This window comes from Tinamus guttatus, unplaced genomic scaffold, assembly GCF_059628265.1.
Source record: "Tinamus guttatus ecotype Peru unplaced genomic scaffold, ASM5962826v1 Tinamus_guttatus_pri_ptg000223l, whole genome shotgun sequence".
Taxonomy (NCBI): Eukaryota; Metazoa; Chordata; class Aves; order Tinamiformes; family Tinamidae; genus Tinamus; species Tinamus guttatus.
Window position 1 is genome coordinate 736,792 of NW_028288757.1, and position 101,326 is coordinate 838,117.

Sequence of the window (101,326 nt, forward strand, 5' to 3'; positions counted from 1 at the left end):
CCTGCCCTCATCCCCTCTTGGTGCCCGGAGCTGGAGGGGCCCTGCGGCCTTTCCCCAACGCTGCTAAATCTAGATAAGACGTCGGAAATTCTGCCTTGGCGTTCGTAAATTCATAGTGCTGCCAGGGAAGGCTGCTCTGGCTTGCCCCTGGCTTCCATGAATCCTTGGGCTCGAAGCTCAGTCCGGACCTGGTTCTCCCAGCCTGAAGTTTGTTGCGGGGTCCCTGCAGCTGGTTCTGCTTTGGGAGCTCTCACGATGGGACGGACCCTGCACCTGGGTGCAGTTAATCCAGATCTTCTAAGAGCACCTGCCTGCCACAAGGCTGGGACAGGGACATGCTGAAGGCTCTTCCCGCAGCCCAGCTGAACACGTAACCTCTCGTTTTCCTGTTGCCCTCATGTTTTCTTTGAAATTATTAATGCGCATAAAGCTACATATCCTCACATGCACTGGCATTGTCTAACGAGGTGTAAATATGTAAGAATACCTGAGGTGCTGTGGTGCTACTCTGTTGACTAAGGCAAAATAAATGGTCTGCACCTCATCTAATGCAAATTGTCATTTTAGGGTTTTAGCATTTTCTTAAAGTTGCCATGAGAGAGGCCGATGTTGCCTAATGATGGGTCCCAAACTTTTTACCTGCACTGTTGTAAGGAGGATTCTATTTCTTTTTCTACCCAAGATTAAACACTTGTCACCCTTGCCACACGTCTCGCCCGTTTTCTTGGCCCACCACATGTGTTTTGCCGACTCCCCCAAGGCTACTTACAACCAACAGTGACCCAAGTCGTAGCTCTTTGCAATGCCCCCGCCTCGTACCCGTGCCGTCTGTAAGCAGATATTTTACAGAAAGAACGGGTTTTCATTGCCTGAAACGGGGTCAGCGAAAGAAGCAGCCGAGCTGCAGTGTGGTTGTCATAGCTGACCTGGCTTCGTCATGTTGCTAAACTCCAAAATCACGATGCAATTGCGTAGCAGGAGGAAAAAACAAACAGAAACCCATTAATGCCTGCCTGGCAGTGCCTTTTGGAAGAAGGCCCTTTTGTTTTCTAAAATATTTAAATGACTTTACAATGATGATGATTACAATAATGGCCAAGAAAATGCCACTTAGGATTCGTAATGTTCTCTTATTTCTGGACCATGTTTTTGCCATTATTAGCTGGATGCTGCTGCACACTTCAGAGAGGTTCTCTATGACAATTTCGAGGAAGCCGCATTCAATAATGACTAATATGCAAACCCGGTTAAGAAAAATTGCTCTCGTGTTAATGCTCTTGGCTGTTCCGTGGTGCAGGCGCGCGTGCGGCGGCGGCAGGAGCCGCGGTGCCGGTGCGCGGGAAGCGGGGCTCTCCCCGCGGTGTGTTCCAGAAGGGCATTGGGAGGCTGCAGCAGAGCGCGGGCTGCCCGTGCTCCGACCCCGGGAAGGTCCCCGCACCCCCAGGCCCAAGGGCAGGATGTCACCGCGCCGGCTGGAGGAGCGGGGGAATCCCGAGCACGGCGCGGTGCCTTCCCTCGGGAGCGCCGGTGGCTGCGGAGCGGGACGGGGAGCGACGGCTCCCGGGGAGGTTTGTAAGCGCTGCCTGTACGGACCGACACGGCGGGCAACGATGCAGAAACGGGAACGAGACGTGATCTTTCTGCTGCCTTCGCACTTGCGGAAAATGCGACGCTCAGCACGATCCCTGCAGTGACGCGTGCCCGGCCTTAGCGACATCCCTCTGGAGGGGAAAGGTCATGCTAAAAAAATTATTAAATGCCCTTTTAAAAATATTTCTAATAACAATGTTAGCATAGATACATGTGGTTTTGAGATGAAGAATATTAAGACTACTAGGCAGTGGTTACCTTTAATTTCCCCCGTGTAATGCTGCTATCTGCAGTGAGACCAACAGATACCCAGCGATCTCGCGCCCTGGCTGCTGTCAGCAGTGCTCCTGGAGCACGTTTGCAGGTGATGGATCCAGATGGGCTGGCTCTCAGCGCTGTGTCAGGCACGGAGCTGGCGTTCTGCTGCCTTCTCGGCACCTGACAGTATTATCTTATCTGCAGTGCAATTGCTCGCATGGCTGAAAGCGAAATGGGAGAAGGTGCTCGCCGAGCTCGGCTCTCCCAAACGTTTCCAAGCAGTTCCCTGCCCAGGGGTTACCCTGAGGAAACGCAAGAGCAGGAGCTGCTCCTTGGTGGTTGGGGGAGGATTCCTTAGTGAGCAGCAGGAAAGCGCCCAAGGGAGAGCAAGAGATAAATAAATGCAAAATGTTCTTACTTGTGGCGATAAAAACTAGGACATGCAGACGAGGAGGCAGCTCTCCCAACGCTGACCACACGGCTACCAGGGCAAAGGGCTACGGGAGCGTTTGCCCCAGTGGAGCTGCGTCGATCCCTGCTCATAGGCAAAGCTCCTAACGCGGTTTGTCATCACCACGTGCCTTTCTGTAAGTAACTGGCACTCTGAAGAGGCTAAATTTGAATTAGGAAATAAAAGGTAATTAAATTATAAAAAATATTATTCACCACCAAACATTGGCACTTCAATAGCTTGGCTCATACCAGGGTCCTCTGGAGACAGAGATGAGAACAGAGTGGGAAGTCACAGCATCACCGGGGCTGTCACGGCGTCACCGGGTCTTGAACACAAGAGGAGGCTCCTGCAGGGCCGTTTTCCCTGTGTCCCTCTCCAGACTTGCTCTAGCTCCCACATGAAAACGCTCCGTTTTCTGTCCTCATCTGTCCTCAGCCGGTGTCCTCTGCAGAGACCGGCGGGAGGCCTAGTCCCTCCTACATCTTTCGGTGGCAGTGCCCAGCTGGCCACCTGGTTAGCTCAAAACTCTGGGAGGAAATATTTGTTCCTTGAAGGTGGTTGAAATGATTTAAGCCTTTTGCTCTTCTTCTTTTTTTTTTTTTAATCAAAACAAATCCTAAGGAAATAATGAATCTCATTCAGACTGGCAGCGTCAGGATCTGCTCTCCTGTCCCCCGGTAATCGGATTGCGCACCACGCAGGACGTCCTCCAGCACAAATCACATCAGAACCACCGCGGCCCGAATCCCGAGCCCATGGTGGGTTACGAGGCCAACGGGGCATCGCGGGCTTGCCCAAACCGTGCCCGCCGGCGCAACACGTGCACCCGTCCTGCCCCCGCGCCGCGCAGCGCTCGGGTTTCCTGCAAGTGTTTTCTATGGGACTAAATGTGCCAAATATACCACATTTACCCACATTTTGAAACAGCAGAAAGAAAAGAATATCTTGTGATATTGATATTTGATAAGCTGCCTGCGTGCGGCTGCCAAACAGCTCCCTCGGTGCCCAGCACCGCACGTGCTGCCTGGCATCGGCACCTGACGGGCACAGGGACAGCCGCTCTGCCGCTCACCACGGACAGGAACAGAGCAGGAAACCGTCACCTGCACCTGCACCTTCCTTTTCCTTCCTCTAAAGAATCGCCCCCGTCCATCAGTGCTAATTATAGTCACGATCTTCCTCTGCCAGCAGCTACCCGTGACTGATGTCGTGCACCGTCTGCAGGCCACGCCAGCACTAGATCCTGCGCCTGGCGGATGGATGGACCTGGCTTTCCAACGGAGGGGACCAGCCCTGAGAAATGCCACGGTTTAGTCCCTGCCAGCGAGAAGGAAAAGGTGGCACTGAATAATTACTGTGGGGAGGGGGGAAGGTTCTTGGCACTCCCAACCTCCGAGCTCCCAGCTTGATCAGAAACCCAAACCCATCCCCGTGGGCTCCGTAACCCGCCTGCTCGCAGGGAGCTGTCGTCGATCCCCGTTCCCAGGAATTCTGCTTCGAGGGGTGTTCACAGCAACTGATTCAGGACTCTCATACAGAGCAAATGTGTCTTGCAGCTTATCACACAGGGAGCCTTTCCACGGGTGTTTGGATGCCCCGGCTGTCAGGAGCCCCCCTGGTGCCACTGCTCGAGCGCTAGATGTTGGGACCTCGAGCAATTCAGTGCATGAAGATAATCCGCACATCCAAGATGATCTTTTAATTTTGAATGACAAAAATTTCCAATCCCAGAGTAAGCTACTGGGCAACTCAGGGCCAGCGGGAGGTAAAACACTGAGCAAGTTCAGTTTCTAGCTATCTCGCTATCTGCTCCATACAGTGCTTTAAAAGTGAACTTTCTAAAAAGTGTAAGTAAACTGTCATGTGACACAGGAATTCCTGCATTATTAAGATATTTTGAAAAATGACTGAACACAAAGTGGCCAAATTTAAGCAGTCCAAACTTACAAAGAGACTTCTTTTTTTTAAAGGGCTCTCTCTTTCTCCCTTTAAATAAGCATACTGTTCCTTCCTTTGGAATGGCTCTTGATTTTTAAGACAGTCTCTACTATTTATTTCCCTTGACTTCCTTTCAGTGAAGGAATGGAAAGAGACATGAATGAAACACTGAATGCGGTGGAGAAAATGCAGAGGTTTTAAAGGCAGAAGACGGGGAGGCGAGGGCTGTTCGCTGGCGCGGGGTTCCGCATGGGAATACCCCAAGTGAGCGGCCAGGGCTCGCCTGAAAATCCAGAGCCAAGAGGGGACTTTGCTCCGGCTTTCTCCTCCTCCTGTTCCCAGCAGGATCTAGGGTGCAGTTTCCCACCGCTCACCCAAGGGTTTCAGGTAGCGAGCAACAAAACTGGCTCTTCTGCACTTGCAAGGAGCTGGAAATGCTCCAGCGAGGCGCGGAGAAGGGCCAGACCTGCAGGCCCGTCGGAGCAGCCTGGAGCGCATCCTCCTCGCCTTCCTTCTGCAAAGGACTTCAGCGCGTTCTGGGTTAGTTCTGCAGCTGAACGGGCAAAGTAAATCCCAAAGAGCCAGAGGGATAGGAGAGGCAGCTGCCGCTCGTCTCTAACAGCGTTCCCGGGACGCGATGCTGGTCGTGGGGCAGGAACCCATCGCTGAAAGGACGCGACGTGATCCGAGCCAGGGGACGGAGCGATTCGCAGGGACTCGTGGCCCTGACTCTTGATGGCGGCACTTCCACCCCGTCCTCGGGGACGGATCAGGGTCTTTGCCCCTGTCTAGGACCAGATGTTCTCCAAGGGGCTTCCAGCTGGAGCGTGGAAGAGCATCGGTTCCAAATGCAACCACTAAAGGCTGAGCCTCCTGATTTAGTGGCAAGAACGGCCAGCCTGAAGAGAGCCGGGAGGGCACGATGGTGTATTTCATGGAAAAGCCCTCACTGGGGTGGCAGGGGACACACCTCAAGGTCCCCTCTCCGCTCTGTGTTTCCTTAGCCAGCTCAAAACTGAACCGCCTTCAAGGACCACTTGACTTAAAACCAACAGAAAACATCGTGGTGATTTAAAGCAAGTAAAACCAATGAGGACCATAGCAGCAAAACCTTAAAACCCTGAAAGAATCTCCCTTAAGCGCTCTGGGAGAGCGCTAATCTCAGCTGACATTAAAGCAGCTCTTTTGCTGTGCAGGCTGATTAGACAAACAGATGTCAAGAAGGAATCATAGAGCATTCACTACTCCGTGGCCCGGCTTGAACGTAACTTGATATAGAAAAAAAATCAATAATTGACTAATTTGGCTATAAATTTTGAGGGATAGAAGAAGAAAAACGACAATTGTGCAGTTATTGAAATGGCACAAGTTAATTTTGATTCTGTCACAGCATCTTACGGAGGGTAAATCATGCAGTGCTGAAAATGAAAGCCCTTATCCCTGGGGTGGTTTTAGTGCCCGTGGTGAGTGCCCAGCGCAGGACGCAGCGAGCACGGGGATGGGGACCGGGGTGCAGCCGCCCCGGCAGCCTGCTGGACCTTCCAGCCGAGCTCCCTGGAAACTATCCCAGTGATGTGCCAAGCGCTTTCGAGTTATTCCTCTTCCCTGGCTGTTTCTACTGCAAGTCTATTTGCACACAAATAGGCATTTACCACCCTGGCTGATTATTCACCTGAATCCAATATTCCACATCTGCTCTGAGGACTGTCCCTGGATGCCTGATATGACCCGCAGATGACAGCGACATTAGCTGGAGGATAAATAGTCAAAGAAGCCAAAGTCCAGAGCGAGGGGAGCGCAGAGCGGGTCGCAGCGGAGCCAGCCCTGCACGGGGAGAGACCCGGGCAGCACCGCTGAGCTCGGAAACCCTGAAATTAATGAAGAGAGTAATGAAGCAGAGATGAATGAAGCACTGCGAGCCAGGCCCCCGTGCAGCACGGGCTGCAGCTGGTGCAGCAGTGCAGGGCTCTGCAGCGGGGCCTCTCGCAGCATCGCTGCACGCCAGGAGGAATCTCCCGCCCCAGGAGCTGCCCGGCCAGGCCGGGTTTGCAGCGAGAGCCGCAGCCGTACGGGCCCTTCTCTTCCAGCCCCAGCGCTGGACAGGGCTGAGGGCGCTGGGATGGCCCGTGCCATGCTGAGGCCTGTGACGGGTCTGCACTTCGCTGCGGACGTCCTGCTGGAGCACGGAGCCTGCGGCCGAGCTGCAGGGCTGCTCCGTGTCCCGGCCAGCACCTGCGGGTGCAAAGGGAGGGCACAGGACGGGCAGGAGCTGCCGCAGCCCCGCGCTGCCGCCAGCCTCCCGGCCCTCCTCTCCCCCTGCCTGGGCGCTGGATTCCCAACGGGCGCTGGATTCCCAACGGGTGCAGGGCGGCTCTTCCCGCGGAGCAGGGAGAGCCGAGCTGCTGCCTGCCAGCGAGGCGGCCGCGGCGCTGCTGCATTTTCTCCTTGACCGCGGTGCTGCCTAATGCAGTGCTAGAAAACGGTTCTCTGATACGAAGCCTGGTGCTGGGCAGGTCTTTCCAAAGGGCTGCGACATCCCAGTTGCACAGGCCGGTCCCCGCCGGAGCATCAGCCGCTCTGCAGGGTGCTCCAAGGCCGGGATCCGTGCTGCGTTCCAGGCAAACCCCGTGAAGCGCCCAGTAAAGCCTGCAGGAATGTGCTGGCAGCTTGGGAACAAAATGGCATCGAGTTTATTTGTATTTTCCTTACATCAAAGGGGCCCTTGTTTGAATTCTTCTCCCTTTAGCCCAGAGGAAAAGAAGGGGAAAGATTGGTTCCTATTAATAGCCTCACATCCCACAAGATCCGAGCCTCGCAGAAGCCATGAAAGATTGCGGCATCTGATTCTCTGAATAAATGAGGTAATTTGGGGAGAAGTGTGTGCTCGGCAGCCTTAATTACCGCCTTTTCCAGTTTGGTGTCAGGCAACAGTGATAACTTACTGCAGTGCCAGGAGCAGCCATGTCCTGGCAGAGATTCATGGTCCTGCTAGGACACCCTCAGAGCCACCAGCGCGGCCGGGACCTCCTTCCCAAAACTTCCTGATTGGGGAATAGCCAGAATGGAGCAGCAGAGAGGGGAAGAGGCAGGCACAGGGCAGGGAGCAGGAGCCCCGGCCCAGCCACGGCAAGGGCAGAAGGACGCAGAGGAAACGGAGCATTTCGAGGGAAGAGGGCAACGTTACTTCATGGCGCGGCCTCCCTTTCCGCACCCATCTGGGCCTGACACAGCAAAGCAGCCCTGGGACCTCCCTGCTAAGGGGCCAGTGGCCACAAGAGGCCCGGGCCCGCTGGCATTGCAGGGACATCTGTGACCCCTCCGCAGACTCTTGAAATCATCTGATGAGAGAATTTCCTCTCAGCTGCTGCGGGACGGTGCCGAGAGGCATCCCCCTCTGCCAGACCATGCAATACCTGGCGGGCAGGCAGCCCTTGCCACCCATGCCGGGGGAGCTGGCTTCTCGCTGCAGCTTCTGTCCTGGAAACACAGGGAATTACGTCAGCTTTCCTTTAAGAAGATTTTCAGGGTCTAGGTGCAAGGTTTAATCCGGACACCAAAGGTATATTTGGCAAGGTTCCCCATCAGGGTAATGGCTGCTGCTCCCCGGCTCCGCACCGCGATGCCGGAGGCCACCGTGCTGCTTGCGGGAGAGATGAGAGGTTCCAGATCCGCTTAAGGGGCCATCCCCGAGATGCCCTTTCTGTTCACTGCCTTCCAGTATGTTGCAGAGGGCTAAAGCGACCCGCAATCTCGATGGCCAAGCTAAGCCATCACCTGGGCAGGAAGAGTCCACCCGGGCCACCTCCAAAGCTGGCGGCACGTGAGCCCTCTCACCATGCGCAGCCGAGAGTCGGGAGCCACGAGGGGAATTAAGCAGCAGGCCGAGATCATGGGGGACCAAAGGGGTGTCATGGAGCTCCATGACACTGTGCTCAGCAGCAGGGAGGTTGCAAAACAGGTACCTGGAGGACACGGGCCTTACCTGGAGAGAGGAGCCCCTGCGATCTCCATAGGGCAGCGCTGCTACTGCAATACAAACAGTAACGAAGCAGAAGGATTCGCATGAACACAACCCGCCCTGTCTGTGGCTCCCCATATGCCGAACGATTAATCTGCCCTCACAGTGTCCTTGCAGAGCAAAGCAGTAAATTATCTTCATTTCACAGCTGAGGAAGCTCGGCTGCAAAGAGTCCAGCTTGCCCAAGGGCACGCAGGAAGTCCGTGGCACAACTTGTCATGTGGATGGGGTTCATGGAGAGCTGCAGCATCTTAACAAGAGCCTGTCTGCAAGAAAAGGGGCATTTCACAGGAAGATTTACATTTCCAAAAAACCCAGTGAATAAACCATCAATGGCCTCAAAAGCATCTTCTAATATGTGTTTGGTATCTTCTAGTGCCGAGACCAGATGGAGCATTTTGTGTGGATTTAGCATCCTTAGCTCAGCTTGACCCATGGTGCAGTTCCAAAGTGCCTCCTTCACAGGACAATACGGAGTAGTTTGTCCTCTAAAAGATGCAGCCATTACCATGCTCTATTCTAGAAGCAAAGCAAAACCAGATGGGATGCTGAAACGGTATTTGTTTCAATTAAACATGAAAAGCAATATGCTTCTTTCTGCCTGTGCAGGGCAGAGGAGGACTGAACGCCTCAAAGCACACCGAGGCAAACGCAAGGTATTAATTACTGCTGTTGTGTAGGCACATGTACCACCAGCTCAACAAATAGCACCTTCGGGGCCGCTTTCTGTGCGCGGGATCTGCAGGGTACCCCGCACACCCCGGGCGTGCGGAGCTCAGACAAAGCACTCGAACCACGTCTGCCTACGGCTCGCATGCAACAAGGGTCCTTGCTGCACAACGTGTGCTGAATCAGGCCTAACTCGGTACAAAAACGCCATTACTGCAGAGCTCAAAGAACCAGGTGTGATCTGGAATGAAAGAAGACCGCGGCCTCGGCAAAGGAAGCTGAGGAAGTTAGAACACCTCGCGCAGACCCTGGCGGGAAGCTGCAGCCCTCGTGTCGGCTGCGTGCGCAGGGTGAATGAGCTGCATGGGGATGGTGCCTGCACACCGGGGCTCGTGCACTGCGCTCCATGCCCCAACTGCTGCTTATCTGTGAAAGAGCAGAGAAAAATAGTTAAGAAGTGTATAAATTTCCTGATGTAAACGAGAGGCCTTGAGGACTCAACTGGCTCTTGCAGCATAAAGGTTGTACGGGGTCTATCACGGGGCACAGCCAAGAATCCAGAATTTGTTTTTAGTGGGAGCTTACATTTCCTTAAATTGAAGGTTTCGTTTGAGACGGGAGGGAGCAGCATTCTGTTTTCATGCACGTCTGCAGCGAAATCATGTCCCTGGGATGGATCACGTCATGTGATGGGGAGGTTGCTAAGCGAACCGTTCCGTTCTTATGATGCACGACTTCGCTACGAGACTCCCAAAATGGATGTTACAGATAAATGACATTTGCCTTGGAGCATCTGACCATCCCGAAAGCGGGCTCGTTTCGGTTTTGTTTGTATGGTTTCTGAAGAATGTCCCTATTGTCTGCTCAGCTCGCAGCGTGCGGCGAGCAGGAATCGCTGCTTGTTGCTGTGCAAAACTGTTGTGGTGGGTCAGCAATGGGGTGGGACAGGCTGGAGCTGCTCCTCAATGCTCTCGTCTTGGTTGTCTGTCCCGTGAGAGCCCCAGGGTGGCAGTGCCACAAGGGGGACAGGGTGGCCTGGCTCATCCTCTCTCAGGAGCTGCGGAAGGGCCTTGCAGGTGGAGTGAGATTCAAAGCAGGTTTCTCTCTTGCTCGGATAATTTTCGTCTCCTTCTCTTGCATTTCCTTTCTTCACGCTTCACTCGGTGTTTTCCCACAGGCCCAGTTTTATGAATGGAGGACAAATACCTGGGAGAAAAGCCCCCCTCCGCCTGCTCCCCAGGGAGCCTGGGCAGGACTGATGCTCACGGATGCATCTTCCTCCTCCTCCTGCGGCTCTGCTCGGCCTTCCCCACGGCTGCTTTGCCAACGACCTGCTCTACCCACCCCAGCAGCCCAAGTTCTGCCCCCCTGCACCTTGCAAACCCTCCAGCACGCACAGGGGCAGCACGGGGGAGGCAGCTGCGTTTCCCTCCCCTCCACACACCTGAGCAGAGCCGGTCCCCAAGGGCTGCACCTCCCACTGCTCGCTCACAGGCTGCACAAGCAGCACCCAGGCCATGGACGGGGCTCGCGTTTTAGGCAGCAGTTTCAGCTCCGATTGTCTAAACGCAGCTCAGCGCACAGTCTTCCTAGATGAACTGAAGCAGATAAAGAAAAGGTATGGCACTACTTCTGCGTGTTACATAAGATCCAAATTAAGAAACGGAATAAGGATGTGTCCATCCTGAAGAGAGAAATTTGTTTTTCGTTTTCTCACTGATTTCGTAAGAACATCCACAGCAGCTGATCTTTGCAGTACTAGCATAATCCGGTGATATATTTTAATCCCATTATGTTGCCATGTGGTTACTTGTAGCCCTCCTGGACTATGAGGAACAGATGTTTCTTAATTGGCACTTCTGCTGCCCAGGAGTTTACATCACCGAGAATAGTTTCTTTGCCTTTCATGCTGACATTCAGAGTGAGACCCTGCTATTCGCTTTTACAGCCTAAAATTATATAATGGTATTGGCTGCTCATATTCCAATTACCCACCTTGAACTGCTATTTTCTCTACAAAGGCAGCAGTGCTAATATTAGGTCAGAGCACTTTCGTACAACGGATGGGTCATTTGGAGTTTGCTGGTGATAGCTGGGGTTTAATTGCCTGCTGTAGAAGGACAAGGAAGCAATCCACGCTGCCCTGGCCGCGTGCCCGGAGAGAAAGACAACGTTTTCTTTTCAGATGTGTTTGGGTAAAGATGTTTGATGCAAAGCTTCATCTAGCAGCAGGAGGTGGCATCATTCGAAGGCATCTAAAGGACTTTGCTGCCCCCGTTCCTGGGTTTTGGCCCCTGGATCCACAGGGTCTCCAGCAGCCAGAGCGAGCTGCAAACAGCGATTTTCCAACAAGGGCACTTGGACACGGTGGCTGTCGAGGTGACAGATCACCGCTGCTTCCAGCCGGGGCAGCTCCAAGGCCGATCCCGACGGCTTCACCTGTTGGATGGCCCCACAGCTCCTCCTCAGCTCCTCTCACGGTGTCTGTCCCCACAGGCTTTTGCTGCCGCCCGTTGCTGGCTCCCATGACACTTATCAGCTGCGATTCCTCACGTCACGTTCCTTGCTGCGAAGGGGATGGGGTTTCACACAGCCTGTGGTTCCTCCCATGCACAACTCCAGACACGCTCCTGAGGCCACCCTCCCTGCAGGTGCCACACTCGTCCCCGGCCTCGCGACATCGCAGAGTCACATTTGACAGGGTGGGTGTTGCACGGCCATCCCAGCGCCACAAGGACAGGGGGACAAGGGGGCAGGGGCTGCGCGGCTCCCCGTGCTGCTGCTCTGGTGCCAGTCTGCAGCAGAGCGGGCGCCCGCGGGTCCCGCACGGCGCCTCCTCACCGCATCACCCTCAGCCCGGTCGCCGTTTCTCAGCGCCCACCGCTGCCTTCCCAGGTTATCGAAGCGTTTTGGTTTTGTCCTGGCTGTTGCGTAATCAAACCCTGGGAAAAACATACCGAAAGCCTGACGATAGCACGGGGGCAGGAACGACTCTGCTAAATCCCTACTACTGTTATAATCCCTTGATACATTTTAATCCCATTATGTCTCCATGTGGCTGTTTCCAATTCTGGCCTTTGAAGAAATGATGTTTCTTAATTAGCCTTTCCACCGGACAGGAGGTTTATTTGCTGAGAAGAGGCTAGAAGGCAATAAATTATTTCTCTTTTCCCTCCCTCTTTGTGCCAATATTACGTGTTAAAACGAGCAGAAAGAAAGCGCGGGAGAGCCTGGAGGCCCGGCCTGGAGCTCGTCCCCTCCGTCCTGGTGCTCCGCTCCGTAGAGCCCCGTCCCGGCGCGGCCAGGCCATGGCCGGCCCCAACGCAGGCCGCGTGCGGCAAAACCCCGGGCTATAAATACAGGCCGTAGCCTCCACCGACCTGCACAGCCCTCCTAAGGCAGCAGAAACGGGGCTGCGGGCGGGCACTAAATCCCAAGAGGCTAATAGGCTCTGTAGCAATGGCCAGCAGTGATTAGTCACGGCTTATTTCCCTTTTATTTTTAATCCTGTGTGCTGGCTGCAGCATTCATAGCCTGAAATGGAAATATATATATATGAGTAAAAAAATTAAATTAAATTTAAAAATCACATGTAAGTATTAAAAACCTATAGCTATAAACAAAGATGGTTTTATGAAAATAACCAGGCACCTCCTTTACCTGGAGATATTTGCCTGCAGCTCGGAGGGGGCCACGTCCCGAACAGGCCATAAACCCTGCAGAGCCGCGCGGGGCGGCCCGAGCTCCCCCGGCGTGGGCAGAGGGTCCTCTCTGAGCTGCAGAGACAAAACCAGGTTATTTCCTTCTTGTCCTAAATTTTACAATAATCAGAGCTATGGGGAATGGGCCAGTGTCGTCTTCTACCTGATCCAAAACTGCCAAAGATGAGCATTAGAAAAAAAAATTGCCTGGAAAATCATGAACTTTTAATAATATATGCTGTGTTACTTCTTATTTTATTTTTGTTTCTTACATCTTTAGGGCTTGGAGGCTTTCATCTGCACATATATGAGGCTCAAAGCTCAATTTAATTTAAAAATTAAAGCCTAATAGTCTCATGTAATCGCTTGGCTCCAGAAGCTGCATAATTAAGAATAATAATAATTTTTAAGAATAATAATAATAATTTTAAAAAGACAAAATCTGTATAACCTGCAATCAGACTCTAAAAGCTGGCAAGGTGCATTCAATAGCCCAAGTATCCAGACAGCAGATAAGATAAAAATCACCCCACTATGACTAAGAATAAACATTTCATATTTTCAAGACTATTGTTTTTAGCCAATTATTTTTCTGACCTTGGCATGTCTCCCAGATCCTTAACACAATATGGCACAAAGGCAGATTTCTGCAGCTGCTGAGGCTCAGTAGGCACAGCACCGTGTGCGGGAGACAAGAGAAAGGCAAATGAAAGGCAACAGGAATACACTGATATTTCCACATTTCATTATCCTTTCTACTTCACTCACCGCTGGCCCGTGTTGGATGTGGCACGTTTGGTCCTACAGGACTGCCCATTTCAAGGACAAGCAGTGGCCAATGCTCAAGTCAAGGAATAAGAGCAAGTAGGAAGAGCAGGGACCTGGGTTCTTCCCCAGCAGTGAAGATGTTCTTCACTTTGTTACACATGGCTCTGTTGCATCTTTCTGCTTTTTATGCTCCCTTTCAAGAACTGAGATTCCTGCATCAATGGAGGCTGCACTAGTTTCTAGGCACATTTTGGCACTTACTAGCTCTCCAAGGCAATGTTCTTTGTAGAATTGGATTCCTAGTGCTCTGACACATGTAAACGAGATGTCCTGGCACAGAGCAACCGCTTTAGAAAAAGGCATTTAAATCTCAGATGCGATTTAGCCATGGTTTTGCATTATTTTTATTCTCGCATGAATTTCTCTGTGACAAATCGCTGCTGCACTTTCCTTTTATGGCTGATATCATCCGTTCCTGCATCCCAGCCCTCAGACACAACACTGGGATCTCGGCATTTAGCAGGGATTAATCTGCAGAGGAGAAGCAGGTCCCAGGAGACTCAGCAGCTCCGGGTGACACCATCACAGGCACCTGCAGCTCCTACAAGCGCCGAGTGAGCCCGAGTGACCACCGGAGCCATCAGGGCTAGATGGAGGGAAGCTGCCATCCGAGGGGGAAGCGGCACGCTGCGGATGGTGGCAGTTGGGTTTGGAGCTCCCTATGCTATTTGCCTGATGGAAAGAGGAGCTTGACAGTCTGGAGAACAGCTTTAGCTCTCTAGTCTATTGGCATAATAGCAAAACCACCCACTAGCAGGGAGAGCTGTGGGACTGCTGAAATATCACCAGCTCCTAGAGCTCCCAAGCGCTTGTTATTCTCACAGCGGCTCTGTGGGGCTGGTAGCCAGCGACGGCTGGAGAGGAGGAGGAAAAGGATGAAGGTCAAAGAGACGGAATCTGGGGCACCCATTGGGCAGGGTCTTAGCGCAGGCCATTGCGAGGCTCCTCGCTGAGGGAGAAGTGAGAAGCCAGCGGCAGGAGTGCCAGATGGCACCTCCGCAGCTCGAGTGGGACGGAGGAGATCTTGTGCTTTGGAATCAAATTCCCAAAGAGAAAAACAACAAAAACCCCTCACATCTCCCTCCAACCCAGGGAGGGTGTCTGTTCAGCTGTGCTACGAGGAGCTGCTCCTTGCAAATGACTACATCTCGCTGTGCTTCTAGAACATCTAGATAACACAGGCCTCATTGCACTGTGCTCACCATATGCTGCAAAAGCAAAGGCAGGCAGCGGGGGACAGCTGCCCTCTCCAAAACCTTTGTCTATGCAAAATCAGGCACGATCCACCTTCTCCAGCTGACAGCCAGGACATCACTCTGGAAACATTCCCTCTCCAGCTACTTGGTACCTGGTTTGCCCTGTCCCTTCTGCTGTTCCTTTCCCAAAGGAGGTAACAGAGCCCGCAGGCTGAGCAGTGCCAGTGCTCCCCTCATCCCTTCCAGCTTGTTCGGTTTGGAAAGAGGACCAGTCATAGGAAAGGCTTCCAGTTTCCACACACTGATCCACAGCAGTTAGATATAACAGTTATCAGCAGGACCAGTCACAATCTGCAGGCTTGCTGAGGTGATTCATGCTGTATTTGAGCAGATAGTTTAGGGAAGCATTTTGGCAAAGGTTGCAATGGTGGCAAATCCACCAGAGGCTGGAGGTGTAATTTTTCCCCTCAAAGAACTACCTTTACGATTCAAAACCGGCACCTATTTCTCATCCCACTTTGTTTAGCTTCAAATGCCAGGCATTGGATCGTGCTGTTTTGTTGTCTGTTGAATTAAAAAGCCTATAGTCTCAGGTTTCTGTTCCCCATCTGCATTCTAAGTTTTCTACAGTCCCACCAAAAGGAAAAGAGATGGGGGAATTTGGAGCAGCAAAGGGAGAAAACATCCCTGAGGAAAACACAGAACTAGAACACACAGCCCACATTTACTTTTTCCAACCCCATGCTTTTTGGGGGTAGATCAAAAGTTTGGAAAAGCTACAAGCAGCTGAAGAGCAATCCTTGCAAGAGGAATGCTAAGAGATCTCTGCAGCTAACAGCATTTCCTGCAATATTGTTAATTTGAGAGCTAAATCCTGGCATTTCCTGCTCCCCTGCACAGCCACCCTAGAGCTGGTGTCAGGACTAGTGGGCTGCTCTTTTCTCTCTCCAACTCTTACACAGCAAATCCCAGGTTACAGTGAACCTGCACCAGTCCAGAGCCACAGAGCTATATTCTGTTTTCCTTCTTCTCCAATCCAAACTTGCTTCCTGCAAAAGAAAAACAGATGGAGTGGGCCTTTAAGGAAGACTCCAGTAATTAGAGTACAAGCGTGCATCTATTTGCAGAGCCTTCAGAGGACCTCCAAGATGTGAGCTGTGAAACCTTTTTAATGTTCATTATGGAAATAGAAAGGAACAGCCAGTTTCCATGGGAGAGACATGTTTCAGCGCTAGAGAAAAAACAGGTGCCTTTCCTCTACTCAGGCTGTCTGCAGTGATGACAGGAATTTCCTCTTCCTGAATGTCTGCAGTCTTTTGCACCACAGGGCTCTGCTGTTGGTCAAAGCCTCTGGTTGCTGATGGGCAAAACATCCATACCCAAGAGACAGCGGGAGTCGGCAGGGAGGAGGGATACCCAGCTGCATCCTGGAGCATCACCCACCAGCCTGCAGAGTGTTATGGAGAGGGGAGTCCTTTTTTACTCTCTGAGCCAACCAGATCTGGATTTTGCCTCTTGCAGCTGAGTCTATGCCTCTAGGAAGACTGGAAGATCTGCCCATTCTGCATGGGTTTCCTGCATTACAGGGCAGATGGCCTAACATTTGTTATCTTTGTCTGCTCAAAATTGCAACCAGATGGACAAAGTGGATCTCTCTGGAGCTACTCTCATGGCAGTCAAAAACAGCAGTGATACTATGAGACTGACCAGGGAATAACACCAGTCCCACCCAAAGAGAGCTGGGGACCTGCCAGCAGGAGCTCTTGCCTTGGTTCCTCATCCTTTGCTCCAGAGGCAACTGGAATACCCTGACACCATCATGGAGACGGGGAAGCGACTGAGCCAGGCAAGCAAGAATCACACAGAGAAAGTTGGCTACAATCCACAGAGTTCAGACTTTCTCCTGGGGAACAAAGGTGCTCTAGTACCTGCATAGCAGTTTTCTTGGCAGCAGGGGCCTGTCTGTCTGTCCTCTCTAGCGAGGCTGGTCAAGAACACTGAGACCATGCCATGTCTTCCAAGAACTGACCCAGTGGGGAGGATTTAATGACAGGGGTGTTATCCTCATTTTAAACATATTCTGTCTTTCTGCTCCTCTTCAAAGTTCACTCCAACCAGGTAACAGTAAGGCAGCAACTCAGTAATAAACACAGGCTGGAGAGACCAACCTGGGGATAAAACACTTGATCTGCTACCTTGAGGGATGGGAGAAACACACAACACTTAAAACCACAGGCGGTTGCATGGCCAGGACACCAGTGTCCCAGAAGCAGCTGTAGAGTCAATGTGCTTGAACGCTGAGCAAGAGGAGGAAGAAAGGAACACAGCTGGTTGCAGGTGTGCACCCGAATGCCTTCGTGCAGGTGGGGAAGGAGAAGGCTGCAGCACAGAGCCCCGTGAAGCCAAAGGCACCGATGGCAAGAGGGGGTCCTCACCACGCTGCACATGACTGCTGGGCTGTGCCAGGGATAATGACACACTAGCATGATCCTCAAAACAGGATTTTACTTCCTCTGGCAAATACAGACTTAAGGGCTGAGGTTACTGATGAATCAGTGCAAGTCAAAATAGGAGCAACTGCAAAATAACAGAACCACTTGCTCAGCGCATTGCTATTAGAGTCAGGAAAACACATCTCCTCCTACACGAGGCCCTGCAGAAACCATGAGCACTAATGTACCCACTGCTACTCCCCTGCGAGCGGGGACAGCCCACACTGCCATGCAGGGCAGCACGTGGTACGGTCAGAGCACCAGGCCACGCTGGGAGCAGGTGACAAAACCAAGTCCCTCCTGTCATCACAGCAGGGTCCATTTCCTCCTATCCCTCGCTCAGACCGATGAGCAGGACTCACATCCAGAAAAGGTGGTGGCACATCCCCAGGTCTCAGCTTTGGCATGACCCAAGCCAGGATACCTCTCTCGATCCCAAGGTAGCATCAGGAAATAGCTGATTCCACTTGCCTGCTGGTGGCCCTTGAGATAGCTCAACCCAGCCCACCTCAGGTTATCCCCGATGCCTGGGAGAAGACCCCAGAAACTGCTTGTAAGCAGACCCATCTCTCCATCCCTGCCTGAGCTGGGGGCAGCACTCTGGGACGAGGAATGAGAAGCGTTACCTTCCCTGGAGCAGGCTGACCCGGGCAGCATCCCCCAGCCCAGAGCAGAGAAGCAGCAAGATGAAACTGAAAGCCTGGGCTTGAGCCCTGCACACCAGCATATGCAAAGCCCACAGGAATCAGCAGCAGGACATCCTAGAGGGACAAGGTACTCTACCCAGGAAGTATTGCTTGGGGTGAAGAATGAAAATAAGAACACCTGCTGTGATTACAAACTGCTCCTGGTGTGTTTGGCAGCAGCAAAGCTAGCAACTAATTAGCTCTGTCTCAGCACTGTCATCGATTCAATAATTCAGGAGGAGCGGGGAGAGCGGCTGTGACAGCACACGCGGTGGCCATGGGAAGCTGGGCAGGCGCTCGGCCCCAGGACAAGCCACAACAAAACTGGGTTTCCTCCATGCTGGGCTGGATGGGGCAGCGCAAAAAGCAAACTCTGCAGAGCACAAGTTGAAACCATGGGATTAGCCTCAGCTGCTGGCGCCTCCTAAGAGAGACAACCCAGATGTGAGCAGATAAGGAATCCCTTCAACAGGTCCCAGGTGAATCACCCCTGTGCTCATTGCTGCTGCCCTCTCCTGCCTTGGCGGGGTCCGCTCATGCAGGGAGCAAGCAGGGGCTCTTCATGCCCGTCTTCCCGATCTCCAGATCTCTGCTCCCTACCATATTTCTTACGTTATCAGTTTGCACGCACACAAGACATGTTTTCTGCCGAGTCAACCTGAAGCCTGGAGGAGGCGGCGTTCTCCTATCGGCAGTGGAGCTCTGTGTCACTACTCTTGCTAAACATCCCTTTTTCACAGCTATTCTGGGGCAGAGATTTTTCAGGTCTGGGATCATACTGAATTTTCCCCTTTGAGAAAAACAGATTTGCACAGGAAATGGGTTCCGTTAAGGCAGCACCACAAAGAGCTGCCAAGGCACGACGTGGGGAACAGCTGACATTCCGGAGTGGCAAACGATTAAGTGGGAATATTGCCCGGCTGAGCAAGGCCGTTCCCGAGCGGGTGGCCCCTGTCCTTGCAATCGCGGAGCTGCTCCCCACGCCTGGGGCTGGATGGCTCCGTGGGGAGCAAACGCGTCCCCGGTGGCGGCCGCGTGGGGCCCTGCGCCCTCCTGGCCCTCCTGAACCCTCCGGGCCCAGCAGGGCTCATCGCCATGGTAACGCCCTGTCCGCCATCTTGTCCCGTGCTGACGGTCCGAGGGCTTCTCCTCCCTTCACCCCATCCTGAGGGCGCCATTTGCACCCCGGTGTTGGCGCGTGGCTGACCTGGCCGGCGGCCGCCACGGTGCTTTTGTTTCCACTCATGACGATCATGCAAGGGAGGAGGGAGATGGGCGCCGAGGCTCGTGAGCTGTCCCCTGCCCAGCACCCTGGCTGCGGGTGGCACCCTGCGAGCGGCACCCACCCCCGTGTCTGCGTGTGAGCCCTCGTGGCGCGTGGGCTGCAGGTCGGCGCGTGCGGAGGAGCCGCGCTGCCGCCGTCATCCCCGCTGTGCCCCGCGCGTTGGCAAAGCTGCAGTGACACACAGTGGCTGCCTGCGCGCCACGCGCGGGCACGGCCGCCCCGTCGGCAGCGGGCAGGAGGGACCCGCATCGTGTCCGTGCGCGCGCATCAGCACCACGCACGCCACGGCATCGCCTCGGACGCCCATCACTGCAGCAAGACGTGATCATGCTCAAGTCTTAGCACAAGCGCTCCCTCTACTAGAGCCACTCTGGAATAGCCTCGTTTGCTCAACTTATGGATAATAATTAAAGCAATTCTTCATTTAGCTGAAAGGCTTCCGGGCTGGGAGGGCAGACCTGCCAGGCCTTGCAAGTTTGTCAGGCAGCACGGCAGGCTGGGGCCGTCTCTGACGGCTCCCCAAGCAACATCAGGCCTGGCAGCAAGACACAGGGCTGGAGAGGAGGCGTCTTCCTCCCGCAGCCACCCTGGGCGCGAGTGCCGCTGTCGGGCCCCGCTCCCTTGGGAACAGCCTGGCACCGCGGCCGAGGAGGTGACCGGCTCTTGCCCTTCCTGTGGAGCTCGGCCGCCCGCTCGCTCCACGGGGAGAAGCTCTTTGCACGGCGGTTTCGTATTCTATCCGTGGTGACACCGCAATGGGGCTGGCTGTTTTGCTGCATGGGCAGCGGGGCCAGCACACGCAGGGGTACCCTGCTCTGCCACGCGCTCATGCCAGCGGGTCGGGGAGGCTGCTGGCCGCCTTTCCCTGCTAGCACTGACCCTGCTGCCTCTGCCCTCCTCCCCGTCCCCGCGGGGAAGAAAGGGGCCGGAAGAGAGTCTGAAACTCAAAGCTTTATTCAGTTGCGTCAGCGGCAGCGTTAATCACACGGTGGGAGCGCGGGGCCTTTGGAAAAGAGCGGCGGGTCATGGGAAAGCTGGCTGGGGCTCCCTGGCTCCGCGGGGCCGGCCGGGCTCTAGTTGATGGGGTGGTAGGCACCGCGCTGATGCCACTGCATGTCCCGGATGCGCCTCACCGACTGGATCTGGGGGTGCTGGGCACCGAACTCTGAGCTGTCTTTGTAATCCCCCTTCTCAAACAGGTACTGGTAGCCTCTGTAGCCTGGGTACTGGTAGCCCACCCACCTGCCAAGGCAAGAACAGCAGCGTTGGACACCGAAGGGCACCGCGCAGCAGAGAAATCCCTGCCAAGCTGAGCCGGGGCCCCAAAGAGCCAGCAAAGCGCGGCAGGGCCACCCGCATGGGCCCTGCAATCCCGGGGGAGATATCCGCATTCCTGCTCCAGCTGGGCAGCCTGCCCCGGAGCAGCGATGCTGCCGCAGGGACCCCGGTGCCGAGCGCGGGCGTTCTCCGCAGAGCGGTGCTTGCACCCCGGGGCTTCTCACCACCGCAGCAGGGAGCAGACGCCTTGCCCAGGCCCCAGCGCACAGGGCAGACCCAACCCCGGGCGCTTACGTTCCACTTTGCACCCGCACGGACGATACTTTCTCCTGGTAGCCATGAGCATGGAAACTGGGCACATCATCATCTATTATTTCAATTTTCTTGCCGGTGAAACCAGGGTTTTCATACAGAACAATCTTGTGCTCCTGGCTGTCCTGCAGAGGGGAGAGCACAAAGAGGGCAGGGGGTTGGTGGTTGCAATGCCCCGGGGCTGCGCAGAGGGGAGGCAAAGCACTTTACAGCAAGCCTAAGATTATGGGGAAACTGAGGCGGGGGACTGGACCCAGAGCGGGCCCGGCAGGCGGCACCGCTCGCAGCGGCCCTCGCTGCACCCTGCTTCCTTCGAGCCGCGAGGCCTGGCCGTGCGCACGGGTACTGCAGGCACCGCTCCACTTACCAACAACCATCCTCTGCCGCCGGCTTCTCCTCACACCGCCCGCCGGCCCTGCGCTTCCCTCCAAACCTACACCCAGACACTGCTCCCCGGCCTAGGCGCTGCCCCGTGCCTTCCCCGGCGGGCCCGGGCTCCTGGCCCCGTGGCACACGCTGACGGAGACCTGTGCCCGCGGCTGCGCCCTGGAGGAGACTGGCAGCGGGGCAAGGAGAACTCCAAAAACGGTGCAAAGGAGTGGGTGCTCCCGCACCTGTGAGGCTAGGGAAGGTTGGGGAAGGCTGGGGAAGACTTCTCATTGCAGACCTTGGCCTGACGGGTGGGTAGAGGCTGTCTGGGTGCTCTCACCACTTTGATGGGTCTCAGGGAAGTGATGCTGTCGCTTCTCCGGCTGTTGGTCCAGGAATCCCAGCGGGGGTACTCCCCCTTCTCAAACACAAACTGCTCTCCTTTGCAGCTTGCCTGCTCATAGCCCACCCAGCTGGAACAGAACAGAGGCTGAACTTCAGACGGGGGCAGCAGAGCAGAGCGCAGCACCCGCGCACCGGGCGTCCCGGCGCGGGGACGGGGAGCCCCTCTCCACCGGCCCCGCGATGGCGCCTTCCTGGCAGCCCTCTGCTCTCACGCAAAGTGAAAATGCGGGTTGGGGTGGCCCTGGCACAGGGACAGAGGGGTGCCAGGGTGAGAGCAGCAGCTCTACCCACGCGGCGGTGCCGCGTTGGCAGTTGCACGTCAGCGAGGACGGCGCGGGAGCGCATGTGTCCTCACCCCCGGGCCTGCATGGGCGCTGTGCTCCTGCCCGCGCCGCCCTGCCGCGACTCCCCTGCTTCCCCGGCCAGGAGGGTGCACGGGGACGGAACCAGCTCTGGGGTCTTGGAACGGTTTTAAGGGAATTCCTTGCTGCACAGAGCTACCCACGGCGGCTGCTGCTGGGCAGCAAATCCCCTTAGTGCCAGCACATACCGAGGGGCCAAGAGATACGAGGAAAAGGCGGCGATGCCGGCAGGGATGTGCACGGAGCGGCGGGAGCTGCCCGTGCCTGTCCCTGCTCCGGAATGGAAGGGAATCAGGCCGGGGCGGGGGGAGACGCTCGGCGGTGCCATCGGTGCAGAGCCGCCGCGGAGCGGGCGGTGGGAGCAACGCGCGGCTCCCGCTGCAGCGCGGGAGGGCCTGGATGCGGCCGGCTCCGCTTCCGAGCTGCGCCCGGCGTCACCGTCACGGCAGGGAGCAGCCGGGAGGGCCGAACGCCAGGACAGGGGCTGTATGAGCTAGGGCTGCCCGGCGCGAGGGGAGGTGCAGGGCCCCGTGTGTGACCGCTGGGCACAGAGCGAGGGAGACAGGAGCCGTGCGGGGGGTGGATGGGGCGGCCCCGGCGCAGAGCAACGGCCCCGGCGCCGCCGCGGGGAGGAAGCCAGACACGGAGCGGAGACCCAGCCGCCTCCGGCCTCCGAACAGCCGGGCTCAACACCTGCAAGGCGAGCGCGTCCCCCGTGCCCGTGCCAGGCAGGGACGCGGCCGGTGCCCCAAGCAGGGACCAGGGCTGCACTGGGGTTCCAGCAAACCCCGTGTGCCTGGGGAGCGGGGCAGGTCCCCAGGGCAGCGCCCCAGGGCTCCCTTTCCTCCCCCGTGCCGATACATACGGTCCCGCGTGCACCAGGATGGAGCCCACTTTCTCCACGCCGGCTTCCTTCAGGTTGGGGCAGGCTCCGTTGAGCTCATGGCAGCGGCCTTGGAAATTCTCCTGCTCGAAGATGGCGATCTGCAACGCAGGAGAGACCGGAGAGCGGCAGCGTGTTGGCTTCCCCAAAGGCAGAGCCAAAGAAAAGCAGCTTCGTGACCGTGACCCCGCAGGGGACCCACAGCAGATGGGCAACGTACGCTATGCCCGCTGTGGGCACCCCTTGCCACGTGCTGCCACCAGCCCACGGTCCTGCCTGGCTTTGGGGTCCCCCTGGCTGGGGACACATGCCAGGAGCTGCCCCAGCAAAGCCCGGGTTGGAAACGCGGCCGCAGAGCTCGGCTGTGCCCAGCGGGGCGGCGGGATGAGCGGGGCCCTGGCCGTGCTCCGGAGGTGCCCGTGCATCCCCCGGGGGCGGCCGTGCGGGCTCGGCACGGGCTGCGCGGCGCAGCGCGCGCGGGAGCCAACACGACGTGTCCGTGCGGGCCAGGAGCGCAACGAGGGTGCCGGGACGCAGCCGCCCCCAGCAGGAAGGGCAGAGCCCTGCGGGGCGGCAGCAGTGGGGGAAGCAGCGCGGGCGGCCCTGCCTCGCTGCCCCGTCCGCGCGGCTTCCTCCCAACCCCCTGGGGCGCAGAGACCCTTGGAGCAGGGCAGCATCTGCACCAAGGTCGTGGAAAAGCTCCCAGGGCAGAGCCGGCAAAATCCTACGAATCGCCGCCCTGAGGCTGCTGCTCGTGCCCGGAGCCCTTCCCTCCGCGGGAGCCGCTCCGGGAGGCCGCGGCCGCCGCGCAGGGCCCCGCTCACCTTGGAGCTGGCTGGCTGCTGCTTGGAGGCCGGCATCTGGTGCTCGGAAGCCATGGTCGGCGGCGGCGCTCGTCCTCTGCGGGGAAACGGTCAGCGCTGCCCTCGGGGCGGCAGCCGGCCCCGCTCCGCGCACCCCCTGCGGCACGCGGGACACCCCCGCTCCGGCCCCGCGGCCGGCGCCTCGCGGTCCCTCCCCGCCGCGCGGAGCGGTTCAGCCGGCCCTGTGTGGGGACGGGGACGCTGGCCAGGGCACAAGGGGCACGGGGATTTGGGCTAACGCGGGGTGCTGCAGTCAGCTGCACCACCACACGGCACAGCGGGCACACGGGCCCCTCGCACCGGGCCCGTGCGCTGAGAGGCAGCGTGGGAGCACCCTGAATTCGGGCCCTTCTCCCCGGTGCCAGCGGTGTGCGGAGCCTGCCCGGGGCGTGCGGGCACGGCCGGGGCTGCAGCGAGCGGCGCCGGCGGCTCCGCGCACAGACGGCCCCGGCGAGCGCGGCCGAGAGCGACCGCCGCGCAGCCCCGACCCACCCTGTGTGTGCTACGGGTGGGAGCTACTCGGCTCCGGGCTGGAGTGGGAACAAAAACCAAAAAAAAAGGACAATAAATAGAAAATTCTTACCAGTAATACCAGTACCCGCTTGAGCCAGTGAAGAGCTGGGGCCGAGAGGTGGAATTTATACTGCGCTGCAGAAGAACGGAGCCAAAACTATTTACAAAATAGTTAACGCATGATTCGAAGCGAGAATGCTGGATTAGAAGTCAATGCAAACGGAGGTCAGCTGATGCGCAGCAGCCATTGTCTCCCCAACACCAAGGCCGGGAATTATTTCATTAGCTTTCACATTCGCGCTGCCCGCTTTGTTGGGTTTGTTGGCAAGGAGATTTGGAGTTTGCAAGCATCAGCCGAATGCATGCCAAGACCCGGACCATCTCTTTCAAACAAAGCAGCAGCCAGCCCTGCTTCAGGATTTTTGGAGCCAAAGACTTTATCCCTCTGACAAACCGCCGGCCTGCCCCACAGCTAGACGCACAAAAAATTGCTGAAGTTGGCTGTTTTTGCGCACATCAAAACTGGCGCTTCCAAATACCTGGGAAGTGTCTGCTCGCAGCGCTCTCCTCCTCCCGCAGGAAGAGCAGCCGCACGCGCGGAGCCCCGCGAGGCGCCGGGCGCTGCCAAGGGTGCAGGGAGGCAGCACGGAGCAGGGCCGGGTGCCCGGCCGGCTCCGCTCTCCGTCCGGCAGCTCCGGACCGGGCCTGGGCGCCCTGGTGGGGCTGTTGGTTCTGTGAGCGGCCGCGGGAAGGAGCCGCACGGGGCGGCCAGGGCCGAGGTCAACAGCGGCGGGTCTGGCTGCTGGCCCCGGGGCTGGCGGGCGCCGCGGGGCCAGCGCTGGCCCTTGTTGCAGGCGCCCGCGGGGGCTTCTCTGCAGCCGCCTCCCTGCCCCGGCGGCACCGCGAGGCGCCGGCCCCGCCGCGCACACGGCGTCCCGCAGCCCCGGTGCTCGCGGCTGCCGCCCACGGGGTGCGTTTGCTCCCGCCCGGCACTGCGGGTTTCCCTGGGGGCCGCAGGTCCCCCCAGTGTCACACAGCCCCCCTGCTGCAACCCGGCCCCTCGTGCCCTCCGGGATGGTGCAGCGGCCGCGCGGCACGAGCCGCCCGCGAGCGCTCCCACCGCCTCGGCCAGCCCGGCCCGCGCCAGGACCCTGGCATGGGGGTCCTGGTAGTCACCCCCCACCCCAGCAAGTGAGCACGGGGGTCCTGGTAGTCACCGCACCTCTAGCAAGTGAGCGTGGGGGCCGCGTGGCTCAAGAGCAAAACATTTTCTACACTCGACTCCTGCTCCCTTGGCAGCTTTGCTGTGCGAGCAGGACCTGCAGGGGCTCCCTGCCACGGCGGCAGCGGGACCGCGTCCCGCGATGCCCCCGGCTGCAGCAGCCACAGGCTCGGGGGGGGCCGACATGGGTACCGTGCCCACGGACATCGGGCCTCGCACCTCCCTTGTGGCGGCCAAGGCGGCGCTGGGCCGAGTCTCTGCGAGAGCTGCCCCAAGCACCGCGACTGCAACCGCGACGGCTGCCCCAGCGCGGAGAGCAAAAGCGGCCGCGCGCGGGGAGTGACCCAGGGCCCCGGGGAAGGTGTTTCGGAGCACGTAGCTCCCCGCAGGGCTGCGCCGCCTGCACCAAGGGCGCTGTGGGCGCCGTTCCGCACCGGAGCAGCCCTGCTGCCAATGCCAAGCTGCTCGTGCAGCCGGGGCTGCAGGGTGGGAGGACACCCCGGGGGCCCTTGCAGCCCGTGCGCCCTCCCGGGGCTCTGCCCTGGCCGCGTGGCCATGAGCACGGGCAGCGCCTGGAGAAGGGGGGACGGGGCAGCAGCCCCGCAGCCCGCACGGGGCCGGGGCGGGCGCATGCACAGGGCTGAGGGACGCATGCGCTGCAGGTGCTGCCGCGAGTGTTTGCTCTGCACGGGGACACTGTGCACGGAGGGGGCTCCGCTGCGGCCTCCCCGCAGCCCCTTCCTGCCCCGGTGCCCTGAGCCAGGGGGTTAAACCCGCGTCTGACCCCTGCCCACGTGTCAGCGTGAGACACGGGCAGCCCCGGGGGCTCCGCACACCCGGCACCCCCGGCCCCAGCACACCAAGGCAGCCTCCAGCTCAGAGCTTTATTGAGGTTTTGCACAAAAAGAAAGGCCCGTGTCACGCGCGGGCGCCCGCGCAGGGTCCCGGCGGCGGCGGCTGCCACGGGGCTGGCTCAGCTGTTCTCGAAGGCGCCGCGCTGGTGCCACTGCTGGTCGCGGACGCGGCGCACCGACTGGATCAGCGGCTGGTTGGCGTCCCACTCGTTCCAGTGCCGGTACTCGCCCTTCTCGAAGACGTACTGGCGGCCCCGGTAGCCGGGGTACTCGTAGCCCACCCACCTGCGCCGGACAGAGCGAGCCGTGGGCCCCGCCGGCCCCGCGCGGCAGCAGCGCTGGGGACACCGGGGCAGCGGGGCCCTTACGTTCCGTTGAGGGCCTTGGCGCTGGCCACGCGGTCCTGGAAGCCGTGGGCCCACAGGCTGGGCACGTCGTCGTCCACGATCTCCATCTTGCGCCCGGCGTAGCCCGCGTTCTCAAACAGGTGGATCTTGTGCTCGGGGCTGTCCTGGAGCGGGGCCGGGCGGCGCGTGAGGGTCGGGGCGGCCGCCCGGGCCCCCACGCGACAGGGGCGGCTACTCACAATCTGGAGGGGGCGCAGGGACATGAGGCTGTCGCTGCCGCGGCTGCTGGACCAGGAGTCCCAGCGCGGGTAGTCGCCCTTCTCGAGCACGAACTGCTCCCCGGCGAAGGCCTGCCGCTCGAAGCCCAGCCAGCTGCGGGGACAGGCGCCGTGGGGCGGCTGCGCGCGCGGGCCCCGGCCCCCCGCGCCGCCCCGCACTTACGGGCCCGACTCCACCTGCACGGAGCCGACCTTCTCGAGCGCGCGCTCGGCCACGTTGGGCAGCTCCTCCGTCAGCTCGCACCGCTTGCCCTGGAAGTTCTCCATCTCGTAGAGGGTGATCTGAGCGGCGAGAGGCGGCGTGGCAGCCCCGCGCCCGCGGCTCCCACCCCGACGCTGCTCCTCGGGGCGGCCACGCGCCTGCGGCCACCTCCAGCATCTGACTTGGCAGCCAAGCGCTGGCCAAACACCCTGGCTCGGCGAAGCTGCGGACACGTCGTGGGCATCGGGCCGCACACAACATCCCCCGTTCCGGAGCCGCATCCGCAGGGGCGGCGCCAAGAGGCCCCCAGGGCCCGCTCGCGGCCGTGGTTTCTTCTGAGGACTCCAGCTAGATCCATGAGCTGCTCAGCCCGGCCCGGGGGATGAGCCCGTTCCCCGGAGAGGAGCCGCCCGGCGCGGGGCAGCGCCGGAGAGCGCAGCGCCCGCTGCACGGCCCCGCTTCCCCGCTGCGGGGAGGGCTGCGTCCGCGGCAAAGCCCGGAGCCGATGTCCTGCCCTCCCGCTGTGTCTCGCTGGCGGCTCCCGCACGGCCACGGCGCTGCCTCCGCGTGCGCCCGCACCGCTGCTCCCAGCCCCGCGCGCGAGGGCTGCCGTCCCCGCTGCTCCCAGCCCCGCACGCGAGGGCTCCCGTCCCCGCCGCGACGCCCGCGCAGAGCGGCTCCTCGGCGCCGCCAGCCCCACGGCAGCCTCTTCCCGCCAGGGCACTTCCGTGCTCTGAGCCACAGGCAGCCTCTGCGGTGACTTTATCTCCCGGATTAAACGGCCGCGCAGCTGCACGGCACCGGCTGCCAGGCAAAATCACCGGGAAGCAGCAAACGCCCTGAGAAGCTTCTCCCTCCCGCGCAGCAGCAAATGCCACAGCACAGGCTGCCACGCGCTCAGCCTGGAGGCCGAGGGGCCCAGGACATGAGTGACACAAGTGACACGAGTGACACAAGGGACGGCGGTGCCCGCGGGGCTCAGGGCCGCCCTCGCAGCCGGGCTCCAGCACACGCCGCCCGCGGCCCCGCGCCCGGCCCTGGTACCTTGTAGTTGCCGCCTCGCTCGCCAGCGCCCTCCCCGGTGGCCATCTGCTCGGGGGGGCTCTGCTGCTCCGTCATCGTGCCTGCAAACCCCAAAGGGCAGAGGTTAGCGCGGCACCCTCCCCACGCGACGCGGCCTTGACGCTGCCCAGGGCTTCACACGAAACGGAGGGCGGCCAAGCCCTGGTGGGAGCGCAGAGCAGGAGGCTGCAGTGCTGAATGCAGCTGCTCTGCGGGTTCCCAGGGATTCCTGGGCTGGGAGCAAGCGCATCCTGGCGTCTCCTCCCGCTCTGGGCCCTGCGTCCTCATCCCGGCCCTACGGTGCTGGGGCAGGAGCCTCCGGCTGAGCCAGGCCGCCCTCCGGGGCGCGGATCCCTCTCCAGCCCGCGGCGGCCCCGGGCTGCTCCGAGCGACGCGGCGGGAGACGGCGGCTCCCGGTTCCCATCTCTGCCGCCAGCCCCGGGGCCGCAGCGGGACCAGGGCCCGGCCCCGGCGGCCGCAGCCCCGTTCCGGATCCCCGTGCGGGCAGGGAAGCGCAGCCGGCAGCGCGCGGCCTCCCTCTGCTCTCACCAGGCTACTCGGATGGGATGCGGAGATGTTAAAAAGGGATGGATAAAGAAACTAGAGCCCTTAGAAGTCTTAACGAAAACCCTGCGGTACCACTTCTTGGCAAACATTAGCAAAATCTCCAGTGCGGCAGGAGCCGCGCGGGGGACGCACTCGCTCGGTCTCCTCGCTCGGCCCTCGCAGCCCCTCCGGCGCCGCCGCTGCTCCTGCCCGCGCTGGCCGCGCTCTGCGACGCGCCGGCCGCCCCGGCTATTTATGGGCTGCTTCTGAACAGGGCAGCACATTATTTGGACGCTGATACAGCAGCTGCGTCTACTGAATTCCATCCATGAGATTTCATTTCAATAGCGCCCGCTCGCAGGGTACCATGGAAATGTTTTCAAATTTCTCCCGGCTGTCCCTTAAAAATGTGCCACTCGATTTACAGAAGATTAGCGTCGCAATTCACATCAGCATGTTCACGTTACTTCTTGCCAGGTTCTCTGGAAAACTCTCCCATCAGCAGTTAACGGCAGGGTTGAACCTCAAAACCAAGCACAGCGCAAAGCAAAAAGTTCCCTGCAAAATATTTACAGCTGGTTCGTGCAGTGCACGAGCGGCAGCCCCGGAGCGCGGCCACCGGGCACTTGGTGCTCCGTGCAGGACACGCTTGGGCCTTATTCAATCCTCTTTTCTACCTACGAAGACCCACCACAAGCAGCGGTTGCAGTAATTCATTTTTATTGCAGTTCCTTTTTGTATGTTCATCTTTGAAGTTGAAACTTCTTGGCTGCAAAACAGAAAATAATTTCTATATAAAAGTAGCATTCAAAGGAAAGGGGAATGGATTAATTTGTAACTTTTACCAAACGTGGCTATTTTCAACAGATGAAAAATACAGGATTGTTCCTATCCGTCCTTTCCTCGGCATCATCTCTGCTTGCATTCGGTTTTGCAACGGCTGCGGTGCCCAGGAAGCTTCATTTTCCAAACTTATGGATCTTGCTCGTTGAAAAGGCAATTGCAAAATCATGACCGAAGGGACACTGGTTCTCACTGACTTTTCTTCCTTCCAGAACTCCAATTCCCTCTTGCTGGCAGCCTCTCGGATCCCATGAGAAACACCCAAAACGTACAAAATATTTCTATAGCACAATACATTTGTGTGACCCGCATTTACATGTTCTGTAAGACTATGCAGAACGATATTTAAAAACAAAAAGGTTCTCTATGGGATCGCTGCTTTACGGACAGGCTGGATCCGCTCAGCAGGATTCGTGTGGACGGAGGGAAAGGCGGGAGCCGGCGCACGTGGCCGTCCCTCCTGCTCCGCGCCGCACGAGGAGCGCGGGGCGGCTCCGGTTTGGGATGATGCTCCGGGCTGGGGGCCGTGGTCCCGCTCAACCTCCTCTCCCATTCCCAACAGAACCGATCCCGCTCGGCCCGCGCCGGCCCTGCCGGCTCCGCGCTAACCCCCTTCCTAGGGCCGCAGAACGGGGATGGATCTGGAGACCAGGAACCCCACGATTTCCGGCTCTGCAATTCCTCTGGCTCCAGGTAGCCAAATAAGATCTGTGCCAAAGACACTCCTGCTGCCTCCAAGCAGTAATACTAAGGACAATATTATTGTAGTATCAGTAAGAGGTTTTTTTCCCCCCATAGTTAGTGAAAAAGGTAGAGAAAGAATTTCATTTCGCTGGGCATAGGCTTAAAGGACTGTATAAATATTAATATATTTCTCTTGGAGCTGCTCTGTCTCCCCCCACTATATTTTGGTGCATCAGTGTTCCAAGTCAGACCGATACCAAACCACGGCCCCAGTTTATTCCCTCGGACAGGGCCACATTTCAGGATGTTACACACGTACGTGGGTTATCACCCAACTGCTGCTGCTCCAAACGGAGCAGCCGAGGAGCAGTTTGCATTCATAAATCCCACGTAAAATGCATGCAGCAGTTTTGTCAATATTGTCTGCACGCAAAAGACCAGCGTGAAGCCCCCTGCACAAGCAGAAACCCGGGAGCAGGGAGTCCCGGTGGACACGGTCCAGAAAGGCTCTGGAGTTCAGGGGCTCAAGAGGACAAATGCAGCTTCTTTCCACAGGCAGAGGCAGTCCCAGAGCAGCAGCTGTTGAACGAGTAACTACTAAAACCCAAGGGATACAAACTTCACCAGGGGGAACTTCAAGCAGAAGATGGAAAGAAAGAATTCCGTAGCTGGAGGCTGCAGTAAAACGTAGAAAGGGTGTAAGTGTATTCCAGAAACAAGAAATTAGAGCTGAGGGAGGATTCCTGCCTAGCAAGAGAAAAATGCAGCCAGAAAAGAGCCGTTTCTGAACTCCACACACCAAACGCTGTCAGTGTTAGGAAGGTCTCTGCTGGCTCAGCTTGGGAGAAGCAACAGGAAAGAGAGCAACAAACTCAATACTTCACTACTCCGCATCCCACAGGGAATGCCAGGATCTTGACCGCATGTGCTACTAAACACTGTTCGGATAAGAGTTGAAATTGGCTCTTATGACAGATTCCAATAACTAGTGAAAAAGCAAATCCAAAGAAAATGCTGCAACCAGGAGCTCATTCCCACCTTCTATTATTAACAGCAAATAAAACATGTGGCCACAAAAGAAAAAACTTAACAAGCATTATTTGGAATTAAAATAAAATTGTATAATTTGTATTACAGTATGTTCTATCATTTATGAAGTAATAACATATATATAGTTCTTTTATTACATAGTGAGAACCTGAAGAGAAGGAAATACATATTTAATTCATATACAGGAAGTGATAGAGCAGAAAAAACACTTTCCCATTCAACAACATTCTAAAGATGCTTTTTAATCAGACACTTAAGCATTAACATTTCTCAGTAGTAGGTTAAACTGCTAAATACAGCTAAGTTTCAGTGCATTGTCCAAGCAGACGTGGAAATGCAGATACATTCAAAGGGCTTTGTGGAAAACTAACATTCTTTCCCTCAGTTTCCTCGCACACAGAGCAAATATTGCAATTTAAATAGTTTCTGGCCTTCACTTATTAGACCAAGAAGCATTAAATCCTCCAACTATTGGTAATGAGACACTGTCAACCTGCGGAATTCTAAAATTAAGACTGTGTAAATATTCTTGTAAGCAGGGGAATTTACCTGATTTCTAGACACGTCTTAAAGTAAGTCCCACTTGAGTAATGGTAAGAAAAACAATCTTTATTCCTGTATCACACCTACAAACACTGCTGCTTTAAGCTACCTGAAGTGCATACGCCAGCGTACAGCTGATGCCACGCTCCGAATGCTAACACACATCCCCAAAGGCTTTTCCTAAGACAGTTGCCTTTCCAGCATCGTCTAAAGAGGAGGAACAAAGTACATGAAACATTTTAAAATTAGGAGTAGCTCTTTAATAATGGGATGAGCTGCAATCTAGTGAGTCCATCTCCCGCTGCCCCAGGGAACACGCCACGGAGCGAAGTCCTTGGTGGAATCTTGGTGCCCATCTCTGGATGGCAGCGGGAGAGGCCCTCAAAGGGCTCTAACGTGAGGTGGGACAAGCGGTGAAGGGAGGCTCTTAATGGACAGAAACACTCGCTGTGCCCACGCGGGCGCCGAGCGCGGCCGCGGGGCCCGTGGGGAGCAGTGCCCATGGCCCTGCGTCCTGCCCCACCGCCGCGATTCCCTGGGAGCAGGTGCCGAGGGGAAGGATCCCCCGCTCGGCTGCGGCTTCTCCAAGCCCAGGGGCAGAGCTGGGGCAGCAGCCGGGCCCCGCGGCCGGAGCGGATGCGCCCCGCAAAGCCCGACCCTTGGAGCGCTCCGCACGGACGGGAAAGGCAGCGGGAGCGCCGGCGCTGTGGAGTATCCAGCAGCAGCCTGTGTGCACCCGCCTGCCCCGTGGCCACGACCCGCCTGCTCCGTGGCCACGACGCGGCCACGACCCGCCTGCCCCGTGGCCACGACCCGCGTGCTCCGTGGCCACGACCCGCGTGCTCCGCGGTCCCCGGCCCCGCGTGTCCCCCCTCGCGCTCCAGCCCAGCGCTGACCAATACTGACCTGACCAAACAAGCTCCCCTGGCAGGTTACATCCATAAAGGGCTTCTGAAAAAAGCACTTACGCAGGAAAAGAACAAACTGCCTCGTAAACAGACACCTTTGCTGATATACCACAATCTGCATTCAAAGATATATTAATACATATTTGTGTTATCAGTGATAATCAGAACACCAGTGCTATGGATGAGATCATCTACCCTGCTACTATAACCAAAAGAAGATAGGTAATTCATCTGAGAAACTGAAAAACACGTTTAGCTTATCCTGCAAAACTAGCATAGAAATAAAAACATAAAACTGGTATTTACAGATTAATGAATAAAAATATGAAGTGGGACTATGTGAACTGCTATTAAAGTGACATTCAATAATTAACTGGAACCCTGATATAAGTTTAGCATCCTCCCTCTTCCCTTCCTTTTTTTTTTTTAATAAAAAACAGTATTTACATGTATTTTTCAAGAGAACTGGTTGACATTATTGCTTGATCCTTTTCAGGAAAGACATTCCAATGAAGCAATTATTCCACATGCTGACAAAACACAGAATACCATTTCAAGAATGACAAAAATTAACATTTTGTTCATCTAAAAATTATATTCATCTGCTAGACCAGCAGATCACATGTAAATATAAGCCAATCAAAAATACATTTTACAAAAAATAATCAAGTCTCCTTTTTCAGTATGGCAGTAAACATAATTTGTTCTTTCACTCTCACCTTGCACAAGTTGCATTCTAAATCAGAGCTTACTTTTTTCTTTTTTACAAAAAAGATAAAATTGATTAAAATTGTTGTTTTCATAAGCAAATACAAACCCAGGCGTCCAGTGGACATTCCCACCACAAGTCCCAGCGCCGGGTCCGCACTGCGCACCAGAACGCGGCCGGCGCTCCGCGGCGCTCCCGGATCCCGCGCCGCGATCCCTGCCAGCCCTCCCGGCTCCGCAGGGCTACCTGGGACCTGCTCCTGGTTCCTCCTGGTGGGCTGGAGCGACTCTCCTCCAGGCTGAGCAGACCCAGCTTTGTATTTGACTATGAACGTTAAGCAGCTTTCTCCACAAAACAGGAAGGCACCATGCACATAGCGGTTGAGGCAGGAAGCAAACAGCAGCAACATGACATGTGAAGTTTAGGTTCAGATGAGTTAAGGCTTCTGTTAAACTTCTACATCTTCTCCTAGTTATCATCATTATCTGCAAAGAGAAAACGGAAGCTACTGAAATAACTCAGCGTGAGACGGTTAACGGAACAGACTGAGGGGTGTCTGCAACGGGGAAGTCCCCATCAGTGCAAGTTACTGGTGCTGGGTCATCTTGGTCTCAACTTATTTTGTATTCTAGATGCCCAAGAACTGCCCCAGAGCATTGCTGGAACAGCACAGGCCAAGAGCTTTCCCAGCATTCGCAGTTATTCCACAGCAGGCTCGTTCCTGCTTGATGGAAGCACTGCAGAATGGCAGCACAAATGCACAGAGCACTGTAAAAATCAACTTGCTTGTAGAGCAAATTGAGACAGTACCACCTGGGTGCTCCTTGCCCACGAACACGGCTCTGCCTCCGCCTCCCGCTCCACAGTAACGCTCCACTTCAATGCTTATGCTTAAAAGTTGCAATATTGACACATTCAGGAGAAAATCCATGTTTTGATTATTGCTGTTTACTTAAAAGGTCTGAGTGTTCCTGCACGCCTGCCCACAGCAGCAGCCGCAGCGCGTGTCCCCACAGCCCCCTCGGGTCCCCAAGGGGAAGGACACCCTGCCCCTGTCCTGGCCAGCCCTCACCCCAGGCCCCACGCAGCAGCAGCCCCCGAGGTACCTTTCAAACCTGGTTCTCATAATGGCTCTGCCGCTTCTTTGACTTCAGCTCCTTCAGCCACTGGGGAGACTTTTCTTCCGACCTAAGGTACACAAAGATATTTTTAATCTTGCCTTACGAAAGCTTATTTTGGAAGCAAAAAAAACCAAACCCCTGATTTCCCCTACGGCCTCAGGAAGGCCCCAGGGCCGGCGCCTCTCACCTGTCCTCCCTGTCCCCGCCGGGCAGCGCTCGGCTCCCCGCGGCGCCGGGCGCTTTGGGGGATTTCAACGGCTGGGCAGAACTTATCTCACCACAAGTCTCGGACTCTTGCCTTTTCCGCAACTGGGCCTAAAAAGATTTAAATAATAACAATAACAATGAGAAGTGCTCATTTTTAAACCGGTTTTTTAAACTTTTCTGTGATCAAACAAATCACATTTACAGAAACAAATAACACATGCCTTAAATCAATGAAGAAAACCCTTATAAGCCCATGCAGATCTGAAAACTTATCTACTCTTGCAAAGCTATTTTTCTATCAAATAATTTAATACTTCTGCCCAAGAGTTAAAAAGTGAGAAAGATAACTGCAGGATTTCCCCACACATCATAAAGCGTCACCAGCTCCCCGTGATCAGCCCATCTGCATCGTCATCTTCAACAAAACTCCCTGCACCATTGCCAAGTGGCACCTGCAATTATGGAACCAGTTTAGCTCTGATCTGACATGCTCTGTCAATGGTCACCTTGAGGACAGCGTGGTCCATTCCCGGGAACACCGGCAGCCTCTGAGCCTGGACAGAAGATGATTTCCCAATACGATGAGTTTTTTCTTCTTCATCAGAATCTTCTTGTTGCATAGTTTTCTTCTCTTCTAATAATAAGTTACGTAACAAAAAAGGGCAAAGAGGGGAGAGAAAAAAAGGCAGATTAGTCAGCAAGCTTCGCATCTATACTTTTTGCCCTACATTTCCTGTTCCATTTGAAAATATATTAATAGCAATATTAATACACCCAGCAGTGGACTCAATGGCCCAGTGGAGGTCAGAGGAACAAACATACTAAGTATTCAGCACCAGGGTGATCCCTTGTTCACACAGGTGAAAGCAGCAGGTACCTCAAGGTGTATTGCTGCTTCTAAATTCACCACTTGAGCACAGAGCAAGAGATTCATTCAGACGGGACAAGACCTCCGAAAGTCACCAGGACTTTGACACACAGAGGCCCAGCATCCTGAGCCTGTACGCTAGGTGTTCACACCGGGGACATGCAGCAGCACTGCTGCCTTCGTGTCTTCTGGGTCCTTAGCTGATACCTGCTCTCCAGCTCCCTCTAGCACATTTCTTACCCCCTATAGGTCTTCAGGACTATTCAGATCTGTTAGATCAGCACCAGAGCAGCCACGGCAGGCATACCCACCTCCCTTGCCCTTAATTAGGGCCTGCTGAAGAGATTGGTTTGATCACACCTTCCTCCCTGCATTCATAAGCTACCCAAGCGCTACAAGTACCAGGCAGTGACTTAGTGACACGCACTGAGCCACCCCAGCACTTGGGTGGGCACGGATTTCCATGGCCTTCTGCATCCTAGTGTGTCCTAAAGAACAGGGCAGGCCAGGAGGGAGACCTTCTCCATAGGATGGTTTGAAGGAGGCAAATTATCCTTAACTAGACTCCTTTCTCCTGTAGCACTTATAGGTGGCAGAAAGGAAGAATATCTACGAGGCACCTATGGCATACTAACAATTACAGTTGCTCTCATCAATTACACACAGGTTTATGTATGCAAAGAATACACTAAAGAATGCATCCAAAAAAAAACCACCAGCACAACCTTTTAGAAAAAAGACCACTAAATTATCTTAATGAAGACAGAAAGCACTACCACCAAGCACAACGTGGATAATTGTAACATTAACCATCTCTTATCACACTGAATGGCATCGTTTTTGGCCAAATGGTCGTAACAGTTTCTGAATTAATTTATTTCTCAGTGAAAAGCTTCTCTTACATCAACTGCCAGGAGGTAAAGGAGGCTGATGGAGCCCTCCTCCACCTGCGCTGCCGTAGCTCTGCCTGGCGGGGCTCTCCCAAATCCCAGGGCTCTAAGGGACAGAGAAGAGGACGACTCCATTCAAAGGATGACCCAGCAGTGGGAAAGGAAAGCTGGTCTCAGGCCTTGTCACACTCGGAAATTCCTGCCCTCCCCACCAACTGATTATGGTTAATTATTTAAGGTAGTTCACAGATACCTGTGGAATCTTTAAACATCCAGGAACTGTCTGGATCTTCCAAAGAAAACCTGTTCTCAAACTCTGACCCTCTGCTTCTTCGAAGAGAGTGCGAAAGCGGGGCCCGATGGCGCCTCTTTTTGCTGAGCTGTGCACGAGTTTTCAGCGCGCTGGAGTCTAGGACAGTGGTTTGCTATAAAAGAAAAGATAAAGTAAAATAAACTTACTTTCAACCAGACTGAAAATACTCAATTCCTCCATAATGATTTCACAACGTACTCTCAAGCCTTCACCCACTTAGCTTAATCAAAAATATATTTGCCTCATTATCATTCTTGTGGCTACTTTAAAGCCGTATTAAACAGAATGTAGGATGAGGATACGCTGCGCAGTGACTAACTGGGTACAGCAAACTCCCTTGGCTGCAGATGCCTGATCTGCAAGATTTGTTTTCATTAATAAAATAACTGAACTGCAGTAAAATAGGACGTTGGTTCCTACTCAGCTTGCGAATCTAGGCCACGCTGGCTCATGAAGGCTCCAGTCCCTGCAGCAGCTCTTCCCAACGGCCCACGCAGGAGGCGGATGCAGTTTTAGTTCCTTCTGCACCAGGACCCGGCTGCCCCTGGCACAAACCTGCTGTGTCCTTCCACGCCGCCCGGCGCGGCCTGTTCACCCGTTCCCAAGGATCCGGCTGTGGATCCAGCACCTTCGCAGCAGCGGAAACTGCCGCTCGGTTGGGAAGCTCACGCTTATCCAACCCTGCTCGTTAGGCACCATGCAGAGAACGGGCACCCACGCTTCCTCGGGGACAAGCGTCACCCCCTGGGCGCTGCACACGAAAACCTGCGTGTGCCAAGAACACTAACCCACACTGAACGGAGAGGCCAGAAATTACAGCTCCCACACTATCTACAAGATTCTTATTATGGAAAATCTTTAAAATACGATTTTAAGCCATTACAGAAAGACACTTCCTCACTTCCTTCAAATAAGAAAAATTACTGCTAAAGCCCTTTATAGCTTTAAATCAGCACTTTCATAGCACAGCAAACACTAGCTATTTGTGTCATTTAATTATGTAGCTTTTGCAATGTTCATGGAACCATTTAACGCTTCTGTTGTAGCTCACTGAGGAGCAGAGGGAGAAACAGCAACTTTCCAGCCACTGGCAGGCATTATTCAAAGCCAGTAACCCTTCGGAATGCTAGAGAGTCCCACCAACCTGAGTATCACAGGAATTACCAGAACTTGGTAGCTTTGATCTAAAAGTTTTCATCGGAAATGAACTCAGCTGGAAATATTCAATGTGACAAAGAGAAGGCCGGGAAAGGCTGGGTGCCAAGTTCACGGGCAGCTCGGCACAGCAGAGGTTAGTGCTGCTAACAGCGTGGGTAAGACACAAAGAGAACAACTCCTCCCCGTTATGAAGACTCACATCGATGAAGGAGAAGTCAGTGGTCTTTTCCTCGGGGTAGGAGTCTCCGGGAGGAGGTAAATCAGTCCCATCCATGGAGTCCATGTCAGTGCTGGAACGGTCCAAGCTCGTGCTCCTTTGGTCTCTTGCAGAATCATGGCGATCAAGCAGGGAGGCAGGTTCCGTTTGGGAGGACAGAGAGGACGGCTGGCTGCTTGGTGGCTGCTTTCGCGATGAAGTGACATTGTTTTCCGAGGACGGGGACTCGCCTGCGAAACTGCAAGTTAAGAAAGAGGCCTGTGAGGTTTCAGGGCGAGCAGTCCCCGCGGGGAGCTCTGGATCGCGCAGGTCAGCGGCCAGGGGCCATCCCGCGCGCTGGGGCACCGGCCCGGGACACCGTGGCAGGGCCTCGCGCGCCACGGCGGCGCTGACGGTGCAGAGCAGCGAGCGGGGCGGGAGGGCAGCGTGGCCGAAGGCAGCAGCGACGACGGCGTTGGCGGGAATAAACAGGAGCTGGGCTAGAAGCAGCAGAGGCATCTGGGGAGGTACCAGCTGCAAGTCAAAAACGAGCGTTAGGAAGGGTCCTCGGCTGCAGCACAGCACAGTACGCGGTGCTCTACGCAGGCACGAGCGCTCGGGAGCTGCCAGTGACCCCCCTTCACGTTATGGAACGCCTTCAGCAGCACAGAAGATTGAGACGTTTTGAGATTTGTGATTTTCAATAGAGATTGGGTTAAAAATGGCATCCCATATGTCCTGACAGACCAAGTGTCTGCACTGATGCTGTCCTGAAATTAAAGGTCGTTTCCCTTCAGCTGTATTAGGTTTTGTTTCTCTTATTACCACTAGTTTAAGTCCTTAAGAGAGAAGCAGCAGAAGCAATGGGAACCTAGTGAACTGTAACTGCCAAGGGGGGAAAGAGGAGAGGGAACATTAGCAGGCTAATCGGATTAGGAGGATCGGATGCTATTTGGAAATTTAGCAATTTGAAGCAGCAACTTGATGCCATGGCAGTTTTGGAGGCTCATCAAGCCACTCTCCTGGGGTTGGTGCCATGTTCTGCACAGGCTGCAGCCTGGGCTCTCCTGAAGCTGGGGAAAATTAATGGGAGGAAAGGGGATTGGAAAGGGGAGGGAAGAGGGATGGGGAGAGGATTGGCAGAAATCCATGGGAAAGGCTGAGCCAAGGACTCCAAAAGCTCACGGGGACAAATCCCCTCCGTCGTTTCCCATCACCCTGCCCATGGGGTAGCAGCTGTATCTCGGAAGGAACCTACAAGGGGACAGCAGCCTCCAGAGCGGCCGTGTCCCTCGTCACTCTGCGGCCTGTCCCGCTCCTGGGCGGCGGCGTCTTCCACGGCACAACCAAGACACGGGCAGCAGGTGGCACCAAACCCCAGCGCTGCCGCCAGCCGCGACGCGGGCGGCCCCCGCTGCGCCGCCAGGGAGGCGGCCGGGTGGGGAGGCAGCCCCGAGGGGAGGCCACCGGGACCGCCCGGGACGGGGAGGCCGCCGGGACAAGGAGGCCACTGGGACAAGGAGGCCACCGGGACGGCCCGCGACGGGGAGGCCGTGGGGATGAGGAGGCCGCCGGGACGGCCCGGGACGGGGAGGCCGTGGGGATGGGGAGGCCACCGGGACAGCCCAGGATAGGGAGGCAGCCCAGAGGGGAGGCCGCCGGGACAAGGAGGCCACCGGGAGTGTCCGGGACGGGGAGGCTCCTGGCATGCACCCCAACACCTGCCTGCTCACTGGACCCTTCTAAAACACAATGATTGAAATGTATCTACATACATATTATTTATATACGAAAATACGGTGTGAATTAATAGGTAATATGCACATGTGAACACATGGCCTTTGGAGGCCTCCTCCCTCGTGGCCCCACGGCAATTAGGCATGGGCGCTAATGAGCTCCAGGGGGAGGCTTGGGCTGCTCTTTTTCACTTGCAATGATGTTTGGTATCTGCAACGTGAGACTTCAGATCCACCAGAAATACGGAGGAACGAGCGATAAAAGACAACTTAGAAACCTAACCATTTTGTGGAAGTTAAAACTGTATCTGAAAAGGATCCTCTGGGATTTGCCCATCTGGAAAATCTCTTCCTACAGCCTAGGGCTTCAGCTGATTAAAACTTCCTCTCAGATCTCACTGCTGGGATTTATGATGCATCTTTCCCATTGTGTCATGGAGATTTCCAATTTTCTGGGCACATCCTACCCATGGGTCTTAGTAAACTACCAAGGATGCTCAGCAGGTGCCACTGATGGATACTTGCTCCTCTGAAGGATTCTTTCACTTAGAAACACCAGCAAAATGGATGCAAGATATGCAATAAATTAACTTCAACCTTTCCTTTCAAATGAAATTAAATTCAATTAGATCTAGCAGGACCGCACTAAAAGATAAAAATGTGTTGTGTCATCGTGTGAAATGAGGAGCCCAAAGGCACCGCAGTGCATTGCAATAACCCTGCAGAAAAGGTGGGAGCATCAGAGGGCAGTTCAGTATTTACCAACTGCAAGAACTCCCTCATCACTCGAGCAATAGCCCCATGTAAAAATGCCCTTTTATTTTATGTAACTGCAGACTGTCATCCCTGATAGTAACCAACCCCATAGAGATGGGTTTCTTTTCTAAAATGCAGCCTAGTTTCTAGGATTTTTTTTTTTCCAAAGACGATTTTTTCCTCCTGAAGAGCAGCCTGGTGAAAACTATTTTTTCCCTATAATGTCAACTCTGTAAAGCTTATTAAAGCATCTGAGAAGGAAAAACACAGATTTGCTAAGTAAAAATCCAATTAACGCCGCCACATTAGACCCATCCTTTCCTCTCTAAGGAGGTTACTTGCCAAAAGGAGGTATTTGCCAAAAGGAGGCGTTTGCGAGCCGGGCCAGGAGCGCCGGCCGAGCCCGCAACCTTGCAAGACAAGTTATTCTCCTTTTTCTCCTGATATTTGAATTGATACACAAGTAATTCCACTGCAATGAACCAAAAGTCAAGCTCGATAGCAGGGAAAGCAAAAGGAAATGCTGAAATGTTACCACAGGCATCACTGCACTACACTGAAATAATAATTTCTGCAGAAGAGTTAGATGTTGGCATGTCGTTTAGTCAGCTCATTGAACCTCAAAAACTTAAAGCTGCCCTGGCTTTGTAAGCAATAAAATATTTATTACACAGTTCTCCAGTGTAAAGCACCAGACATAATTGACATTAATATCTATTCTAAGATCTCGGCAAGCACAGCATAAAGAAAAACCAGAAGAAAGGTGCTGTTCTTGTGCTCCGAGCAGTGAGATACGGGCTCCCAGGGTGCAGATGCTCCGTTTCATTGCCCTAAAACGCTCCAAGGCCCGTGAGAGGGGAACCCCTGGGCACGAGGGCAGCGCCCCACGGCGCGGAGCTCCCGCCAGCCCCGGCCCACGCGCGGCTCCCGAACGCCGGGATCAAGCGGGTCCTGCCGTCCGCGCTCCCCGAGCGGATGTTTTTAGGTGATGCAGATGGGTAAGGAGAGCCCAAACGTGCAGAAGGCCCCGGGCCGCGCGCCGGGGCTCCCGCTCGTCCCTACCTGGCCCCGCTGCGCCGCTGCTCGCCCCAGGTACCGTACCGGCTGTCGGGCTCCCGCACCAGCGTGTCCGTGTCCTTGGGCTCGGGCGGCTGTCTGGAGAAGCACTGCTTCAGCTGGTCCTGCACGGAGGAAAACACGACAGCCGTCAGCGCCTCGGCCCCTGCACCAACGGCTGCGGATGTTATTGGCAACCGGGTTTTTGAAGCTACAAACTGAAGTCAGATGTGACAAAAGTCTGCAAAGAAACCTACGGGGAGCTTAAGGTAAGGGGAACCATGAATTGGTTCTAAAGGTGGGAACTGCCTACCTTGTCCCCAGCAATGTCAGGCTGCGTTAAGGTTAGTGGTAGATTTGCTGTTGCATTAGGGTTATTGGTAGGTTTGATGCTGCGTTAGGGTTATTGGTAGCTTTGATGCCGTGGCCAGTTTTATGCACCAAGTTTTTAGAAGTATCTGCACAAAGAGCACGGCTGGGGACTGGACTGCATCTCCGCAGCGCGCGGAGACGGCAGCGCTGCTGCTGCTCGTTGGGGAGGTTTCACAGATGCAAGGAAGACCTTCAAACAAAGCACAGAACTGCCTGCTCCCTGCAAGTCGCCGCAGCAGAGCGGGATCCTGGGCAGCCTCTGACAAACGACGTTTGCTGATTTACACTGGTTTGTTAGGACAAGCAGGACGACGGTTCTAACAGAGCGGGTCCTTCCCGCGTCCCGGCCCTGACCTGCCATTCCCTGAACGATGGCTCCGAAGGGAGCGGACCCGCGGGAGGCAGCGGCAGCGGCGCTGGGAACGTTCCCGGCAGCCCCGTCGCTCCGCGGCCGTGCCGACGCGCGGTAATTAAGTGTGCTGGCCCCCTTTGCGTTCATTAGCCTGAAAAAGCACAAACGTGGCTTTCACTGCTGCCAGATGAGCTCATCGCAGGCAAAGGGCAGGTATTGTTTTCCACCTATATTGCGCTTTTCCCATAATAAAAACCCCAAACCATACGAGCATAACGTGTGGGATGGAACGCCCCCATGTCTGCCTGAGCCTAGGACACCCGCTGCCACTTCTTGGAGAGCAGCAGGGCACCCTTTACAAATATACATATTTATTTATTTATTTGAGGTGCACTAGATGAGCACCAGGGTTGGACTCCATGGGTGGCGGTGAAAAACCCACCCATTTCTTTTCAGAATGCTTCCTGCCCACCTGTTACCTTATTTCTGAAATCCCATGAGCAATGTTCAGAAGAAGCTAGTAAAAAAGAAATATATATATATATATATATATATATATATATATGTATGTATTTGCCAAAAGCTATCACGGATTCAAGAAAACTTATCTCAAGAAAACCTGTCGAGATTTGGGTCATCACTGCAGTTTTTTACACCTTCACTCTCTTTGCATAGCACTTAAAGAGATAATATTAAACTTGAGATTGGAGTATTTGGATATTGGAGTATTTGGATTAATACGGGATAATATTAAACTTGGAGATGCTGTTAAAACTTTGCTTGTTTATCAGTTGAATTCGCTTTGGGCCACACGTAGGTACAGGGAGGTCCTGAATAGCAGCAGCTCCTGCTCGGTGTTTGCTCCCTGCCCAAGCCCTACCGTGAAGTTCTCCCGGCCCAATGAAGTCCTTTCGTTCCGTACGGGCTGGGCCGCGCTGCCCAACGCGATAACGGCGGCCGCGCGGCGCCCCGGGGAGCGGATCTGCGCCCAGCAGGGCCCTTCCCGCAGCGCTATCGCTGCCGCCCCAACGAGCCGGGCACAAACCCCAACCCGCGGCCTCCGGAGCGGCCTGGGCACCGAGGGACGCGGACGGGAGGCGGCTGCAACGTGCGGAGGCCACACGGCTACTGCCTCCGCACACGGAACAGTCAAACAGGAAAACATATTTATCAAAGGAAAACACAATGCAGAGAGGAGCCTCACCTCCTCTCGGATCACAAAGTAAGTCCAAATAAAGGATTTAAATAATTTTCTTGCTTAGAGAAGATATACAGGAGAAATCTTCCCAAACAAATACTACTCTCCATTCAGTACTCAAATGCTGTAATTCTCCAAGATTTGGTCTTTAGCTTTAGAATTCTCACAGAAATAGCCATGAAGAATGTCAATTTAATTTTCACAGGAGATAAAACAGCAATCAGGACTGCACATCTATCTGCATCGAGCTCTGCTGCTGCTCGTAAAACGATGATTTTTCTACGCCCCTGAGTGCTCTGCCGGAATTCAGCTGGTTTGGGCAGGAATCCAGGGCTGGTTCTTCTGGCAATTTCCCTCTCGTGCGTGGTTCTGCTCCCAGCACGGCCAGTGCTCACCGGGAGACGCCGCGGCGGCGCCCGGAGCGAACGCCGGCCCGCGCGGCCGCGAAGCCCCGGTGTGAGAAAGGGAGGTGACACGTCGGGAGCAGCAGCTGAGACAGACCTCGTGAGTCAGAACCCGCGCACGGAGCTTCAAAAATATCTCTGCAAAAGAGACCGAGATACCAGACAGCCAAAATGACACCCCACAGCGTGAACTGCAAACACAGGAGCTAAAACCTGCTGGCATAAAACAAATAGGAACAATTAACTGCCCAATGGAATGAAGCTTTGACCACCTGCCTTATTAATACTAGTTGCACTTAAGGAGAGTTTGCAAGTCCTTGCAAATCCAACAAGCATTTCCAGGCGTGCTCTTGTTGCAAGAGCTCAGCTCGGCGCAGGCAGCCATCATGAAGCAAAGAAACGAACCGACCCAAAAAGGCTCGGCCGACCCACTGGCTATTTCACAGCAGCAGAGCTCGAAGGCTTTGGGAAATGGGAAAAAAAAAAAAAATATATATATATATATATATATAAAGCAGTAGCATTCGGTGACATTTTACTAGCTATGTAAATTCATATCACCGACTCCCTCTCCCACAATATATATGCAAAGAGATTTTAAAATACCTTTTGCCTAGTTATTTTTCCCCACACCAGTTGCCCTGCAATGGCCCCATGACGCCTTCCTCCTAACGTCCTTGCTCTTAAATAGTCAGAGGAGGTAGAAGAGGCCGCAGAGGAAGGAAACAAACACAGAGAAGCCACCCAAGGGTTATTATTAAAAGCAAAACTATCTGTTTTTGACCGCTAACGACGTGAACAAGAACATCAAGAACACATCCCCTGTGAGACCAGAGGGCCTCTCCAGCGCTCCGTGACTGTCCCCAGCGTGTCCTAACGCGCCAGGCGTCCCCGGAGCCGGTGGCTCCCGCGGTACTTACAGCCCAGCGGGCGAGCGCGGCGCACACGCGGCGGGTCATGGCGGCACCGCGGGCGAGCGGCCGCGCACTGGGGCGGTTCGGGGCCGCGGCCTCCCCACCCTCCGCGTGCGGGGACAGATAAGGGGCCACGCGGGAGGCCCCGCTCGGCACGGGGGACGCGTTCCCAGCGCAGCGACGGACAGGACGGGATTCACTCCACTCGTGCCCTCACGGATATAACAGCAGTTGCTGCACGGAGCGGCCCCGCGGCCCTGACGTGGGCACGTGCCATCTGCCACCACGGGGACATGCGGGACGGGGCCACGTCCTGCCCGGCCCGGCCCTGCTGCCGGCTGCCCGCGGCCTGCAACACCCGCACAGCTACAACCGGCAGCACGGTGTCCCTGTTGCTACGCAACCGCAGCCTGTCAGAGCCATATGCGTTTTCTCTACCTTTTCCACCGGGATATGATAAAGAACAAGCAATTATATCATTGATGTTAGAAGCCAACGTTTCCCTTCGGAAACACGGCTTGTTTTCAGGGGGTCGCTGGTTGCACTCTCCATCTTTTCACCCAAGGTTTATACAGTCCCATGGCGAGGCACAGCTTGGAATCCTGATCCGCTCTCCTTCCCACCCATTTCATGGCGATGGCAGGGAGGGAGCAGCAGAAAGCAGCTCCCCACGGGAGGAAAGGAAAGCCAGCGCACAAGGAGCAGACGAGCAGAGCACAGGCCACCTTGCACAGGGAGACCCTGCTCACGAAAGCTGCATCCTGCCAAAAACGTCCATCACGTCCACACTGCGAGCTCCGCTGCTTCCATTTACAAAACACTACACCCATTTCAGGTGCCTGTCAATATCCCTGAGGCCTTCCCGATATGAAAACCGGCTCTAATGAGGGCAGGAAGACTCTCTGCATTTGAAATCCAGGCGAAGCCACATCCAGGACACCACTCAACCCAGCGGAGCGGCCCTTTGTGTTGCAGGGACACATGAAAGGGAAGGCACAGTGAAAAGCAGATCTGTTACACGGATATTTTCACTCCAACAGGAGCAGCACTAAACACCGCCTCTACCTAACATGGTTTCTCCATCCAATCCAACTGCAATAAGGCATCACTCGAGCAAGAGAGGCATGGGAAGATACCAACCAATATCGCATGGGTTTGCTAGGTCTACATAGCCAGTCCCCCTCAAACATGTTCCCTGTGATTTATGTGGCATTTTATTCACACTAGTCATTCTAAAGTTTGTCTACAGTTCGCTAAGATTCACCAGGTAATTTATACTGCTGGTATTAGCAGGCACAAGCTAATGGTTGCTGTCTTATTCAGTGCAAACCCTGTGTTCTAGGGCACGTTTCCAGAGCGCAGGTGCTGGAGTTCTCACTTACACAAAGCAGCAGCGTGGCATGGAATAGCTTGGAAAACATTCCCCTCAGTTGCCTAGTGAAAAATGCATATTTGAAACACAAGCCTTGCGTTAGAGCAGAAATATTTTCACCTTAATGGGAATACCTGAGCTGTGCCACACCTAAACGCTCCAAAAAATGGAACGAGACCTGGAGCTGCTCCAGGCTCCTCCTTTGTGGAGTCTCCTTCCCTGGGGATCTTCAAACCCGCCTGGACGCAGTCCTGTGCCACGTGCTCTAGGTGACCCTGCGTGTGCAGGGGTTGGACTGGATGATCTCTAGAGGTCCCTTCCAACCTTCACCATTCTATGACTCTGCAGCCCCCGCGGAGGCTGGAGCCAAGTTAGCGCGTGCGAAGCCGGTCTGACCCCGGGTCTGGTTAGCGCCGTGTGGCGAGATGTGGTCGGGGTCCTGCAGCTGCTCCCGGCTCAGCACGGCCCGGCCTGGCGCCCCCAGGCCAGGACAGCTTCACGCGGCGGTGACGGCAAGGGACAGATCGGCTTTTTTGAGAAGCTGCAGGCTTGGAAGCAACACCTCCTACCTGCGGTGTTTTGTTTCACAGCTCTTCTGCACAGTTAGCTTCTTCCTCATAAGACACACACTAAACTTCAAACAAACATTCACGGAGAAAGAAAGAGAGAGATGCTTTACATGTAAAGAGATGCTTTAAATGTAAAGTCTAGCTTCTGAGCTGTGCAGAAAGCGCCAGGATTTCTTGGCAGGAAGCAGGCTGGGGAAGGCGGGCACTGCTCCCCGGAACAAAACTGCCAGGTACCTCGAGGGAAGCTTTGAAAGGAGGCAGTCGGCGCAAACCCCCACGCCAAAACGAGCACTACTGTTCTGTGAAGCCAACCCATCACTGCAGGGCTATTCGAGAAGTTTATTGCCCCCGTGTCAGGGGTTGACTTCAGTGATGCTTCCTTTTAATGCAATTTATTCCAGATAAAGCTAACTGCCTAGGACTGCATGCTTTAGAAAGTAAGGCGGAGGAGCACAAAACAACCAGCTAGTAATAATTTCTCTTAGCTTCTTGTGTTGTTAGAACATGGTGAAAATCAACTCACTGCAGCAAGTCCAAGTAAAATCAGAGTCTTTCAAGCAAATATTCTCGTCAAAATAACTAGGGAACAACACAGGCTGCCTATGGAGCACACAGCACTGTTACACGGCCCGGACCGCGCTGCCAGCTACGGTCATGGCCTGAGAAACCAAAGGCAACTTATTAAGAATGAAGCAGTTGATGGTTTTCCAGTGTTGGCCCTTGTATCTTCACTAATTAAACTCAATGGCGTTACTCTTCCTGACCCCGAAGCGAGACAAACAGCTCATTCTGAAGCCCGCTTGCTCCGGGCATGCTTCTCCCTCCCACCACGAGGGCTCTCGGAAATTTAAAGATTAAATTCCACTCACTGACAGAACAACAACAAATGTTGACAGAGCAATTAGCTGTGCTTTGGGGGAATACCAGAGCAGAAGAACCCAGCAAAGCAAGACACGAGGAGGCACTCGCGTGGCCAGGCCGTGCGGATGCACTGGAGCCCAGGGGGAAGGCCGAGCCGCGCGGGCCCTTCCCGGCGGCGCCGGGGCCGTTGGCGGCTCCGCTCCGAGCGCGGCACGCGCGGACGCTGCGCACGGAGCGCCGGGACGCGGCCCTGCCCGGGCGGGAGCGCGGCCCGCGCCAGCCCCGAGGGAAAAGTCCACCAAGAAGCAAAACCTGAGGCGGGAACTGCAGCTGCAGAGCAGCAGGAGCGACGTCTGCAGGTGCAGAGACCCCCAGCGCGCCCGGACGCGCGCGGGCAGAGCCGGTTCCACCTGCAGTTTGGAGCTCTGCTAAAAGCGAGCGGACGCCATCGCATCGAGCCCGAGGGAGAAGGCAGCTCCCATTAACCCAAGTGCCCAGCAGAAAGGAAAAGAGAGGAAGCGCTTGGAGACAGGGCTTTCGGAGCACGCACCGGAGCGCTCCCGTTCCGGACACGCAGATAAGCGACACCGAGCGCTCGAAAGGCCGGCGGGCGCGGAACGGCGAGTTCCTGCTCCGCTTCCAAACGTCCTCGCAGGATCCGGAACACACCCCAGGGCTTTTTCCAGTAGCTGTTTTTGACAGCCTGAGAGTTAAACGTATTCCAAAGCAGCAAACGCCACTGGAGCGCGAGGGGAGAGGCGGGGAAGGGGGCACTGAGGCGCCGTGTCCGTCCTGCACCGCGGAGCAGGGCAAGGCCGGAGCCGACGGCACCGGACACGAACCCGGGCAAGGGCTGCTACGATCAACACGAGCAGGGCGCTCCGAGAAAGCACCCCCGTCCAGCCCCGCTAAGGCCCTGAGCTGACGGCACGGACTAAAAAGGAAAGAAAAAGTCAAAACAACCGTTCGGGGTGGGGAATGAAAACCACTGCAGTGCAAGGGGCTTTGCAGCAAAGCACTGACTTGTGCAAGCTCGGCTACGGGCTCCCGGATCCGACATGAAAACGCCAGGATCATGACGGAGTGGAACGGTGCCGTGTCGCTACACGTGCCGGCCGCGCGCGCTCCTTCCCTTGGCTTCAGCAGCGGCACCCGGTGACACAACTATTTGTGGAGACCTGTCCCGGAGCGATGAGCTCCCTCGCAACGGAAACAAACACGAGATCAGCAGATTTGAAGACGTGGTGCATGAGCAGACAGTCCAAGGGGAAAGAGGGAAAGGAAAGGACTGCTGGGACCAAAGCAGAGCCTGAGCACTCCTTAGATACCCAAATAAATGGATTAACTGCTGCAAACACAATCCACCCGATTGCTTCCTCCGGAGCATTTCTGAAGTGGTTACACTAACATTCACACAAACTGCCATCTACTATTTCCATAGGTAATTCAAACCCAAAGGTCCCCAAAGGCCTGGACGGGCGGGCAGGTGGCCGGGGACGCCGCGGTGGCCGCGGTCCCGCTATCCCCAGGGGCGCTCCAGGGCGCGCGGCCGCGCTCGCGCTTTAAGAACCGCATCGCTAAAATACCAGCACGGGGACCGCTGCCCAGGACAGCCTTGGAAACAATAAACACGTCACCAGCCCTTGATGAATTACATGCTTTCCATTATTTTTTTTTCCACAGAAAACATCGGTGGCTCCTAGGCCTAAGGAAAAGCAGGGCGCCGCTGCAGGCGGATAACAAGCACCAACGCGCCCGGCCGCGCACCCGGAACGCACTGCGCACTGGCTGGACCAAGGACACTCCAGACCATCATGGATGGAAACTAAACTCCTGGGACTGTGTCACACAGAAAGGCCACCTCTGCCCAAGGAACGTGACTTACCTTGAACCATAGAGGGACCAAAAACGGGATGGAAGAAGGGTGGCAACGGCAGAGCGAAGGGTGTTCCACACCCGCCATGCGCTCTCATTAAATTACTGCTTGCCCCAGGGCTCCAGCCTGGCCTCAGGGTTCCCGCGGGGCGTTTGACTTGTATTTCATTACAAAGTAGCAGTTATGCTAAGAAAAACAACCAAATGAAAACTCTTCTTGAAGAGACGGGAAGGGTAATGACCAAATGAGCAGTTCCTGCTGGCTGCAGAGCGACAGCACCTAACTTTGGACAAACGCAATTCCGAGCCCTTCTAGCTGAAGAATGACAAGGACTCACGTACATTCAAAATCAGAGGGAGCAGCAGTGCGGGTTACCAGACAAGGCAAACGCTGCTCCTGCTTCACCGTGCTGCGTTCAAGAGGACCCACGAGGGCTCCCCCAGCCCCAACCCTGCCCGCGTTGACCCCGCTCCCCGGCAGGGCAGGAACATCCTCCTGTGCCGCGGCCGGAGCGCAGCGGAGCGGGTCGACCTCGCTGGCTCCAGGCGCCGCGGGGCCGCGTTAACACGGGAAGCAGCCGGGATACGGGCTCTGCTACCGGCCCAACCTGCAGCTTCCACCCCGCACCGCCTACGCCCGCAGACCCCCAAGGCGCGTCGGGGCTTACGAGGTCGGGCGGCTCCGCGCTGCTCTGCCTCTTCCGCAGGGACGAGAAGCGCTGCTGGCTGCGCACGGAGAACCTGCGCAAGGACTCGCGGCTGCGGGAGGCCAGGTGGCGGAAGGACGAGGTCCGCTTGAAGGGCGCGCGGCCGCCGCCGCCCGCGCCGGCCCGCTCGGGCGCCACCGCCGTCGTCACCAGGCTGAGCGCCTCCTGCAAGGACCGCCGCACCGTGCCCATCCACTGCGCCACGTGGCCCTGCGCCACCGACAGCTTGTCGCCCAGGTAATCCATGCTGCGGCGGGAGCGGGAGCCGCGGCCCGAGCGCTCGCCCGACCGCCCCGGCTCTCAGTTTGCAATAAAAAACAAAAAGCAATAATAAAAAAAAAGTCTCCCTTGTAAAACAATTTTGGCCAATTTAAATAGCACTAGGCTAAAAACATGAGCATGTTTCTATATTTAAATAACACGAAATGTGTGAGGTTCAGGATGGGTATTTGTCAAGCAGGAAAACACAAAAGACCTTTCCTACTTACAGGCAGATTCCCAATCAAGAGAGTTCTGTCAAGACATGCTCAATTTGGCCATGACAAAGAGAAATGAAGGTTCGGCTCCTGACACGGCCACCTGAGAGCAGCCTGGTCCCGGGCGCTGAATCAGTCCCTCACTTGCTCATTCCAGAACTGGAAAAGCAACTCCCTTTTATCAGAACGACACAAAAAACAAACGCACAAAAAAAAAAAAAAAAAAAAAAAAAAGGGTTTTCTTCCGCCTTGGCCGCTTCGCAGGTAGCAGGACATGAAGCGGAGTTCTGCTGCGCCGCCCATGCAGCCGCGGAGCGGCCCGAGCCCCCGCGCAGAGCCCGGCCCTTCCCTCAGCAGCAGCGGGGCAGGGAGGCAGCGCTCCCCGCGGCCGCCCCCGCGCCGCCGCCCGCCCCACGGGAGCGTTCCGCGGGAGCGGCCGGAGCGCGGCCCGGCGAGCCGGGTGCCAGGGCTGCCGCCGTCAGGACGGGACCGGCGCGGCGCCCGCCGGGGCTCTGCCGCGCGACATCGGCTCCCGGGAGTGCGGGGGGCTCCGCGCCGTGCCGAGCACGCTCCCGCGGCCGCTCCGAGGCTCCCGCGGCCGCTCCGAGGCTCCGCGCGCTCCGGCTCCCCTTGGAGAGGCCGTCGGGGATCGGCGGCGCCGCCGTCCCGGCTCCGGAGCGCGAGCGGGGCGGCCGGGCCGGGCTGTGCGAGGAAGGCGCTGGGCTGGGTCTCTTATAGGGCCGCGGCGTTGCCGAGGCAACGGGGAGCAGCATCCGCGGCCGCCACATCCCCGGGAATGATTCACGGCGCAGCGGGTCACGTGCGCGGCCCGGCTTTAACCCTTCCCGCGGAGCCGCCGAGGCCTCCCGGCCCGGCAGCGTCCCGGGACCAAGGCCCCGGCCCGCACGGCCTCTCCACAGGGCCGTTTACGGCATCAAACACGACGCCTTTGAGCCCAGCGCCAGCGGTATCAGCGCGAGGTAATGATTAACCCAGGAGCCCAAGAGCTCCAAGCAGTAGTTTAGTTTTCTACTCTAAATTAGATAAGGGCTAAAGGGAGCTTTCAGCTTTGTTGCTATTTCGAGAGGAAAACCGAGGTAACCCTTTGCAGCCGTGGGCGCCGCGGCCCTGCCTTCCCGAGGGCTCCTGCCCCTCATCCCGCTCCCACCCGGCACCATGGAGCACGCAGCCCGGGATGCGCCCCGGAAAACGCTCCCATTGCCATGCACAGGGGCAGGCGGCAGCACGAGCCCGCTCCGAGGCGGGATCCAGCGTCCTCGTCCTCCGGCCGGCGCGTGAGCACAGCGAGCGTCCTCGGCAGCCCCGGCGCTGCCCCACGCTCCCGCCGGGATCCTGGCGAGGCGGTCGGGGCGGCATCGGCAGCACTTCCACAAAGTCAAACGGACTCTCCCAAGCTTTCAGCCAAAATGTGCTAACTGCAAGTCTTCCAGCTCATCTCGGGACAAAAAGGTTGAGCATCGCTTAATATTTCCGCTGAGGATGACACTATCCAGCCAAGTGACAGAGGGATCAACCTAGGTCAATAAAACACCACAAACACTTTTGCCCGTGTCCTCAGTTAAGCAAGCGCAGCAGCAGAACGGCCCAGGGGGACCCTGTCCCCTTGAGGCCAACACCACCCGTCACCTCCTGCTGCAGCAGCCCTGGATTTGTTGAGGGTCTCTGCAGTCCCAGCAAAGAAGAAAGGACTCTGGAAACGCACGTTCCCAACTAGTACTGCATGACTAATTACCACAACAGCACAAGGGACCTCGTTACTCAACCATGGCTGGATACTCATTTTGCTTTTCTTATTAACATCTCTTCCACCTACAACGCAAAACCACAGTCCTGAAAGAATCAATGAGCATTCTTTCTCTCTTTCAGAACAAAATTCTTAACTATTAAGTTACGTTTTTCCACAAGCTTCTTTCAAGCTCATTTTGTGCTCTACCTGCTCTCAAATACATGCAATTATGCTAATAACTACATAGAATTTGAAGGTCGAATTCCAGCAGGCCTGCATGCAGCACAGCACCCAGTAAAATACACCAAATTACAAGGCACGAGTGGCAAGCGGAGCCCATAGCACAGTCTCACGAGGAGCCAAAAGCACCTCGAGTTGCTGTGGTCTTTGGCAATGGTGATGCCCCGTCAGCACCTCCTTTCTGCACTAGCGTGTGTAGGACTGGAGACAACTCGACCAAAGACCTAATCCTACCAAAACTGTAGTAGTTTTCGCCTTGTTTGGATCCCTGTGTGATCCTGCCAGCAAAGCCTGATGTGGCAGAAAAGGCTGGGCAAAACTGACTTGAACTAACCACGAAAGCAGAGCCTCAGCTCTCCTCTGCGGGGTCTGCAGAAACCCATTCCCAGGTGCTTGTCAGCATCACAACCCATCAGCTCACTTAAACCAGCAATTATTAACAAGGCATTCCTTCCTTAAGCACTTTTTGCAAGTCATCATCCTCTTTCCACACAATTATCACGCTCAAGCACTGGCACAGCTCATGACAGCTCCCATCCCATTCGTTTGCCCCCCTGCGAGGCTCCCGTGGGGACTCGTGAGCACGAGGGCCGCGTTCAACCTGCTGCCATCGACACTGCCGGCTATTTAAAGACACGAATTGCGCTGACCTTAGCTGCATGGCTCCAGATTCAATTACTCGTCAGATCCGTCAGACACTATAAAAGAACTTACGCTTTCTGACATTCCCTTATTTTTGGCTCTGTAATCTCTATTTTGACATCTGGATTCTCCTGCTCGGAAAAGCACGAGCAGGCAGGCAGAGCGACAGACTAAATTCGTTGTGTGCAACATCCTGTAATAAAAGCACTTACCTCATCACCTTCCAATTCCCATTTGAAGTAAAAACAAACATGGATACACTGTGCTTGGGAATGCCGAGGAAAACGGAAGGTTTGGCAACGCTCTGCCCTGCAGCCCCTCTACTCCCTCCCCGGGGCTGGTGTCCCGGGAGCAAGGACGGGAGCTGAACGGCTGCGGCCGGGTAACGAGAGGAAGGGAAGGTGGTGGTGGTGAGGGGAGCCGCAGGGCACAGGGCTTCCCTCCTCCCTTCCAGCCCAAAACCCACCGGGCCGTTTAGATGGCCACATCTTGGCACAAGCCGTCATTTGGTAGGAGCCTGGGCAGACAGACGCTGTTTTCCTTCCCGCACACACAGAGCCAAGCTGCTCGTCCAGCACCTCGGGAGCGGGGCCGGCTGCGCCAGGCCTCTCACGGGGACCCTGCCCGCAGCCCCCGCAGGTTCTGCTGGAATTCCAGCCGTGCCACTTCACCCTGCGGATCCCACGGGCGCTCGGGAAGCGCCGCTCGGCCTCCGGCACCTGCTTTTACTTGACCAAGTCCAAACCGCAGTGTAATTTCAATGCCATAACAAGCTACTCGGGGCATGAGCGCAGAAGATGCCTGAGACATGCATCATCCAAGGGAAACAAAGAGAAAAACCCCTTGGACCAATTAAGGCCTTTTAGGAGCGAGGAGGCAGGCAGGATTCTCGCCACAGTGCTCGCTGGTTTTGTCCCTTTTTCATTTGCTACATTCATCTTTCCTATCCCCAAACCCAAGATTTGCATTAATTTTAGTGCTGCCAAGATGAGAGGGTTTAGAGCTTTTTCTTTTTCCTCCAGGTAGTACAGCAAATATGAAAAGTGGTCACCACCAGACGCGCATTAATTCTTGCAGATGTCTATACTGTTTTCCTTTGCCACATAACCCTAAGCAGCCTCTGGTCAAAAAAAAGAGTTCAATGAAAGGAGTGGTTTTAGCGTTGATTACAGCACGAGGACTTTGTGCCTACACACAGAGAAACCTCTTGTGTAAACCAAAACAGAGGATATCTCATTAATATTTAAACAAAATATTTCTTCTCTATTTTTATATTAGCTTCCCACTGACAAATTAATTTCAAAAAGTCAGTTTTAATTTATGCTTATTCAAAACACTTTCAGACAACTTGCACAGATCCCAACCCTTAAGCCGGGCCCCCTTATGCACATAGTGGCTTTAAAAGAGCGAAATGCTCATTTTGGGGCCTGTTATTTCTTGCATTATTTGGTTGCACAAGCCCCGAGACCCCGGGGGCAGGCAGGGTCCATGGCAGCGCTGCACAGGGACACACGGGGCTGCAGCACGGGCTGCCGGCGGCCAAAATGCAGCGCTGGGGGCTGCACAGACCAAGGCTCCGCGCTGCTCTGCGGATCGAGGGGACCGAGGGGCCGGGAGGGAGCCCGCATTCCGGGAGGGAGCCCGCATTCCAGGAGGGAGCCCGCATTCCAGGAGGGAGCCCGCATTCCAGGGGGGAGCCCGCATTCCAGAAGGGATGGGTGCAGGACAGGCTCACGGGAGGGCGGGAATCTCGCCAGGGCAAACAGCTCTCCCCCAGCTGATGCCAACCCAATCAGGCTGGAGCTTATGCCTTCGTATCGATTCCTATGTCAATCATTTATTCACTCCCTTGTTCTGACAAATAAAGTGTTCTCCAGAGCGAGCAACCGGAATGCTCAATCATGCCGCTATGAAACCCGGCCAAAAGCTGCTGGTGTTGCAGCTGATCAAACCCATGTGCGAGAACCAGCCCCATTTTCACACACACAGAGCCACCACGCCAACGTCACCGTCTACCTTCTTGAGATAAGGTGATGCAGCCTGAGCAATGAGCTCGAGACACCACGGGAGGAGCGGGACCCCCTGCACCCCAAGCAGGACAAGACGACGGCCCTGCACAGTTTCCAACCGGTGTTGTGCAACGCGGGCTAGAGAAGGCCGGACACCAAACGCACCTCGTGTCCCCAGGAGCAACACTCACGGGCATTAAAAACAGAAACCACCAGCACCACGAGCCCAGGAAGCCAAAATTCTGTCTCTTATTTAAGACAAGTCACGTTTCAGTCTGATGCCTTCACGTCTTCTGATGTTAAACCCAAAGAAGGGCAGAGAACAGGGGAAAGAATAAGCACAAAGTGAGTCTTGTCAGTAAGCGTCAAGTAGTTTTGAAAGCTGCGTTTCCTTCTAGCTTCATCAGTATTAGAGAACCTAGACAAGAAAATCAGAAACTTAAAACTGTATTCTAATCTTCCCTACAGAACTATATTTGTGATAAAATAATTTTCCTGTACGTTTCTATATTAACTTAGCAAAAGCATGAATTGATTAACATACTCTACTAAATACGTTGTAAAGTTACAAAATTTAATAAACTGCAGTCAGACAAAATAAAAGCAGGGTAGAAGCACTACGCTAGCAGTAACATGCTTAGTCAATATCTGTCGGTGGATGTTCATCACTCCCAAAAGAAAACGCGTTCCGCTGCCACGTCCCCCTGACGGGAGCAGGGAACAAGTGCGGAATTCCTCATCCCATTTGCAAGGGGAGCAGAAAACCAGCCAGCCATTTCTCTGGACAAAACTCTGTGCACTTTTTTCCCTGTTTTAACAGGATGGAAGTTGCATTTAAGTATTCCAAGATTACTTATATATTTAAGCTAAATGTGAAAGCAAATCTTACTGCAATTTTTAAATATTGTAAATAATGATTTTCAGTAATAATTTGCACTGACTGGAGGGTCAAATGTGTTTTTCTGAAACTATGAATTCCTTTCTCTCCCCAAACGCATTTCTCTTGAACTCCAGAGAGGCCCAGCCACACATCCTGAACACAGTTTTTGTACCTGGAATTGTTTCAGTGTAAAACAAAGCTATCAATGTTAAAGCTTAGAGAACAAGCTAAAAATATACCATGAGCTCTGCAAGCCTATGTACATAATCATTCAGCACTTCCTTTTTATCTGAATTGAGGAGGAAAACTGGGGAACAAAACAGAAACAGGAAAGTCCTACAGAACAACTATTCTGGAAAGTACAAAAAAAGTATTTTCTTTACATTTGTTTAGATCAAAAAGATCAAGCCAAGCAAAAGACGGGAAAATATTTACAGGTTTTTCCGTTTGTACAAATAAAAATCTCTGTTGATAAATATTATTTTTTTGATAAATAGTGCATTTCATTCCAATCGGACTGATGAAACCCCTAACAAGCACACAGGCCACAGGCACTTAGCGGCTTCCCTGAGAAGGGTGGCCCCCCATCACTTGGTATTTTCCAAAGGAATAACATTTTTAAAGGATGACAACCTAAATCGTGCATAAATCAGCGGGAAGGAAAGAAAAAGGGGTGAGTTTTATTTCAGATTTCAGTCCGTTTCTCTGCATTGCTTTCGCTGGCTATCTGCACAATCTCACCGTTATTGCCACATCTCCCTCCTCGCTGAACATCTCTTTTGCTGCTTCTTTATTGCCTCGGGCATCTGGTCTGTGCAAACCCTGCAGGCGCGGGCGCAAGATAACCTCAGAGATAACCCCAGAGCAGCAGTCCTAAACCTTCGGTAGGAAGAAAGTGAAGAGCAGACAGGGAGGGCCGCGGGGCGAAGCCTTCGCCCGGGCAGCGCGTTACCGTCCCGTCCCCATCGCTGCATCCACGCGCTGCATCCACGTGCTGCGGCGCATCCCCCCGGCACGGCAGCCACGCAAGGGCTGCACGAGAGGCTCCCCGAGGACAGCGCGTGGCCCCAAATGCCTCCAACTACTAAGATTTCCTCCACAGAGCAAAGAAGGTAAATGAGGAATAGTAAGAGCATCCCGGGAACGTGCTGCTTCCGTGTAAAACGGGGACTGCGAACAACAGGGGTTAGGATTGCTCATCCCAAGGAGAGTCAGTCGGATCTGCAGGTGACACTGTGGCCGGTCAATGTAAGGCGTGAAGTCAGCGGGTGTTTTGGCAAACACCAGAGCAGCGGTAACGGGTGTGCACAGCAAACCCCAAACTGCTTCACGGAGACACACGTGACACTGGAGAAAGAGGCATTCTAGGAAAAAATACATTTGGCCCAAAGCACACAGCTCTTAAAGGGGTCAGTTAAACAGAGCAGCTTGGTCAGTGCCACATTGAGTGTTTTTGGAGTAATGCAGTTCAGGCAGTCTTCTTGAGGGGACTTGGCTCTCGCACGGCTTCGCTCCGACCAGCCGCCCCGCTCGGGGCTCAGAGCCGCCGTGGAGCGCTCCGCAAGCCCGGGACGGCACGGCCTGCCCCCCTCTGCACGGGATTCCTGCCTTCGGGGAGCAGCAGCACCAAGCTGGCGGGCAGAGGAGTCAGGAGGCTGACTGCTGGAAAGCCCTTCACATTCCCAGCTTTGGGAATTACTGCTGAATTATGAACAGATACAGAACTGAGGTAAAAGCAACCTCCTCTGACCCCTGAGGTCTCCAACTGCAACATATCAAAATTTACCAGATATGTTACATACTGTGCATGGCAAATAAGGCATTCTGCCTCCACCGCATGCATGGCCTTATTAACCTCACCCATGAATCACTAAACCAATGGAGTAGGCTTTCCCAAGCTTCATTCAGATCAAAGATTTACGTGAAGCTGCTTTTAAGACAAGCCTCGCGCTGCACATCTTGAGGAAGGGTCGCTACAGAGAATGACTTTCCCTGTGCTCAAGCTGCTCTCCAAAATGCCATTTCCTTCAGCCTGGTAAACACGCACTGGCGGCATGAGCAAGCGGCAAGCGCGGGGCACAGAACAATAGTGGGAACTTGGCCGTCCCCCAGCAGCGCCGGCGCGGACACCGCATGGGAAAGCAGGAACTGAGTCAAAACAACCGAGTCAAAATATTAGCAGGGAGGCAGCGCCGCTGGCCCCGTTTTGTGTTCAACACAAACGGGGTTCAACAACCCACTTCACCCTTGCCTCAGACGCGTGCTCATCCCATTCAGGTGCCAAGAATCCCAAATACAAGGGGCAGGAGGCAGGGGGTTAACGCTGCTCTGATGCTAGAGTCATGTTACTCCTAAGGTTTACTACAGGTTACATCTTGCTGCATGCAAACTTTGCTGCACCAAGGTAACTTTAAACATATTGCTTCATGAAAGCATTTTATGGTAAATTGAACTTGATACTCTTCCCAGTTACACGAGATCGGCCGGGCCGCGCGGGCTGTGTGTGGCTGAACAGCTCTCCCTTGCGTCCCCCGGCTGCTCCGCCGCCTCCTTCCACCGCTCGGCTCCACGGCGGCTCCGCGCCGGCGCCTCGCTCCCGAGCTGCACAGAGCAATCAAGTCACTGCCCTTCCCAACTGCCCTTTCCCCCCTCACCGAAGGGCTTCATTAACTCCTGCGTATTAGGAGGAGGGTTTGGCTGCTGCGTTCAGCCTCAGACACCACCTCGGCAGCCCCGGAGCAGCGCGAGCTTCCACCCGTCATCCCGGCAGAGCCCGGCCCACAGGAAACCCGCGCAGCTCCGCGCGTCACGGGAGCCGCGTTCCGGCGAGCCAGAACCTCTGCGGCCTTGGAACAGGCCCGAGAGCAGCGAGGGCAGGTTCTGCTGTCACCACCACGGCGGGGCGGTGACACACGGTGGCAACAGGCTCATTAAGCGGCTGCCACTGCCCCCAGAACCGCCTGAGAGCACGAGTGCAGCTTTTAAAGGGAGAACCTGGGATTTGTCAAAACAAGCTTTAGATCTTACTTCTTCTCACTTAAAAAGCCCCATTTCCTTTTGATTGCAGAATTGTTGTTTAATGACTGTCAATGAAGAATAGCAAGGTCTTTTTAAGCTGTCACAGCACTTCAGGGTAACATCCTATTGAAATATGACATTTGCTTCTGAATGCTTTCCGGATCTGCCATTTGCTCCCTGGTTGTACAAAGAGCAGCAGCAGACTGAGGAGCAGCAGCTGGAAGGAGCAGCGCCCGGCACCGGCGTCGCTGCGGCCTTCCACGCCAAAGGCCAAAAGCCAGGACTCAATCCGCAGCCTGGGGCCGTGGCACACGTCTCACACCGTATCACACACGTATACCACAGAGCAAGACCAATTAGAAAGTTTGCTCCATGATGCTATTAGGATTTTCCTCCTGATTCCCCACAGGAGAGCTCCAGTAGCTGCTCTTGGCTCCTCCACATCTGCTCCCATGCGCTGACACCATCAGTCTGACCTGGACGCGCTGGCCCCAGCTCGGCTCCCCACACAGCCCCGCGGGGCCGGGCACGGAGCCGCCGCCCGTGACGGCGCAGGAGGCCCCGGGCCGGGTCCCCGCGCGCGCGAGGCCGCAGAACCGGCGCGTCCGGCGGACGCGGCCACCGGCCCCGCCGGTTCCGGAGCGGCTCCCGCAGCGCCGTCTCGCGCAGCCACTTCCTGCCGCCGCGAGCTCCTCGTTCACGCTCGCTGTCTGGGACACGCACGGAGCTCACCGACCGCCTTCCAGCTCAGCCCCACTGCTGGACGCGGCCCCTCCGCCCGCTCGGTGCTATGAACGTGGCTCCCGGTGCCCGCTGCAACCCCAAACGGGTGGTTCTTTACCGGCACCGTTTCCAGAGGGCCTCGGAGGCATTCGGACCGTCGCTGCAAAGCTGCGGCATCCACTGAGAGCCCCGGGGCAGAGCAACATGTTCACAGCCTGGATATCACCGGGGACACAACGAGAGCCAGAGAGAGCACACGGGACGTCCCGGGTGACGGTGACGGCGCGGGAAGCCGCGGCGCTGCCGTGTGCCTGGCGTGCCGGCCACCCGGCCCCGCAGGCTCCCGAGCTGCCCTCCAAGGGCCTTTTTATCTAAACCAGACCAAAGGCGTCCCATAATACCAGCAGCAAAGCCCTTGCCACCTATAAAAGGTGTCTCCCAGGGGACACGGGGTTCTCTACAGCATTCAGGGACACATAGCCGAACCCAACACATGGTCACCCAAACACTGACTCTTGAACACGTAATTACAGTAATTAGCCAATTACTAGTGATGAAGAGATGACAGCTGGCAGCAAGATACACGCCAGGAGACAGAAGGAAATGGTGACGCGGAGCACGGAGGGCTGTGATTCAGCCTCCCGGGCGGACGGCACCGCGGGTCCCCGTCATGGGGCCCTCCGAGCTCCCCTGGGGCGCTGCATGGGGCGGCCTGAACATCGAATCCAGCCCTTCCCCACATGTATGGCTGGAGAACTCCGTACGTTTGCATTCCTGGTTAAAGGAAAAAGCAGAAAAAAGAACAAATACTCACAGCAGCTCGATGGTAAACGGCCAGCCCTGAAAAAGCCAGGAGAAGAGCGCTAACAGTGGCCTGCAGAATCAAAGAAGGATCGACATATTGCTGGAGTTCCAAAAAAGAAACTTCTCCCAACCACCGTAAGCACATTCGTAGTTTAAAGAGTCACTTCCCTGAGAGTAAATTTAACTTTAACAAAGAGAGACTGTTTTCACAGCACTCCAACTTGGGAATTCCAGAAGAGCCATAGTGCACAGTCCTAACACCCTATGTGGCAGCCTGCGCGGCTCCACCAACCACCCCAGCTTTCCTTTTACTTTGTTTTAATTTTTTGCTCGTTTGCAAAGGTGCTTCGTAGCCCATGTGCCAGCACCCCGAACCGCCCGCTCCGTTCTCCTCGTGTCCCCATGCCGGGCCCGGCAGCGAGGGAGGCGGCGGGACGCGGCCCGGGCCCGCGGCCGGGCTCGGAGCTCCGCTCCTCTCGTTGCCGCTCCTGCATGGAAAGGGGCTCGGGTGGGAGCTCCCGCACACGGCCCTGCCTGCGCGAGCTCCAACCTGGGAACGAACATCATGGAGTGAAAGCTTGGAGCCGCCCTCAACACCGGCTACAGGACACCCATCCTGCGCCCAGGGATGTCAACACGGAGCTCCAGGACACCCATCCTGTGCCCAGGGATGCTTTAGGATTACTCGAACTGTCCAAGCACTACGCTGCACTCAAAAGATGCTATGAAGACACACGTCTGACAGGTTTCCTACAGATCACAACAATAAAAATCCTATTTAAAGAAGAGGAAGCTGAAAGTAATTAGCTGATAGCTGGCAATGAGTAGGTCTAATGATGTCCAACAAATCCTGCAAGATGTAGGAGTACATAAAATAACACAGCAGAAGAGCAACACTCTATCAATAACTCAAAATACTAGCTTAAAAAAAAAAAAAAAAAAAAAAGGATTTTCATTATTATTTTTCCCCACCAAGAGTTACAGCATCTTCTAAGATGTCCACATTATGAATAAGGTATCTTAGCTCCCTAAGACAGATTAAATAACTTGACAACTAACCCAGATATCTCTGGTTACTTCTGAATACAAAGAGAGGGAACTGATAAATATTTCCTCATCAGCCTTCAGCTGGGACTTCAACACACACAAGAATAAATGACATTAAGCAGGGCTGCGCAATATCTTACAGGAAGATTGTACATTTTCCTCTTTAAAAATATATATAAATATCACAGCTGGCCATCCAACATTTTTTTGCCATGTCTTATGTTAATAAGACAGCCCACTAACAAAAACACTTCAGAAATACTTCAAGGCCTCTAAAAGAGTATATATAGAAAGAAAACACAGCACAAGCTAAACCACACAGCCTAGGGTATCTTTTGGGGAGCTTCTGGACTGATCAAGAAGTTTGCCTTTTTCTGCCCCTACAGAAATCACAGGCACACGAGAGCAAAAGCACTTGTGGATTCCTTCAGACTTCCACGCTGGCAAAGCACGAGGAACCTCCAGACACGCACAGCACTAAACCCTCATATCCCACGCCAAGCTTTTCTTCATTTGCAATTCAATGAAAGCTTGCCTCTGAAAAATCTGACTATACTATTTAAAAACATAAGAACTGTTCAAAGGCTTACACCCTGTTCGGCAAGTATTGCTTTCTCTCCCAGCTGTACAGAATTTACAGCAGTTAATCCCATCACGCTACTTATCAAAGCACACAAGGCAAGGAATTTACAAATACCCTCGAAATAATGGAAGGCAGCTCTAGTACAGTTTCAAAATGAACTGGCAAACAACTAACATTAAAAAGGTTTAGGACATCAGTGTGTTCATCAGAGTTTACAGCCAAAATATTACCAGATTAATAGAGACACTGCCACAATCAGTGTGTTAACTGATGTTAACATAGAAGAAAATGACATTATATACTTCAGTTAAAAGTTGCAAAATAGCTCTTCACAAAGATCAAATAAAATCATTGCTTTATAAAAGTGAAACTATTTCACAAATACAAATCGCTTTAAAAGAGCAACCCTTGAAAGCTGGCACACTATTGCAGCAAAAGGCGTATTAAAAATGCATTTTTTTCATTAGAGAGAAGCCTAAACATTGAGCAGGAAGTGCTGGAAAGAGGAAAACCTACTAAAACAGTCAAGTCCAAAAAGAGGTATGGAATGGTGAAAAACACAACTTTAAATCCATCCACACTGGCCATTTTAATAGTATGCAGCAGTTCTCGTGTTACTGGGGCAGGAGTATTTTCAAAAGAGCAGCCCTCACAGTGCTTTTACACACGAGGAGGAAGGTTTCTGCCGTGCAGCGAGCAAAATGCAACCTGAACAGTTGCACATAAACAGGAAGAAAGAGCAGTTCTTAAGAGCTTGTTGTGACATTTAAATATTGCACACACTGCTTCTGAAGGTAGCATTAAAGACAAAACTGCCTTCCTTACTCAAAGTACATCTCCCAACTTTGAACTGTTCTTCAGGAAGATCAAAGCGCCTTTGCTATGCGCAGGTAATCCCAGATTTTTGAGAACAGTTAGCAAGGTCCCAGCTGGCCAGGGCCATCGCAGGACGGCGCTCACTTACCCACAGGTACTGCAGGAACTTTAGCAGACCGGGACAGTAGTAATACTCCATGGTTCCCGCGTCAAGGCGGCGTCATCCTGGGGACGGCGTGCGCCTCCCGCGGCCGCGCTCACGGGGACGCCCTCAGCGGCGCTCACGGGGACACGGCGGCCCCGCGCGCCCGCCCAGCTCTGCGCCCTCAACCGCGGCCGCGGCTGCTTATGAGCCCGGCTCGGGGCCATGTGACTGCAGCGCTCGTTACGGAGCCGCTGCTCCCGTCTCCGCGCGGTTAATCCGCGGCGCGGTGGGCGAGGAGTCGTAACCGCGCGGGGAGCTTCTCCTTCGGGAGGGCAGGGGGGCCGCTAAGAACCCGGCTTGGGGAGGCCGGGGTTATGAGACGCGGTTCACGCCGCCGCGCTCGGCCCAGGCTGACCTTGTTTCTGCTGTAACAAGAGAAAAAAAGTGAGAAAGAAAAGCTCCTGCTTTTAAAATGAAAATGTCTTTTGTGAACAAGCAGGCAACAGGCATGACAAAGTGGCTTTTTATATAGCGCTGGAAAGCACCCAGCAAATGAATACGACCAAAAAAGGAAAAAGAAACCCAGAGCAGCCAGTTACTAACCAGCACTCAGGCGCTCTCCAGGGCAGGCTGTAAAAATAGGCAGCCGAGCTCGAGCTCAGGGACAGGCAGAGGTAGGACAGGTAGAGGTAGGACGGGTATAGAGGTAGGACGGCAGGCGTTGTGCGAAGAGCACAAACTGGAATAAGGACATTGCCAGCTCCTGTCACTCTCCTGACCCGTGTCTTTTTTAAGGATATTAAGGGAGGAGGGTTCCTGCGCATTGCCCACGAGGACAGCAACAGCTCCACAGGACCCTGCGGTTGCTTTCCTTGGAATTTTGGTATCAGATGTGCAAGTAAAGCACTCCTAACCTCGCTTGCTGTCACCTATAAAGTCTTGTAAAGCTGACACAGTCTGTCATTTTTTCAATGCTGACTGAATTTTTGGGCTACCAGAACTATCAATAGTAAGGGCCTTATGCAACAAGCAGATGACAACACCTGCTCGTCAATGGGCAGGAGAGACACGTCCTAACCCAAACCAGCCGAGCATTCAGGCCAAGCTGAAGGAGAAATTCATCTGCATATGTTTATAAAGTGTTTATCTTCCCTCCCTTGCAGTGTGTTTCCAAAACATTTCTAAGATGATTTGTCTAGTCCCTTCCCGCCCACACATTACAGCCTCAAATTAGCCTATCTTTATACCACTGCAGCAGAGATAGGAGTTTTCTTCATCAGCAGAAAGAACAAACTGGGCCATCAAGAGAATATATAACCAGAGACTTCCAAAGAATTCCTGCTTACACCAGTTACAGCATCAAGCAGCATTTGGTTACAGGCTGCAGGACGCTCAGAGCGAGGCCCGAACCCCTGTTGGGCCAGGGCAACAGCCCCTATTTTGGGGATGAGCCATATCACAGATCAGCTGATTTTTAAGACTCATATCAGACCCGATGACTAATCTGGAATTAAGGTTTATGACCTAATGTCACAGAATTACAGGCCTATGTCAGCTGTAAGGGAACCAATACAAGCTATGAAGGACAATATTTTAAAAAGTCTCCCAAAATGTGAGTCACTTTCCATAGCACTGTGCAGTTACACCTCCTTTTAGAAGAGTCCGATGTATTTAACATGGCCTAGGTCTTGCAACAGTCTACAAAAACAGAAAGCTCCTCTATTTTACAGATAGCCACTGCGGTCAGGCGCGAGTTCCTGAAATGACACCCCAGGTCTCAAGCAGAAGCACCTCGTGGTGACCAGCAAGCCCCAGCTGTCAGGGCCAGGCAGGAGACGGAGCCCGGCCTTGTTTTTAGGCCTAAACCATGGCCTAGGCAGGGGCAGAGCACAAGGCACGAACAGTTGTTCAGACTTCACAGATTTCATGGGGGAGAAAACCAAATCGGGCTCTAGAACACGTAGCTCATCCAAGTACACAGAGGGCCGCGGCCCGCTCCGTCCTCCGACCATGGCCCAGGCCGCGGCTGCTCGGACGGGCACCGGCCATTACTTCACCACAGGCTGGGAAGGCGGCGAAGAGCTGGAGATGCTGCAAGTACACGGCACCGCTTCCATTGGGAACATCAGCTCTTTGAAATCTATCACGTGTGACCTTGCAGTTATTTACAGCCTTGCCATACTTGCAAATATTAAAATTTTCTTTGCAGAGGCGTCCTGAGAAAGGCGCCATCCATAGTAATGTCACGGGGGATGAAATTCTAGCCCTGATGGTGGAATTTTTAAACACAGCCTAATTCTGCTTTCAATCAATGCAGACTCAAGAGCCAAAGCCCAGCCTAGATGAGGAATACTCTTTAGAGCATCATTCTTCACAATTTCACCACCAGGCCCGTATCAATTTCATTTTGTAACTGTTTGATTTCAAGTAGGCCCTACGTAATATTTTCTAAAGTAAGACATATGCTTTAAAGTAAGATCATTGGAAAAGAGAATCTCTAGAATATAAACACACAAAAACACTTATTCAGAAGTAAAACAGTGTATGGCACATCGTTCTTGCTACAGCTGTGTGCATCCATAAGCATCAAGCTCGTTAACTGTCATAGAAGGTTTCCCTCGAGTACTAGCTGTTTGTGTCATGGGCAGATGTGAAACTGTAATGCAATTACTACAACAAATGTATACTAATTTTTTTCCTCAAAGATCAAAGAACACTGAACAATTAAGGCAGATGTGTCACGCTCTCGCTCTACAATAGCGATTACATCTTATTTGTCGCTTTCTTTAAGCACTAGTCTCTTTAGAAAGACAGAGCTATCCTGAAAAAGCTGTAGTCACTAGTGACATGCACTGTAGCATATTTTAGTCCCCTTGCTCCAAGAACAAGCAAACTGCTTTGTGACTAAACCAGCAGACTAGAAACTGTTCAGACAAAACAGTGGCAGTTCCGTTGCCTCCTGCTCCTAAACTGAGAGATATTTTAAGTACAGATTCCATTCAAATGCAAAGGGAAAAAAAAAAGTGACATTTGATTCTCCTGTAGATAAGTCCTGACCTCCAGGATTCACCCCATTTGCACACAAGGATAACCTATCTCCTCCTCCCGAGGGAGGTACTGAAATGTCCCGATAAGATAAATGACTGCCTGGCAAAAGGCTTTGTACTTTCTTCTAATGAGCTCAACGGTATTAACCTTTGGGCCAGAAGAAATGCCTCCGTTTTATGAATCTACATGACAATTTGGGAATAACCAGGCTCAGCGACGCACAAGAAGCCCAGCAACTTCTGCTTCATGAAGCACATCTGCCAGCAAACCCCGCGGGCTCCACTTAGAGAAGTGACCTAGCGAAATAATCCGGGATGCAAAATGCATCCTTCAGTAACGCAGGCTCCCGCTCAGCGGGATGCAGGAACCCCGGGACGGCGGCGCTGGCGCCGCGCGCTGCCCCTGCGGCAGGGCGGGCTGCTCGCGGCAGTGCGCGCGGCCGCCGCGCGATGGGGCTGCCAGCCCGCGCCGCGAGCGGGAACCTTGGGAAAAACATGGGCAGGACAGAGCTTTTCAGCATCTACAGTAATATTTTACATAAATACAGCATATTTCATATGCGAATGGTTTCTAAACACAACAGCCGTAAAAAAAAGCCAGCGTGGGTGCAGCGGCCAGGACGGCTCCTCCCAGGCAGGGTCTCGTTGGCAGTAGCAGAGCTTCTCTGCAGATGAGACCTGTGTTGCTCATACATGTTACAAATCCTGTATTTTCCACAGAAAATACCTTTTAAGATACACTTTAGATTTGGGAAGACCCGGATCTTTGCTTTAGATTTCAAAACACCAGGATGTAGGATGTTAACTGCTTCCTAATACAAAATAAATCTGTGGGCTAAGCCAGGAAGTCCTCCTGTGGCTTAGGAGGGAAACAACCCCAAGTTTTAGCGAGAATTTACCCCAAAACTAAAATATTCCAAAAACAAGCCACACTACCAAGTCTGGTGTGATCTTTCACATCAGTAGCAGCTTGTGTGTTGCCTGCAGAAAACACACACATCATTTGTCATACATCATTTTTCATACTATGACATGGTTCCATTTGTCTGCACAATTTCCTAGGGAAAAAAAAAATGCTTTAACCAATTTTCATTATATAAGCTGAGAAACGAGCAAAAAGCAGAATGACTTGATCTCATGTGGTAAGGGTTCGAGACAAAAACTCTTTGTTCAGAGAGAAAAGGAATTAACCATGCAGCTTGTTCATATATGTTGGAAGATTTGGCATAAACCAGCATAGTGCAATCCATGAAAAGAGTGTTCACAGCTAGCTAGATTTCCCAGGAAGTCGATTTGCTCCTTCTGCGAGGAAGCCACACATTTTCTGTGACAACTGAACTGAATAGACCAAGCGGCATCTCCGTCACCTCCCCGCGAAGCTCCTCCGGGATAACCTACCGTCCAGCTATCCGTCCTTCTGTCCTTATAGAAACTCTGGCTTCTTCTCTGGAGAGAGACCAGTGTGAAGTCTGTTCCATCTGCTTTTTCTGAAGTCTGCTTGGTCCACACTTTTCCAGAAGCCTGTTTAAAAAAGTTGCATATACATTATATAAACATAGATACACATACATACATATTTAAGTACACCCTTTTCAATGAACAGAGAAGAAGCGTAGAGTTGAAACTGCAATACAGAAAAGCATCGTGCCCACCAATACCCCATGGCTGTGTCATGTCCTGGCGTCACTGCATCAGCAGAACCACCTGCATTTCACCCACATCGCTTTCTCAAAAAAAGAGAAATATTACCCAGATCATCACTGTTTGCTACTTGCAAAGTAAACACAAACTAGTTATTTTCGAACAATTATAGAGCTGTAAACCTAAGAATTTACCGTATTAGCACTCAGAGCAATAGTAATATGTAAGCATCTTTAAAACTTTTTTGGTGCTCTATGGAATGTCCACACACATTTAAGCACTTAAGAAGTCTAGTCATCTATTATAATAAAGATTCCTCAAACAAACCCAGCCCAAAAGGAAATAAACTCTGTTAAAAAGAAAGCAAAATATTGTCCCCTGCATCTGATGGATACAGCTCTCTACGTGGGCTTACTGGCAGCAAACTCAGGTCTAACACCAAAAGAAAAGAGACAAAAATGTAATAAAGCTTTTCTTCACTTTCAATTTTGGTTACAGGAAGCAGTTAAATTCTGTAATTTTGTGTTACCTTTTTGTCTTCATGGAAGAAAGATTCCGACTGAGATGACATCTTTTTTTTCCACCCATTTTCCACACTTTCTGGTGGGAAGCTCTGTCTGAATCGGTACAGGTCCTTCCTTCCCCTTGCTTCTTTCATGAGCGGCACGTTGTCTTTTCCTTGGCGGCTCTTTTCCGAGTAGGATCGTCTCAAATCCGGCGGGGCACTTCCCCAGGTGGACGTGTAGCTTTTCCAATCCGTTTTACTCTTCACATTGGAAGAGTCGCTGTCACGTGAAGTCTTGCTGGCATCGTCTCTGCTCTTACTTATATAGCTCCTTGTTACATCTTTGCTCCAGTCGCTCTCTGAAGCCACCTCCAAGAATTGTTCTTTTGTGACCAACTTCTTCTGCAACTGGCCAACATCAGCCTTTACAGACAACTTAGAAGCCAAATTAATTTCCAACTTTTGGCCTGTGCCAACTACACTTGCAGGCTGTAACTTGTCATTTGCAAACGTTGAACTTTGTTGCCTGGAAATTAAGTTTGTTTCTTGATCTTCATCGATGATGAATGTTTTTTTTCTGGTGAACTCCACAGGTGGATTTACCAACTTATCTGAGAACAAGCTGCTAGGACTGCCCCAGTAGGGAGGGCTGAACTTTCTGTCTTTGGACTTCTGCTTATCAAATTCGGAGCCAAAGGATTCCAGTTTCTCACTGTTCTTTTCATTCAGGATTAATTTCTCTGGCCTGTTGTAGTCTTCTACACTGTCACCTTGTTTGTTTTTAGCAAAACAGTGATCTGATCCCTTCCTCTCTTTCCAACTATAGGAAGAAGTCCAATCTGACACACTTCTTTTGTTCTTTGGAAACTCCTTATTAAATAAACTGTGATCTTCAGAGGGTTTGTCCTGAATCACTGATTCTTCTTTATATTCTGCCATAAGTGCATCAATATCAAGAATTCGTGATCTATAGCCATGCTCAGCCTTCCCTGCAGCTATATCAAAATGGCTTTCACTACTCTTCTGGCTTACCAGCTCGCTACTTTTATGCAACTGTGCAAAAAGTTGGGAGGATCTGGGTTCATAGTAAGGAGAGACCTTTCTGCCACTACTTCTGAGATCAGTTTGAGGTGTATTTTCCAGGTCCTGTTTTAACAGGAAAGCATCAACATCTATAGTTTTGTCTTTAGAACAATCTTGACTTCTTTCATGATACTTTTGGTTATCCTTCCCAGCTACCTGAAAATTAGTGACTGCAATGCTTTTGGAAGAGTTAGCTTCATTCTTTTCTTCCTCTTTGACCCAATCCTTATTAACATATACATCTCGTGAGTCTTCTCTACAATTTGCATGTGTTATATTTTTATTTGGTGGTTGTAACACAGGTTTGGACTTTTTGGAAAAAATAGGATCCAAATTCGTTGTTACTACCTCACTGGAGGGAGAAATTTTACACGTTTCACTTGCACTAGGAGTACCAAAGCTTTTCTCTTTCTTGTCACCAGGAACCTGATAAGTAACTGCAAAATAAGTCGCCTTTGGTTCAAAAGCAGAACTCTGATTTTTCAAGTAGTCATCAGCAGTTTGGTTTGGCTCATCTCCTTCGGTGCCTTCTTTGCTCTTCTTGCTTCTCTTTTTAACTGAACCTTCTTCCAATTGCAAGAACTCTGTCCTGTTCAGCCTCTTGATACTCTCAGGAGTGAGCAAGCCAACATCTTCTGTCCTGATTGAATCCTGAGGCAAGGTCTTCCTTCTCCATCTGTCTGAAATTTTCAAGTCTGCGATGCTACTTTTGGTTCTCCTGATCTTTTCCTCCGGTTCTGTCACTCTGAATTTCTCTCTACTTTCATGTGCTTTCCTATCCAAGCTAAAGCTCTGCTCCACGCTCTTTGAGTCCAGACACTTCCTTAAATCAAAGGCTCTGGGTTTTTCTTTGCTAGTGGATTGTACTTCCATATCAGGATGGTGGCTACTGGGAGATTTACATACTTGTCCGCTTGAAAGCGCTGATGAGGACTGGGCCCCATGTTTATTTACACTGGTTAAAATAACTTCATGACCAAAGTTGGTTCTGAATTCATGGCCATCTGCTCTGCCTGATCTTACGCTCCTTTTCTCAAAAGGATATTTCATCACATTAGGCCTCTCTGCGGAAGGGACTTCACTCTCCTCATTTTTAACTTCAGAATGTAGTTTATTTGCTTGCTCATTTATTCCCAAGCTTTTACTTTTGTCTGTAGAATAATGTATTTTCTCTGCTATTAATATTGGAGCAGTTTCATGTTTTCCAGGGTCCTTTTTCTGTGCAGGTAAAGCACATCCACTGAGGGAAAAGTCATTAGGTTCTTTAAAAGTAAACCTGCTTGGAAATGCTTTTGTGTCCTTAGTGTCTGAAGTAATACTAGCTTCTTTCACGTAGTTGGTTTTATTATTTAGCCTGGCTGGCTGTTCAGGGTGTAAAACATCCCCATCATTTTTCTTCTCTTTCACAGATGATTTTCTCGTTCTGAGTGTCACGGCCTTTTTCTCAGGAGCCATCGTAATGGCTTCGCTGAGAACTCTCTCACCAAATGTCTGAAAGATTTCATATCTCGGCTCTACTCTTTGGTGAGTTACAGAGTCTTCCACATTTGCAGGGTTGTGTTTTTCACTTTTCTCAACAGCAGGTTTTTCCAATAGAATTGTCTGAGCCGTTTTCTTGCCTTCATTTGTACAAGCCGGGCTTGCACTTTTTTCTACATCTGCTATATGTTTTGACGAATGAGACTGTTTGTGATACTGCTTTGTGCTAGTTGTCTCCTCCGCTGCCTCTCCCACCTGCGAGCCCTTGTTCTGCCCCGGAGCCACCAGCTCAGGCTTCCTGTCCAGCTCGTTATTCACCCTCAGCGCAGGATCAATTCCAGAATGAGCAGCAGCAACGCTGTGTCGCTCAACGTTGTGTCGCTCAACGCTGTGTCGCTCAACGCTGTGTCGCTCAACGTTGTGTCGCTCAACGTTGTGTCGCTCAACGTTGTGTCGCTCAACGTTGTGTCGCTCAACGTTGTGTCGCTCAACGTTATGGTCAAACATGGTGGCTCGGACGGTTTTCACATAGGTCTTTTCCATAACCGGGGCTGGTTTTAACTTTTTTTCAAAGCTGCTTGTGAATGAGACGGAGTTCTCGCTTTGCAGAGGAAACTGCTGACCATCTCCAAGGAAGTTTCCTTTTCCCTCTGCCTGATCAGCTTTATTGGTTAATTTTAAAATCTGCCGGGCTTTCCAGGCATTCCCAACAGTGCAAGCTTCACTCAAATCTGTGCCATGGGGAAGCTTGGGCTCCTTACTCTGGAAGGAAGAAATCCAATAGTTAGAGTAGTAATATATCTTTTAGATAAACAATGTACTGCCTGCTCTGTGCAACACAACACGCACGGGTTAAACACCCTTATTCTCTAAGCACACAAACATTTTAAACAGCAGATGTAAATCTCTGTTTATCCACTTTAAACCTCTGTTATAACAGAGTACCTCATACCTTGGTTTTTACTTTTGATAAAAGGAATAAGCATATGAAGTCTGTGTTCTTCTAGGCAGAGCACTGGTAGGTTTTAATAGCGACAGATTCTGAAGTAGCAGCTGCATTAACTGAAGATGTTAAATGGGAACTTCATGTAGTTTTAACAACCCTAAGAAGCATCAGAACTTACACTAGAACTTCATCCCTAGCAGCGTTTTTGTCTAGACTGCAGCATGCCTTTACCAGCAACTTTCTAAACACTCAGTGCAGCGACAATACTTTAATCGGTGTGTCCTAAAGATAGAATTATCCAAGTAAACCTATTAGGATTATGCCATTTTTAATACTCTCAATACGCATGTAAAGTCACTGATTGAGAGAGACAAATAGAACAGAGTATAGCACTATATACACTCAACACAAAAACCTATTTGGAGATTACAGACCGATGCCATTTTCTTACTTTTTCGTGCATTTCATTGGTAGAATCAGTTCTCACATCCGCCAGCTTCTCTGGCTTGACTTCGCTGCTTGATGTTGGACTTGAAAACCTAGAACACAAATTCCCATTACTTCTTTTAGCTCCAGTTAGTTTACAATTATGTTTTCTCCCAAAGCAGACTGAGGATATATCATTCCCTCCATTACTGCATCAAGACCAAAGCATTGCTGTTTCATGAAAAAATGTTATTAAATTTACTTGGATAATGTATAAATTTAGAATCATAATGTGGTGAAGTAATAAAGAAAAAAAAAAAAGATACTCTCATCTCTCAGCTTTCTTTATTGCCATCACAAAGTCAAAGGACAAGGTTTGCTGAAGGTTATTGCTCCTCTCTGTAGAGGAGACCCTTTTATGCAGACGCCAGCTGTGCTCATTACATGAAATATTCTGTTATCCCATCCGAGCGCGCTTCCCGCTGCCCCTTCCCGCCGGGAACATGAGGTGCCCAGCTCGGTGGCCTCAGACTGGGCTTGCTGCACCCCGCAATATCCTCCCCAGCTCTTATGCCGGTTACAAGCAAATTCTAATGCTATAAATAATCGATTATCTAACTTTAGCCTGAGAGATTACATTATATTTTATATAGAGAGATATTCAATATATCTAACAATTGCCAAGCCTCACTGCTCTAAGAGCATTGCTCCAAACCATCAGAAAGGGCCTCCAGAAGCAGAGGCTGCGAGGGTCTGACCTGCAGCACCGCAAGGGCTTTCCACAGGTCACCAAGACTCTTCTGTACCTGCCAGTGCGAGATCCAAACCCCAAAGAGATCTGAGCCCCAAAGAAATGCAGCCCCAGAAAACAGAAGGGCTCCCGGGGTTAAGCCAGGCGCAGGGACAGGTTACAAAGCCTGGCCCAAGCAGCATTAAGTGCCACTCTGACCCTCGAGACTCCCCCAGGCCGGTTGTCTTTATTATATTAATTAGTCCTGCACACGAGGGCAAGCACAGCACTTGCTCACTCAACGTCAAAAGCAATTGTTGAATTTTCAAGCCTTGTTGTACTAAGAAATTACGTTTCTCTGCCCCCGTGCCGCACTGCGGGAAGAAGGTTACGTCACAGATATTTCCATTTCATATCAGGGCTTCAAGAAGATCCCTGTCCGGCCGAACAGCCGATATTCTATACCACGGTCAAAGACACGGCAAACACTTCTGCCCCTGCTGGGCCAAATCAAATCTAGTGCTGCAGTATCCTGAGGAGACTTTTGCGAGGGCGACAGGATGGACATCCCAAACAGCCCAGTAAAACAAGGGAGCTCTCAGCTAATTTTTCGCTTTCTACAAATGCACAAGTATGCAGACTTGAGAGACCTGGCGATTGCAAAATACAAGGAACTTTTAGAATAGCTATACAGTTACAATAACCTGCAAGGGCCACATTACTGATAGCACATTTTTTTCAGCTGTTAAGATCAAATTTAATCTTTTTTTGGGGGGGGTGGAGCAGGTAAAAGATAAGATTGGAAAGAGGATTTATTTTTCTAACTCTCAAATGGATTAAAGAATAATTAAACAGAATGGAACCAAAATACACAGGTATCTTACTGAATGAGCAAGTTCTAGTGAGTAAGATGAAGCTTTAAGGGAATTAAGTAAAACTTTTCTGAAACCTACATCTTTGTCAAGTCTGCAGAAAGCGGCCGGGACTGGGGCGACCTGCGCAGATGCCCTGGTTTAGCCTCTGTGCCTTCTGTTGTGAGTTCTTTGATTCTCTGCTGGATGTTCACATACCCGTTTTCCCTCTCAGCAGGGGATGGGAGAGGCTCTGTATCCATTGGAGCAGTCGGGTTTTCTGAAGCAAACAAACTAATGTGTTTTTTAACGCTGCCCCTTTTGATACTGTTCTCCTTGTCCGAGGCAGCCGCAGGGCTGTCCCGAGTTAGAAGCACACAGGTTTCCTTTAGATCCGCTCTTCTGGCCTCCTGACTAGTTCTGCTGTCACTGCTAGCGTCAGAGCATCTTTCAGAAGCACGCGAGGCAGCCACCCCTTCTGGCTTGGTCTCACTTTGTTCACTTTTACATTTATGCTGCGTTTCCCACAGGTACTTCCCATCGTTCAGGACACCAATGTCATGACTACTGCGCTTCAAGTTTGCTTTAGGAGAACTGTCTTTATTAAATTCCTTGTCTTCATTTTTTGGCCCCATCTCAGGCTGCCCACGACAGCTCACATCAGTAAAGTGAGTCAGAGATACGTTCTCCTTGCTCTCGTGAGATGAGCAAGTCTTTTTGCAGGGAGAAGGATCTTTATGTTCAAACTTAGCCGTCAGGTCCATGGACAAAGGCCTGGGTTTTCTGGCCCAGGATTTCTCTGTAGGAGATTTTTCCTCCGCAGGTTCCACCGGCTGATGTTTCTGTTCTCTTAATAATTCTAGAAAAGCAGCAGACACCGGTCTGGGTTTTAGCCTTTGCTGCACGTCAGAAAAGCCACTTTTACTGTTGCCGTTGTTTGCGTCATCACTGGATTTCTCTCCTGTAGCATCTTCATAAGCATCCTTCTTGTCACGAGTTTTGAGGGAGTTCCAAGAGACGGGTCTAGGATGGGAAGAGAGCGATACCTGCCTGTGAACAGACCCCTCAGCCCTCCTGCTCAGCTCCGACGGCTGAGGGGGTTTCTCAAGCGTCGCGTTAAACTGAAGCTCTTTTGCTTGTACGGTACCAAAGACCCTGTGGTCCTCAGCAGCCCTTTTCCCTTGGGCCAGGCTGACCTTGGACTGCTCCGTGCCAGCTGTCTCAAACAGGATAACAGTGTTAGCACTGGGACCCGTGTAGAAAGTCATATTGGGGACTACTTCGCTGCTGGCCTTGTTTTCACTTTCAATTACTTTATGCTCTACTAATGGAGGAACATTGCCACTTAATGCCTTAACGGGGGATGTTTCTTCAGTGGCCTTTCTAACAGGATTACTTGGTTTGAAAGCCGTAACAGGTGGCTTCACGTTTGCAAAAGTATCCGAAGATTTCTCTTTCGAAAAGGGCTTTGGGAAGAGTCTTGGTCTCGATGCGAGTGTCGGCATGGTTGCAGATCTCAAAGTACTCGTGAATTTGTTGTTCTCTTCAGGAGCCCGTGATGCTGAAGGCTCCTTCGCCTTGTTGCTCGCATCCGAGAGCACACTCATATACACCCGCTGCGATTTATCCTCACTCCTGATTTCTTTCAAGTCAGGTACTGCTGTCAAAGATGCCAAAGCAGAACTAATTTCTACTTTTGTTGCCATAGTTGTAATTACACATTCAACATAATTGGAAAAATCCAACGAGGAAGAAAAATCTACAAAAAAGACCAAAAGAAGTATTGATGTAGAGTCAGCATGAACATCAAATTAACCAATTTTAATTCAAAAGAATGCTACATTTAAATTTTGGAGCATTTAAGATATGCTGTTTTTAGCATATCACAAAAAGGAAGTAGCGCTCTCGATGTTAAAACACAAACCTCAACTCTCTTTTATAATATCAATAGCTATTGATACACGCTGAGCATATATTTTCATACAAAGAGAAAGACAAAATAAAAGAACAGTGACTATGTTATTTGCTAATTTTTAGTCAGAGCCTGCAATTGAACAATGTGAATAGTTTAATTTGTAATTGTAATTTTGTATTCTACGGAGCTCCAAGCAGCTTTGCTCCCACTTACCATAATCTGCATTTCCTGCTGCAGCCAAGTAGCCCGAGCCAAGTCTCTGCTCATAGCGAGCGTCGGGGCTGCCAGATCACAGGAGCAGCACGAGGAGAGCGCCGGGCACGGGGCCCTCCTGCAAAGAGGGAGAGAGCGCTCAGATCCCGGGATAGCAGCACCCAGAGCCACACAGGGGCTCCCACAAAACTAAAAAAAACAGTATTTGAAGGAAACAATCTGGCTCCCACTTTAAAATATAAAGTTACCAGATTTAATTGTACAAGAAGAATGCCTAGTTTCAGCTCCTTGTTAAAGGCTCAAGAAAAAATTATTACCTGATGCCTGAAGCACAGAACACCGCAGCAAGTGTAAATGATGGTCTTAGCATTAAATTTGCACCCGCGCCGCTGGATGCTGTTTGAAAATTCAAGTGTTGTCAATCAACAATTAAACTCTGAGCTCTGCATTACTCTAATCTCAATTACTTTAATTTACTTTCTGCTGTAAATCTCCTTTTTGTGACTATGTGAAGCAGCACCTGAAAAGCTGCCCTTCTCCAAAACGCTGATTTTCAGTCTGAATGATTTTTATCATGATGAATATTCCCGATATCTTGCCAGAGGCAGGACATTAATTTAGAGTTTAATTATATGCTGACTGCAGAGATGAGGGGAAGCAGCAAAAAGCGGAATCTCAGCAACAAGTAACCTGGGTGTTTTCAGTGCGATGCTTTCCTCCTAGTGTGATGTGTTTTTGAGCGTTGTGGCCGGCGCAGACGGACGCCCCCGGGCGATGACCCCGGTCATGGAGCGCGTCCCGCTCTCCTGCCGCAGGCTCCCGCGTGTCCCTGCTCCATTTTACGGCCCCAAAACGCCGGGGGTTTGCAGATTCTCCACAACACGGATCCCTCCCACAGGAGGATCTCCCGCCTTTCTGAACGGACCATTGCGCCGTGTCGCACCCGTTAGCCCCGAGGCCCCCGGGACGGCAGGACCCTCTCCCGGGGCTCCCTCCCACCTCGCGCCCACGACCTCCTCCTTCCAAAACAGCCGCTGGCCCCATCGGCACCAAGCTGTTCCTCCCACAGCCTCACAGATCCTTCCTCCTGCTCCCACTCCTTGTTCCAAGGAGCACGACCGGAGCCAATTAACGTGCCCCCACCTTCCCGAGAGGAAAGGAGCGTGCGAGGGGCACTCGGGCCGACAGGGAAGCAGGAACACGCTCTTTCCTAAGAGAAAACCTCCCAAACCAGAAATCAGCTGTTGCTGGTGCAGAGCAGGCTGTCAGGACTCGAGCGTGGGGGTTTTGCATCGTGTTGTCGCTCCTCTTGGCGAGGGAAGCGGGAGGCCGGGCCTGCTCCCGGGGCCAGCGCGGCTCCAGCCAGCACCGCTCGCCGCTCCGCGCTCCGCTCCCGACCTCCGGCGCGCTGCCCGCCAGCTTTACGTTAGCCCAGTTTTCACCCTGGTCTAGTCGAGCCAGCTTTCCAGGTCTTATTACTCAAATGCTTGAGACCTGGCTCAGTCCTGGGAAGTATTTGGAAAATAAGAACAAAACATTTTGCAGGAGGCGGATCACGGACTCTTTCAAGTCGACCAAGCTACTGGAAGAGTGACAACCCAAACACAGGATAAGGAGGAAACATCCCCACTGCTGCCCACAGCCTTGGCCTGCGGGCACCGTCCCCACCTGACGCACACGTCTTGGCTCGGATAAACGTTCTTATCTCCAGGAAGACACTAACTAAGCTGTCAATGTGCAGCATTAACCGTGAACAGGACTGAGACGCTGCCACCTAAATAACGGAGCAGCCCCTCGAGCCGCGGCTCCAGCACGTCCCTCCTTCCCGACCCGCGGTGCCGCGGACACAGCCCTGTGCTCACATCACTGGGATGCAGTTTGGACTACAGGGACAACAGCAGCAACAACCTGCAGGTGATTTTTCCCCCGTGACTCATATGATTATTGCCAGCTCCCTCGCTCACAAACAGGAATGTTTCAAACGATGCAGAGCAATCCCGTCTGTAATCGGGCCCCGAATCCCAAAACAGGTAAAGAAATCCAACTGTCTTTTGCAAGAATCAAAAGCATGAAAATTCCACGGAAAGCACATCTCTGCTGTAAAGAAACAAGAGCTTTTTTTTTTTTCCCTTTTATTGTAAGACTGAAAGCAACAGCGACAAAAATAATGGCTCCAATCAACGGAGTATCTGCACCCATGAACACTAAGAGCACCCAGGGGAACGCAGCGGGCGCCCTGCAGTGAATTGGGCCCACGGCTCCCGCGAGCGCACGGACACCCCTACACGTGCAGCTACAGACACCAAAGCTGCCGACAACGGATGCAGCCCCCTTGGATGCCACGGACACAAAACAGTCCTGCACTCATTTCACAGCTCCCGCATGAAGCATTCCCCCATCAGTTACACGTTACACGGTCTCGAAACCGCCGCGTTATTTCTTTTTTCGCCCCCCACTGACTTCACATATTGCAACCATAAAGTCCCCGGCGGTTCATGGCAGTTCCCTGAAGCGCCGGCCCCGCTGCGGCCGCGGCCTGTGGAGCGTTGCCGATGGGATCTGCTCTGTCAACTCCTATTTATTCCATTCACTTGCTCGGGGAACGCGACCGAGAAGAGCTGGGCAGCGAGCGGGTGCGTGAATACGGTCGAGCCCGCAAGACTTGCTACAACGGCCAAAACAAGACCAACAAATAAAACCCCTTCTGAAAAATCCAACCAAGTAAAGCGGGCAAAATTCAGTAAATAAAGACTTTTTCTATTCCTGGATTTAAGACTGATTCTTGGTATTACTGATGTCATTCAGTGAAACTGGATATGTCAGTTTTATTTAAGTGGACATATAGAGCTTCAAGTTTGATAAGGGAAAGACTGGAAAAGGTAGAATAGAGGCTTTAATTTTTAACCAAATCTCTGGGTAAAGTCATTCCCCAAGTAAGAAAAAGCAATAAAATACTGCAGTAAAAGCATCTTGTAGCAGATTCACAGCAAGGAGTTTGGTATAGCAAGGCTCCTGTTCTGCTCCATAGTAATCAAAATTTACAGGTTGAAACCTAAAAACCTCCATTCCCAAGCTCATAAGGAGGTATCTTAGCACCTGTTATTCCCTGTAAAACTAGAATTACTACTAGAGCTACAAACTCTTGGAGGAGTTTGCAGTATTTCCTGCTCCCTTTCCCGCAGGCAGCTTGTTGGAGGCCGTGAGGCTGCAGCAGGGCCGTGTCTGCCCCGCGCAGCACGAGGCCCTCAACACCCTGTGAGCACCGAACGTCCCTGTGCTCCTGCAGCGGCACCTCTGCTGCAGGGCAGCTCCCACCCCCGTGTTTTAATATGTGCAACTTCAACGGCTGAAATACTGTGACCCACTGCCACCAAGGGAGAGCAGCCGAGCAGGTGACGAGCTAGAGCAGCACTGCAGGACGGCAAGAACCTTTGTGCTTACCTGAAGTCTGTGTTAATACACGTGGAATGGATAACAGGAATATTCTTAATGCAGCAGGGCAATCAGCTGAACGAAACATCCCTTGGGAAAGCATAGGAGTTGTTGTTAAAATAGAATTCAGTGGCTAAACACAGTTCTTGGCCCCGGAGAAAAGGGTTTAGCCAACGCAGCGGAAGGAGATGCCTCCTCCGACCTCCCTGAGCTTCCGAGACAAGGACTGGTCTGGAGGGGACAGTTTATGAAAATAAATTTAACGCAGTCGCCCACTTCTGCAGCTGTTGGTCCCACGCAGGTTCCATAGCAAAGCTCATACATCACATAAAAAGTAATCCAACGGGATTAACGTATAAAAGTCACAGGCACCACTGCTGAGTAGTAACATTTCTAGCACTTGTGCTTCCTGGAATTGTTTTATTCTGTTCAGAGATAAAAGAATCTGGGGCTGGAATGGACTTAAAACCAAGAGGTTTTGTCTGTACTTATTTCTGGAGAATAGTTTCAGAATTTCAACCTTCCAAATGCGGTATTTGCTTTAGGATTACCAGCCAGGCCTTCCTGCTTGGCTGTTGTTGTTGTTGCTTGCACATAACACCCACCACCTTCATTTCAAATTTACCAAAAAGTTTTAAGGCAAGAATCTGTTATTCTTGCTAGCACAAACCAGACACTCGGACCCACCAGCCGAGACGCCGGCTCCACGGCCGTGGACCACGACCCACGACTGCAGAACATGGAAGCTTTTTTCCCTTCATCTCAACTCTTAATATTGGAAACACCCATCTTTGGGAATATTTGCTTCTCCCTGCAGCAAGCTGGATGCCCGCGCTCCCTCCGACCCGCCGTGCTGCAGCAGGCCAAGTGCATTATCTGTCCAAAAAGTTTCCACCAGTACCAGAAACTACCTAGAGGTTTCCTTCCCAGCTAGCCATGACATTATTGATTTTGCTCTTTGCTCTTTTGATATTTAGCTTAAACGGAGCTCTAGGGAAAAAAATAGAGAGAGAGAACCTGTTCTTTTGACTGAAGCAAACAGCAATTTATTCAAGCCTACACTTACATGTATCTTATGCTGCATGGGGAGCTTCATAATCCATCGAGCATCACTCGGTCGCAGGGTCCTGAGGCAAGGAGAGAACCCCAAAGCCTATTCAGGCATGAAGAGGCCCGTCCGCACACGTTCAAAATGACTGACGATTCTTGTGCGGGTTTCTCTTGTTGAGGCAACGCACGTAGAGCAAGAATTTTGCTCTATACGTGAGAAACCGAACCCGAGTATCACTCCTAATTTGCTGCGAGTCTCATGAGACACCCTAACTAGAACAAACTTCATCCATCAAAGGAAAAACGCTTCGAGACTGTGGTGAATCACGGTGTTTCGGAGCCAGATGCCGCGGATCCCTACCCTGCCCTGAGTCATCGCTCTTCCCTGCTCGCAGGCAGCCAGAAGTGCTTCGGGGGCCACCTGGCTCAGTCCCGAGCGGGTATTTTCAGAAAGTTCAACTTCTCCGCGTTCAGCGGTTGGAACGGAGGACAAAAATGAAACCTCGACTGGTGCCAGAGCAGGGTGGGCCCCCAGGATCATCACAGATCGCTGCGTCGCGCCGAGGCCGAGCGCCGCTCCGCGCTCCCGGCACGGTTTGCTCGCTTATGCCAGCAAACACCGGGATTCGTGGTCGGCTTCAGCCTCTGCCAACCTGCTTGGGGCCTTCGGCCTCGTAAGCGCACTTCATCCTCAACAAGCCCAGCATTTTATCCGCTCTAACTTGACCGCTTCCAAAAAAACACCAGCACCCAACAGCTTCCAAACGACCTTGGCTTTCCAACGGTACGCCAGAGAAAACATTAGGGATCAGATTTCACGTGGACTTTTCCCATTCTGCACAAGCAAGAGGAACCCATGCCGGAAATCAAAGACGCAGGAGCCGCCTCTCCCAAGCGCCGCGGTGGGACCGGCTCCGTGTGCAGATCCCAACGGCACCGACGCCGTTCCACCGGCGCGGGGCCGAGGATGGATACTCCAACCCGTGATCTGGCCCTTCTCCTCGTTCCTTCTCACACTAATTGCTTTCCAGGACGAAGTACACATTAATATGTACAGGTGACATGATTGCCTTTTTGCACAAAGTTCAACTTCACTTGTGACTGTATTTAAAACACTTTTTTTTTTTTTTGGAAATACCTTTTTTGGGCACAGATTCCAAGAGAACAGCGTTAAATCCATTGGTATGTCTTTTTTTGTACTCTTATCAGACTGTGTATCATGATGATGATAAAATTAATGGCATACTGATTTATTCATACTCTTTCTGAGGTTTTGTTCTCCGCGATCTTGCTTCCGAGGACGAGACAGAATCTGGTTCAAAGAGGAGAGAGGCGGAGAGCAGAGCCAGCTGCCTGCGACACAGCCACAAATAACGGCTCGGCAGGGGGAATAAAATAAAAATAAAAAAGACACTTTGGCACAGCCTTCCGTTTGATGCTTTCCCTCCAGAACACAATGTTCAATACCACGTCTCAGCACTAAAAGGCACTCACAGACCACCCACATCTTGAAATATTGCCTGTAATAACAGATCGTCCTCTTCCCCTCGGCAGGAAGGGAAGGAGGAGGACGACGGGCTCTGACCTTAGGGCTCACCCTGGCACCGACACCTCCGCTGCATTCGCTATTTTGCTCCTTGCGCTTGCTGCCTGCAAATGCACTAAAACAACCGTCTGACCGGGAGAGGTTCCCCCAAAACGCTGCAGAGCTGGGGTTAGAACAGCTCCGTGCGAGGTTTCCTGCTCGCACTTGTGCTTGGCAGGTGCTTCTGTGTCAGGAGGGACCGTCGGAAAGGACAAAGCCCGTAATCCTCTCTGCGGATCTGATCTTCCTCTCCAAACTCTAACAGGATTTCCAGCACGCAAAGTGTATTTGTGACCCGGCCCGCTAAGCCGCCCGCAGAAGGATAAACCGCCCCGCGCCGCGCTCGGGGCCTCCGCAACCCCTTTACAAATGCTCGACCTGTACGTGAGCTCGAGTGCTGAAACAGGGTTCAGGTGTCACCCTATGGAGCAAAGGGTAAAACGGTGGTGAGGACTTTAATGCTCAGCAAGATTGAAGCACGGGTGCTAAGGGCCTTGAAGGGCTACTGCCTTCACCACCCCAGGAGATCAATCCAGAGGTCTAATCGCCCACAGGAAACCTAAATTCATAAAATGAAGGACAAAAAAAACCAAGTGAGGGGATGCAAGGCCATAAAGGACCAACAAATACACCATGTGCAAGGCAGGAGGCCTGTGCAAAGCCACCCTGCGTGGTTTCTGAGCAAGATCACTTGGCTCGTGTTTAATCTGCTTTATTCTACCAGGAAGGCTCAAAGCCAGTTGCCTTGGGTTACTGCGCAGCTCCCGCTAACAGCTCTGAAAGAGGGAAAATTCCTTCCAACGCAGCAGGTCTCGAGGAAAACACTGCCCGCTCACAAGGTCCTGCAAGGCAAGACCTGCTTGAGCAGGAGGAAAATAAAATCATTCCAGTGAGAGACCCAGAGGGGACAGGGCCACTCACGGCACAGGCAGGTGACCAGCACAGCCCGGTCCTCACGGCTGCGATGGGGACGGAAGGAAATGCCCAACACCTGTAATTGAGGTCTGGGCATTAAGATTCCTTCCGCTCTGAAAAAAGAGCATCTACACCGTGTTATTTTTACATCTGCATTTGTCTTGAAGGATAAATTCCAAGGCTGAACAATCACCAGGTAAAAGACTCATTCAAAAAATACTCACCTACAGAAGGAGAGCAATGATACTGTAACATGCTTCCTTTAAGCTTGAACTTACTAAAACAAGAAAAAAATTATCCTTGCACATCCTTGCTCAGAACAACTATATTCTTCTTCAGTTCAGTACTATTAAAGGTCTTCATTACCCGCTTTCCCAAACGTTTTCTTGAAATGATGCACCAGAACACCCCATGCTCAACAGCTCTACATTCTGCTGCCGAAGACAGAACGCCAAAATTCTCCCCAGCAATTTCGCCCTTCACTCTCCCGTTCCACCTTTCAGATATTTGAGTTAGTCATAACAGAAGCACGTTGTCTAACTTGGTTAACAAGTGACTATAATCGAGCCCAAAATATTTGCTCCAAATATCGCTCTGGAAGTGAACTGCAGCGTAATGGGGCTCTGAAGGGGCCCTGGAGCAGGGGATCTCCAGGGGTGCCTTCAACCCAGGATATTCCACCCTGCATGAACAAACTAACACTTTCCAAACAAGCTCTTTATGTTGCAGTGAGCTTTAAGAGCAAGCTTGCCGCAACGCTGTACCATGGCTGCAAATATCTAAAGAGGACAACAGTCATGTCCAAAGAGGTATTTGGTAAAGAAATGCTATGGTAGACTGTCAGAATTAGCATTAATAAAGAACACAGAGAGATGTTGCTGTGCCTCATAAACTCGCTCCCATTTGCATTCCAAAAACGCTCAGTTTGTCCCACAGAACGTGCTCTGGAAGACAGAGCGAGTGCTTATACTTATAATGATTTCTTGCATTATGCTCTTTCCCCGTGATTCATCGTCTCCATTTGCACAGGATGCAGCGGGGCTGCTGTGCACAGGCACCTGCATTCCTGAGGGCTGACCGACCAGGTAAGTGTCCGTGTCCTGTGCCCGGCCTGCCTGCCACGGTCCCCTTCCCAAGGCTCTTCTCCAAGATGTGCCATTGAAGATGAATTTTTACGACCATTTTTTGCCCGCTCAGACCCTACAATCCCGAGATGTTTTCCAGCACGCTCAGGAACAGCCTAACCATGCTGCTAGTGCCACCAACCTCATCCGGAGTTGGGGCAGGCCAATAACAACCACCACTAAACACACCAGTCTCCAAACTACTTGACCAAGTGCTACCTGCGATGCAAACAAAAGTTGCTCAATAACCCCTCCTTTTCCCAAGTTACTGATCCTGTAACAGCCGTTCAGATGCTTTACTTGAGATGATCCAGTTTTGAACAAGTCAGTTACTCGCATGTGTCAATTAGATTAGTTTTACTGCAGTTACAAGTTTTAAGCTAGAGATGGAGCAATTAAAACACACAAACTCCAGTGGACATCAGAATTAGGGGTTTCATTTATCTGCAGCAACTATCAGGAACAAAATCTAGACCAGTGAGGGTAGGCCAGATTTGTTTTAAGTCAAAAAAAGGAGATATTGTTACAAAAGCAAAATATTTGTTAGTATTCAGCATTCTCTGGGCCAAAACCCGCCATGTCATCCCAGCTTCACAAAACAGTTAAATCCTTTGAAATTCACTGGTTTGTCTCTGAGGTCATTGAGGATTTCCAGAGGCCTCTGATCTCCCTGCAGCGCCCGGCTCGGAGCTGTCACCTGAGGGACAGTTTAGGTGACAGGGGAGCTGCTGCCGCTCCATAAGGTCCCGCTCTCACCCCAGTGTCCACATCCAGCCTCTCACCTCTGCAGGAAATCGTTTCTCCAGGCTTTTTCTCCCTGCTCAGCTGCCCGTTTCCAAGACACCGTCTCCGTGTGCTGCTCTGCAGACCCGTTTCTCGCGGTACCTGGTAGCCGGCGATTCCCGGCACCGATCTGCAAAGGAAGAGCTTCCTCCCACTCGGACGTGACCGCGTGGGCTGTGCCAAGCTCTTCTCAGCAAGTCCTGCAGGCTGCAGGGAACCACCGGGCACCACAATATCCGCAAGCTGCGAAGCCACAAGAAAAGTTCCCTTCATCTCCCTGTACACCTGAGAAAGCGGAAGGGAGAAGATGGGGATAACCTGACTATTAATTGAAAGATTGTTAAGATGCTTAAAACGCTGCCATTTTAAGGAAAAAGCACCGCGAACCCAAGAGCAGCCACTAGTAGCCAGGTGGGCATCAGGGCTGGAGTCCGGCCAGGGCTCCAAGGGCGGCCGAGGGAGGGAAGGCAAAGCCCTGGAGGGCATTTCAAGCCATTTACCAGCTCTAACAGTGCAATAAAAGAGCACTTTTAACCCCAAGGGAATGGCCCTGCTAAACTTTCTGCTGGGCTTTCAACATAGAAGCCACAGCGCCGTTCTGACCCCCGCAAGGAAAGTTAGAAAACCAGCCCAAAAGCAGTTCAAGAAAGAACCGAGAGGGGCAGGTGCTGCCCAACAGGACCTGCGATGGTCCCGTTTGGGGCGACCACGATGAACGCGGGCGCCTGCGACGGGCCCTGCCCAGGCCCAGCTGCCCCCATCCCACATCGCTCATCCCTGGAAAAGCTCCCTCAAACCAGCGGCAAATTCGGGCAAAGAAACCACAGATCCACATACGGCAGCACTTTCCGGACAGCAGCCAGCGGAGGAGGCGTTAGAAACGAGGACAGCAGCGTAAGCACAAAGCGGCGCATCCTTTCAGCGCCCGGTAATCCACGGCTCAGACTTCCCGGGACAGCGGTCGGACCCGCGGGGCCCCGGCTGCGGTTTGTGCCGTCCCACGACGCGCAGCCGGCAGCGTCTTCGCTTACCCTGCGGCAAAACCCCGATAAATTGTACAGATTTTCATGCCTAATAAAAGCCTGTCCAACTTATAAACGCTCTCTGGCATGCTGGTATAAAGCCAGTATTGGTGAAACAGTTGTAAACAGAATTACATTAATTATATATTTTTAATATATATTCATGCCTCGCAAGCGTGGAACTGCAGCTTCCTCCCCGCACACTCCTGGGACGGAATGGGAGCAGGGCCATTGAATCCAAGCCACAGGACATTCTTCAGCTACATCATCAAAGCAAGGGCAGGGATGGAATCCATCCCTATCCCATTAGGAGCCGCTGGACGATGCAGGACTCGGAAACACTGACTTCTGGTACCACGGGCTCCTGAAGCTGTTCTCAAAAATACTCATTTTAACCTTGATTTTAATCTTTTCAGCATCCATCTAGGCAGCATTTTGGTACTAATTTAGGATTAAGGCTGTTACATTTCCAAAAAGCAGCGCAATGGAGGCTTCTGGAGACGCCCCAAAGCGCCTGTTAGCTGCTGCTTGCAGAGCCAAACCTGCCAAAACGGAGCTGACCAATCCCTAAGGTACGAAAAGCTTCACTAAAAATTAACTATTTGTCACATTCCGTGCAACAGTCCAACACCAACATACAGGACACCGTGTGTGACTGTTCCTTTACCCTGTGCGCTGGACATGCGTGTACCAGAGACCATCTCCAAGATGCTCCACACGAGCTGGTCGGGAAGCAAAACCAAGGCACATTCCTGGGGCTTGGGAGCAAATACTAGGGAAAGGGCTCAGCGGTGTTTGGAGAGGTTGTCAGGTCTCCCATCCTGCAGCTTGTCTTGTTTCTGCATTAACATAATGACTTCAATCACAAGCTGCAAGACTCCCGTAGCCTTTTATCCCAACCTGAAGTGCATTCTGAACAAGAAAACACGTATTTCATCACCAAGGCTTGAACTTCTGCCTCATTGTACTACAAATGACCCCCTCGTTATTGAAGCAGGTACTTCATTTAAAGGACTCGGCACAAACCCAGACCTGCAGACTCGTTTCTTCCTCACGATCACAGCACCGCGTGCAGGAGAGCGTCCCAAAGCCAGCCCAAGATCCCAGCGCAGCGCAGAGGCTCTGCTGGGATTTGCACGCGCTGCAGAACCCGAAGGAAGCGCCATTCCAATCTGTTCAACAGCCCAATCAGCGCAGCGCTCACCGTGCACAAACGGGTCCCCCCGACCTTCCCAAGCGCTGATGTGCAGCTAGGGGAGAGCGTTCCCGGTGCGCCCGAGGCTCCGGCGCGGCCAAGGAAGCGGCCAAGGAAGCGGCCGCGCTCGGCGCGACGCAGGGCGCGCGGCCGCAGAACCGGCTCCGCGGGGCCACGCGGACGCTGAACATTAACGTGCCGCTACGCAAAACTATATTTAAATAGCAACAAGAATGTAAACTGAACGGTAAGATGACTACTTGGAACCGTGCAATCCAAACACGCTTAGAAGCACTTTGTATTAACCATATCAAGACATCTCTTTTCTTGTCCATAAGCAACCTTCAACCGTTACCGTAACCTTGAATATAACGTGCAAAAAAACAACTTTACATCACTGTGTTTACCATAAAAATAGGATATTATTAGATACGCCTCCAACCCACATGTTGCTGCAAACATATTAAGGAAAGATTATAATATCTGGCATTTAAAAAGCACTAATAAAATTAGACCTCTGTTTGGGAACAAACAATGAAAATTCCTCGTGAAGTCATTAGGTAAGGAAGGAGGGAGCTGAGCTGCAGAGCTTTGCCAGAGATGCCCATTTCAGAGCAGAATCTCTACCCGTTTTGTTCAATGAAGGATCCTGAACGTTCTCCGAGAGCCGAGTGTGATGGTGGCCAAAAATTCCAGCCGTGTTTAAAACGCACGCGGGCTGCGCCGCGCCGAGCGCGCTGGCGGGGACGCGGCGGCTCCGCGCGCCCGCGGCCCTTGTATGGCCGGGCACAGGCGCAGCACAAACATCCCTGCTGGCTCTTGGCACAGCCGCTCACACCAACGCGGAGCTGAGAACGCGGCCGGGCTGCAACGCTAAGGAAGCTGGAGCTCATTAAAGGGCTAGAATAAAGACACACTCAATTTCTGTTAGTATTTGTAACTTTCAGGATCTAATCAACATTGACCAACGAGGATCATCCTGGTTTTGCAGCAGGAGGCGGCACAGGTTGCAAACTGCACGTTGCTGAAAGGCGCAGAATGCAAATACTGAGACCAGAAAGAGACTCGCTGTGAAAATATTAACAGAACGGGCTGATGCGGGTAGCAGCAACACTGACTGCATCAGCAAAAGCACGCTCCAACACTTAATTTCATGCATTTCACTAAACTGACGACAGGTTTTCACCCTTAGAAATCAGGAAAGCGCAAAACTCCTGTTTTATTCTTTAATTCTAACAATGAACACAATGCAGCATTAACATTTTCACTTCTAAGCGTGCCAAACCTAAATACTTAGGTTTGGACACCAATAAGCTTGAGCTCCCGCCACTCCTCCCGCTGGCACCGCGGGGCCATCCGTGGGGCTCCCGGCACCAACCTGGGGCCTGGGAGGCTTCCAGCCCCGCTTGGGTTCGTTCTCTAGGATAAAACACATGCAAACTGCACAAAAGCCACAGACGCTCACAGGCCGCATGGTTATATTGCTTCAAGAAGCTTCCAGAGCCTGCATACCTGCTTTTTCCCTCCAAGGCAGCACCGGGCACATGACTAGCACTGCTGGAGCAAGCTCATGGTCATCCTGACTCATAGTCACTTCCACGTGCAGGAGTCCTCAGTTCTCACACTTGCAAATCCATGCATTTATCTTATTTCAGGCCAGCTACAGCTTTATTATAAGCTAAAGTGTTCCATTTTAGCACTTCATTCTGATATAAACTTTTAATTAACAGCACCATAATTGGCTTTAAAGGAGCCCATATTTCACACCAAATGTTTAAGTGCAGATTCACAGAACAGGATTTAAGATAACAAATGTTTCAGTTAATCCTCTGCAGTCCTAGACTGCCCAGACTGCACCACTGCAATCACAGGAGCCTTCAAAATTTCTCCTTCCCAAAACAATGTTTCCACACTCTTCATCCTTGCAAAACTACATTCCCTATATATTTTTTTTTCAAGACAATGTTATAATATGCAGAACTGCCAAAATATGTGTTAGCAATTTGGAATTATTTCTCTTATTCATATATACGCATTGAAAAGCAATCCTTGGAAAGTTGCTGCACGGATTTTGTGCTTGTAGAAGCTCCGGCATCACGTTTGTCCAGAAGGAGCCAAAGGCAATTGGAAGCAAGAAGGCAAAGCCCCGGCTCGGGGAAGGAATGCGGACACTAAGCTGTTTACGGAGGGGCGCTGCTCAAAAGAGCTCCTTCTCATAAGATCATTTACTTCGAGGTCCGAAAATAACTCTCTGCTATTAAGTAGAACTGTATATTCCTTTCTGATGAGTGTTCTGGTCGTATCAATTTAATTCAAACTCCAGTCATGAGAAAAATAAATATATTTTTTCCCCAACTATAGCTGAGAAAACTTACGTTAGTCACTGTTCTAACCTTAGTATGTTTTGTAAAACTTAATAGCCAGATTTCCTGAAGAATCTGTTCTTCCCTGGCATTTACAGAACCTGAGAACCTCTGTGCAGGGATGCTTCCCCTCGAGAGGCCCGTTGAGCGCAGCCGAGCCGCTCGCTTCTCCGTCGTCACCATCGTTGTTGGAAGTATTAATAGAACAGGGTTTCTGCAGAAAGGCCTGGGAACTTCCCAGAAGTGTTTAAGAATGCCCTCCAAGGCTATTAAAATTCAATTACCAGAAGGCAGAGCACGTTCCCAAAACCAGCCCTTTCCGGGCCCTTCTCCCTGGGAGAAGCACGGCCCGGCCCGGCAGCGCTTCCCGGCAAAGCTGCGGGAAAAGGCCCCGCTCCCCTAGTCAAAGCTGGAACCTCCGGAATCTCCACGGATTTCTCCAGGACTCCACGCTCATTTGAATTAGGTGCCGAGGGAGTTTCAGGGCTCTCCTGATGCTCTTACTCCAGTCTCTGTGGCCACACACGCCAGACAACCAGACGCTCCTTTACACTGCAAAGGATATTTTTGCAACCGGTCCTCATTTAAATAGGAAGCTTAGATCTCTGAGGCAATAGCAAAGAGTCCGTGGCTTTTTATCAGAGATGCTTTTGGATGACTCCTATATACAAAACAAAAAACACACCTCGAGTATTACAACACTCCGCTCTGCAGTCACCCTCGTGCATCCCGCAGAGCTGTGATCCAGCCGGCTCACGGCATCCCTGCCAGCTCCGTGCCCGGACTTGCAGCGGGAAGCGGCTCCCGGCGCCGCGCGGAGCAGCCCCGGCCAACGCGACGCCTCGGATGAAGCTCCGGATGGAGCTCTCAGACTACGGGGAACTTTCTCACCACCGCTCAGAAGCTTCTAGACAGCAGACGGATCCCAGGAGGTTCATCCGCTTTGTCCTCACGGTGCTAGATAGAGCTACCGGAGCACAGAAAGCTCCGGGACCAAAGCTGAAGGGAATAACCTTGGAGCAAAGGCAAGGTGGCCAAGGCAGCCCGCAGCCCTCGCCAAGGGGCTCACGGCTTCGCAGAAACCAGCTCAGCAAAGGGAGGCCACAGGCCTCATTCCGGAGAAGCAGCGCATGGAGCAAGGCCGGGACAACACCGGGAAAACCCCCGGCCACGAGCCCGGGCAGGGCAGTGCTCCCGCGGCCTCCGCGCCCGAGCTCCTCACGGCGAGGGGAGCGCTGCCAGGGAAGAAGAAAGAAGGACAAAAAATACATCATGCACGGGGCTCTGCTGTGACCCTTGTCCTCCAGCCGTAAGACAGGCAGCCTCCGAACCTGCAGCGTAAGCACAACCTCCCTTCGGCGTCATTCACATCTGTCACTGCTGTGCTAAAGTCAGATACTAGAAATGCCGTGATACCTGAGTCAGAAAACAGCCCTTTACTCTTACCGTCTTTTTTTTTTTTCTTTCTTTTCTTTTTCCTTTTTTTTTTTCCTTTGTTAAGGGATGGTCAGCGCTACGGCACTCAAGACTCACATTGTTCTCTTTTATATGTGCATATATACAATATAAATTTCTTTTCATATACATGCAAATCTATATCACTTAGAGCAAACGGAACATACTCAGAGAAATATCCCATGCCCCATAGGAAAGCACAAGGCAGCAGCTGCCGCGAGTCGCCATTTCCCCTCCTCACCCTGCCGTAAAGGGAAAAACCTACCCAGGCAGAACCACGGATCCAACTGCCCAAATTCTTTGACTAAGCAGGAACTCATGTATTAAACAAGGAATTAGTTCAGAGCACAGTCCGAAAGGGAACAGATTAAGGTTTTATAATTATGCTCAACAAAATACATACACATCCAAGGTGAACTGCGTTTTTGAAATCCAAAAGGATTCTTACCTCTTTAACCACGCTAAAGGAGGAAGGGTTTTAGTTTTAATAATAATTATTCTTGACTATTTTATAGTTAAAAAAAGAAGTGAAGAAAAACCAGTGCTATCCATGGCAGAACAAGTTTGCAAGTTCTTACAAGAATTTTAGGAAAATACGTAGATTAAATTAAATACGTAAAATAAATTTTACCTAACCTTTCTTCCATGCATTGTCTATTCCTCTCCCACACTCCAAAATGCCACAGAAAAATAAACAGATCCAGTAATTTCCAGTATTCCTCAGGAAGGTGCCAAGCGTCCTAACTCCCAGAGCAGCGACACAGCAAAAAGTATCTCAGCTCCCCGAAACGCAGACTGTTGTATCTCCAAAGCAGCCAAAAGGCTTCAGTTTCCCTGGAAACATCGTTTACCTCTCCTGCTCAGCAGGAAAATTGCCCGTGATTACCAAGCACGGGGGAATAAAGCAGCGGTTTGGACACAGTCGCTGCCCGCGCTGACTCCCGCACCCGGTGCTGTATTTGGGGTCGCGCTGCGCGGAGGGCCGAGCGCGATGCCCTAATCCCGCGGATTACGGGATGAACACCTGCATCCGCCGCCTTAATCCGCTGCCCCGGAGCCGGCCCGCGGGTCAGCGCCGCCCTTCCCGCACCCGCATCCCGCTCCCGGGGAACGGGAGCGCCCGCGGGCTCCGCGCAGCCCCGGGCCGGGGCACGGGGCGGCATCCGCGCGTTGCGTAACGCGATGGTCGCATCCCGTGCCCGGAGCGGCGCGGGGACACGGCGGGAAGGAGCCGCCGCCGCGAGGGGCCCGGCCCGGAGCCGCCGCGGGGACCGGGGCCGCGTCCCGCTCCCCCGGACGGGGGGTGGATCCGCGTGTTTAATCCCATTAGCGGCGTAACCCGCGCTGGGAGCAGGAGTCACCGGGGCTGCCGCGCCCCCGGCAGCGCAACGCGGACCCGCGACCCTTCCCCCCTCCCTTTTTTTTTATTTTTTCCCCTTTTCTCTTGTTTTCCCAACCGCTTCACAACGCCCCCCCACCCAAGCCGGTCCCGCAGCTCGCCCATGCCCCGCGGCCCGGCCCGGTGCCGCCTCCCCCCGCAGCTGGGGAAGGAAGCGGGGGGGGAACCCAACCGAACCGGACGGACCGGGCCGGACCCCGGCACTCACCGCGGCGGCAGGAAGTTGCCCCGGAAAGTTTGGCGGCGGCGGCGGCGCCGCGCGGCCTGCCCGGCTGCGGCGCCCGGGCACGGGCCGACACCCCCGCGCGGGGCGGGGCGGCGCCAGCGCCGGGGCCGCCCCCCGCGCTCTGCCCGGGCCGCGGGGGCCGCGGCGGGGAGCGGGGCGGGGCGGGGCGGGGCGGGGCGGGCGGCTCCTCCCGGGCACCGGGCCGGGCCCGCGCCCCCCCCCCGCCCCCGGCCCCCGGCCCCGGCCGCGCGGGAAGCGCCGCTGTTGCCATGGCGACCGCCCCGCGCCGCCGCCGCCATTTCCCCGCCCTCTCTCCACCTGCCCCCGGGCGCGGCGGGGACGCGGGTTCGCGGCCCGGCCCCGGCGCCAGCCCCGGCCCGCGCCGCCTCCCGCCCGCCCCGCGGGGGCGACCGCGTCTGCGGCCCCGGCCGTGTCGCTGGCGGGGCCCAGGGGCCTTCGCGAGCTGGGCGGCGCAGAGGGCCCCGGTGGAGCCTCCTCGCGGCGCTGCCGCGACCTCGGGGAGCTGCTGCCAGGCCTGGGAGCCGCAGGGATCCCGGGAGCGCCTCCCGTCAGCGAGGGATGGTGCCGCTCCATGAGGGGAGGGAGTCTCCTCAGTGAGGGGATTGTGTCCCCTCTGCGAGGGTGTTGTGCCTCCTCCAGGAGACAACTGTCTCCTTAACGTGGGGACTGCACGTCCTCATTGAGGGCTCCTGGTCTCCTCTACATGGGGCCATGTCTCCTCAGGGAGAGGACTGCGTTTCCTCAGCATGGGGAGCGCGTCTCCTCCGTGCGGGGACCATGTCTCCTCGCTGAGGGAATCGTTACCTCCTCCACAAGGGCCTCAGCACGGCGGCCGCTTCTCCCGCACGTGGGGCCGGTATCTCCCCGCGCCAGGGCAGGGCAGCCCAAAGGCGCCTGCCCGCACCCAGCTGCGGTTCTGCGCGAGCCGGAGTCCAAAGGCGCAGCCGGCGGGTGACTCACCCGGGCGCGGGGGCAGCAAGGACAGGGCAGCTCCGGGGGCCGCCGCGTCGGGGCTGCGCTCGCTGCAGCACCCTGAGAGGCCGCGCGGCAGCCCCGGCAGCGGGGAAGCCCGTCCACGTCCCGCGGCCACTTGAAGGGTGTTGGCAGCACTCGAGTCCGTCCTGCCGAGCTCTCCCTGCAGACCTCGGTCAGCCGAGGCCGCTCCTGGCACCGGGGCTGCCTCTTGGCAGGTGCGTGGATGGGGGCCAGTGAAAACGTTCCAAAACCCCCAGCTCTGCCATAGCTGCATGAATGAAAGAGCAGCTCGCCTTTGCCGTGCCCGCCCTGCTGTGTGCACCCACATCTCGATTTGAGATCCGTTTCCCACAGACCCCTGGTTCCCAAAGCAGGTAATGGTTGTGTTTTCCCCACCTTGGCAATCCTTTTATCCCCACCACACACACAAACGCCAAGGGAACCCAGCTGCGAGACTCATTCGTCCTGCTCTTTGCCAGAAACCAAGACCCGGCCCCATCCCCTCGTCCGTCTTCCTGCCCCGGCACAGCCGCTGCTACCGTCCCGGCTGTCCCGGCAGAGCGGGAAGCAGCTCGGAGCAGCGCCGCGGCGAGGATGGTGCTGCTGCTTCAAGCCCCTTTGAAGTAGTTCATGTCCTCATGGCCTGGGAACCTCTGCTCTAGCACACGGGCTTGCAAAAAGTAACGTGAGGCCCCGGAATGGTCTGATCAGGCATTCCGGTGCCTCTCCAATGGCATCGCTCTCCGCAGAAGCACCTATGTGGGGCAGCCCAGCAGGAAAGGAGGGAATTGGCGGAGCAGGCGGCTTCGGGGGGAAGCAGGCGCCTTCCCAAGGAGCTGCTGCCTCCTTCCCACCGTCTGAGCAGGAACCGTCGCAGCGCCCGCAGAGACGAGACGGGGGAACTTCAAAGGAGCCGCAAAAGCTCCCGCTGCCTCAGGCCCCAGCAGGCAGCAGCTGCACCTGCGGGATCGCGGCGCTGCAGGGAGGTGCCGTGGGCTCGGAGCAGGCCCGGATCGGAGCCGCCCGCAGCCGCTGCGCCCTGGAGACATTCCCACCGTCGGGAACGGCCCGGAGGAGCGGGGAAGCCGGGGATCTGCAGAGCGCTGCGGCGGGCGGGCACGGAGGGACCTCCCGGCGCCTCCTGCAGCCGCGGAGCCACCTGCAACCTCGGGGCAGAGCCGAACACGGAGCCCCGTTCTGCCGCCCTCTGTATATAAATTAGAGCTGTAATTCCACCCTGCGGTGTGGATGGCAATAGCAAGCGGACACTGCCAGCCCCATTTCGCGCAGACATCCGAGCTTTGAGCCTTTGGTTTATGACTCCAGCAGAACGGCCGGCGCGAGGCCGTGCCCGCGCGCGGCGCTCGCAATCACTGACGGCCTCTCGGCTCGGAGAACCGCCCGTTTCTCTACACAAACCTCCTCTGTGGTCAAGCCCACCAAAGGCACTGCCGGGCGGAGGGAGCAGTTCACTAGCAGCTCCCCTTGCTTCCAGACGGGGACCGTCACCATCTCTGCTCTCCGCAGCACAACTGGCTTCCAGGGAAGGGTTTTTATGTCAGCCTGTCACATTTTACCACTGGAGAAGGAGCTTTTTGGAGTTTTGCCAAGAACTGTGCGAAACGGTGGATAACGGCAAAGGCTGCTGGCCAGGGGCGCAGCAGGGGCACCTGTGCCCTCACCCCGATACCTCCCGTTCCTGCTCCGGAAAGGAGGAATTCACCCGGAAAGAGCTGCCTTATCCTCTGCCCTTGCGATGCAGCAGCAACAGCCAGAAACCCTGGATGAATGAGCAGGGATGGGCCGAGGACGTGGGTCGGGGAGAGGACGCGGAGCCGGCGCTCTCGGGAACACTGCTGACCGCAGAGCCAAGCACCCTTCCTGGGAGCCCGTTCCTGTTCTCGGGAGCAGAGGAGCGACTCCGATTTCAGCCTGCGCTCTGGGCCTTGGCCGCAGCTCGCTGGGACCCCCGCGGCACCCAGGGCAGCGGCCCCAGCGAGCGCGGTCGGCGCTGCTGCTCCCGGGGCAGCCGAGGGCCCGCGACGCCGCGAGCACAAAGCGGCCCAAGGCCCCATGGATGCTCCGGAGCCCGGACGGGCTCTGCGCTTCACTCCACTCGACCAAACTGCTGCAAAGAGCTGCCCAGGCGCTTGGGCTCTGGATTAAACTGGGTGTTTGTGGTGAGTCACTCGGAATCGGCACCAGTCCCTGCACCCCCAAGCTCCGGCCTCGCTCTGCCGCTGCCCAGGCCGGAGAAGGGGCTCAGGATTCCCTGCCCTGAGCTGGAGGGGCGAGCGGGGCTGCGGGCAGCGCCACGGGCGCGTTCCCACTTCCAGGCCTGGGCCAGCCCGGGAGCACTTCAAAGCACCCCCAGGGGCCGTGCTCTGAGCGAGCTCCCCAAATTAAACATGAAGGAAGCTCACTTTTAGGATCCTTTACTCTCCTCCATTGCAACAGCCTATTTTTTTTTCAGTAATTTCTCTGCACTGCCAATACAGGGCGTTTCTGCACTTGCCACTGGGGACCTGGCCCCCACTGACTCCGTTGCCGATTAACAGCAGGTAATTAACACATTCGCCAGGGCTGGTTGAATCTCATCCCGACATTTTCCGAGCTAACAGGTCTGAGGAGCGTCGTCGTCAGCCTCTGGAGTCCTCAACTCCCAGCTCCCCGGCAGCTCCTGCGCGAAAACCTGGGGCCGGGCCATTAGAGCAAACATGTCCCGAGACGCAAACATATTAAGGATTAATTAAATACCAGATTTTATTTAATTAAGCCTCTTCTAGTAAGCAGGCATCTTCCGTCCTGTTTTCAAAACCAGCCTCAGAATCCAGGCGGCTCTGCCCTCCCCTCCCGGTGCCAAAAGGAAAAGCAGGAGCATCAGCCCCACGGGCAGGCAGGTAATGACACCAAACGGGGGGCAATGGGGGGCAATTCCCTGCCCCACAGCAGCTCCGTTTGGGTCCAGCGGCAGCTCTAACAGAAACCAGCCTAAATCCCCGCGGGGGAGCGGGGCAACACGAGAATTCCCATCTCCACCAAAACCCCGTTCCGGCCTCCCGGCCGTGCCCGCCGGAACGCCGCCGCGGCGGCTCCTCACCCGGGCACCTGCAGGTTCCTGCGGGGCCGGCAGCCCACGGGCTCCGCTGGGCCCTGGCCCGGAGCGGCCCTGGCCGAGCCCAGCGCATCCCTGCTGGCCCCGGGGCTCCCGGGGCCTCCCTGCTCCTCCTGCAGAGCCCCAGGGACACAGGGACGGGGCCGTGTCCTGCGCCCGCAGCCTGGGCTAAAAGGCAGCCGGGAGGGCAGCCTAGGACGAGAGGAAACGGCCTCCAGCTGCACCAGGGGAGGTTCGGGTTGGATACTAGGAAAAATTCCTACCTGGAAAGAGCGGTGGAGCCTTGGAAGAGGCTGCCCAGGGCAGCGGTGGAGTCACCGTCCCCGGTGGTGCCGAAGAAACGTGCGGACGGGCGCCTGGGGACACGGTGCAGCGGGGCTCCCGGTTGGATCCATCTCCAAGGTCTCTTCCAAGCCCCGCGAGGAAGGGCTCAGCGCGCGGGACGCCCCGCGCGGCCGCTGCATTGCTGGAGCCGCCAACGCGGCTTTGCCAACGGGCTCCCCCGCTACGGCCCTGGCGCCAGGGACCACGCAGCCACGTAGAGCAACCAGGATTTTATTGATTGGAAAATACATGAACCAGAGAGAATAGAGCTTTAGTGTTTCTTTCCGAACAACAATAAGGAACTGTTGACATAAAAAAACCAAAAGCATGAATAAAATATAAAACAGATATTATACCACACTGTGGAATTCAAATAATCCAAGAACAGCAGCAGCACTTCTAACAAATATATTAAAAGCTATAGTGCTCATTAATCTCCAATAGAGCAACTCCCAGAGAGCAAAATGGCATCGACACGTAAGAGCAGCAATTCGGTGCAGGGCAATGGGAGGGCACGCGGGTCCGTCCCGGAGCTCCCGGCACGGCCCGGCCGACGGAGCGCGCGGCTACGGCCCGCGGGTTCGTCGGAGCAAAACATTGGATTGATTCTGCTTATGAAGAAGGGCCTTCTCCTTCCCAGGCTCCGGGGAATTTCCCTCCGAGAAGAGGCGGGATTTCTGAGAATTAAGGCGGATCAACCTTATGTCATCCTGGAAATGGAATCTAAGCAGCTCGGGATCCAGTGCCGAGGTTTTTCATCTATCATCCTCCCTAGCAGTGGAGCAACATGGGTTCTTACAATGTATATGCTTTTTTTTGAGATTTTGCGCATAGTTTAAATTCTAACAGATTTTCTAAAAAGCGCTTTTTAAACTTTTTTTTTCCTTTTAGCAGCCTTTTTTGGTTGTTTCTGAGCAGCTGCTGAGCGGCGGTTCCTGCCGGGGCGGCTCGGAGCGGCGGCGCCGCCGGGGCCCTCCTCGCTCCCGGCCTCCCGTTCTGCCCCGCGCGCACGAGCAATTAGAGGAAGTCGTTAAACTACTGAGCTGGAATTAAAGGCTGAACGTCTTTATCGCTGGCCTAAGATTAGACACTAAAAGGGGGACGCGTTATCTGGGAGATCTGGGATTGTGACGACAGCCAGAAGGAAGCGGAGCGCCGGGCCGGGCCGCGGTGCCGTCGCGACCGGCGTCGCTGCAGGGCGGCATCGAGGGCACCGGGCCTGGGGATCCGGGGCTGGTAAAAGTTACAGCTCTCCCCTATTGCTAGAAAATTGTCACTTGGTCTCTAAGTTGTGCTCTTCTGCCAGCAACTTGTGCTCAAGCAAACCTGGGGCCCAGAAAACGTGCCCAGAGCCACTTGGTCCCGGTGAGGATCCCTAAGCAGATTGCCCGAGCAAAATCCTTTGACAAATGTATTGATGAAACAAGAATCATTTTGGTCCTGCTGAGGAACCAGCTCAAGGCCTGTCGCCAGCTGAGCAGGACACCCCTGCACAGCAGCTATTTGCTCTATTCTAAGATATTTTTTCAAAGCAAAGCTTAGGTGGTGAGAATTTTTAAGCTGAACCCGTATCTATTTTAAGGACCGTTTGCCACAGTGGCTCCCAGTGCAGTGAATTACCCAACTGACCGAAATAAATAGAGAGAAAGGGTAGGCCAGGCCTCACAATTAAAAACAACAACAAAAAGAAAAGAAGAGAGACTGAGACTCCTCCCATCCTGCAGATTTGCTCCCGGCCACAGCCTCAAGGTTTGGGCCGCCAAGGCGGGATCAGGGCCGGGCTCTCAGCTTGCCCACAGCTGGATTATTCCCATCAAAACTCGGACTCGAAGCTGCCACATGGGGAATAATCACTTCTCCTCATGTGTTTTTTAATTATCAGTGAAATGGTTGCTGACACCCGCATTTCTGTTAGCAGCTGTAGCTACAATAAAAGCTATATTTGGATATGTTAAGAGCTGATCAGAAACTAGGAGGCTGGGTGTGAGAGAGCAGTGGCAGCAGGAATCTCCCCTGCAGGAAGCCCTCTCCATCCTCAAGAGAAGTGCAAAGCAAAGCAGTTCAGACACTCCATACAGCAACAGAAAAACTCCTATAAAAATCACACATTCAGGAACAAAGACAACTTTTGAAGTGTTTACACTAGTAACACTAAAAAAGATGGGTACCAAGACTCATTTGGCAGATTGCACCAGCAGAAAGCTCAAACGCACCAAGAAAATCTATCCAGAGCTCCCTCCGGAGAGACCCAGGCCGGAGTGAGAAACGCTCCGCGCATCTGAACGCGCAGGAGCCCCGGGGAGCGGAGCTGCCCCGCGAAGGGCGGCAGAACCAGCGCCCTGCGGGTGCCGGGAGCCGCTCGAGGGGCCGGCGCTGGGGCCGGGCTCCCTGGCCGAGGCGCTCCGTGCCCGGCCGGGACGCACAGCACGGCCCATCCACGCCACGTGGGCATGAAAACCGCCCGCCCTCTCTGCTCCGCATGAGCACGGAACACAGAGCTGCTCCTCTGCGGCCACACTCTGCTTGTCCTGGAACATCCAGGAGCAGAGCATCGTCCGAGGGACACTGGAGCAGTGCGAGGGACACACGACTGCAGTAGAGCTGCTCTGCATCGACATCGGTCGGGAGAGCAGATCATCTCTGCATTTGGTGCAGGAAACTCGATACTCCCTTCCGAGCACAGCAGCCCGGTCAGCTGCAAAGCCGAGTGCCGTGAGTCCCCGTTGAAACGCAGCCGGACGCGGTGCAGTGTTTGGACTATCCGGTATCAGACCTCAGCTCTGCAACTGCCCTTGCCCAGGGTGCTCCCACCTTGGATCCCCTCGGACAAAACCCCGCGCACCCGAGCGGGTTTGACTCCGCAGCACAGCTGGAACGTCAAGGCTGGGTTTCCCCTCCACCGTTCTAAAACCCCAACTGCACCCAAGCCAAGCGAGGGCCACAGCGGTTCCTCCGCTCCGAGGATCCTGCTGCCAGAGAGGAAGAATTATCACAGCACGAGGAGAGACACAGATTGGCACATCATGGAATAGGCGCGATAGAAACCACAGTTTTTCAAAGCAAAAGATTTCTTCTTCCCCCCTCAAAAAATAACCCACTTAATTCACATATTTTCTCTCTATACTGTGTGTATATATATGTATATATATATATATAATATATAGACACAATTTTTGGTAAACATTTACAAGATATGTCTGCAACATTGAAAAGATATATCTCCATTTGCATAACAATGCACGCTCACATAATTCAATATACAAGGACACACAGTAATGTACAATAAATAAATACTTTTTCCCAAAAAAAGTTATTCAAAAAACACTGCTATTGAGCGGCTCAAAGACACTCTCAGGTAATACAGACAGCAATATTGTGCAGAATTGCTTGGCTGTTTTTGTTTAAAAAAAAGAAAAGAAAAAGTGATGTTTGAAAGATAAAGTGTCAGAGATGTTGCTTGATGAGACTGTATTTAAGTCAACATATTGGTTCTTGTCCCTCAGACGGGAGGAAAGAGCTTCTTCCCTTCCCTTTGGAAAAGATCCGGCAGTGAAATTGTCACCTGTCCTAAGACCTAGAGAGCTGCAGAGGTCTCTGAACAGGAACGGCCTGGTCGGGAGGGCACGAGCTTCACTCTGCTTTATGGAAAGATGGAAAAATGTATATGCAAACCTGCAGATTTGAAGCTCAAGTGCCTCTGACCCCTGTGCTACTGCACGCTGCAGACCAAGCACTTTTTGGAGACTGAATGCATAAAACTGCCTCCAAGTTTCCTAACGTTGCTGGAACACATTCACTCATTGGGAATTGGAGGAATTAAAGGCTCCCCGTCGCTCTCCCCCCTGCTGCAGTCCTTTCACGTAGCTAAAACCCCCGTATCCCAGCACTGCAGACACACCGACCTGCTGGGCTGCTGCAGGCTGCCTCTCCATGCGCCACAGGGCTCTTCTGAAGCAGCAGCTCTCTCCTCTGGAGCTTTGGATCTTCTGCTACAAGCAACACCTGACACGTGCCACAACCAAGTACAAAATACAGTGGGCACAGAGGGATGTTCCATGGAAGCGGGAAGGGCCCTTTCCCCTTCTGGCGAGCGGCACTCGGCC

The 101,326-nt window shown here is 53.5% G+C and overlaps 3 protein-coding genes across 5 annotated transcripts; all 3 read right to left on the minus strand.

Moving 5' to 3' along the window:
- Nucleotides 1-20,180: 20,180 nt before the first annotated feature.
- Nucleotides 20,181-23,602, minus strand: CRYBB2 (crystallin beta B2). 2 transcript variants are annotated; one of them, XM_010217635.2, is made up of 5 exons: nt 23,549-23,602; nt 22,707-22,825; nt 21,415-21,547; nt 20,688-20,830; nt 20,181-20,357 (listed from the first exon to the last, which is right to left on the minus strand). In XM_010217635.2, the coding sequence occupies exons 1-5, from the start codon at nt 23,600-23,602 to the stop codon at nt 20,189-20,191; spliced, it is 618 nt and encodes a 205-aa protein (XP_010215937.2). In that variant the 3' UTR covers nt 20,181-20,188. The 2 variants fall into 2 exon arrangements, with proteins under 2 accessions (XP_010215937.2, XP_088381281.1); XM_088525155.1 differs by having other exon boundaries at nt 21,373-21,547.
- A 2,692-nt stretch (nt 23,603-26,294) lies between these two features.
- Nucleotides 26,295-28,127, minus strand: CRYBB3 (crystallin beta B3). 2 transcript variants are annotated; one of them, XM_088525154.1, is made up of 5 exons: nt 28,048-28,125; nt 26,965-27,083; nt 26,763-26,895; nt 26,545-26,687; nt 26,295-26,461 (listed from the first exon to the last, which is right to left on the minus strand). In XM_088525154.1, the coding sequence occupies exons 1-5, from the start codon at nt 28,120-28,122 to the stop codon at nt 26,296-26,298; spliced, it is 636 nt and encodes a 211-aa protein (XP_088381280.1). In that variant the 5' UTR covers nt 28,123-28,125; the 3' UTR covers nt 26,295. The 2 variants fall into 2 exon arrangements, with proteins under 2 accessions (XP_088381280.1, XP_088381279.1); XM_088525153.1 differs by having other exon boundaries at nt 26,545-26,895; nt 28,048-28,127.
- Nucleotides 28,128-33,699: 5,572 nt separating this feature from the next.
- Nucleotides 33,700-76,110, minus strand: KIAA1671 (KIAA1671 ortholog). The gene is made up of 12 exons (XM_088525052.1): nt 74,214-76,110; nt 72,556-72,643; nt 71,636-71,920; nt 68,621-71,524; nt 67,849-67,971; nt 41,656-41,774; nt 38,105-38,360; nt 36,688-36,859; nt 35,183-35,310; nt 34,657-34,784; nt 34,455-34,536; nt 33,700-33,833 (listed from the first exon to the last, which is right to left on the minus strand). Exons 1-11 carry the CDS (start codon nt 75,815-75,817, stop codon nt 34,458-34,460), a joined length of 5,886 nt encoding a protein of 1,961 aa, XP_088381178.1. The 5' UTR covers nt 75,818-76,110; the 3' UTR covers nt 33,700-33,833; nt 34,455-34,457.
- Between the last annotated feature and the right edge of the window lie 25,216 nt (nt 76,111-101,326).

What these genes read in the sequence shown, in the direction of transcription:
- CRYBB2 (XM_088525155.1), bottom strand. Translation starts at nt 23,602, where the DNA reads ATGGCTTCCGAGCACCAGATGCCGGCCTCCAAGCAGCAGCCAGCCAGC. An exon ending in ATCCTGGTGCACGCGGGACC is followed by an intron (nt 21,548 to 22,706) that starts GTATGTATCGGC and finishes GTTCTGTTCCAG; the next exon opens with CTGGGTGGGCTATGAGCAGG. An exon ending in GTGCGGGTGCAAAGTGGAAC is followed by an intron (nt 20,358 to 20,687) that starts GTAAGCGCCCGG and finishes TTGCCTTGGCAG; the next exon opens with GTGGGTGGGCTACCAGTACC.
- CRYBB3 (XM_088525153.1), bottom strand. Translation starts at nt 28,122, where the DNA reads ATGACGGAGCAGCAGAGCCCCCCCGAGCAGATGGCCACCGGGGAGGGC. An exon ending in GTGCAGGTGGAGTCGGGCCC is followed by an intron (nt 26,896 to 26,964) that starts GTAAGTGCGGGG and finishes CTGTCCCCGCAG; the next exon opens with CTGGCTGGGCTTCGAGCGGC. An exon ending in GCCAAGGCCCTCAACGGAAC is followed by an intron (nt 26,462 to 26,544) that starts GTAAGGGCCCCG and finishes TGTCCGGCGCAG; the next exon opens with GTGGGTGGGCTACGAGTACC.
- KIAA1671 (XM_088525052.1), bottom strand. Translation starts at nt 75,817, where the DNA reads ATGGCAACAAAAGTAGAAATTAGTTCTGCTTTGGCATCTTTGACAGCA. An exon ending in CTGACTTCTCCTTCATCGAT is followed by an intron (nt 36,860 to 38,104) that starts GTGAGTCTTCAT and finishes TTTCTTTTATAG; the next exon opens with CAAACCACTGTCCTAGACTC. An exon ending in GATGTTTAAAGATTCCACAG is followed by an intron (nt 35,311 to 36,687) that starts GTATCTGTGAAC and finishes ACTTATTATTAG; the next exon opens with AAGAGAAGAAAACTATGCAA.